We start from the raw sequence: 144,179 nt of genomic DNA, 5'->3' as shown, positions 1-144,179 counted from the left end.
ATTCTTTACTTACAACATTTTGTGTATGTTACCATGACTCTCAGTTATCAACATCGAGTTGGATTGACAGAGTTTTGCCCAAGATGGAGAAAACCCCTCTCAGTAAAAATACTTCTTTGCCGTAGTGGTAAAAATAGCTAGTTTCATTTACAAGGAAGTAATTTAATTTTCACTTCAAAGTGTTTTTTATAATGTCTGTAGTATATTTCATTTTTCTGTATTTGTTTTAAAACATAATTCCCAATCTATTTAATTTTATTTCAATAATCATTTTTAAAATTAAAATTATCAGAAAGAATGATTTATTAGTAATGAAATTTCCAATATTTTGATTTTAGTCTCAATTATAGTATGTACAAAATCATATTAGTTTTAGTATGCTTTTTGAAATCCTGCCAATTTTCCTAGTTGCCATTTTTTACCAGGTTTTTTCCAGTGTTTGTCACTATCTCGGCAAAATGCCAAACTCAACTTCGGAGAAAGAAATTATCAATGTATATAGAATCGGAAATAAACATCAACTCAGCTTACTCACCACATACTGTTTGGCTTTTGGAAAAAATTTTTGAGCAATCACGATTGCTAATTGTTTTCATTTGACCATCCTTGATGTCCGGTTCCTTTTTCAACCCCACCGTCCTCTGCAGGCGCGGCTACTCCAGTCCAGAGCACTGTCCCCCCCCTTTCCGGTAGCCGCTTCTCCTGGTCGGTGGTGTCCATGTCCTACACATACGCACGCTCATATACATACACACATGCGCCTTTACACACATACATGCCAACGTGCATTCACGCAAGTCTATGCACACACAAGCATGCACATGCACAACTAAACACACGTAACCGTCTCAGGCTTAGGCCTAGGACAGGAGCCATTTCTAGACACAATAACTCCAATCACTAGGGTCCTGTCGTAGCTCGTGATTGCGAAAAACTTGATTTGAATTCAAATAATTTTTTTTCCCCATTTGTATTAAATTTGACTCTTAATTTCCCGACTGCTCGAGGGCGACGCAAAGGAGGGCAATGTGTTTATCACTCTATGCATGTACGTCTGTTCCTATGTGACGTTCTAGGGGCTAAATGCCTTGGTCAATTTTGGTTATTCTTACATCAAACGATTTGTCTTAACATTGGGAGTGTCACTAAACACATGACAGTAATCAAAATTCACCATATCAGCAACCAGTTGCCATATTTTGTCATTTCGGGAACTACCTGCATACTGTCGCTACCTGGCTACCTGCGTGCGACAAATGCAGGTAGTTTTCACTGCCTGAATTTTTTTGTTTATGAAGTCTACTACTTGGGATCTCAGTGACCGAGTGGTCTAAGCGATTGCTTCCCCCACTTGAGCCGGTGGGCCAAGACACCCTCGCTCCGGACGTACTTTTCCCCTCTTTCTGATGAAAATTCTTTCATGTGTTCTTTATTTGTATTATGTACTGTAATAAAAAGTATATTATGCGTAATGAAGGCAAGACACTCAGATTGTAGTCCTCATCAAAATAAACCCGTGCAATAAGCACCAAAAAAAGGAAAGTCTACTAATTGGATTTTCATCTCTAACATGGTGCATTTGTCGTGATTCAGAGGACTGAGTTTCAGGATGTGTACTTTCTCAACAGGCTTTTTTAGTTTTGCGAGAAATTTGATTGACATTTCCGATTTCGGGTCATCATGAGTTATACAGGCTGTTTATATAGCTGTGCTGTGGTTGACTAGTTTTCGCATTTTTGCCGAAAGTCAAGCACATGTAGCTTTAAGCTAATTATCAGTAGTTTGGACCACCGCAATTTATTTAATAGACCTCACGATACAAACAAACTCTCTCAATGAAATGACAAGATTGCGAAATGTACCGTATCGTAATCATAATAACTTAAGTCAATGAAAATTAACTAAAAAGTGTCAAAAAAAAAAAAAAAAAAACAAATAAATAAGAACAAAAAAAACCCGACTGCGTAAAAACCGACAAAAACTAGAAGGAAAAATGTATAAGGCCAGTAGTTTAGAATGTTATTAAGTACTACTGAATAACTACACCATTTAAATAGTTTTATAACCGTACACAGATAAGAAATTATAAATTCAAAAGCAGAGTAGAAGGATCAACAGTCTGGGCCCATTCCTTTCTGATTCAAGGAACCCCGTAAAATTTGAATAAGCCCCGACTGTTGATCCTTCTATTCTGCTTTTGAATTTATGATTTTTTCTTATCTGTGTACAGTTATAAAACTATTTCAATGGTGTAGTTATTCAGTAGTACTTAATAACATTCTAAACTACTGGGCTTATACAATTTTCTTTTTAGGTTTATCGGTTTTTACGCAGTCGGGTTTTTTGTTTTAATTTAATAATTTTTTATTGTTAATTTTATCTTAAGAAGATAAACCTAGCATATTATACGACTGTATTACTATGTATTTACATTTCACAAATTTTTTTTTTTTTTGAATGACACATAGCAGGACCCTAAGCAGTTGCCTGCATTGCCTGGCCTTGATGCCGCTCTTGATTAACAGCGTATTTTAGACGTTTTGAAAAAGAAAGTTCACATTACCATATAAAAAGGAGGACAATAATAGGAAATAATTGTTTGCGGTCCAATGTTGACCGGAATTAGGATCATTGTCAACAGACGTGCGGCTATTTAAAACACTTTTACTTGCATGTACTAGGTCTCACAAGACGCTTTATGAACTTGTGCCCTTCAAGAGAGATACATTCTGTTTTTGATGCACTGTGAAGGACAATTTAAAGCACCGGGAAGGAAGTTGCATCCAGGATGGGAATCAATCTCGCTACCTGGGGACCCAAACTTTTAATTTTGCCACTTGTTACTTTTGCCTTTGCTTCTCACTGCCTCAATTGGTGTTCTGGTATTTGCAGGGGCCGACTGGGTTCCTTGAGGGTGTCAACCTTGACTCTCAAGAGTGTACTGGTTCGAAGGCGTAAAACAAAGTGAAAGCACACGAGTTTTGAGAGCGGGGAAACAAAGGTGCACAGGTTTAAGGGCGTAAAAAAAAAAAAAAAAAATTGGGCGCACAGGTCAATAAACCATTTAGTTCTCTTTTTTTTCTGTTATAAAAATTAAAAAGACTAATGATGGTATGCTTTTAAAGATTAATTGTAGTTTAAGTTGCATTGCTCTTAAAAGTATTTGCAGCAATAAATTGGAGGAAGAATTATGGAAGTATAGAATTTTAACATTTACCTTGGAATGTGTACCTCCAGTGTCAGCATTAATGTATTTTCTTAAACATTTTGCCGCATTCGCTGGTTTTGGAGACGCATAAATTAAAACCGATTTTCAAAATAACGTAACTTGGATTCGCCTGCCTGAAATAATTGAAACTGTTGTCAAAGTAGAATAACGACCCAAAAACAATTCTCCGAAACAGCCTATTGACCAGGGTGCCCCTAGACAAACTCGAAGCAGAGTGTTGAACGCCAAAACTACAACTAGAAACAATCTACCACACCTGGATGACCCTAACATGTTTGATGATAGCCCGGCCCCTGAGATAGACGATTCAGCAGAAGTGAATAGTACACCAGAAATGGACAATTCACCTGAGTGAATATTTTTTTCTTTTCAGATGATATTGTTACATGTAAGTCAAGGGGCATCTGAATCCAGAAATGATCTACAGCTCCCTCAGATGCACTATGCAAAGTAAAGACAGACAAGTATTCGAATTTTATTGCAGAACCCACAGGAGCCAAGTAAGAACAGCACCTGCATTATACCTTTTTGATCGCAAATGGACACAGCTCGGGCATGAACTGAATGCTGAACACCAAGTTATAAGAAACAATTTCAAATTACAGAAATCATTAAAGGATCAAGAAGTGTTTTCCTGGAAATTAAAATTTTTTAATTTCAATGTTCCAAAATAAACGCAGCGGCTTACCGCAAAGCAAATATATACATACCTTGTCTTATTTCTTGTCTTCTTTCAAAATAACGAAAAGTTGATTGTAGAGAGCTTGTAGATATTTAGGAGACCTGAAAACCGACAGAAAAGAAAGCTAGATAAATATCTAGGCAATCTACATTCCACCGGTCATCGGGATATCTCTCGTTATTTCGCATTCACAAAGCATTGTATATACACTGGTCCACAGGACTTTATACTATAAAAACATAAGTATAAACGAAGACGACGAAAAACCAACATTCCGAAAGATAAACGACATAAGTATAAACATATAAACAGTTAAATGTTCCAGAAAACCTAAAAGAACTCCATCAGATAGGATACTAGTCCCAGTCATCACTCCCATCACCACACTGTCTTCCGTACATCGAGCGTCCATCTAAAAGATCAGATTCATATTTACAAACGAATGAGTAGATATTCTTGGTCAAGTGGTTAGCGCATCGGAAATAAATTCCTAGAACATCTTTTGTTGAACTCGGGTTCGATTCCCGAGGAATGACATATTTATATTTACCTCTTGTACTGACACCACTTACCTGAGGCTAGGTGATTTTTTCGGTTAATTTTTTTAGATCGGTTAAATTTTTCGGATCTTTTCTTCTTTGTCTCTTATGTATGTTTAATTACCAATATTATAACAATTAATATTATTGTTTCATTACAAATATTTAATAGTTACTTTTAATACGTTAATATATAAATCTTTAAAAATTTACTTTGTGCCCCCCCCCCTGTCAAATTTTTATCGATGATCCGCCACTGTATATATATATTAAATATATATTTTCAAATATACTATATTGGAACAACAAGAGATTTACTCTGACAAGTAAACCCCTGAATAATTACTTCATTACAAATAGGTAACTTCTATGCAGGTACCGATTTCAATCTCCATTTAAAGATAGGCATTTTTTGGCCTGATTCTCAAACAATTAATACGATTTTACATGAGATTATGATAAGAAAACTGCCCTTTAAAAGAAGCTGAAACCTTGTCTTTGGTGTATACGTAAAAAAAATTATAAATATACATAATTACATAAATAAAATTAGTATATGTAAGTTCTGTTGAATTAAAGAAACAAAATGTACCACTTATTTACTTCTAACTTCATCGACAGAGTCAACATTTCTTGATTTCTTCACGTTTTCGTTCATGGGAAACGAATGCAATATTAAGAGTCGCGAATATTCTTACTTTTGCAAAGTTGCAGTGCAACCCTTGAACGGGTTTTCCAGCTGCCGGGAAAAGCTCTACAGGCGTAGCCCAAATGCTGTTTGGCGACCGCGTGCTCCTCAGATGCCCGCATTTTGGAAAGACGCTCCAGCGGACACCTCTCTATTGCAGACGGAAAAAAAAATGGCCCGTTAGTATCCGCACTATAGAGGGATTTTGCTGTATATGTAACCATAAATTGTTCCATAATGATGACTTGGCTTTGATGGTTTTATTTTTCAATTATGGAAAAGTAAACACATTCATTCTTGTGCTTTCTGGTATTTTAATTAAGTATTTGTTATTAGTAAATTTTAATGAATTGTGCTAAGAATTAATTCGAAATTTTTTTGATAAATGTTTTTATTCCCAACAATCGATAAAATCTAAAGATTATGTTTGGATGCATGTTGGAGTATGATACAAGAATGGTGGACCACCCCCCACCCCTTTGAAAATTTCCTGTGTGTGTGACAGCTTATAATTATTAAGGAAGCTTTGAAAACCTGTAGAAAATCTTGCATAAGAAGAAATTTTCAACATGCTTAAAAATATAATCATTTCATCAATATTTTTCAGGCTCTAGCACAGATGAAACATCGGTAGTGGATGATCCTTCAAAACCATCCTTTTACGATACCACCCCTGCAATCCCCAACTTCCTTTATTTTAAGCGTAAAAATCAAGGTATGCCTGCACTTTTTCTGACACATAACTTTTCTTGTATATTGAGTTTTGTGTGTGAGCTTTTGCATGAAAGTTTGCTAGCAAGTTTCAAATGCATCGCATGTAAAGTTTGATTTTCAATTGTTTTTTATTTACGTATTTTTAGTCCTCATTTCTTTTCAAATTTATGTATGCATGCACTTTTAGGATCGGCAGGATTATCTAGTTCCAGCCTGCACTTTGATGATACTGAGATGAGCCCAACTCATTTTTCTCGTAAGGCAATATTTATGTACTTACCCAGCTTTTTTTGGGGGGGGAGGCAGCGTTGTGCTTTGCCTCCTCTAAATTAACCCTTTAATGCCCCTTGCTCCCGCTCCTGTATTTCTCAATGTGCCATCCCTTTTTTTTTGGGGGGGGGGGGACACTACTAACCTCTTATGACTTGCTTCTATTTTATTTCATTGTTTTTCAATCTTTTCCAGTAGATAGTTGTGGGGATCTCTAGAGTCTTTAAAATGAATTGTATGATTTTAAGATAAATTTTCATCTTCTCAGAAAAAGTAAATTAGACTTTAATAATTAATATTGTAGGTACAGTTATGAGTATTCTATTATACTCACTTCATGCACCTTTTTTAAGCTTTGAAATTTATTCATTACTGCTATGTTTAACTGAAGTTTATTCACTAAGTGCTGTTAATATTATTGCAGGGCTTAAATGCAAAAGTACTAGATAATGATTCATTCTTGTAAGCTAATTTTTTTTGTTTCTAATTTTTTTTTTTTTTTTTTGTAGAGTCAAGTGCAACATCTCCCAGTATAATAAGTGCAGGAAAAGCAAATATGTCAAGGAATTCACCTGTTTCAGGTACTGTTAATCTGTTTACTATGTCCTGTAATCATAGATTAAAAAGTCGACGTTATATGGTGCAGTGGGGTCCTTTTTGAGTTTTTCTAATGGACTTTTCCTGCTTTCCGTGCAAAAATTTTGTTATGACTCGGTAGGCCATTCTAATAATAATTATCCATTTATATGAAATCTATTTAAATAAAACAAGATGATAATAGATAAGCAAAGAGCTTACCTTCATTTGTTCATCTGTTGTTCACGTTGGGCCTTCTCTCTATAATCATTTTATATTTCCTTTAATTGTATAGTGTTGTCATTATTACATGCTTTATGTAGTCACTGCTCAATAATTTAACTAATAAAGAAATTAAATACATTTATTAGCTAACGTTACATCACATATCTACACACTACGGTGGTTCGAGAGAGACTGACTGTTTTACAACATGGACGCGAACGCGGAACAAAAATGAAAAAGTTTTGGTTTGGATTTGAAAGTTCGCGTTTCAGTTTACAGTTTTGGTTTGCGTTTAGCAAGGTTCCTCTTCAGTTCACTTCAAAGATCACTATTGGAACGTCATTTCTAATACCCCTGCTTGATCTCTGAAGTCATTATTTGCAAGTTGTTTCTATGTTTAGTAAAGTCAGGCTTAGGTAAAGGTTTAGTTAAGATATCTGCAGTCATTTCCTTGCCTGGACAATATTCTAAGTCAATTATTCCGGTTTCCTTCAGATGTTTGATGTTCTGGTACTTTATATCAATGTGCTTTGTTTTAGCGTGATACTTGTCACTTTGAATCATTTTTATGCAGGATTGATTGTCTTCCATCATAACTATTGGTAGTTCTTGTGGTAAATCCAAATCTTTTAAAAGACTAATTATCCATATTGTTTCTTGTGCTGCATTAGCTGCTGAAATATATTCAGCCTCAGCTGATGAAAGAGCGACTGAATTTTGTTTCTTGGTGATCCATTGAATAGGAAAGTTACCAAGTTTAAAGAGATTTCCACTGGTAGATTTTCTGTCAGATATGTCTCCAGCCCAGTCTGCATCGGCATAGGTTATTAAGATTGGATTCATCTCTTTCTTTATAATCAACTTGTATTCTTTAGTTGTTTTTAAGTATCTTATAACTCTCTTAACTGCTTCCCAATCCTTCTGTCTGGGTTTTTCATTCCTTCGGCTGAGGATGTTTACAGAGGCAGATATGTCAGGTCTAGTGACTGTTGCTATGTATAACAGTGTTCCTACTGCTTGTCGATATTTTTTATTATCCGGGAGTAAATTCTCTTCATCATTTAGTTTTAGGTAACCCGGTTCCATTGGTGTATCGCAAGGTTTTGCATTTTCAAGATCAAATTTTTCTATTATTTCTTGTATTTTGTTTCTTTGATCTAACATCATGTTTCCCTCTTTTGCTATTTCTATATTTATTCCTAGGTAATGATTTACGAAACCTAAGTTTTTTATCTCAAATTCCTTTTCCAGTTCTTCAATTATGTTACTTATGTCTTTTTCTTCTCCTGCTATCAGTATATCATCTACATATACAATAATGTACACTGTATTATTACTTCTTGAACATTTAAAAAGACATTTATCAGTGTTACTCTGCACAAAACCTAGTTTTAGTAAGAAATCAGCAATTTTCAAATTCCAAGCTCGGGCAGCTTGTCTCAAACCATATATGGCCTTATTCAATTTATAAACTTTATTTTCTTCGCCTGGTTTTACATACCCTTCCGGCTGACGCATGTAAACTTCTTCTTTCAATTCTCCGTGAAGAAATGCTGTTTTCACATCTACATGGTTTATTTTCAGATTTTTGTGTACTGCGTTGATTAGGAAAGTTCTTATTGTTGTGTATGCAACAGTTGGTGCAAAAGTTTGATCAAAATCCTGTCCAAACTTCTGTGAAAAACCTTGAGCAACAAGTCGTACGCGAAACTTTTCTACAATTCCTTTAGAGTTGTATTTTGCTTTAAAAACCCACTTGCATCCAATTATTTTCTTCCCTTGGGGAGGATTAACTAATTCCCAAGTGTTATTTTTGTTAATGGATTTTATTTCATCTTCTATAGCTTCAAGCCATTTTGCCTTTTCATATGGGTTTTTAATATCTTCTAACTCTTTCCAGTTTTTCGGTTCTGTTATTTTTTGTACATTTGTAGTGTAAGCAAATCTGTCAGGAGGTATTCCTTTATTTTTTCTTCCTGATCTTCGCGGTTGCTCAGTTGTTTCTTCATCATCTGAATTCTCGTTATCTTCTTGTATATTGATTTTTATTTCTCCAGAACTTTCCCCTGCTTTTGTACATTTTCCTGCAGCAGTGTTTTCATTATCTTCAAGTAAATCAAGGCTTGAATGATCTTTGATTTTCATATTTGAATTTTCATTTTCAATAAATTTCACAGTGCGAGCTTTGATTACATTTTTTCCTTCAGCATAAATTCTGTATCCTTTACATCTGTTATCATATCCCACAAAAATACCTTGAATAGCTGTGTCATCTAGCTTTCCTCGCTTAGTTTTATTAATATAGGCATACGCTTTACATCCAAATATTTTTATATTGGATAGATCGGGTTTATTATTTGTCCACAGTTCATAGGGAGTTTTTTCTTTAGCTTTTGTGAGGAGCCGATTTTGAAGGTAGGTGGCTGTGATTATTGCTTCACCCCAAAATTTCTGAGGCAAATTTGCTTGGGACAGTAAACACCGAGTCATTTCAACTAAACTTCGGTTTTTTTCTCTCTGCTACCCCATTTTGAGAAGAGCAATATGGTACAGTTAATTGATGCTGAATACCTTTTTCTTTTAAGAAATTTTCAATCTCTTGATTTATATATTCTCCGCCATTGTCTGATCTTAAAGTTTGTAAAATCCGCCCAAATTTATTTTTAGTCATAGCGATATATTCCTTTAATTTTGTCAGCACTTCGCTCTTTTTAGATAGTAAGTATATGATTGTAAACCTACTAAAGTCGTCTATGAAAGTAAGAAAATATATTTTTCCTCCAATAGTTGGTGTCTTAAATGGACCTGATAAATCAGAATGAATTAACTCGAGAATTTGTTTTGATTTATGATGTGTTTGCTTAGGGTAAGGTGCATCAGTTAATTTTGATTTGATGCAAGTCTCACATGAAAAATTGTGTGCACAATTTTCTAATTCTAATCCCGTTGCAAGTTTCTTCGATGCTAATTCTTTAATTGAATTGTAGTTTTTGTGTCCTAATCTCTTGTGCCAAAGTTCAATGCAATTTTTTTTATTGCACTGATGAGTTAGGTTAGCAAAACATTCATCTTTAGAATTATCTAATATTACTTCATAAAGATTTTGCTTTAATTTTCCTTCCAGAAAAGTTTCCCCTTTATATGTTAATTTGCAGCGATCCTTTTCAAACGTTACAGTGCAACCATTCAATGTTGCTTTGCTTACTGACATTAAATTAGTTTCAAGATCTGGAACGTATAAAACATCTTTAAGTGTTATGTTACAAGTGTTCCTATCCGAAATCCTCGTTTTAAGTTTGACGCTTCCAATCCCATAGGAGCTTAATGATTCACCATTCGCGACTGTTACCGAGCTGTGATCATTATTCATTTCAGTAAATAAACGCTTGTCATTAAATATATGCGAGCTGCAAGCTGAATCTACCAAAACACTGTACCTCTGGATCTTGTCTGAGGAGAGATAAGCCAGATCCCCTACTTGAGGTTTTATATCTTTCTCCTTTTGAAAGTGGGTCATCGGAACTCGCTTCACTATATGCGTTTGATTTCGGAATTCTATTCGTCTCGAAACAGAGCGATGAATTATTTAGGAATTTTTCATTGCTTTTGGTGTTATTTGTCAGATAGTTACTTTGTTTCTTTTTTAAATGCCAGCACTCAAATTTCTCGTGATTTTTCTTGTGACAATATGTACAGAATTTTTTATTCTCACGTTTTGGGTAATTTTTCTTTTTATTTGTATTATTTGCTTTGTAAGCGCTTTCATTAATTGAAGCGGAATTTTCCATTCTTTTGTTATATTCGTCTGTTAATTTACCCTGTATAAAATTTGAGTTTAATTCTTCTTCTGGCCGTGCTTCCAATGCTGTAATTAATGTATCATAACTTGGGGGTAAGGAGCATAATAAGAGAGCAGATAAATGGGAATCTTTGATATCTTCACCAATAGCTTTGAGCTTATCAGTGATCTCAAGAATTTTAATAATATGGTTATTCATATTACCACCCTCTTCTAATTTTGTGCTGTATAATTTTCTCAGCATATATAATTTGCTTGATAAATTAGATCGTTCGTGGATCTTTTTTAATGCCTCCCAAGTACTTCGAGCAGTGACTTCATTTTTTACGTGAACAATTTGTTTATCATCAATGGATAAATTTATTAACGCTCTTGCTTTTTGATCTTTTTTAGACCAAGCTTCAGTTAGAGGGTTCGGTGGATTACCGATTATATGGTCATACAAATCTTTAATGAGAAGCATTTCAGCTTTGAATTTCCACACGGCATAATTATTTTGATTTAATTTATCAATTGTAAAGCTTTCTTTTGAAGAAGAAGCCATTTTAATTATACCGTTTTTCTGACCTTTATTAGATGTGCTTGGATATTATAATAATTTAATTCAATTGTATTAATTAGCTTTTGCCTTTAAATGAGATCCGAGCGAAAGAGCGCTTCAGTCTCATAATCTGTTATGACTCGGTAGGCCATTCTAATAATAATTATCCATTTATATGAAATCAATTTAAATAAAACAAGATGATAATAGATAAGCAAAGAGCTTACCTTCATTTGTTCATCTGTTGTTCACGTTGGGCCTTCTCTCTATAATCATTTTATATTTCCTTTAATTGTATAGTGTTGTCATTATTACATGCTTTATGTAGTCACTGCTCAATAATTTAACTAATAAAGAAATTAAATACATTTATTAGCTAACGTTACATCACATATCTACACACTACGGTGGTTCGAGAGAGACTGACTGTTTTACAACATGGACGCGAACGCGGAACAAAAATGAAAAAGTTTTGGTTTGGATTTGAAAGTTCGCGTTTCAGTTTACAGTTTTGGTTTGCGTTTAGCAAGGTTCCTCTTCAGTTCACTTCAAAGATCACTATTGGAACGTCATTTCTAATAAATTTAACCCATTAACATCTTTCATTTTGTTACATTTAAACAACTGAATATGTCCCCTCAGACTCTTTTTCTCCAAACTTTACATATTAAGAATTCTAACACGGGAATCATAATTTAAATTAGAAAGCCCATTTATTAACCTTGTAGCTTGCCGTTTGAACTCTTTCCAATAAACTGATGTATTTCATAAGATACACCAAAACGGAGCAGCATACTGAGGTCTTACCAAAAACTGGTAAGATTAAGAGAGTCGATATTTTAATCTTCATATTTTATGTTTAGGAATCCTGAATAAATCGTAACTGATATGGTGTGAGTTTAGTGTCATTACTGTAATGCTTGAACAAAAACATATAAATGTGACAAGTATCTTTAAGGTTGCCATGTCTGGATGATACTAAAGGTTTTTTTTTGCGTTGTTAAAAATGTTTTTCCCATTATTTCTTTGTTTTTTTCAGTCGCGGCAACGCCTAACAAAGCACCCCTGGATACCAGTCAACATATGATGCCTATGCCTTCCAGTCAACATAGGCCTGTGCCTGAAAAATCTAATAGCACCTGTAAGTTTAAAAAGTATAGAGGCATATTTTAAATGTATGCCATGCATTTTAGTTAATTGTGTCCCACCTGAATAAGCTCTAGGTGACATCATTTGTACAATTTTTCCTTCATTTTTAACTTATCGAGGATACAGTCTGGGGTACAAGTTTTAAGACGATTTTTGCCTGTTCTTGAGCAGAAATAAGTTTAGTAAATCGCAGTTGTTGTACAAAGAAGCCACAAGTGATGTCATGCCTTGAGGGGGAGAGGTGTTCATGAAATTGTGACAAGAAAAAGTGTGACATCATTAAAGGGTAGCCCATTAGTTAGTACTCCTTCAAAATCTCATTTTACTCCTTCAAAACTCCTTCATTTTATTTCTGAAATTGAGTACAAGCTTTTAAAGTTTTAAATGTCAATTATGCAAGTATATGAGTAAAATTGCATAGTTTTTTGTTTTTTCAAATTTATTCTCTTTCTTGTAGCATATCAGGAAACTGTTCTTCAAACCCTTGCCAACATCTCATATACTCTTGAAAGGATACAGAAACGACTGAGTAGGATAGAACTGCAAGGTACTGTATTCAGAGATGGAAAAGAAAACAGGTGCCCGGAATTGCCAGAGGGTGTGCAGTTACCTATAGCAAGTATGGAGGTATTTAATAACTTTCTGCTTGCTTTGGACAATGATGCCCTTTTTGTATCTCTGGTAAGTACCACGCAGTTGAAAGCAGGGTTTGAATTTTTTTTTAATTTAAACAAGATTTTGTTTATTTTTTTTAAAAAAATCTTCCAAATTTTGTAGATATTAATTACATTTATAAACATAATAGATTTCATACAATGGAAGAAAAAGCAACTTTGTAGCTATTTTTTAATGGATTCAATTGGGAAGAAGGCAATTGTAAAAACTTCCATGCATAGAAGTGTTCCTATATTTTCCTATAAATATGAAAAACTTTCCTATAATTCCTATATTTTTTAGTCCCTATTTCCTTGTAGCTCCTATTTTTCCAACCTCGATCTTCAAACAACATGATTTCAGCTGGAATATATATTTTGTGGAAACATGGGAAGCTTCAAATACATGATTCACCGAAAATTACATGCCTTGTTTTGAGATTTCAATCCTTTTGCCTTCTGTGAAGGTTTCAATTATTTTTGAAGTTGGTTAGCATAGTAACACAGCCACCTTAAGTCAGCCTATTTTATTTGTTACCTCCAGTTCCCCTCCGTGGATCTGCTTCTGCTATTTTCTACTCGGTTTTTCTGGAGCTTTTCTTCAAGTTAAAGTAAGAGTCAAGTTAAAGTATAAAGTAGAATTTTCCTGCACTTTCTGTTGTAAATTTTTTTAGGTATATATGAGATGGGGGGGGGCATTCCCTCAGTTCCCCTCCGTGGATCTGCTTCTGCTATTGTCTAATTGCTTCTCCTGATGCCTTAGTTCATGTTCTAAAAAACGGAAAAAAAATCTGTACTGTTTTAGGTACACTTGGGATTGTTTTTTAAACGGGGGGGGGGCATTCCCACAGTTCTCCTATTTGAATCTGCTCTTGCAATTTTCTCCTTGCTTTTCCTGGTGCCTTTCTTGAAGTTCAAGTTTTAAAAAACTGAATAATTGTGCTGTATTCTGTTCTGAAAATTTTTATGTACATTTGGGATTTTGGAGGGGAAGGTACCCCCAGTTCCCCTCTCGTGGATCCGCTCCTGGAACTAATGGATTCAGTCAGATTATTCTTGAAACTAGGATGTGATTTTGCTTAAAGATAAAGTTTCTATCATCATGTATGGTTTTAGTGTATGTTGAACAAATACTTTCTTAACTAAATTGTATGTAACATTGTGTACAAGAAAAACTGCAAATTTTTATTTGGTTCTGAACTAATTTTGGAGTATATGCAGTAGTGCTAAGTCTGAGAATCTGTTACACATACAAAAAGAGGGATCTATGTAGTCTGAAAATGCAAAATTAATTTATAAAAATAGAATCAACTGATTTTAATCAATGATTTAAAAGAAAAAATCTCTTAATTTAAATCACAATTTAAGTCAAGCTCAGAAATTTCAAGGAACCCTGGTTCACTAAGTTAAACAAGCTAATAATGCTTCAAAATGGGAAAATGTTTATGCTATTATTAGTCAATCAAATTTAATGCATAAAAGCGTAATGTTATTGTAAAAGGTGCTTAGCAGCTGCAGTTATGTGTTATATATATTTTTAAAAAATTGGTATCAGAAATAATTCTATAGAACTGCGATCTACAACTGGCAAGCCACAATTCAGGTCCTAATCGCAGAAAATCAGCTAAAAATGTTTTGAAAGTATGAATTACACAAATTATTTTAAAATATCTTTATGTAGACAACCATATCTTTAACCTTTTGGACTAAGTCACTTTTTTAGCACATTGGAAGTTATTGTGTGCCTGATTTATGTTTTTAATGGTTTACATAGATTGCTAGGGTTTTTCTGGGCCTCAATAACAGTCCTCAAGAGTGTCTGGGCCCCAGGTGAAATTTGTTGTTGATCATTATCATACTTTTTTTTTGTGAGGAACAAAATAGTTTGTCAAACAAAATCTGAAATTGAGTTAAAAATGCTGTTATTTTGAAAATTTGTCATTTTTATGCTGTTATTTACATTAATGTCAAAAGAAGCAAAAAATGCAGTTGCATTCACATAGTTGCCAACTTCTACGATTTAGCCTTACATTGTAAGATTTTCTGACGTTTTGTACGATTGTACGGTACAAATCTGTCTTATGGCAGATTTGTACCAGAACTGTACACTTCTTTATTGGATAACAGCATGGAGAACATTTTAATCTGTAAGAACTTACAGAAAAATTGCTTTGAACAAGTGTTTTATAGACGACTTTTCTAAGTTTAAGTTCAAAGAAATAAAAGTTTATTTACTTAGTTTGAAGTTTATTAATTTATTTTTTTTTTTTTTTGCTTATAAAAGCTCAGATCAAGTAAAGGTAAGGATTTGAAAATATTATAATGCTGTAAATTTTAATACTTTGCTTTATAATGGTCAAAAAAGCGTGGAAATATAGCCAAAGCATACATTGTAATATTTTTTAAGTTCGCATGTTGGCAGTTATGAATTTAATCATCATTCTTTATATTTTTCATTTAAATAAAATCAGCTTGTTTCTGTAAAACAATTAAATGGCTAATGTATTAATCATTCACAATTGCAAGATTATACAAATGAACTATTGATTGTTCAAAGTTTTTGTTTCTTTTTTCAGGCTTCATACTTATCCTTCAGAATTGGGCAGAACAATGTTGTAGATAGGCTACTGACATTTCTCCTTAGTGATATTTTCTCAACTCAGCTTAATTGGGCTGGTCGCAATGGGAAAAGAGCCGTAAAAAAAAACCAAATTTGTGGAATTCATTAAGTGTAAGGACTTGTTTTTCTGTGTTACTTTAATATTTTAAACTTACGGATTATTTTTTATTTTGTATGACTTCGATTGCTTTATGTTTTTGTGACCATGAAATCAATATTTTAAAGGAATTATTTGTATGTTGTATATTCTTTTCCAGGGCTGTAACCAGACTATTGTTTCAAGGAATTTTTAACCAAATACCTTTCTCATGAAATCTATATGATCATTACTATTTGTTTTCATATTTTGTATTCTATTGCTTTTTGTTAGAATAGATGCTTAAAGAGCATTAACATGAAAAATGAAAAAATATAATGCATCTTTTCAATGAAGAAAAAAAAATCCTATGTGTGCACTAAATAACTTTGCTACTGTTATTATTCAAAGTCTTTAAATCACTGATAAGGCTAGATGTGGGATAAGTGCAAATGAAGTAATACTTCTGAAATTCAGTTTCTTACACTTATAAAATGTGTTAGAGAGTTTGTTTTGTATTCAAGTTGCAAATTCAAAATTGTTCTGTAAGAAATGATGTGTACAATAAATACAGTGAAAATTTATACTACTGAATTTGTATTCTTATGCAATAATGATAAAAAAAAAATTCCCCTCCAAAAATTTTTTGAATAAAGTACCCAACTTTAATTTCTAAAGAAGTGGCTATTAAGCTATAAGTTTCTATGTTTCGTGTTTTTATCCCTTGTAGTGGCATGTATTGTCTTGCTTTAAATTGAGAGTTCAATAATGATCATGGTGTCTTTTATGTTTTTGATAGATTGACAGGGATAAGGGATAAACCTTTGATTAACTTGTTTCACAATGGGGGAATGTGATAATATTTGTCAAACCCAGAGCCATGATTTTATTGGTAAAATAGCCTTTAAGATAACATAAATTTTCTTGCATTAAGCCTTAATGTTTTTTTTTCTCCCTAAAGTTTTCTCATTTTTCTCCTAATTGTTCTCCAGATACTGTTGAAAAAAACTTGAAGATTGCGGATGAAGTGGTAGAGGCAAAAATTAAGTCCTGGTTGAAACATTCCTCGGATCGACTGAAGAGAGAGAGAAACAAGAACTAAAGCAGTATATATTGTGTAAATATTGTTATCAACTTGTACATTCAACTGTATTGTGTAAAAAAAAGTAAATAAATAATTACCAATTCATTGTATTAATTTAGTACTGTTCTCAATTATGTAAAAATTTTAGAGCTATTAGTGATCTTTTTTTTTTATTATTATTTATTTTTTTTATTTTATTTATTTATTTATTTATTTTATTTATTTATTTATTTATTTTTTTTGCAACACTAAGCTCTGGATTAATATATTTCATTCTTTTAGGTTACTGAAATCAAGCATATGTTCATTCTGTCAAATTTTTTTTTTCTTTAATAGTCAAGATAAAGTTCTGATTTTAAATTGCCATTTTAATTGGAAACGAAATATTTCTGGATTCTTAATATGCTATTTAGCTTAATGTGCTATTAGTTGTACTTCATACATTCAGGTTTTAGACTTTTATAAAAAGGAAAAACAAAAGTGAATATGTTTTTAGCTGAAATTTTTTATTAAATTATGAACTAATATTGCCTTATCCTCATCAAACAACTCGGCTGCTCCATTGTAGGCAAAATGATTTTTTTCAACAGTATTCAAATAGCTTGAAATTGCATTAATTAAAAGTTTTTTTTTGTCCCAAAACGAAATAGCATTTAAAATACAAGGAAACTCTTAGTACTTTGTTTTCTGTTATTTAAGATTGAAAAAATCTCCAAATATGTGTTGGGGGGGGGGGGAGGCTGCCTCACTCCCAACTGAATTTTTGCATTTAAAATTCTCATAATTATTTTTTTTCTTAAAGAAAGCCATTATCATCAATAGCTATTTTTTTTTGCAGGGTGAGATGCCAAATTGAATTTTTATCGAAACTATAAAATAAGTTTTTGTCTTTTCAAAACTTTAAGAAATAAAAATTAACATAAACCTAAGCAATGAATTATTTAATTTTACGTTTTATGACTACTGTGAAATTATTTGAGATAGTAAATAAAATAAATGTGAAAATGTATATAAACAGTTCTGAGGCTGCTACATTGTAAATCAAGATATTTTATTGACAGCTAGTTCAAGTAGCTTTAAATTACATTACCAAGAGTATTTTTTTGAAGCCACTTGGTATAAGAAAATTCAAATAATAAATAAGAATTTGATCAAATCTGTTGCTTAGAACTTGAAAATTTCCAATTATATGTTTAATATAAGGGCTACCTCTTTAAAGTTTTATCACAGCGAACTAAAATTTTGCATTTTAAATTCTTATTTATAATAGCTATAATAATAAAGTCTTATATCAATATTTTTTTTTAAAAATGGAAAGTCCTAAACATAAATAGACAAGTAAGAAGGTACATAAAATGATAATAAAAATTTTCATTCGAGGAATGCAATATGCCAAAACTGTTTTTCGAGCTGCTTTATTAAAAGATTGTTGGACTCGCCATTTTCCAAAGAGCTTGGAAAAAAATAATCAATAGAATACAATGCACCAAAGCAACGAATGACATAATTATCTAAGAGTGAAATTGATCTGAAAAAAACTGAAAGACGTTCAATATATGTATTTTATAGTGATGATAGATATACTTAACTAAAATTGCTTTAATTGGCTTTTTTATTTTTTAATTTATATTTTTTTAAATTGCTTCATTTTGTCAAATAACATTGGGGCTGCAAACCTGATGGAATTTTTAAGTGAAAAAAAAAAGTCATCATTGTCATGATAAAAATGTTCGTAACTAAATGAGCTACAAAATGAAGTTAATTGAATTTTTAAAAAAATTGAATTAAAAAATAAAATAGTCAAATAAAGCTCACTACACAATATAAAGCACTATAAACGGTCACCCGACGCCGAACGGTCTGTCTGTGGACGACCCTAGGACGCCGTGAGACCGTCGCTTTAATGTGGGTTAGTCCGCCCTAAGGCGATCCTGGGTCGTTTCTGCGCCGTCCTTTAATAGTCGCCGTCCGTCTCCCGGATGTCAGACGGTGCCCTTCTGGGGACGTCTACAGACCGTTATTGAACCCGGACATGGGGGCAGACTTAGGACGCCGGAGAGTGACGTTGCCGAGACGCCTCTATCGTCAGCAGATGACGTCCCAGTGACACCTGGGCGACGACATTATGCTGAGTGGGTAGGCAGTTTTTGAATAAATATTCGTTGAAATAACAAATGAAATTTGCAACATTACTAATTTCAAGAGTTAATTTGTGTTTTTGTGAAACATAAATTCAAATTAATCATTAAAACGTACCTCACAATCACCTAAATCCTCAGGCCCCCTCGTGTATCTACCGTTTGTTCGCGCGCCAAACCATTGCGTCGCCAAATGTCAAGGTTGCCGTAAATTTCCCTGTAAAAATCGCCAGGATTTAGCTGTAATTAATGTCCGCCTTTTGAATCCAGACATTGGAATACACATGGCAAGGAAGACAACACTTTCTTTTTTTCGACGCCTAGGAGCAATACTTAGATGAGAGCGAGAGCCTGGAAGACAGAGTCCCTACTCTCCAATACGTATATTTAGTCCAGATATTGTAAGATCTAGTTGGAAGACAACGAGGGAGATTAAAGGGAAGGAGATAAATCTTTACTATGGAGAAGTGGCAACGTTTGTTCACTTTTTCCAGAGGGCGCTGTATGTGCACCGCTCCCGTCAATCGCAGCAGATCAATGTAAATGATGCTAAGTTTCTCATTTTTTTAGAGGCAGCTATTAAAGCAAAATAAAGAAAAAACTGCTGGAAAGTGGTTGTAATAAGGGGCCAATATAGTGGACGATGTACGGCTTTCGTCTACAGGAAGTTAGCGCAGTATTTTGATGGAAAAATTTATTTTATTTTTCATCACCAACTTGCCGAATTCGTCTGCTATTAATATTGCGCTGTGCGATGTTTTATTTTTTACGAGTGTGAATGTTTCTATTCCTGAAAATAATTGACGAAATGAGAATATAGTAGAATTAATTACGTAAATACTTTTTTTAATTAGTTGTAAATTTCGTGACATGCTACGAGAACTAATTAAAGCGAAACAATTTTTTGCTTTCACGACCTTTAACAGAAAAAAAATAAATGTTAATGTTCTATTCACTTAACTTCAAGCTGATATTGATTGTAATAATTTTGTTCACGTGTTTACTCACTGCTTAAACAGAACTGTTATCATTATTTTTTTATTATTATTGCATTTTTTTCTACAACCAAATCGGAAAAAAATCGGGAAACCTTTTTCATTTAAAAAATACACATGATTATTTTCAACACAAAACACCACAAACTATCTCAAAAAAGCGTTCCAAGGTATAATTTTTTTGAATGAATAAGGTTTCTCGATTTTTTTTCCATTTGGTTGTCGAAAAAAAGGCAATCTGTTTAAGCAGTGAGTAAACACGTGAATAAAATTATTATAATTAATATCAGCTTGAAGTTAAGTGAATAGAACATTAACATTTATTTTTATCTGTTGAAGGTCGTGAAAGCAAAAAATTATTTCGCTTTAATTAGTTCTCGAAACATGTCACGAAATTTACAACTAATTATAAAAAGGATTTACGTATTTAATTCTACTACATTCTCATTTCGTCAATTATTTACAGGAATAGAAACATTCCAACTCGTAAAAAATAAAACATCGCACAGCGCAATATTAATAGCAGACGAATTCGGCAAGTTGGTGATGAAAAATAAAATAAATTTTTCCATCAAAATACTGCGCTAACTTCCTGTGGACGAAAGCCGTACATCGTCCACTATATTGTCCCCTTATTACAACCAATTTCCAGTAGTTTTTTTCTTTTTTTGCTTTAATAGCTGCCTCTAAAAAAAATGAGAAACTTAGCATCATTTACATTGATCTGCTGCGATTGTCGGGAGCGGTGCACATACAGCGCCCTCTGGAAATAGTGAACAAACGTTGCCACTTTTACACTAGCAATCCCGTAGGACATTTCTCTCCTTCTTCCTACTCCGTGAAGACAACATTCGTTCAACAAAAGGCATCCATCTTGATTTTTCTCCTTCCCGCTTCTTTGCGTAGAAACACGTGACAACGACACGTGATCTTTATCAGCTAGCAAATTACGGGGAATGACCGTATTCTGCACAGATTAAGGGACTGGACGACTGCCCCGTAATTTTACGGTCAACGCAACTTAAATTTACTGTATTTTTTTTACAATTACGGTCACTACTTCCCAGATGGTCCCATTGTAATTTGGTCTGGATCTGATAAGGGGTCCCGGACAGGCTCGGACTGGCCCGCCTGCCAACCTGCCCGAGGGCAGGTGCGCCCTTCCTACTTTTTAAGATGAAATGCAATGCAAACGCCTTCGCTGAAAAAAAAATAATTAATTTCAATTTTGACATTTTGAATTCAAATTATGTTTTTCGCAATAGCAAGTGTGTATATGTCGGCATGTTTTTTTGTTTCGAAAATTTTCCTTCGAGCCCGCTTTCATTGACGTTATCGTCTAAACTTTTCCGTCTTTTGAGTTTCAATTTCGAAAAATTGCCGGGAAAAGTTCCTTTTATCCCATCCCCTCCCTTCCCGTAATGTTTTCAAAGATGACAAGAGCGTTTTTAAGACTCTTATTAAAAAAAAAAGGAGAAACCTTCGAATCTTCAATCAAATAGACTGCCTATTCCGGAACTTCGATTTCGAAAACGTTCTGGAAGAAAGTTTCGAATCTCATTCTTTCCCTAACGTCATTAAAGATGGATGGCATAAGCGTTTTAGGATTAAAATGTAAAAAAATTCTGGAGATGGAGGCCACTAGACCTTTTCTCTTTATCTTCTAACATCATCGAAGTTATGAGTTTTTCTACACATATTTTTAATGAATTTCATAGTGGAAAAGTTGAATTTCATATAGCTATGTAGCAGTGCATTTTATAACATAATGACCACGTGACATAAATGTCGCCTAGTGAAAAAAATATCACTCAGAAGATGCGAAATCAAACCACTGGGTGACACTTTAGAAATTCCGAATGCACTTATTCATTATTTTTTGTGAATTGCCGTTTTTAGCACTCGATTCGAAAAACTAGTGAAACGTGCCTTCCCCTAAAAGTTAACAAAGATGGCCTACAGTCCAGTTTTTACAATTTCAATGGGAAGTCCACAAAATCTCTCCTCTCCCAAATAAACAAAAATCGTCTAAAATTGTGTTAAAAAAAATTCCGAGAAAAGGTCACCAAAATCTCCCTCTCTCTCTCTCTCCCCCTCCCAACACATCCCAAAAAATAGTCCAGAACTGTATTTTTATGACTTGAATTCCAAAAAATTTCCAGGGGAGTGTTCCTCAACCCCCTCTCTCCAATGTCGTCGAAGACTGTCAAAACTTTTGCATTTTTGGAGCTTCAATTTCGAAAAACATCACCGGAATTGAAAACTTTTTCGAAAATGTCGTTAATGAGGATTTTCAATTACGTTTTTAGAACTTCAATTCCGAAAAAATTTCGGGGGAGAGCCCTCGATCTCGAGTCCTTCTCCTAACGTGAATGAAGGACCCCAACTACACCCACTCAAATCAACCCACTAACATTATATTTTTGAATGTTCAATATTGAAAAGTTGAGGGTTAACTCCTGACTCCATCCCTTCCCTTTACTCTACCAAAGATGGCTAATCATCGTATTTCAAACCCCCATGTCTTTCTTTCCTCATCTTTCAACATAATTCAAAGATTGTCTAAAACAACGTTTTTGGAACTCCTACATCGAAAAGTTTCTATTGAAAAGTTTTGAACCCCATGTCTTCTGCTACGTCATCAAAGATGGCTTACAATTGCGTTTTTAGGATTTCAATTCCAAAATTTTTTCCGGGGGAAAGCCCCCGAACCCCCTGGTGTTTGGCAATACTAAAGATATCTAAAATTGCGTTTTTGAAGCTATCGTAAAACGACTGAGGAGAACTCATGTATCTCATCTTTTCCTTCAAGAACACAAAGATAGCAAATAATTGTGTTTTCGAAAATATACCCTTAAATTAAAAAAAAAAAAAATCCGGAACGGGACCCCCAAACCTCCTTTCCACTTGTTAACCTCCAAATAGTCTAAAAATGCGTTCCGAACAAAAATTTTCGGGAGAAAGCCTACAAACACTCCTTCCTTTGCGCGAAAATTAAACAAAACTCAATCAACAAACAAATACAAAACTATCTTCAAATTTTATTTACAAATGCAATTTTAGTATTTCATTATGTTCGATACGTAAACTGGTATAAAGAGATGCCATTTTGGTGCTGCAACCTTTCTTTTATAAGGAAAAAAGTACAATTGAGGACCTGAATAACAACTGAAAGAACTTCACGAGATTTCAAACGAATCAAAAGTTAAAGGGTTTAATTTTGATAATAGATCCAGAATATTAGTAGAAACTTTTTTTCAATTTTTTATTCTTGTGTGTGTGTGATACTCGAAACATTTATGACTTTCATTCAAACTCTTTGAACAAAGCACATTATTCGGAAGAAAAAAAAAACATTCTTCAGTTTTTACAACTTTTTAAAAAATTTTATTTTCATTAGTCTCCCCCACCCCTTAATGAATTACTCAACCGCCCCTCTCAACAGGATCGTCTGGATCCGCCACTGATCGCTCCCCTAAAATGATCGTCTATATACTTTCTGCGACCCCCCCCCCCCCCATTGGAATGCGCCTTCAGAAAAATTTGGGGTATGCTCCTTTTTGAGGACCCAGTCCGATCCTGGTCCCGGAGGAATCTAAGAAACTTTAAATTTCATACGTCACGGTCACGTGGTTTTGCTGTGATCGGTGTATTTTTACACCTAAGGTTTTGGCTCTCTCTTAAACGATATTTATTTCTCGCGGCACATAGATGATTAATTTTCGCAACGCTGCGCCGCCTGTTAATTTTTTATTGTAGGTGTTACTAATGTATTTATTACTGCGTAGCAAAGCAGTAAATTAAATATATTTTGCTACTTTAATAGTTGAATCAATTACCTTAATATTTTATTTACTTATAAATAACTTTATTTACGCATTAAAATATAAAGTTCTTTGTTTAATATTCCAGTTTTTAAATATATTTAGTGTTCAACTGAGGGGGAATTGAATACAGAACACCCCTTCCCAGGATTTAATTTATATTCTTTAATAATATACATTACTAGACTTTTGTGAGCAGGGTCATCGCGAGATCAATAAACTAGAACTGTCTGAGAATCATAATTTGACGAAAAATCTGAATATGATGTAAAATCATTATAAATGTGTGTTCAACAGAGTTTTATGCAGAGAAAGAAACTTAACAACAGGAATTTAGTTGTGCGTGTAGAAATTAGGGGGGCCCGGGGGTTCTCCCCCGGAAAATTTTCGAAATTGTAGCTCTGAAAACGCAATTTTAGATGATCTTCGGAAATTTCATGGAGAGAAGGGTTTTGTGTGCTCACCCCCAAAGAATTTTAAGAAATTGAAGTCCAATAAACGAAATTTTCGTCGATCTGTAATGGTATTTTATAGGGAGTGAGAGTCGAGGTGCACCCCCGAAAAAGATATAAAATTGATGCATCGAAAACGCAATTGTAGGTCATGTTTGGTAACGTTAGGGTGATGGGGTTAGTGACCGATTAAGATACTGACGGTTCCTCCCCCCCCCCCCTCCTTCCGTAATCAAATCTTATAAACACACAAATTTTACGGAGGGAAACTCCAGGGCTCAAGGTTATAGCGGTGCTTATCCACTAGCCCAAAATATTTATTGGGGAGCAGAGAAACTCACATCTTAAGTAAACAAAAGAAGAGTAACTAATATTAAGTTAAAAAATTCAGAAGAAACTTGAGTCCGATGCCTAGCTTTATATTTAGATGAACCTCGCGAATCAGAACAGGTATAAAATTAAATTTATTTATATTTTCTTTCATTATATTATTTTTCCGGGATAACTTGGGAAAGCATGGAAAAGGGAAACCGATTACAACTACTAAGTTTTGCTAGCGCAAAAGCAGAATCAAGAGAAAAAATTGAAAATCTTTTGAAGAGCCTAGTTTGCTAAAACCCATTACAAGTATTTTATTTGATAACAAATAGAAATTGGAAACGGATAAAAATTTTGCGCTAAAAAATTTAGAAAAGGTGCAAATTTTTACGGTTTTTAATTAATTTCTATGGGAATAAAAGGTCTACATCGATTAGGCCTAGCTGGTGGTGGATGGAGCCGGCGGGCAGCCGGGCTAATCAAATAAATAATCATGATCATGTTTCATAGGGGCCCCCCGCGAACATATTTCATTCCTAGATTTTTAAAAATATCATCGTACAAATCACAGCTATTTGGAGGTATTTAGTGTAATGATGTCGTGTCGGCAAATGCTGAACGCAGGAAAAAAATTCTTTGGACTAATATAATAAAAGCAAATAGATGTTTAACATTTTAAATACATTTTTCTCAAAAACTTATATTGATCTTGTTTGTAGGCTGCATAATAGTTTTGTTGGGAATGAAGAAGAAAAGGAGAATGATTTACTAAACATTGGGCTTGGCGAATCAACACACCAAACAATCATTGGATTATTAAACGTCGGGTTGGTGGCATCTGGCGTCGGGTTGGTAACATCGGGTTTGGGTTCTTTGCAAGCTATATTCTATCTTTTTTTAATGCGCTTTTTTTCCAAGGACTAAAATAGCGTAAAAAAGCAGTGTTGCGCAGTCAGAGTCGGACAGATTTTGGAGACAAAGAGTCTGAGTCGGCATTTGTAGGTTGAAAATTCCAAGAGTCGGAGTCATTTTCCCTCAATACCTGTAACACTGCCAGTGATTGCGGGGTCGGAGTGAGAGTTGGAGTCGAATTGATTTTAAGGTAACGGAGTAGGAGTTGAATTGTTTGTCGGTGAGTTGGAGGGGTTAACTAATTGTATCGAAAGCCAATGTGAGCAAGAAGCAATGAGTTGTCTTTTCGTTTCCCGCGCTGTTTCTCTCTGTCGACTGCTGTCATTGGTTTTTCGAATCAAAAACAATTTTTACTGTGTATTATCTTAATTTTTGAAAGAGTTTATAACTTAAAAAATGTTTTGTTTGCCTATTTCTGTCCTGATATTTTTGTAGTTCCAACTACATCTTATAAGGCTTCAAAATGCAGAATTTTATATCTATTTTTCAAAATTTCCTCCGGGGAAGAAATCCCCGGGCCCCATACAATTGGGAATATTTTGTACTCCACTTAAAGGGGAGTCATGTGTCAGTTTCTTGATAACATTTCCCCTCTTAAGGTCAATCCAACACAGGATATCAGGAAAAACACATTAAAACACGATCAACAAAAATTAAAGTATTGCTGTATGTATCAGATGAAAGAGACAGACATAGTAAAGGAGAAAAAAAAATGCCTCTCTCTCTCTCTTACACCACCGAGAGAAACGTTGTTAAAACTAAAAAAGGGGCCCCATACTTAAAATAGCTTAGGGCCCAGTTAAATCCAGCCCTGAGTTTGAGTCGGCTATTTTCCCTCCGACTCCGTAGATCTGCAAAAATGGTCCATGTAGATAAGTTTTGAGGCAAGACTTTGAATCTACATCCCCCCCCCCCCCCTTAGTCTGGAAAGTGAATTAAAACTTAAAATTTGAAAGTATGACAGATTTCAACTGGAATGTTCAATAAAAAGTTTGAAACTAATGGTTATGCATTTTCGAATTATGAATGCTTCAAAAAAATTTGAAAAATAAAAAAGTTAGGTATATAGTTAATTTAAAAAAAAGAAAAACCTTACACAAGAGAAACTTGTGCAATTAATGTTAATTTTTTTTGATACGTAATAGGTTTGTTTATGGCGTAATATCGTCGGCACTATGCTGAACTACCAAATGTGAAAATTGGCTCTTTTCAGGAGAGCCGAAAGAATATTTTTGTCCACCAGACGCTTTAGTTATTTTCAATGTTTTGATTTTTATAAATAACACTAAGTGTAAATCTTATTGTTTGAAGTACAGTAAACTCTCGATTATCCACGAGCGGATTATCCGCGAAAGTCTCGGAAAAAGAAAAAAAAAATAGTTAACTTAATCCTTGTGGAGAAAAATTTTGTTCTTCAAAAACACGGATCTGAAATCAATTCACCCCAGATTTTTTTCCCTTTCCCACGACAAATGCACAAGTGCTCCTTCTCAAAAAACGTGAAAGTCGTTATGCATTTTCATCAACTTCTCTTTGACACGTGCCTCAAGGGAAAGCGTTCAGCTGATTTCGGTAAAACACATGTGTTTACTGAAGACCCCTAGTTTATCCCCGAAGGAGCGTACGACATTATCCTTATCATCTGTTCCGATTGAGAAAGGTTAGGAAAACGCCTACAGGTCTTCTGGGAATTCTCTGATGGGGGTGGTCTTTTTTGTTGTGGTCACTGTTTTGACTTCAGGGCTGTTGAATGTTTAGGGGTTGACGGAAAGTTCCTACTCATGATTTAAATTTTAGTTTATTCTAGTTCTGTAGAGCTTGAAATACAAATATTTTTTAATGCCGCATCTCTTTTAAACGTTTCACGTTTTATTTACAATACAATCATTCTCAAGCAAAAGATAATTTCTGTCTTCTTTACCTCTGGTTTTAAACCTTTTTCGCATTATCCGCGACTTTCGTTATCCGCGGTACCTGGGCCACTAATTCCGCGGATAATGGGGAATGTACAGTAGTAATAGCCCTTTTTGAATACTACGGCAAACCATTGAATTTGAAAAACGAGATTCGCGATTTTTCACCTTCGTTTGTACCGAGTTTAGCATAGTGCAGATCATATTATCAAGTTTCGTTTTTTTTTTTTGGATTACACAAAACACACACACACACACACACATTACTTTCGTTTAGTACATTCAAAAACTTAGAACCAACGGTGAGCAGTTGAAGTCGGACCGATTTTGAGGTAAAGAAGTCGGAGTCAGGGGTCGAAGGTTTAAAAATTCAACAGTCGGAGTCGATCATTTTCCCTTAAAATCTGCAACTCTGCCAGTTTGTGTGGAATCAGTCGAAGGCTCTAAAATTCCCTGCGGAGCCGGTCATTTTTCTTCCGACTCCGCAGTCCTGCTTAGAACTGCTGGTGTGACTATTCATTTCAATAATTTAAATCTCGCTCACTACATTTTAACTTTTATTTTCTATTTCAAACACGCTTCGGCGGCCCACACATTTTCCTCCAAATAGCTGTGATTTGTACGATGATATTTTTAAAAATCTAGGAATGAAATATGTTTGCGGCCTCTACACTGTTAAAACTACAGGTTGCGTTTGGCACCTGTCAGGGGTGAAACGCTTGTTCACCAGCGACACCCGATAGAGAGCCGAAATTGCACCCTTAGCTAGGGTGAAAAACCGACTCCCTTCACCCAACGTGCACCGTAGGTGAAAAGATGGTACCCTAGGTGAGAAAAATGGCACCTTTATTGCTTCCTATAGGGATTCCCCCCCCCCCGTGTTGTGTGCGTTTTTGAATACAATTGTGTTTTATTTATTTTGATTTATATATACGAAGGCATTTGATCACATTTCAACTTTCGAACATAGTTTACAAGTGTTCATGACTTTAATTTGTCTGTTCGTGCACTAACTTTCTTATATTCACACTTGAATTGCTCAGTAATTAATATGTTGTTGACAATTTTTACTATAATCCGTACCGAAAATGAACAGGGAAGGTATTTATCAATCATTTGCCGGAACAACCAGAAATATTAGGTAACATTAGATTAGAATCATAGGAAAATAAAAGCGTTTCATAAACGTATAAAATTTCAACCGAGCGTAACTTATCAATACTTATTATAAGATTCGATATTTGAGTATCCTTATGCGTACAAGATAAATACTAATTTAAAAGTCCTTCTTTCCAATGTCAAGTTTTCCGTCAGATTAAAAATAAAAACGAGCAGATAACTACATTAGCTTCATGCAATAACGCCTGAGAAAGATACGTTAACCAAAACACGATGTGAAACTCATGAGTCAAACGCTAAGTGAGAGATTTCTTTTCACGCAGTTTTTTTTTTTCCTCCGCCTTTGCTGCTCTGTTCGTTTCCACTACGTAATTTCATTGAGAAGAAATAGACATTGGTATATAGGCTGTTTACGTCGATGCATTTTTATTCCGGAACTAGCCGCCTGCGGCGACCAGCTGGTTCACCTTCTTACGCCATTCGCCTTTCTGTGCAAGCAGCCACCTACGGCGGCTGTTTGGCTAACTTGTCATTTACCTTTTTACTTCAAGTTTGTCGCCTTCGGCGGCTGTTTAAATAAATTAAGCAGCAGTATTAATCAATCCATCTCTACCTTTTTTTTGTGCCATTCACATTTTTACGCCAAGATTGCCGCCTTCGGCGGCTATCTACCTTTACGATCTATCTCTAAATTTTCTTATCCATCTCTACTTATTTTAACCTCCCTGCCATTTCCTAATAAAAACAAACATCACTCAAAAAACCGATTTTTTTTAAATTTAAGTTGAAAAAAAAAAAAAAAAAAAAAAAAACCCGTAGTGTGCAAAAAGTAGCGTTTGACAAAGATGAAAAAATCTCGCTGTTTTTATTGAATTAAATACGCACAACTATGAAATGTAACGTAATATAGATACAGCAAAAGGTCCAGCTTGTGGGGGGGGATGGAAAAAGAAATAAATGCAATCCCTAAATAAAACAAAAAAGGAAAGAAAAAAAAGCAAGCGCTGCTGGAAAAACACGTGGTCATCACGTCATAAATTGTAGAAAAGAGCTATATAGTAAAAAAAAAATTAACGTTGCTTGCGATTAAGATTCCATCGTAAATATCGAATCGAAATCCAAGTAGTGACGTCACAAGAATAAGAGCTTGAAGAAAGCTTTTTTTCGACCGATGCGTGAGGAGACATGATGTGTTCAGCATTAAAAAAATTGTAAAAAAAAAACTATTGCGTATTTTTAAGAACTTTTTTCTTCTGAAGAGGGCGAAATGTTTTTACTATTACCAACTTAAATTTTAGAAATGAGGCTTTGATACTTCTCGCAGGATGATATTAGAAAAAAATAAAACCCAGGAAAAACTGCAAATTAAAGGTTTTTTCAAAAATTCGTAAAAAATACAAAAATTGCTCTGTCTTCAAATTTTTTTCATTAATCATATTTAAAATTAAATTTCCTACCCTACAGTACAAAAAAAATTTGTGTGGTGCAATTGGTTTGGGGTCTGTGAGGTAAAAAGTACTAAAACGTGCTAAAAATCACATAAAACATTAAATAACTTTTTTTCTAATCAAAATATCAAAAATCGAAGCCCGAGGTGCACATCTTCAGCAAAAACTGCACCTGTATACCAAATTTCATCTTTCTAGGCGTTACCGTTTTCCCGGGATGCGCGCCACACACACACACACACAAACATCTTATTTTATTATATGTACTAGCCGCCTGCGGCGACCAGCTGATCCGCCTTTTTACGCCATTCGCCTTTTTACGCCAGGGGTGCCGCCTTCGGCGGCTGCTTAAATAAATTTCGTGGCGGTGTCAATCAATCTATATCTATCTATATCATTAATAATTTGAATAAAATGTTTTCTAGATCTGTCTCCAGTTTCGTCGTTTGGAATATTTTTAAAGGAGGGGGAGGGGAGACGCAAACGACGTACTCTTCATGCAAATTTGGTCGAAAAATAACAAAATGCACTTCCACTTTTATGTGAAAGCATTGTTTTTTCAAAGTCATGGTGATTGTGGGGGAGGGAGGGGGGCATTGACATCCAATGTGCAAGCAGCCACCTACGGCGGCTGTTTGGCTAACTTGTCATTTAACTTTTTACTTTAAGTTTGCCGCCTTCGGCGGTTGTTTAAATAAATTTGGCAGCAGTATTAATCAATCCATCTCTATCTTTTTTTTGTGCCATTCACATTTTTACGCCAAGATTGCCGACTTCGGCGGCTATCTACCATTACAATCTATCTCTACATTTTCTTGTCCATCTCTATTTATTTTGACCTCCTCACTTATTTCCTAATAAAACAAAGAACACTCAAAAAACCGCTTTTTTTATTTAAGTAGAGCAAAAAAAAAAAAAAAAAAAGCTCAAATTCCCCGTAGTGTGCAAAAATAGCGTTTGACAAAGATAAAAAAAATCTCGCTGTTTTTATTGAATTAATGCGCACAACTATGAAATGTAATGTTATATAGATACAGCGAAAGGTCCAGCTTGGGGGGGGGGATGGAAAAAGAAATAAATGCAATCCCTAAATAAAACAAAAAAAAAAGGAAAGAAAAAAAGCAAGCGCTGCCGAAAAAACACGTGGTCATCACGTCAGAAAATGTAGAACTAAGCTATATAGTAAAAAAAAAAAAAAGATTAACATTGCTTGCGATTAAGATTCCATCGTAAATATCGAATCGAAACCCAAGTAGTGACGTCACAGGCATAAAAGATTGAAGAACGCTTTTTTCGACTGATGCGTGAAAGGACATGATGTGTTCAGCTTTAAAAAAATTATATAAAAAAAACTATTGCGTATTTTTAAGAACTTTTTTCTTCTGAAGAGGGTGAAATGTTTTTACTATTACCAACTTAAATTTCAGAAATGAGGCTTTGATACTTCTCGCAGGATGATATTAGAAAAAAATAAAACCCAGAAAAACATGCAAATTAAAGGTTTTTTCAAAAATTCATAAAAAATACAAAAATTGCTCTATCTTCAAAATTTTTTTGTTCATCATATTTAAAATTAAATTTCCGACACTATAGTACCAAAAATATTTGTCTGGGCGCGATTGGTTCGGGGTCTGTGAGGTTAAAAGTACTAAAAAGTGCTAAAAATCTCATAAAACATTAAATAACTTTTTTTCTAATTAAAATATCAAAAATCGAAGCGCGAGGTGCACAACTTCAGCAAAAACTACACCTGTATACCAAATTTCATCTCTCTAGGCCTTACCGTTTTCCCGGGATGCGCGCCACACACACACACACAAACATCTTATTTTATTATATGTATAGATAGAAGATAACTGTGTATGATTTCTGAAGTTAGACCAATATTCTAGATTTACTGTTTCACAATGCCGCCAGTTGAATTTGAATTAGGGAAATTCTTTTTTTGTTTGAAACAGCATAGTTCCTCGGCGGTCTAATGTTAATCAAGTTTAGGTTTGATGAAGTTGACGGAACTCTTCAAATATCATACTCGCATTTAAATCGATTTGTACTTTATTAACTTTGTATATCGTCTCACTTAGTGAACCGGTTTTTATGCTTTTTTTTTTGCTTAGTGGTGGTTTTGTTTAGGGGTGGCCTAACTTAGGTTCCCAATCTTTCATTTACTCTATTTGTTCTTTAGGGAAAAGTTAAGGGTAAAACAATAAATTTCATGCAAATTCCCACACAAACGATTAAATATAAAACCCATTGATAAACAAAGGCCATAAAACAAAGGTATATACTTTCTTTACCAATAGTTAAAGAAAGTACTAAAAAAATATATTATTAGGGGTAATGATAATGAAAATTTTGAATTAAGGATTCTCTGAAGCAAACATAAAATTAATTCTAGTGGAATTTTTAATCTTCATCTATAGTGGGGCCATGTGAGGAATTATGCGACTTTTATCACGAGTTACATGACACGTTTTGCGAAACATAAATTACAATTTACAATATTACAATTCTAAAATTTATAATTTTACAAATTTAAACTTAAAGTGATTTGGGGGGTTTTTTTAGTGACTCGTGCATTTGCTTTCGGAAAACAAACTTTGATAAAGTTGAACTAATGATGAAGACAATTTTTTTTTGTATATAGTTACGCATTTGAAAAAGCCTCTCTTCACAGTCGTCGGAAGTCTCTGAGACGCTCGCAGTGTTATTTACACCATTAAAAAGCAAAAAATAAATTACTTTTAAATAAAAATTGCCTTCAAACAATACCCAGGAACTAAAAAGCAAAAATAACTTACATTCTATTTCCTACCCAAACATAGAAATGAAATTTATTTTACAATTCCAGTACAAAAATCAACTAAACTAAACACCGAATTATAAAATAAACACTGATTTAAATTACTATACGATGAATTATTTTAAATACCTAACTAATTATATACGATCTTTTAATTTTTAATAACCTTTTGAACTCGGGGCCTCCTATAAACTACTATGTAACGTAACTGAGTAGGTTTAGTTTTAAAGACTAATTTTGCGTACAGTTAAATTAGTGTTTAATTCAGGATTCGGTGGGTTGTCAGTTACGTTATGTAGTTGTTTATAGGAGGCCCCAACTTCAAAAGGTTATTAAAAATTAAGAGATCGTATATAATTAGTTAAGTATTTAAAATAATTCATCGTATAGTAATTTAAATCAGTGTTTATTTTATAATTCGGTGTTTAGTTTAGTTGATTTTTGTACTGGAATTGTAAAATAAATTTCATTTCTATGTTTGGGTAGGAAATAGAATGTAAGTGTAATCAGTTATTTTTCGCTTTTTAGTTCCTGGGTATTTTTTGAAGGCGGTTTTTTTTATTTAAAAGTAATTTTTTTGTGAAATTGTTTATTAATGATTATGAAGACACAGTGTATGAGCACCTAACTAAAAATTTTATTACAATACAAAAGAAAAATTCATTCTATAAAACCAAAAAGTACAAAAAGCAATCTTAAAAAATATTTACAATTTCTAAAACAAAGTTAGCCTCTATTATCAACTCGTAATACAATTGTTCATCGTTGACTCTTACTTATAACTTTTCTGCTTTGACAAATGATCTGTATCTTGTAATGACTTCATCAATATCACCGTAGCATCCTTCTAAATGTCTAATGAAAAGAAAGCCGAGTTAGTATTGCAATAGGTAACAGAAATGAACGAAATAAATTATGTTGTATTGCATTATGTAATGAAATGACGCAATAGATTAAAATATAACTTAGCGGTAATAGATTTTTAAGTAATGAAAATTTGATACTTTATGATTAAATCCATCCATGTACCGTAAAATGGGGGAACATTGCTCCTGTAGGGATAACTTTGCTCCAAAAAGTGTAAAAAAAATTTTTTACTGATTTTCGAGGACTTCAGTGACGAAGTGGTTGACAATGCGGAATTTTTTTTGACTAGGTAGGAGATAACAGTAAATAGGTGGACAAGTTACCGATTCGAGACCGTTATCAGTGGTAGGTTTATGTTTTTTGCTTCCCTTATAAGGTCGATATCCTAAACTTTTATACCGTTGGTCCACACATTCAAGCGTTTTACCTAAGTACCTTTATTTTATACTACCTTTTGTCCTTATGACGATTTTCATGACAGAGGGATTCCTGTAAGTATTTTTTTTATCTCATCAATGAACAATAATACTGACGAGGATTACTTTGCTCCAATAATGGGGTGCAGCCGAAGAGGAGCAAAGTTCCCCTTTGCGATTTTAAACTCAATTTTTCACTAAATAGACATAATTTTCGATAGATATCTTCTATTGATGATTTTAACGATTCTAGTAAGATAAGTTGTTATAATGTTTTTGTTATGGTGTTATGCCTCGTCGCCACTGTTATGGTTCCTTTTTAGGGAACCTATGCTCGCTGGAACATGTAATGGATTATTAATCATTCAGGAATTATAATACTAGACTTTACTATCCTAATTGCTACATTTACTATATACATAATACTATATACAAGACAGAGTGTGTCGCCAATGCGCACATCTCCGGAGTTCGTTCCGATCTCTTCTGTTCCTGAGAGGATGTTTTTCCTCAGTGACGTCAGTGGCTTCTGACGTCACTGCGATTACGATAGCGGAGTTCAATTAGTTCGATACACCACATTCCTCCCTTTTTAATATTTAGTAGTCCAGTCTATCTGGTGCTTTTCTCGCGCGGGTGGAACGTCTAAGTGGAACAGGTGCAGCTGATGGCTCTCCTGGCATCTTGGTAACTGCCATAGGTATGGCGGCTGGAGATCCTGGCCGGACAGTCATCTCCGAAGGCATGGACCGGTCTCCCTGGAGATTGCTGTTGTCGTTGTCGGCTGGACCGCTTTCAGGACGTACGTCACTGCATCTTTTCCGGAAGGATGGTCGGCGCACCCAGTCGACGTCTTCAATGTATCCCTCGTCACGCATCTGGTCGATGTGACGTCGCCAGAGTTGACCATTCACATCTACTGTGTAATGTAGTTGGCCGTCTTTGCTTTTTACAGTTCCAAATCGCCATTTTCTATCGCCTTGACGATAGTTTCTAACTGCAACCTTATCTCCTACATTGAATCCTCTATCCGAAAATTCATAAGTTCCTTTGCGAACTCTTTCCTGGACTCTGCTCTTTAGATCTGGTCTAACCAGGTCGATCCTTGTACGAATTTCTCTTTTCATCATGAGCATAGCTGGGCTTTGTAATGTCGTCATGTTGGGGGCCTTCCTATATTGCATAAGAAAGGTACTCAGCTTTTGTCTAAGAGTTCCAGGATAATTTTTCATAGTTCTTAAAGATTGCTTTACAGTAAACACATACCTTTCGGCCTGACCGTTACTTGGTGGTTTGAACGGTGCTGTGGGTTTGTGTTTTATGCCATTAACTTTCAGAAATGCCTGAAATTCTTGTGACGTAAATTGTGGACCATTGTCACTTACTAACATGATCGGCAGTCCAAAGCGAGCAAAGAAATCACGTAAACATTCGACAGTTTTGAAAGCAGTGCTAGTTTTCATGGGGTATACTTCTAGCCATTTTGAGTGTGCATCAACTATTATTAAAAACATATGTTCAAATATAGGGCCTGCGAAATCAACATGAATTCTATCCATTGGAGCGCTAGGGAACTCCCAATGGTGTACTTTTACTCCAGGAGGATCAGTTTTGTTAACTGCACAATCTACACAGTTTTTTGCAACCCTTTCAATGTCCTTGTCGATTCCCTGCCAGAATACGTATGATTTCGCGATTGTTTTCATTTTGATTATACCTAAGTGTCCGTGATGCAGTTCATTTAAAATTATTTCTCTATACAGTTTCGGAATGCATACACGTTGCCCATACATTATGCAACCATCTTGCAGGCTGTATTCCATCTCCCTTCCCTTCAGTTCACCTCCACTTTCCAGGATTTGTAATAACGGAGTGAGTTCTTCATCCCTTTCAGTTTCTTTGGCTAAATCTTTCGCTGTCACCGGCAATGTTTCAATTTGATGTAACTGGAAGATATCAATATCATCATGTATAGCCAATTTTTCCGAATCCGTAGGTAAACGCGAGAGAAAGTCTGCATTGCCGTGTTTCTTAGTTTGACGATAAATAATGTCAAATTGAAATGATTGCAGAGTCAACGCATAATGCAATAGACGTGTAGCAGCTAAAACTGGCAAGCCTTTCTTTGGGCCAAGAATTGCCAGTAGTGGCTTATGATCTGTAATTAGAGTAAACTTGGTATTTTTCACATAGAGAAAAAATTTCTTCGCAGCCCATACTATAGCTAAGGCTTCTTTGTCAATTTGAGAATACCGTTGTTCGGTCGGAGAAAGAGTTTTAGATGCAAAAGCAAGCGGTCGTTCTGAACCATCTGGAAATTTATGTGACAATACTGCTCCCAGTTCAACTGGTGACGCATCAGTTGCCAACAAAAGTGGAAGTTCCGGGTCATAATGTGCCAAAATTCTTTCCGAACAAATTTCGTCTTTGACCCTTTGAAAAGCTTCCTTACATTTCTTATCCCATTTCCAAGGAACATCTTTCTTCGTTAACTCATGCAAAGGATAAGCCAGTGTAGCTAACGTTTTTGAAAAGCGCGAATAAAAATTTACCAGCCCCATAAATGATTTAACTTCATGAACATTTTTTGGTTCCACGGCATTTTTAATTGCTTTAACTTTTTCAGATGTTTGGGATAGTCCTTGAGAGTTTATCTTGTACCCTAAAAATTATATTTCTTTTTGAAAGAATTTACTTTTTTCTTTGTTAATTTTTAATCCATGAGCGCGGCATCTTTCAAAAAATTCTTTTAATCTTACTAAATGAGTTTCATCGTCTGGAGCTGCAATTCTAGCATCGTCAAAAAATACTTCAACTCCCTTTAAATCCTGAAAAACACTTTCAATATATTTCTGCCAGATCGCCGGAGCGGCATTTAACCCATACATTAATCTTTTACACAGATAGAGTCCCTTATGTGTATTTATTGTCAACAATTTTTGACTTTCAGGGTGCATTTTCATTTGCAAATATGCCTGAGAGAAATCAACCTTGGAAAACACCTTGCCATCACTCAGTGATGCAAAAATATCTTCCATTCTAGGAAGTGGGTGTTGTTGCACTTTTAAATTCTTATTTAATGTTACAGAGTAATCTGCACACAACCTAACTTTACCATTTGATTTAATCACCGGTACGATCGGTGTTGCCCAATCCGAAATATGTACCTTTTCGATAATATTTTCGCGTTCTAAGCGATCTATTTCCTCGCCAACCCTATTTTTCAGTGCAAAGGGCATGGGTCTAGGTCTGCAGAATACCGGACTAGCGTCAGGTTTTAGCTCTAATTTGCACTCGTAATTTTTAATTTCTCCCAAGTCATCACTAAATAACTCTTTGTATTCGCCTAACAATTTAGAAAGACTAACATTTGTTTCAACTTTGCAATTTTTTATTGAATTCCAATCTAGTTTAATTTTATACAACCATTCGCGACCAAAAATTGTATCTAAATTTTCCTTAACGATATACAAGTTTAATGCGTACGTAACCTCATTATAGGTAACATTTACCGTTACATAACCCATTGGAACAATTCTATCCCCTTTGTAGGTTTTAAAAATTAATTTTATAGGCTGAATTTTCTTATTTGAAATTTTTCGGAAATTCTTCAGCGACATTATTGAAACGGCTCCACCTGTATCGGCTTCAAAGTTTACCCAATGGCCTTCGATTTGAACTTTTACCATTATAGGTTTCCTTGGTTCTTGTTCAGGCAGTGTACACTCTTCAGACTGAATTGTGTAAATAGGCACGGAATCAGCACCTTCATCTTCAGGAAAAGCTTCTACATCCACCTCTTTTTGCTTAACAGGTTTATTAACTTTATTTGCTTTGGCAGAAAAACATGCTTTTCCTAAATGACCAATTTTGCCGCATAATTTGCATTTGTAAGTCTTGAACCTACATTCATCTGTAGAATGATTTTTTCCATTACATCGAGAGCATTTTCTATTATTTTTTTCTTCAGAGCACTTTTTCTTCCGATATTGGCTCTGTTTCATTTCAGCATTATATTTATGAATTCCAGATTGCCTTCCAATTAATTCTGCCGTGGATTTATGAGATTTTTCCATCGCTAAAGCAATCTGTAAGGTTTGATTTAATTCAAGGTCATTTTCCTCAAATAATCTATCTAGTATTGCTCGATCTCTTAATCCGCTAACAAAAACATCTCGAAGCATCATATTTAAGACATCTGGTTTATACATACAGGGAATTGCTAATGAGCGAAGTTCTGCGATGTAGGCGTTAATCGGCTCATTCTCGTTCTGCTTGCGGTTTAAAAATATGTGACGGCTAGGAATAATTAATGGCTTCGGATTGAGATGATCTCTTAGTATGTCCTTGAGCGTTTCGAAATCTTTTTCCCCAGGGTTGTCGGGTGACAAAAGATTCTTCAGTAAATTGTATAATTTTGCTGACAAACTTGATATAAGCGTTTTCGCCCTTTTTTCTTTCGGGACATTTTGGATATCTAAGAATGCCTCGAAACGTTCTATAAAAGAATCAAAATTTTCGGACATTTCATCATATTTTTCAAAATTGACCCCTGTCACTTTTGACTCATTTGGGGTATCCACTTTAAGCTTGAGAGCTTGTAATTTTTATTATCAACAAGGGCTTCATTTTGTTTTATGAGTTCCTGAACCAGGGCCTCCATTATTTTTCAACCCAAAATACAAAAATATATAAACTTCCTACCTTGAGCCGTCTTCGGGTAATTACCCTATCCTTTTTGAAATTCGTAACACACACTCGTCGCCACTGTTATGGTTCCTTTTTAGGGAACCTATGCTCGCTGGAACATGTAATGGATTATTAATCATTCAGGAATTATAATACTAGACTTTACTATTCTAATTGCTACATTTACTATATACATAATACTATATACAAGACAGAGTGTGTCGCCAATGCGCACATCTCCGGAGTTCGTTCCGATCTCTTCTGTTCCTGAGAGGATGTTTTTCCTCAGTGACGTCAGTGGCTTCTGACGTCACTGCGATTACGATAGCGGAGTTCAATTAGTTCGATACACCACAGTTTTACTACCTATTTCATTTAAAGTTTAAAACAGTTTTGCAGAATAAAACTGGAAAAAATGTTTATATGTTTCTTATTCTTCTTTTCTTGAGGCAATGGTTATTACTAATATACTTTTTTAGAAAGTACTGGTGTATTTTTTCCTAGCATTTGATAACATTGCTCCAAATGAGATATAATTGTCATACTTACTGAGTTTTATATAGTTGTGCAATGTTTGCGGAACTGAGGGTAAAATTGCACCAAATCTAACAATTAAATAAATATTTATATAATGAAGGATTACCAGATGTTTACATGCAAAAGTGTAAAACAAACTCTCACAAATAAAGTATACTATATTTGAAATCGCTAGTAATCTATTTAGGTGACTTAAGAGACATTTTGGTTGATAAGTCCAAATAGTGCTGTAAAGTTCCCCCATTTTACGGCACAGTAAACTCCTGATTATCCGCAGAGCTGATTATCCGCGAGTCATTTAACAATCAGGAACATGTATTTTTGCAGTAAAAAGCAAATACCAATGTCTGTTTTTTTGACGAAAAATTGCAAATTAACTCAGTTGCTTTTGTTTTATTTATTTATTGTGCTCTCTTCATCGTACATACACTTGTTCTCTATTGATGTTAAGTTATGTTGTGCAAAAATACGTAACATTTTTACTGTGCTGTGCAAGTTTTCACTGTTTGAGGAAAGTATTATGCATCAATACACAGCTGTGTTTTTGAGGAACCACAATTTTTACTTTGTTTGTGCCTCATTTTAGCCTTTTGTGATTTATCTACGATTTTTACTATCCGCGGCAATTGTGCCAACCAATTCTGCAAATAATCGGGCGTTTACTGCATATATAATTCCTGTGGTTTGGAAATCCTTTATATTGAAGCAAGACACAAATATTAACGATTGAAATGTTTTCGATTCAGCGGATTTCAATAATTTATTTGTACATTCGTAAAATTATTGGATAAAATAACCTTTCCTGCTTCTTATTATTTTTTACCGTATTTACATATTTTAAATGGCTTGAAAAAAATATTTTACCTTATCGTGGTCAGTAATAAGATACATTCGAATATTGCTTTATGATAAACGCATCAATTTTATTGCAAGGCATATTATATACGAATTCTTTTACTTTCTAAAAACCAAGCAGCAATGCAAATACACTGATCCAGTTTTGATATGTTTTAATCTGTAACAATGTATAACGATTTATAAACTATCCAAAAGTTAAGTTTTGACAATTTGTCTTTATTCTGTGTCAAAAGTTAATAAAAATAAATATGAAACATTTAGTTTGTTATCCTGCATACTTTTATTAACCCTATTATGGCCGACTGTCATTCAAAGTAAAATTAATTTTTTTATTAAAACTATTAATATTTTTAAATAGTTTTCAATTATCTATAGAATATTATTCAATAATATTAATTTTCTTTTTAATGATGCCGAATGCAGGGGCTGATCGCGCCAACGTGATGCCCAGGTAATTGTAAAATTTGATGCTACTCTCACAAGAAAACCTGAACATTTTCAAAGTAGTAGTTTCCAAAAAAGGGAAGAAATATTTTTGTGCCTTAAAAATTCACGCCTGGGTCCCTCCCTCGCTGCCTGGATAAGTTCACACCCAGGTCCGTAAACTCGCAGGAACGTGTGTTAATCAGGTCCTGACCAAATATCTTTCTTTTTAAATGTAGGTAAGCGTGCGTGCTCGTACCTCATTATTCGTTAACGTTTGAAGTTTTAATTCAAACGTTAATACGGCAAAGACAAACAGAAAATTTCCAACCCTCTCAAAGTTTTCAGGATGACCCTGCACAGGTCACGTAACTCTATACCACGCCTCGTTTTCAGTGCTCTTAGTTTTCAATGCGTGATTTAAAAGTACTTTGAAATTTTTAGCAATTTATAAAGGCTTTTTAACCATCAGATTGCCAAAATTTGACTGGCCATATAGTCCTAATGAAGAGTCAATGAGGTAGCAATATTTCTTCACGGGACATCTTAACTGTTTAGCGGTACATTATCATGGTATAGACATTCTCTCCCTAAAAATATTTTTTTTTTCAAATCAGATTTAAAGCTTCACATTTTCACATTTTTTAAAAAGAGATTTTGAAAGTATCGATTATGTAGTTCAACTTTAAACACCGTTAATATACTTTTTTTTAAATTCAGTTTCTATTTCTTTTATAATTAATAGCAAACCAATATACAGAGCAATTTTTTTAAACATTACAATAATTTTACCTTGACATTCGCCTAGGATCGAAGCTAGTACGTCCGTGAAGAATTCTGCGGTTGTTGAATGCAACTAAGTCACCAGGGACTAAGTTAAAAGCAAATTCCGACTCCTTTTCTCGCATTTTCATTCCTAACAACCTTAAGAGAAAGCATTAAAATATATTAAATTGAATTTTGAATTAATACAATATATTTGCATTCATTGAGTAATAAAAATAAGGTCTAAGTCCTAAAAACAGATCTGGAGTGGAGTCAATCGCAAAAACTTTTTTTGCCGACTATATAGCTTTAATAAACAGCACAGAATAAAGCTTCAAATTTACATTTGAAACTATGGAAGCATGTTTTAAGCCATCTCACATCTCTTTTCCAGTGTGTCAGGGGGGAAAAAAACATTTTTATATTTTTATGAACTACTCGTAATTAAATAAATGCCTTTGTTCAGAGAAGTTCATGTAAATCAACAACGTTTTAATGCACAAAATTAGCCTGCTAAAATGCATTGTCACGGTTGAAAGAAAATGTCAGAAATAGCATCTTTTTCAAAAACATTTACAGCGGTCTAAATTATTCTACATTTTTCTAAATGTGTCAGCTTGCCCTTTATGGACATAATGAATCGGGAACAAATTCCCTATACAGTCGGATTCCGCTACAACGCGATCCGACTTAAGCGAAATGGCTATAGCGCGAGTTTTTCATGAAAAATGATTTTTTTTTTATTGCTGACGTAAACTGCTCACCAGATTTTTTTTTGGAAAGGAGTCACGGAGCTTTAGAATGGGTTTCGTTGAAACTAAATATTGGTTTCCTGAATGGGCTTTCCTCCCTTTTGCATCACTGAAAACGGAGGTTCACACACTGTAATAGTATAAACAACACTTTGCTTTAAATTAGTGTACTCGTACACATAACCGCTCCGATTCATTACTTTTCTTTTTATTCTGCATATGAACGTTGATAAGATAGAATGGCTCCCAAGCGTTATTAAAGCATTTAAAGTCCTTTATACAAGGGAGTGTCTCCAAAACTTTGTGCAAGCAATGAGCATTGTGGAAAATTTCAACCTGAAGGAGTACTGGAAGCAGTACACAATTGGCTCTGCACTGCAAAACATAGGCACACCATTAGAATCCATGAAAACACAGAAAACCAATGCAAGTTGGAAGAAACGTTGACCGGATATCGTGCAGGATTGTGAAGGCTTTGCTCCTGACGACATTCACTGTGAAGCAGTTCAAAACACAGAGGCGTTGGCGAAGCACCTCGGTAGAGAAGGCTTCTCCGATATGAAGGAAGAGGATATAAGCGAACTTATCGACTGCCATGGCCAAACTCCGTCAGATAACCTAGCTCAGCAGAATTTGTTGAATCTGTAAGTGAAGAACAAAACGAAGAGGATGAGCTTGAAGGGGAGCTGCCTGAACTGAATTTTGAAGTCAACAAAATGAGCGTATACGCAAGAGAAATGCTAAAACTGCCGGAGACGCAAGATCAGAATATGATGTGTTCCGTTACCTTCGTTAATCACCTTGCGTCTGCAATAGCTCCTTACAACAATTTACTTGTTTTAGAGAAGGACAAACTAAGGCAACCAAAGATAAGATCATCTTTCTGATAAAGGTGACTGATCCACCGAAAAACATCCAGGATGATACTAAAAATGCCGAAGATGAACCATCAGTCTTTCTTCTTCTTCCTCTTAATCTAACGAGTTTTCTGACGTGCATGCGCTGTCTGAAGACTGATAACAGTCTGATCGCACTGTTTAAACTATCATCTTCTTCATTTTAAAAATTATAATTAAGCTTACTATATCTACTGTTCAGTGCTATTATAATACTGTAATGTGCATAACGTAAGTACCGAACTGTTTTATTTCATGTCTCTCTCTCCTATTGATCATTGATTTTGGGCTTCCTAATCATAATTTATGTTAAATAATAACTCTTTTTCCACAATACAGTAAAAAACCAGTTCTTTATAAAAGATATGGTAATATATAGTTACGAAATGGTTTGAAACAATTCGGGGGTGTTTAAAAAAGTCTAAAATAATTGGGTATGCTTATCAAAAATTTCTAAACATATGTTGTTCCACAACGCGAAATTTCGACTTACGCGAGGGGTCTTGGAGCGCATCCCTTGCGTAAGTCGGGATCGGATTGTAAAAGGGAGATCGGGTATAGTTCTTACACATTTTACATTCAACGTGGATCAAGTTGATGCAGAAGTGAATATGTTGTTACGCTAGAGTAATACAAAACGAAATGGATCTTTTATGAGTTGTTTTTAAAGAAAACTCTCACAAAATGTTTAAAGTTTTAATCTGAGTTATGAGATAAATGCAAATCTGATTTACAGTCAATATAAACATAAGTATGGCTATCTTCACCAAAATATTCCCTTACGCTCTTTCAAGTATTTTAAGAGGAATTTCCTTCCTTTGAGTTTTTTACCATTTCTAAGCATTTCTGGAAAAAAGAAAAAAATACTTAAAATTCTTTGAACGATATCAACTTGACCAATGCACCAATGCACGATTAATCAACTTGACTCAAACAACTCCATAACGTTAATTTGAAAATGATGAAAAAACAATTTCGAACAGAAGCAACTTCTATTAAATAAAATCATGTCTCCTATTCAAAGAGCGTAGTAATATCTTGCTTTATACGATTCAATCACTCTATCACCCTATTCACTCTATCACTTTGTAAGAAAACCTTAAAAGTTTCCTTTTGTGCAGAAAAAAGATTTGTTACACATAACTCTCAAAGGAAAAAAGGTTATCCTATATGTACGTCAGTCGAACCAGCATAAGTCCCTTGCTTCTTCATAAGACTCTCAGTTATGGGTACATGCGCACTCGAAAATTAAAGCCCTTGTATCAACTATACCCCAGTCTCCCCTATTCAAAAATATATAGCAGATTGAAAAATGAATAAATAAATAAAAGTAAAGATTAAAAAAAGTATAAATAATAACAGTTTTTTTTTCAAAATTCAAATCAGAATCAGTGAGCGATGTAAGAATTCCTAGTAAGTATAGTATACTGCGGTATGATAACCCAACTCTGCAAATGTAGCAATTTCTCCGTTTACTCTTTATTCTCTCATGAAGAAATAAATTATCTTTCAGAGTTAAGTTTCCTCTTGTCAGAAACAGACTACAGATATACTGTACATAACTTAGCTTTTGCATGCTGTTGTTCTTAAAATTTAATTAACGGGAAATCAAAGACTCCTGGGAATGTTACCATTTTTATAGAAACACTTTTAGAAGTTTCAACTGAAAAACCAATTGAAAATATAATAAATTGTTTTTCTTTAGCAAACATTAATTGACTGCCAAACACAATAAAACATCGAGACAAAATCATAGCTCAAACAGCACGTATGAAATAGAGCTAAGCAAATCACAGCTGACTGACAACTGAACTAACTCTAACATCAGAGTAGGTATATTTATACTTTTAGTTTTTGGAAAATACGGAAATATTCCGGTAAATCCTAGAATTATCTACTAGGTTCGAAATATCGGCAAATAACGTCAAGTTTGGCGGCTTGTGACGATTTTTCACGAAATTCGGAGCCGAATATTTCTTTTTACACATGGAGCCAAAAAATAATTCTAAACATAGAGCCAGCTTGGTGATATCTAGCCAATTTTTAGCCAAGCCAAATGAACTTAGAGTTTAAAACATTGAAAAGCAGGTAAAACCCACTTACAGGTAAAGTTTCAAAATGTAAGGTTATTTTGTAATAGCAAAAGATTTAGGCCTTAAATCTTTCGCAGCAAATATTTAAGGCCTTTCAGGCACGGAGAAATTTATCTTTTTTTAATGGAATAATCAACATTTCTATGAATTCTTCCGTTATTGAGAAATTTAATCATTTGTAAGGAAAGAAATCAATAATTATAGAACCTACTCAATATAATCAAGTCAAGTGATATCTCGAAATAAATTTAAAAGTAAGACAGTAACGTGGTACCATAACTAGAAAATTTATGGAGTCCCTGCTTCTTAAAGATTTTCTAGTAGTATCGCAGTTTTTTTTTCTTTTTTTGCAGAGTGGATGTGTGCATCTTTATGAAGTACTAATATACTTACTTATATGCTTCATAAAAGGGCTGGACTGAGTCAGCTGGTCCTTTAAGAGGAGCCATAGTTCTTGTATTGTAATGAACCTCTCTCATTTCTCCAGTTCTATTACAGCAAAGAACATACTGATGATTACAGTACTCCATCTAAAGAAATATTTTTTATCAATTTCTAAAAGATCGATTTGCTGTTAATTCAAATTATACTTTTTTTAATATAAATCAAATCAAAAACTTCTAAATTTCGGTTTTGGAAGATAGGTTTTGGAAATTCTGCCTGAAAAATAATTCAAGGATCTTGAATTTGAGTTTTCGCTTCAAAATACGTTTTTGTTCAGGAAATAATTGAGGCAGTGAGAAGAAAAGGAACGTAAGTGAACATTTTCAAGTTTCGAGTAAAACGCGCATATCTCTTAGGTAGGCTTTCACTGAATTTTTTTCTAAATCATGCTATACAGCAGCACCTACTAGGGCCACTACTTTTATCTCTTGCCCCAAGACAGAGCATATGTTCTCCTACCATTTGTATTGGTTATCTCAAAATTTTTAATTTTGCCACTTGTCTTCTCACTGCCTCAACTAAACTTGAGAAGAAAACTAAGGATTTTTTTTTTTTTTGGAGAAATATCTTAATTGTTATATTTTTTTAAGCCCATAAATTGTTGCACAATTTCTATAAGCAGAATCAAATCCTTGCATTCAATTATAAGTTGTAAGAAATTTCATATTTTGAAGACATTTCTGGAGACGAGGAAGGGCCACGGGAAACCGTTGTTATTGTGTTATAATCTTAATTTTTTAACCGACTTCAAAAAGGAGGCGGTTATCAGTTCATACCGTATGTATGTTTTTTTTTTGTTTGTCCACTCATAGCGTCTCACCTAGTGAACCGATTTTGATGATTATTTTTTTAATGGATAGAGGATGGCTCAACTTAGGTCCCATTACTTTGTTTGACCATATTTGTTCTTTAGATAAAAAGTTATGGGCAAAAAACAGTAAATTTCCCTATTAAATGATTAAAATCATATTGTAGCGAAGTTCGCTCTTTTCATCCGTGGATAATGGTGGCTCAGTGGTAGAATGCTCATCTCCCACACGAACAACCCGGGTTCAAATCCCGACTAGGACAAAGTGAATTTTACCAAAATTTCGTTTCTACTGTTTCCCGTATTTTCTCGAATGTTCTATTAATTTCTGTATCTTTTCAAGTGTGGAAAGTTCCAGCACTTTTTCAAGTTGTATATAAGGAGATGTAACGTCCATTCGTGGTTCTGAATAAAGATCTCGAGTTGAGACTAACGAGTATTCGCTTCATTTGGCTTTCACATTGTCTTCGCTATCTTCATCTACGCGACAATATGAAACTCATTTTTATAAAAGTTTGGTGCCATATAACTGTAACATTAATAGTAATTGTAATGATAATTTTGAATAAAGGCTTTTCTAAAGCAATACAGTGATATAGAGCCGCACTTCTTACTAGGTAACTTCTTACTTTTACTGAAATATCTACATTTACACTAAAAAGAATGAAATAAAAAAATTTTGAAAAAAAAATAGAACCGACTTCAAAATTGCTCTAAAAAGTGAAAAATAATTTTATTCTTTAAACACCTTCGATAATACTTTTAAACATAATTTTTGAAGTTGGCGCAAAAACAAAAAGTAAAATCCATTGTAACCATGCTTCGTTCATATTTTTATCAAAAAATCATCCAAACTTAGGAACGAAACATTTATATCGTTACCCAAATATGCTGTCATCAATGCGTAATGCATGTGGTAGTGAAGAAACTGGACCTGGTGGTTAAATTTATACTTGTAGTTGAGTTATGGCTGTGAATGATTTTATCGATCGTTTTTGCGCCAACTTCAAAAATTATGTTTAAAAGTATTATCGAAGGTGTTTAAAGAATAAAATTATTTTTCACTTTTTAGAGCAATTTTGAAGTCGGTTCTATTTTTTTTTCAAAATTTTTTTATATAATGCAAATGTCATGAAAATGACTGTTAAAATATTTAAGTTTTCCTTCTATAATTCGCATTTTAAACATGTATATAATTGAAAAGTAAAACGAAAAAATGATAGTAAAACTTTTCATTTTAATTACCATACACATTTGCTCAAGTTATCCTTAAGGGGTTACAGTACCTCAAAAATGACCAAACGATCAAAAAAAAATTTATTGCTTATTTTGAAATTAAACACTAGTCCAAACACACGGGAAAAGTTTCATTGCTTTAGTTCAAATATTTAAAAAGTTATGAATGGTTTTAGCTCATACTCGCTATGTGTTCTTATGCAAAAAGAAAACTTTAACTTGATTTTTCTCGATGATCGTTTTTTTTTTTTTCGTGTTTTCGTGTCATAAGAACCCCTAAGGATTTTTTTCTATTAAAGATACAGCTTTAAAATGATACTTTTTGCAATTAAGATAATATATTTAACAAAACTGTGCATTGGATAAACATTTTATAAATTATTCAGATGTTTAGAGCATGTTATACCTTTAAAAACCAAATTTGTTTTGAAAAAAATTACGATTTTTTCCGTAATTGATCACAGAAAATTTTCTAGTAAACACAAAAGCAAATGAATGCACAGATTTTTATAGATGATGATTGTGATCGTTTAGCAAAAAAATATTTTTATATTAGTTTAGAAACAAAAAAGCCTTAAGGATTTTAAAAAATTGAAATTTTCCTAAATGTTTTGAATTTTCAAAAAAAGTAAGCAATATTTAAAAAAAAATATTGATTACAAAGTAAGTAAGCATGTTATGGTTTCAACACAAAATAAAATAAACTTAAATTAAAAAAAAAAATTGCTTGAAAGGTACTGTGACCCCTTAAAAAGGTAATAGAAATTACCTTTCTACAAGATGGTAATTTAATACTTCAATGTACAAGAGGAATCAAATGAACGAGCGGAATTTTTAAAAATACAGTCCTAGTTCATGGAATTATTGTAAAATATATATATCACATGCAGCTAAAGTCAAAATTAGCAATTTGGTGACTAGAAAATTGGGAAAAGAGACGAACCTTTGCTGGCATGTAAAAAATGCTAGATTTGAAAACAAGAAACATTTCTTTTTTATCTATCAATTGCAGCAGAGTTGAATTGGATTACTTTCGCAGAAATTTTGCTAACGTATTCCAGCTCAAATGCACTCCAATAACACGTTCCTACAGCGGTGGTAAAAATAATTGCATCACCCGCGCCGCAAAAGAGAGGAATAAATCATCCCGGCTGCATTCAACACACAGACAAGCATCCCGTATCCCAGATGATTTGGGGATGCATTCCTGATCAAGGAGTTGGTGGGCTTCATTTTGTGCAAGGAACAGTAAACGCTCAAGTGTATATTGGCATTTTGGAGCAGAAATTGCTTCCTACTATCCGGGATCACTTTACTTCTGTTCCAAACCTCATTTTCCAGGATGATTCTGCTCCGTGACATAGGGCAAAAATGGTAAGTAACAATTTAAAAACCTTTATTGAACAGAATTGCTAAAACTGAATACTCTTATCCTGTTTCCGTTACAATTTAGCATCTTCTTCAAAATATGTATGGTTAAACGAAAACCTTGACACGTATTACTCATATTTTTAACTTACATTGTGACTATAGATCTTGAACTCAACTGGTGTTGTTGATAAAACGTGAAATGATGAAGGATGTTCGTTCTGAAGCCATTTCGCAATATAGAACCCATCAACAAAGAAAGACTGTCCTCCTATGCTATCCTCGTCCTCGGATGCACTTGCTTTGAGGCAATGCAAGGCCTGAAGACCTAAATTTATTAAAATATTTGTCTATACAAAAAAACAATCTGACATACAGTAACGTAATGAAACTTACAAAAGTAAACTATTCAAGAATCATTTAAGATGTGTAAGTCATTCCGATTTACATTGTGAATACACATCAGCCAACTTTACAAAGATCGGAAAGTTAAGATTAGAGGGTATTTCAGCTAGAAAGACTCTTAAAATGTTTAGGTGCTCAAAATATTTCATTCAATTTTAAGTATCATTTGAGGCAGTGAGAAGCATACACTGTAAAAACGATTCAGAAACGTTCCTGGAAAATAATAGGCAGCTATGTGCCCAATTACAACCAGTAACATATCTTCCAAAAACCAGGAACGTTTTCCGATAAAAGTCAGTAACCTTTCTGAAATATTGTTCAACCTCCCCTGTTAAAGCCAGTCGTGAACCTTTTAGAATAATTAAACAGGTTTAATGAATTTGATTAGAAGACTTCCTGATTTACCAGGGAAGCTCCACAAGCATTGGAGCAACCATAGCCACAGTTACTCGAAAATTTCAAGCAAGAACCAAGCATATTCATGCCTCGCAAAGCTGCAGTTATCCAGTGATTTGCTCCCATTGAGAGCTTAGTCAATCCAGGCAGGCCGCATAATCAAATTATATCTGATACATTTAATAAACACGCTCAGTAAATCTTTAAACTGGTAGCGAAAAATATTTTTTCATACCAGTGCAAAGTCTGCATTCATGCATCTTTCAGCAACTCAGAAAACCTTTTTGCGAAGATACTTGATTTTACGGGGATATAGGTGAAAACCTCTGAAATCCCGAAACGTCCCACGGAAATAACCAATAACGTTTCGGAATTTTTTTACAGTGTAGGAATTTAAGTGCCACGTTTAAAAATAACCAGTTCAAATTATAGGGGAACCTCTCTTCTGTAATGGGGCTTGGGGCAAGAGATAGTACCTGAAGTCCTGGTGGATGCTGCTACACCGCATGATTTAGAAGAAAAAATCAATGAAAACCTATTTAGGATCTGAACTTTAAATACATTTTACTCCAAACTTAAAATGATTGACTTACATCCCTTTGCTTCTCGCTGCTTCATTTTATGTTTTTGTACGAAGATGCATTTTTATTTAAAAATCTATATCGGAATCAATATTAAGTTTAAATTCGCGTATAGAGTCTCGTTTCTTATAAACATGTTTTAAGAGATAGGATTTAAGATTTTGTTGTCTGAAAACAATGTTGATGATAATCCGAACTCCATAAGTCACTTTCCATCTAAGGTTGAGCTAGGAGAATTTGCGCACAATTTAACAAAATAATAAAAAATACTCTAATTCTCAATCTTCTGCTAAACTACTCATGTATAATTGTAACACCTTTTGTTGGTTATGAATTTTCATTGCTATTTTTCTGTTACGCTTAAGGTAATGGAACAATTCTGACAAAACCTAGTAAGCGTTTTTGCGCAATCGGTCCTTATACGGTCGGAGAGATTGCTCACATAAATGGGAGAGATTTTTCCTAATAATAACTACACAGTTAAATTGTTAACAATAATAACACTCTGTGACAAAATTTTACTTTTTTTCTCCAACATTGAATTAAATAGCTGATTGATGTCAAGTTGGGCCTGCTAAACATAAATATATAAACAAAGTTCTTGTAACATGTACCATTTTAAAGTTATGACAAATTTAATTTCCATAAATGTCTAAAAACTGAAATATTTAAATCAAATCTAAACATATTTATTTACTTTTATTTTGAATATCGATGCAGGTATAGTAATAATATACACTTATGCGTACATTGTGAGGAGAGATAGCACAAGTTTTATCATAGTGTAGAAAAATAAGCCAAATTTTATAAAAGAAAATGAGGAAAAACGAACTTTTCCTCTTGCGAATAGATAAATCCTTTTGATTTAGAAATCAACAGTAAATTCCCAGCATTTTTCATTCAATTTTTCTTGGTAACGTTCTTCTATACGTTACGAAGAACCCCTTAAATGAATTATTTTGTTTTGTTGTCATTCCTTAAAATTTAGAGATCAAGGTATAATAATTCATTTACTTAGCTTGGTTAAACAGTGCAAAGTAGCGATATGTATCACAAACGCTCTGAGCAAGACCAATCAACATGCACTTCTGTGCAGTGCCTCGCTGTTATTAAAGAAGGTCACTTCTGATGAGGCTGCTTTTTGATCCATGCTACTCTGGTATTCTTGACTAGGGCTTACGGTTTTAAACAATAATGTCACAATGTGGCATTCTTGTTGATATATAAATTGTCTTCACTGGTTTATTTCGCATTTGAGAGAAAAATGTCAAGTTACTGAACTTTGATAAACAATTTTTTTTTTTCAGTGTCGTCTTAAAACAAGGATGACGAGTACCCAATATATCGAAAACTCGCGGAGTTCTCAAAATGCCTTTCCCAATGTTGCCTAATCTTTCTTCATTCACAAGGAGTTTAGTTCCAAAAATCACCCCAAATGCTGCAACAGTTTGGTTTCATTTACTCCAAAATTCTATTTACTCCAGCTGACTGTGTATTTATAGTTGCGCTGAATTGGTCTCATTTGCGAATTATGAATATCAAAGGAAATTTGGAGTATTCAGCCGTTATAGGTTTTTGAACGAAGTTATTTTTTTATATGAAGGGTCACAACACCATTCCCCCCCCCCCCAATTTTCGTTAATTCTAAAATATGATAACTCCCCCCCCCCCTCAGCCCTCTGACACAATTTTGAATTTTAAGAACAATGTAATATCGTTCTGAAAGCACTAGCGGATGAAACGGAGCTAAAATAATAGGAATAAAACTTATTAATCGGTTACAACATGCAATACAAATTCACGAGCTTTAGTTCTCGATTTTTAAAAATTGCTGGTTTTTAAGTTGTGTCACTTTTTTTTTAGTTCCGAGAGGCGAAATCTTACAGCATACATTAAATGTATACATTCATAAATTTATATTTCAAAACGTAAGAGCGTTACTTATACTACGATTTAAGTGATTTTTTTCACAATCCCGATATTTTTCCAATGAAGTCTTCAGTAACTCGAAGGAGCAGTTATACAATATTTTTTTTTACCATGCTTAGTGAAAAATTAAGAATCTAGCAAAGTATATGCAAAAATTTATATACCTGGAGATTTTTCTAGGTAGTTCATGTCCGTATGGTGTTCCAAATACATCCCCGAAAACGCCAAATGGGTGGGATCATTTTGAATGGGTTCACATAACACATCGAAAGAGCTGCCCCATTTCGTTTTTTTAACGTAAGCAACTCTTTCAACCACTTTGATTACTTCACCTTTTTCGCAAGGTACATCTGAAAAAAGCAAAAGTTGGTGTCTAAGAAGATAATATTCTGGAAGACAAAATATTTAAATAGCACTTAATAAGTTTTATAGGAATTTTGATTGCGGTCAATAAGTTCTTCTCATCCTCCACTCTTCAAACTTACGAGGCAATGTTAAGTTTTATGCCATACAAAACTCTTCTCACCCAGTAACAGCTTGAAAGTTTTTTTTTTCCCTTTTTAATTAGTTTCTGCTTATATTGTTCATTCTTTAGCTATTACTTTACGGACGTATCTTTTGAGATGCGTTTATTACGGAGCAAAAATATATTATCTAAATACTGTTTCTGGAAATCTTCAAAATTAAACTATATTATGCAAAAGTAGAGTCTACTTTCTTCATAGATGAATCAATTATTTCATAAAGGGCATAAGTCCAACTAAGGCAACTTTTTAGGAATCAATAAAAAGTGATTATTTCATTCAGAAATGAACTAAATTCTAAGATTTTTTTTTTTTTTGACTAATCCAGCCACAAGTAGGATCATTACCTCACCTTAAATTACGTTTCATTACGTCACTGAAATTAATTACTTTTTTTTTGAACTTATGCCTTTTCTGCAGTAAATATCCTGAAAGACTAGTTTAGAGTTAGGAAAATGTAAATCAAATGGAACAGCTTTGTTTCAAACTGATTTATGATGATAAAAAATAATATAACAAAGTGACAAAAATAATTAGTGCAGTCCGTATTCATAAATTCGTTATCTTAAGAAAATATATCGTGTATTTTCCTCTTTCTCTCGTCTTGTTTTAGTGAAATAATAAAGTCTGGTTTAAAAAAAATTAAACAAATACAAAAACTAACAAACTGAGATAAAAAGAAAAAGATTTACATGTGTACAAAATTAGATTCATGTTCATCAAATACATCCTCCATGGATATCTTTTTTAATATCCTTCTCTTGTCTAGTTTTATGTATCAAATTCCATGTACATACAAGTATTAGTATGATCATGTTTAAAATTGCATTCAATATTCATCTTGATATTTGTTATTTAACCCAATAATATGAAAATTTTCCCTTAATACTCAATATTGGCAAAGGTAGTTCAGCCGACAAGTTTTACTTAACAATATTCTCTTGAAAACAGGCTATAAAATAGCTAGACTGAAACTGTTCCTTTGACGTTCTATCGAATATTAAAATATCATGAATGTTTTGATGGTTGAAAACATTTATTATTTTTTGATTAGTATTTAACTTAGTCATTTTATCGCATAGTGTTTTACTTTATTTTTTTTTCATACAAGCACTCTTGTTAGAATAAAACAAAATTTTCACGAAGTAGATTCACTTTGACTATTTCATTTTCCCAATAATATTTTATTTTACTTTACCATACTTTACTATTTTACTTACTGCGTTTTACTATTTATCATTCATTACAGCTTTTCCAAAATATTACTTTACAACCAACTAATTTCACTAACAGAATTTTCATTACAATTTATAAATTTCAGTTTTATTTAATTATTTTTACCTACGGTAAAATAAAACACATCACATAAAAATGTTAAACATCAATGAAGAACCCAAGAAATGTTGAAATTATAAGTCGCGTATCAAAACTTCATGTCTACAATCCTACAAATTTTAAAAATAGACTCACCGAAAAATAACTTCTACTGAAATTAATTTCAAAACTCACAATCAATTTACTCTTAGTAGTAATTAACACTTATCATTAACAAATTTTCACGAATTTTAAAAATCATCTTAAATAATTTTTTCATGTAAGCAAATTTCGCGCTCAAGTTACGTTTTATCACTGCATATGCTTTTCAAGAGTTTTATTGAATTTATCACATTTTATTTAATTATTTTTTGATTAGTATTTAACTTAGTCATTTTATCGCTTAGTATTTAACTTAATCATTTTCTCGCTTGTTTTTACTTTATCGTTTCCCCCCCCCCCGATATTTTTAAACTTAGAAATTTTTCACAATTAGTCACAGGAATCGAACCCTCAAATTTTTCGAAACATTATCAGGTATACAATTTTCATCCAACTAATTTAATTTAAAAACTTGCAATCAGTTTACTCGTAGTATTGGGTTGTTCGGAAAGTCATTTCGTTTTTTTTGGGGAACATGAAAGACAGTTTTCGTATAATGAATAAATATTTTATTAAATTATATATTGGCCATTCTGGTCCAACACCTTTTGCCATCTTTCTGGCAGTAACATAATTCCCCTCTCATAAAAGTTTTGGTCCTTGCTGGCAAGAAACTGGTTCAGGTGGTTTTTGACATCTTCATTTGAGGTAAAGGTTTTGCCATCCAAAAAATTTTGCAGGGACCGGAACAAATAGTAGTCGGAAGGCGCCAGATCTGGAGAATATGGTGGATGTTGCAGTACGTCCCATTCAAGCTGTAAAAGTTTTTGGCGAGTGACCAAACTTGTGTGAGGCTCCGTAAGGATATGGGGCACCCACACATCGAGCTTCGAGGTTAAGCCCATGCCTTTCAAATGGCCATAAACAGTCGAATTCGACAAATTTAATCTCTCACCGATCTCTCGTGTGGTTATTCGCCGATTTGCATCAACTAATGCCTTTATCGCATCTTGGTCAGCTTCGACCGGCCTTCCAGACCGTGGTGCATCTTCGACATCAAAATTGCCGGATCGAAATTTTGCAAACCAGTTCTGGCACTGGCGTACTGTTAACACGCCTTCTCCATACACATCCGTCAATTTTTTTTCTCGCTTGGACAGCATTTTTACCTTTTCTGAAGTAAAAAAGTAAAATATGACGAAAATGCTGCTTATTGCTCTCCATATTTAAAAGGGCACCAACCAAAACTACTGCGTAGAATTAATAGAACTTTTTCACACACAAGCCTTGCAATATCAGCTCTCAAGACATATAATGGTTATGCGGCTTAAGTGTGAAGTTGGTTTCGAAAAAACGTAATTAAGTCCTCTGACGGGAAAAAACGAAATTACTTTCCGAACAACCCAATAGTAACTAACACTTATCATTAACAAATTTTCACGGATTTAAAAAAAAATCAACTTAATTAATTTTTTTCCAGTAAGCAAATTTCGCACTCAAGTTACATTTCATCACTACATATGCTTTTCAAGAGTTTCATTTAATTTATCACATTTTATTTAATCAACTCGAATAATTATTTTTTGATTAGTATTTAACTTAATAATTTTATCGCATAGTATTTTACTTTATTATTTTTTTTTTCATACAAGCACTCTTGTTAGAATAAAACAAAATTTTCAAGAAGTAGATTCACTTAGTCTATTTAATTTTACCGAAAATATATTACTCTAACAATTAATTTCTTTAACAAAATCGATATCATTTATTTTAGTCTTTATCCTTTTCGAACGATACATTCAAATGGTCAGCTGTACGTTAAATTAAGAATCTTAATCTAAAATTTAACAAAATTAAGTTATAACTAAATACTGAGTAAAATTAAGTACAAAAGACTAACCTTTTTCGAGTGAAATCCCTCAAGTGCCACCAATTGCGATGTTATTCAAAAACAATGAATGAAATTGTAATAAGTGGATTGTTAATTATAACTCAATCTCACAAATTACAACTACACGCATGTTTTATTTGAAATCGCTGCATACGGCTGGCTGCCCATCATCGATTTGCAGAAATTATGCCGAGATATCATCACATCAGCGCGGCAGTTGAAAAAAACATACCCTGATCCTACAGAACTTCGCATCGTCCACACACACCGATACAAATTGAGGAAATGACTTTATCAATATTGCTATCTACCCCTTTACCGATAACAGATAACAAACCCCACGTGCGAGTATAATTCACCCCTAGCAAGCACATCTTGTAAGTGATGTCACTGTTTCTGACCAATTAAAATTAGTTCATGTTTCTCAAACGTCACGGCAAATCTCAATCATTGATCGTCAATAGCCTGATGCTAGGTTTTCCAAACAAAATTTTAGATTTTAATTCGTAGTTTCGAATTAATATCTTTTTCATTTCAAACTTATATAAAAAAAATTTCCAACTTGTATGAATATTTCTTTCAAAACCAGATTTTTGATTCAAAACAGTATTTTTTCAAACTTGTAATATTTTTCTACTTAGAAAATGAAATCAAATATTTTTTTTCTTCAATCATATAAAATGTTTTTAAAGAAATAATTTCTCATACTTGTACTATTTTTCTAGTAATAAAAATAAAATCAATTTTTTTTTTCATAACTTAAAAAAATAAAATAAATTTCCGCAACTGAATCTTCAAGCACAATGATTTAATTAATTTTAAAACTAATGATCACTTTACTCTTAGCATTAATAACCAATAGCACTAATCCATTTACTCTTTACACACTACTAAGTATTAATTAACACACTCGCATTACAAATAATAATAATAATGTTTAAGATACTTACAAATCACTCATTCAAGCTTTCTATTACCCAACTATTATGCTGTTGAAAATGTTGTTGTTCATCTGTGTGAGGGAACTTGTAATGAAACTTTACCCAATCAATCGAAATTATAAGTGAAAATATTAATTTTCGCTCTTAATATAACTATGCAATTAACAAACTAATTTAAATTCAGAAAACTAAAATCTATTACACACTCGGTCGTAATGGTTCAAGAACAGATCAATACTCGGTTATATACTGCTGAAAATCTTAAAGACCTATAAACTCTAATATGAAATGTGTGTCAATCGATTGAAATATCACAAAAATCACATTCTCAATCAAACTTTATTACAATACCACACATAGCAACAAACAAAATACAGATATTCTACTGCTTTCTTATAAGAAAACGCAAATAGAAATGTATGAAAGGTTAATTTCAAAGTATAAAACATCAACCATATACAACGCATAGCAATAAAGCAAATTTAAGCACTTTAAAGGATAACAGATACATTTTGAAGGATAGAGGTAATAGGGAAGTTGCAACCTATTAAATGTTCATATTTTGGCTATTGCATATTGTTAATTGAACCTCAAAACTAAAAAATTCACCATCGCCGAATTTTAAAACACCGTGGTTGATTTTTAATGAATTTTTAAAAATCCACGCGCAAAAGTGCGCTCTTCTGAAACGTCACGAGCCTACGTCACAGGGCGCGAATGTGCAGCCTTCCGCCGAAGATCCCTTGTTTTCGCTAGGGACATTATGAGCGCGCTGATATTTTTATTTTTTAGAAATTCAATAATCCTTTTGAACACACTGTGGAGGCCGGATTCGTTAAAGCACAATCTAAATAATCTTCCTCAAATAATATCAATGGTGATATTCGAATATTTCCGAGAGGATGAGAGGTTTAATGTTCCAGAAACGCGAGAAGATAAGCCTTTTACGTTTCATCTTCGAAGTCGAATGCACGTTCTTCGATTTCTCCCATGACATGGGAACCGGTTCGCTAGCGTTTCTCTCCTATCGGACGTCACTTCCTATGCCATCTGACGTCACAGGCGCTTGAACTTTAAAAATTAATTTAAAAAAAACTACTTATCATATCGCAAAAATTTTTTCACCTATGATGTTCATACATGTTACTCTATCATATAAAAATAAAATTAAAAAATCGAAAACTTCCCTATTCATTTATAAAACTTATTAATTTACTACTTAGCTAAAGGTGCATATTTTGCCGTCTGAACTTCCACACTAATAATATGATCTAACATCCACCCAGATCCAAGTTGTATAAACGCCTCTAAGGCATTTTCAACCTGACCAATAGCATCATTCAAATGTTCTAAGATAGTGTCCTTAACAAGTTCTATTCGCATCACACTTCTAAAATAAGAAGTAATCAAATCATCATCATCACAATCAACCGCATGACGACTCAGCACAGCCTTCATTACTATGCACCATTTAATGCTTCGTTTTTCATCTATTTCATCCTCAAGTATTTGAATAATTTGATGTCTTAACTCATTAAAACACATTTTTATGTCATGTGAATTTTGAGGAGCAGGTGTTACAAACTCCGTAGCAAAAACACCGATCGCAGTTTGTCGAGTAGGTCTTTCCCTCTTTGGGGTCGGAGTCTTCATTGTAACTAGCTTCACTGCACTATGCATAACACGAGTGTGGTGCAAAAGGGTAGATTTCGAATCACGCGTGATTGACCATGTCATGCGCGAGCTGCGAAAACGTCATCGGCATTCGCTGTGATGGAAAATTCGAGCGGATGATGTGGAAAGCTATTTTATGTAGGTTTCAAATTAAAAGTCATGGCACATCCTGAAACTTAAATTTTGAGAAAAACAGCTCAACTCCACTCAGAGTAGTCTTCGACAAATTTTGAGAAAGATCTTGATGGTCACATATGGATTGAATTTATCTTTATTAATTTATTAATTTTGTTTTATTTTTTACTGTTGTGAAAGGATTGTATTCAAACAGATGCATTAAGCTCATTGGTTCTCTCATCCATTTCATTTAGCATTCTCATTGGTTGATAATTTCACCTTTTTGTTTAACGCATCCTTCGAAAGTATAAATTTGATGTGGTGGTTACTTCGAAAGATCATTTGGTGGTTTGGATTCCATTCCGATCGTGACGTGAGGTTTTCTGTGCTGAAGTTAACTTCTATCGAAAAACTCTTTCGAACAGTTGGAAATTATAACTTGGTGTTTTGAATTTCTTTAGAGCTTTTCTAATGGAAAATCATAGGGAAAACACAAATATTGTTGATGATGGTGTGAGTCGTGAAGATGTTTTATCATCACATGTAAGTATTTATTTTTGAATTTGTTATGTGATAATTCTTTTGTTGAAATATTTGAGGGCCCAAGCAACATGAAAATAATATAATAAATGATTTTGGGTAAAGATTTCACCAATTTTTCTATTTCAAAAGTGTGAGTACGAAATATTCATTTCATGAAAATTGATTAATATTTGCACAGAATGTGCTTACTTGAAGGTTTGCGCTTATTTGATAAACGTCTTACTTTAATATTCTAAAGAAGCTTGTCAGTTTAGTGGAAAAATTGAACATGCTGATTTTTGGTAGCGGAACGGTAAACGATATTGTGTGCTGTATTTTTAAATGAACTTTTATAAAATTTCAACTTTCGGATTCTTGTCTTATTAAAAGAATTGAATATGATGTAAACAGGAGTTTTGTTTTCACGTTTTATGTATTTATTTACATTTCATTTGAGATTAAATTTAGATGTTGAAATGTTGTTGAGAAAGTATATAGCATGAAACTTCGTATGTGTTAGTGTTTTAAACGATATTTTCAATGATAGAATTAACTAAAATAAAAAAAGTTTCTGATAATTTTTGATTTATTTTTCCTTTATATCTTTTACAGGTATGTGCTTCATGTGGGAAGCAATTTAGTTCAAATTCAAATTTGAATCAACATCTTAAGACTCATTCAGGAATGAAACCATTTTGTTGTATGAAATGTAATGCTTCCTTTTGGCGTGAGTCTACTTTGAGAAGACATCAAAAGATACATTATAGAAAGAAGTCTTATAGTTGTGAAAAGTGCGACATGCTATTCGATGAAAGAAAGCGTTTGAATCTACATGTTAAGGAGCATGGTCCCTCATTCATATGTCAAGAATGTGGAAAGTCATTCATGTGGAAATCTGCTTTGAATCGTCATTTGAAGATTCATAATTCTACTACCACCTTTGCATGTTCGAAATGTGACAGAAAGTTTAAACGAGAGGATTGTTTGAAGAGGCATACCCGGACACATGAACGAAGCTATAAGTGTGATCAGTGCGGAAAAGTGTTTGTTGGAAAATCTACCCTTTTGCATCACACTCGTGTTATGCATAGTGCAGTGAAGCGAGTTACAATGAAGACTCCGACCCCAAAGAGGGAAAGACCTATTCGACAAACTGCGATCGGTGTTTTTGATACGGAGTTTGTAACACCTGCTCCTCAAAATTCACACGACGTAAAAATGTGTTTTAATGAGTTAAGACATCAAATTATTCAAATACTGGAGGATGAAATAGATGAAAAACGAAGCATTAAATGGTGCATAGTAATGAAGGCTGTGCTGAGTCGTCATGCGGCTGATTGTGATGATGATGATTTGATTACTTCTTATTTTAGAAGTGTTATGCGAATAGAACTTGTTAAGGACACTATCTTAGAACATTTGAATGATGCTATTGGTCAGGTTGAAAATGCCTTAGAGGCGTTTATACAACTTGGATCTGGGTGGATGTTAGATCATATTATTAGTGTGGAAGTTCAGACGGCAAAATATGCACCTTTAGCTAAGTAGTAAATTAATAAGTTTTATAAATGAATTACCTCTATCCTTCAAAATGTATCTGTTATCCTTTAAAGTGCTTAAATTTGCTTTATTGCTATGCGTTGTATATGGTTGATGTTTTATACTTTGAAATTAACCTTTCATACATTTCTATTTGTGTTTTCTTATAAGAAAGCAATAGAATATCTGTATTTTGTTTCACTTATTATTTCGATTGATTGGGTAAAGTTTCATTACAAGTTCCCTCACACAGATGAACAACAACATTTTCAACAACAAAATAGTTGGGTAATAGAAAGCTTGAATGAGTGATTTGTAAGTATCTTAAACATTATTATTATTATTTGTAATGCGAGTGTGTTAATTAATACTTAGTAGTGTGTAAAGAGTAAATGGATTAGTGCTATTGGTTATTAATGCTAAGAGTAAAGTGATCATGAGTTTTAAAATTAATTAAATCATTGTGCTTGAAGATTCAATTGCGGAAATTTATTTTATTTTTTTAAGTTATGAAAAAAAAATTGATTTTATTTTTATTACTAGAAAAATATTACAAGTATGAGAAATTATTTCTTTAAAAACATTTTATATGATTGAAGAAAAAAAATATTTGATTTCATTTTCTAAGTAGAAAAATATTACAAGTTTGAAAAAATACTATTTTGAATCAAAAAGCTGGTTTTGAAAGAAATATTCATACAAGTTGGAAATTTTTTTTTATTAGTTTGAAATGAAAAAGAAATTAATTCGAAACTGCGAATTAAAATCTCAAATTTTGTTTGGAAAACCTAGCATCAGGCTATTGACGATCAATGATTGAGATTTGCCGTGACGTTTGAGAAACGTGAACTAATTTTAATTGGTCAGAAACAGTGACATCACTTACAAGATGTGCTTGCTACTGGTGAATCATACTCGCACGTGGGGTTTGTTATCTGTTATCGGTAAAGGGGTAGATAGCAATATTGATAAAGTCATTTCCTCAATTTGTATCGGTGTGTGTGGACGATGCGAAGTTCTGTAGGATCAGGGTACGTTTTTTTCAACTGCCGCGCTGATGTGATGATATCTCGGCATGATTTCTGCAAATCGATGATGGGCAGCCAGCCGTATGCAGCGATTTCAAATAAAACATGCGTGTAGTTGTAATTTGTGAGATTGAGTTATAGTTAACAATCCACTTGTTACAATTTCATTCATTGTTTTTGAATAACATCGCAATTGGTGGCACTTGAGGGATTTCACTCCAATAAGGTTAGTCTTTTGTACTTAATTTTACTCAGTATTTAGTTATAACTTAATTTTGTTAAATTTTAGATTAAGATTCTTAATTTAACGTACGCTGACCATTTGAATGTATCGTTCGAAAAGGATAAAGACTAAAATAAATGATATCGATTTTGTTAAAGAAATTAATTGTTAAAGAAATTAATTGTTAGAGTAATATATTTTCGGTAAAACTAAATAGACTAAGTGAATCTACTTCTTGAAAATTTTGTTTTATTCTAACAAGAGTGCTTGTATGAAAAAAAAAATAATAAAGTAAAATACTATGCGATAAAATGATTAAGTTAAATACTAATCAAAAAATAATTATTCGAGTTGATTAAATAAAATGTGATAAATTAAATGAAACTCTTGAAAAGCATATGTAGTGATGAAATGTAACTTGAGTGCGAAATTTGCTTACTGGAAAAAAATTAATTAAGTTGATTTTTTTTTTTAAATCCGTGAAAATTTGTTAATGATAAGTGTTAGTTACTACTACGAGTAAACTGATTGCAAGTTTTTAAATTAAATTAGTTGGATGAAAATTGTAGACCTGATAATGTTTCGAAAAATTTGAGGGTTCGATTCCTGTGACTAATTGTGAAAAATTTCTAAGTTTAAAAATATCGGGGGGGGGGGGGAAACGATAAAGTAAAAACAAGCGAGAAAATGATTAAGTTAAATACTAAGCGATAAAATGACTAAGTTAAATACTAATCAAAAAATAATTAAATAAAATGTGGTAAATTCAATAAAACTCTTGAAAAGCATATGCAGTGATAAAACGTAACTTGAGCGCGAAATTTGCTTACATGAAAAAATTATTTAAGATGATTTTTAAAATTCGTGAAAATTTGTTAATGATAAGTGTTAATTACTACTAAGAGTAAATTGATTGTAAGTTTTGAAATTAATTTCAGTAGAAGTTATTTTTCAGTGAGTCTATTTTTAAAATTTGTAGGATTGTAGACATGAAGTTTTGATACTCGACTTATAATTTTTGTTATTTCTTGGGTTCTTCATTGATGTTTAACATTTTTATGTGATGTGTTTTATTTTACCGTAGGTAAAAATAATTAAATAAAACTGAAATTTATAAATTGTAATGAAAATTCTGTTAATGAAATTAGTTGTTTGTAATGTTGTAAAGTAATATTTTGGAAAAGCTGTAATGAATGATAAATAATAAAACGCAGTAAGTAAAATAGTAAAGTATGGTAAAGTAAAATAAAATATTATTGGGAAAATGAAATAGTCAAAGTGAATCTACTTCGTGAAAATTTTCTTTTATTCTAACAAGAGTGCTTGTATGAAAAAAAAATAAAGTAAAACACTATGCGATAAAATGACTAAGTTAAATACTAATCAAAAAATAATTATTAGAGTTGATTAAATAAAATGTGATAAATTAAATAAAACTCTTGAAAAGCATATGTAGTGATGAAATGTAACTTGAGTGCGAAATTTGCTTACTGGAAAAAATTAATTAAGTTGATTTTTAAAATCCATGAAAATTTCTTAATGATAAGTGTTTATTAATGCTAAGAGTAAATTGATTGTAAGTTTTGAAATTAATTTCAGTAGAAGTTATTTTTCGGTGAGTCTATTTTTAAAATTTGTAGGATTTTAGACATGAAGTTTTGATACACGACTTATTTTAACATTTCTTGGGTTCTTCATTGATGTTTAACATTTTTATGTGATGTGTTTTATTTTACCGTAGGTAAAATTAATTAAATAAAACTGAAATTTATAAATTGTAATGAAAATTCTGTTAATGAAATTAGTTGGTTGTAAAGTAATATTTTGGAAAAGCTGTAATGAATGATAAATAGTAAAACGCAGTAAGTAAAATAGTAAAGTATGGTAAAGTAAAATAAAATATTATTGGGAAAATGAAATAGTCAAAGTGAATCTACTTCGTGAAAATTTTGTTTTATTCTAACATGAGTGCTTGTATGAAAAAAAAATAAAGTAAAATACTATGCGATAAAATGACTAAGTTAAATACTAATCGAAAAATAATTATTAGAGTTGATTAAATGAAATGTGATAAATTAAATGAAACTCTTGAAAAGCATATGTAGTGATGAAATGTAACTTGAGTGCGAAATTTGCTTACTGGAAAAAATTAATTAAGTTGATTTTTAAAATTCGTGAAAATTTGTTAATGATAAGTGTTAATTACTACTAAAAGTAAATTGAATGCAAGTTTTGAAATTCGTGCAAAGAATCAAAGTTGTAAAAATGATATAGTATGAAATGTATGAAAAAAAAAATCGAAATTCGAAAAATAATTTAAGTGTAAATATGTATGAAAATACAATTGAACTCCAAAATTATGAAAAAAATAGTTTAAGTTGGAAAAATGATAAAGTCGAGTAGACTTGTAAATAAATAAAAGATGCAAACATAATTAAAAATCAAAAGGTATAAAAATAAACTAAATCTACAAATTGGTAAAAATAGACAAAAGAGCTTTAAAATAGTCAAAGACCTAACTAGAGAAAAAAATAATCGAAATCCTAAATGTATGGATGTGAAAAAAATTTCTAGTCCAAAAATGCATGAAAAAAAATCTAACTTGTGAAAAATATTCAAAGTCTGAAATGATTAAAAATAGTGAAAGAATAAAAATGTGAGAAAATAATAAAAGATTAAAAGACTTTAGAATAGTCTAAGACTAAAACGGTAAAATAATCCTCGAACTCTAAAATGCTTGAAAATAAATCAAAACGCGTGAAAATATCCTCGTAAAAGTTTGTGAGAAAAAACGACTATGTCCAGTATGACCGAAAATAAATAAAATTCGCGGCAAAATATCTAAAAACGCGCGAAAATATCCTCGTAAAAGATTATGAGAAAAAGGTGACGAAGTCCGAATTCGCGGGGGAAAAAATAAATGCGCGAAAATATCCTCGTAAAAGGTTACAAAGAAAAAATGACAAAGTTCGAAAACGCGCGAAAAACGGCAAATGCGCGAAAATACTCCGTAATCTTCTACAAAGATTACACGGAGGCGCAGCCATGAGATCAGAGGGGAGTCAACCCAAGGTCAGAGGGGGATTGGGAGGCGGAGGTCGCAGGCGGATCTGGACGGTGCAGGGGTTGCACTTGCACATTGCCCGATTGCCCCTGCTGTCGCAGAACTGTCCTTTTTCCCCTACTAACCACTCTTCCCCTACTACAGAACTCTTGGATATTAATGTATAATTTTTAAATTACATTTTCTTTTAATTCTTTTCATTAATAAATAAATATATATATATATATATATATATATATATATATATATATATATATATATATATATATATATATATATATATATATATATTTATATATATTAACATTGCGAAGATTTACTTAGACACAATTCGTTTCAATTCATCTAACCATGTAAAAGAGTGTTAAAATTTTTTCCTTAATTCTACTAAATGTATATTGTCTTAAATTGCATTATTCTAAATTATTGTATTTCAAAGGTATTTTGAAAGGAAGCAATATGTAACAAACATCAGTTCTGAAACAATAATTAAAAAATAGAAATGAGCAATTTCAAAAACAAAATATCATAACTAACTCGAGTTTAAGATACTAATATTTTTTAGAAAGAAGCAGAGACCTGAGAAAAATATTTAATGATTTTTCAACTTACTTCGTATAATTGCCAGTCCGTATTTATAAATCATCTCCAGCCACGTTTTAAGACCTTCTTCTGTTTCCATTACATCATTGTAGTTGATTTCAGGTTTGCTTTCTTTAATCTTCTCACCATTCCATGTAATCATACGCGGTAAAGCATCATGAAAGGAGTCGTAACTGTCTAGTTCAAAATCTTTCCCGCACTTGTGCAACCTGATGTAATAAATTTTTTTTGAAAACCTAAATGTAGCTCTTGCATTTGAAAAGTTATATACTCTTAATAAATTGATCATTGTAAACATTTTTGCAAAATAAATTCTCAACTTCATGAAATAAACTTTAACCTCAAGGTTTAAAAGCAACATTTAATGATCTTACATCGTAGGTAAAGTGAAATAACTTCCTCATAGTATGGGAAAATGTCGGCTTTTTAAGAGCTCGAGTCTTGTTAAACTATGAATTTTAGCAAAAACATTAGAAAATTTTTTGGCTATACTGCGGTGGGCAGGTAAAGGGCAGTAACTACATTTTTTTTTTTTTTTTTGCACTTTTGTCATTTGTTGTGAGTTAGCTTTATTGTGCGAGCTTGCTTATTTGGTTTCCGCTGAAAAAAAGGTGCGAAAAAAACGTATAATTCCAATGTTTCCCTATTGTTAGTATTGAATCGAGCACACATTTTTTTTTTTTTTTTTTTTTTTCAAATATCTCGAAAACTCATTTCTGCAGATACGGCAGTATATACTTGCGTGTGCACGTAAAGGGCAGTAACTGCAAATTTTTCATATTTTTTTTTTGCATTTTTCTCATCTATTGTACGCTATCTTTATTGTACAAGCTCGCTTATTTGGTTTCCGCTGAAAAAAAAAGCGCGAAAAAGACGTCTAATTCCAAAATATCCCTATTGTTAGTATTGAATCCAAAACGCGTTTCTTCAAATATCTCGAAAACTTATTTCTGCAGATACTGCCGTTTACCTGCACACGGCATTATAGGTGTATCATCCAACATCTAACTACATTTCTACGCAGTCTGGGCTCTAATTGAGAAATTTATCGTTGCGTGGCACCAACCTTCCCTACTCTCATCATTGAAGACCACCGTCTGGTCTTAATGTCAATTATCTATTCGTCTGAGCCAAATTTTTGTCTTCCGAGTCAGATTTTCATCTGAGCAAAAAGATGGTTATCGGAAGGAGCCAAGTTTGAACGGTATTGATCAGACAGCTTGCGTAATGTACATGACCTTGTTCAGTAACTTGTGAAAGTTTTCCTGTATACAGTACTCATTTGTTGACGAATTTCTGCTGCATTGCACACCTGAACATGAAACAAATTGAACTTTAGCATACAGCATGAAATTCACACTTCGCAGGAGATTTTGCTGTTGGAGGCATGTTGATGTGCTCACTGCATGTTTAAAATTGATGATTGCGACCTGACGTGATAGACGGGTACATTAGAGGGACTGCCTAAGGGCCTATTCACATATCGGCCGTCCGTTCCGTGCATCACTTTTTTTTTCTCCCGAAACAGGTTTTCTTTGCTAGTTGCCATGACAGCAAGCCATCTTGGACGGGACCGGTTTCGATCAGAAGAACCTTGATATCTGACGGCCGTCAAAAGTAGAATGACGTTTCATTGGTTTCCGCCAAGCAGCGCGCTCTTTTCTCTGGCGGGTGAATTCAGTCACGTGATTGACATACGGCGACCCGTATGTGAATGCTACTCTACTTTCGTCGGCAGTCCGTCACGTCAAAAAACGGGATGAACTGGACGGATGTAAGCGAACAGCCCTTAACACATCTTCGTGTCGAACCATCGGATTTTCACGAGTTTTTTTTTTTTTTTTTTTCGTAACCGTTCGGACTTTGAAAGAAAAAAACCCTCTTAAATTTCAAAAATAATGTTTGATTAAAGTATTTTTTTCTGAATGAAACTATTGATAAATAATTAAAGAAATTCTTGAAAGATATCGTCTCCTCAAAGCAAGAGTATCTAATCCCACGTATAACAGTAGGATATATCCTACTGTTGCTCTGAGGCGACGATATAGCACAAGGGCTCATACGTTTTTAAAAATGGGAAAATAACTCATACATATAAATCCATAAATTATAACTTCCACACAAATTGAAAATACAAAGTTATTAATGACCAAATTGATTGGACAGTTAGACTAATAAAATGTCTTACCATTGAGGATCATAGAGACTAACGTGTTCTCCACCATCTCCGTCAGGCCATATTATCTTCAAACTACCAGTTTCTGTTATATAGTACGATATGGGCTTAATATTTATGTCTAAGCTCACTGTATCCAGCATCTTTTGCTTGTTTTGAGGATGTATGCATTTTTCACATTGGCAGTTGTCACGTAGCTAAAAATATAGATAAATACTAACTTATATAAAACAATGCATAACTACAGAAAATTCGAAAATAGAATAAGTAATCAGCAATTTAAATTATGCTGTCTTATACCATAATTTAAAAAATAACAGACAATTTCATAGCTGATGAATTTGGGGGGTTACGAAAGTTCTTATCTTCAACAGTTGACCACACAAATCTTATTTGTTTCAGATATTTCTCATATGAAGTCATTGAAACATATACCTTCGTGATTTAAGAAGCACACCTTCTAAACTAATTACTTACCCATATAAACTGAAAGTCTGAAGCTAAATTATCTTCAAAACCAATTTTCAAAGACTGATGAGAAGATGGAAAAGTCTTTGTTATTTCGGGTGGTTTTAGATCTGGTATGTGTGCTGCTGTAGCTTTAGCCCAGCTTCCTGTAAAATCGAAAACAACTATTTGAGCTACGTTTGAAGAGTTACATTCAGTTAGCATATATAGGGTTATGACAAAAAAATATTTTATCTGTGGTAAAAATCAATGAACTTTTTAACAAACTATAAGAAAATAATTAATATTTTGCTCATACCCCAAAAAAATGTCCCACACCTACTACTTTGAGAATTTATAAACTTTTTTCAGCGCACTTGAAATATAACTCTGATTCGAATATTTGAAGTTTGCCTTTAAAAGGTAGAATTCAGGAATGTCCCTTCATACTGCAGACATATTCGCCTTGAATTAACGAAAACGTATTTGCTCTTTGAAATTAAAGGTGGTTTATGGCTATAGAGTAATTGAACTTCAAAATTTTACTCATCAAAACCAAACACCAGTCATTCATTTTAAATGAGTGCTCATAACATTTACAGTGATATCTTTCATTTAAAAATGAATCAATAGTAATAAATTATATCATATATAGCACGGGGATTCTGTCTTATATTGTGAATGAAAAAATATTTATACAAACTAGTATGACACTAGTTTGTTTAAGGAAATCGAATACTGTACATACAGTGACTCCCAAAAGTGTTCGTACACTTACGACTTTCAATGAAATAGGATCCTATCCTATCCATTGGTTAGAATTAATATTTCGAAACAGGTATTTAATTATAAGATCTATGATCAATTTTCAACAAAACTACATGAATTTTTTTTTAAAAATATTAAAACTTAATTTTTTAAAAATCAAAAACCAAAAAGTGCCGAAAATTTTATCTCACAAAAGTCTTCGTACACTTTAAAAAATGTCTATATATTATTGAATAATATATATTTTTATTAAGATTTTATTTAGTAGAATATCATGCAGTATCAAAAACACCTGTTAAACGTCTGGGAATAGATTTCATTCCTTTTTTTTTTTTTTTTTTTTGCGTAATTTCTGAGTAAGTGTTCAACCACACTCCGACTCTTACTGTTTCTAGCTCTATTTTCGTTTCAAAACCGTATTTTCGTAATCTAGCCTCCACACATCTCTAAGTATGTTACATTAAGTTCAAATCTGCAGATTGAAGGGGTATTTTCTGAACTTTAGGACAATTCTTGAGGCACTAGACGCAAACGTTGAAAACCGTGTGCTTCTTATCGTTATCTTGATAAAAAACAAAGTTGTTTCAGATAACCAAATTTTTGGCTAAGAGTTTAAAATTGGTTTTTAAAACATTAAATGAACAGCATGATTCATTATTTCATCAAAAAATTCCAAACTACCAAGTCCTGATGCTGATATGCACCCTCACACAAGAATACATTCACAGTCCTGATTAACTGGCCCAACTAAGTTCTTAAGATTAAGTTACTAATTTTTTCTTCTATTTACAATTATACAACAATTTAACCAAAAATGTTGAATTAATTTTTATCTGTAAGTAAGACGTAATTCCGAAACGTTTTCAGCTTATTTATCATTGATTTTGCGACGAATAGCGTTAAGTTTTCTGTTTTTTGCACGGTTAAGAAAGTTTCTGCGGTAAGAAGTCCCATTTAATCAAGCTAATCAGAGAACTTGGAGAACAACTTTAGGTAAAAATTAAATGTAAAAATTTTCATTTAACTCTGCAGAAACTTTTACAGCACTCGGTTGTGTATTTTCATGATTTTTTTAAACTGTAAATCTCCGATCACGCTTTGTCAACTTTGCCGGTTGACCTTTTCTTACCTTGTTTTCGGTCCGATTCGTTTCTGTGAAGCATTTTATCAAGCACGTTACTATAGAATGGAATAAATTAACTAATTTAGAGACATTTCAAACCAATTTACCGCTACTTTGAGGGAAAAATTCAAATTTCGAATGGTGTTTGTGTTTTTTTACGAATACCAGCCATTTTAAAGTAATAAGCACAATATTAATGAATAAATAAACAAAAAAAAATGAAACAAAATAACTTTTAAGAGTCAACACAACGCAAAAATAATAAAAAACGTCATATGATAGTTTTAATCATGAATTTAATCGAAAATATTTGAGAATACGATGACTTTCGAGATGTATTATTTCTCCGTCTCTTCGTTTTTGACCCATTTCAAAAAGAAGATCCGTCAGTATTTTGAAAAAACTACAGTGTTTTATTTAGAATGACATAGGAATGATGTAAAAAAAAAATTGAACTTCATATTCGAATTCAGTTTCGCGTGATTTTGCTAAAAAATTTCAGAGGGTACGAATACTTTTGGAAGCCACTGTCTCTCGTACTGAAGTATGAAATTATCCCGCCTACACTATCTTATAACTTTCAATATGCGATTATATGAGCAATGTTGGCTTACATACTTCTTTCAGGCATAATTCATAAATATAAATTATGTTTTACACTAAAAAAAAAAAGGCTTCTTTACCAAGTGTGTTTTTAGCTTTTATTTCAATTATTACAATATTCCCAATGTTCCTCTAAGTTCCAGGTTTGTTTCTTTTGTTCAAAATCTGGGGGGGGGGGGGGGGGGGCATCTGTAACTGGTAGCTTTTGATTTTTTCACTGTGCAGTCATGGAATTGCATAGATGATGAATCGCTCCAACGTAACTTCACGACGTCGTCAAGTATCTCCCAAATGGGAGATTGTTTCTTTGAGCTATCATTAACTCACACATAAAATTTTAAATATGTTTTATCCAAAACTATCACCACCTTTTATATCCAATTTAACGGATCAATAATTTTATGTTGAGCAATTTTGATCACATGCAAGTTCCTAAGGTGGCCACCTTGAGAAAACAAATTCTAACCGCAGTGCCGGATCTAGGAATTTTCCGAGGTGGGGCAAAGCTTCAGAATGCCGCCCCCCCCCCTCTTAACACGCACATCCATCTTGCTTAAAATTTTTCTATCAAGTTGCATTTTCGTAATTTTAATGAACTGTAAATTGTGATATAGTTAGATTAAAAATTCATTTTATACTAAAAATGTTATGAACATTTTTTTTTGTTAGAACGGATTTATAGTGTAACACAAATTGCAAATAAAAATCCTCTCCGCCTCCCCTTTTTTCCGAAAACGAGTTTAGTATTCACATACGAATGCTTTGCTTTTAATCAGCCAGTTTCCGCCATTACACTGCTCTTCCGCTGTAAGTGGATGGCCACCCTCTAAATCTTTAACGTGTATTGAATAAGGAATACAAGTAGTCAGTGGCGTATTGGGTCGACAATATGTACCGGGAAAAACACTTGACCGGCGCCTTGCCCTATTTTCGTAACTCCCCCACATCCCTCCTCCACCAAGCTCAACTCATAAATTAAAATTGACGAATTTCCTATCAGAGGAGTAGATAATCTTCAGCGCCCTCGGATAACTGAAGCTTTTGTGCCCCCTCGCGTTTGTCGAAATGAGAGAAAGTTTCTTTTTTAACTTCCTTCGGTGATATTAGAAAGAGGGGTGTTCTGGGGGGGGGGGGAGGGGAGGGTATGCTCAACTGGAAATTTTTTGTAATTGAAGTCCAAAATACGATTGTAGGAAAATCTTAGACAACGTGAGTAAACGGGGGAGGAATGAGGTTTGAGACTCTTCTTAGAAATTTTTCGAAATATGTCTCAAATATGCAATACAGTAAGCTATCTTAGGCGAAGTTAGAAGGGTTGGGTTTCGGAAAATTTCGCCCGGAATTTTTTCCATATTACAGTCTTAAAAACGAAAATTCAGACGTTTTTTCAGCAATTTTGGAGCAATGCTGAGTTCAGAGGTTCTCCTCCAGAATATTTTCAAAACTAGGTTCTAGAAACAAAATTCATGATGTGGGAAATGAGTTGTTCAGAACTTTTCTCCGGATTTTTTTTTGAAATTAAAGTCCTGAAACCGTAATGTAGACCGTCTTTGATGATTTCAGGAATGAAGATTGGGAATTCTCCTCCGATAATGTTTACAAATTCAAGTCCTTAAAGATAAAAAAGAGACTTTTTTTAAGAATAATGGGCAGGAATAGAGTATGGGGCACATTCGCGGAAATTATTCAAAATTGAAATCCTAAATACGCCTTCGTCTGTCATACTTTGATGACATCAGTTGAAAACATGGATTTCGATTACTTTCCCTGGAAATTTTTTCAAAATTGAGGTCTTAAATCGGAATTTTTAGACGATCTTTAATGAGGGTGAACATTGCGTTTGAGGGGTTCTCCCCGAAAAATTTTGAAATTGAAATCACAAAAACGTAATTTCAGACTTAAGCTATCTTTGATAACCTGAATAGCCCAGTCAATAAAGGTTTCGAGTCGCAACTAATTTAGGGAAAGCTGAATTTTTGCTGGATGTTAGCACACCAAGTATACACTAAAAAAAACCCGACCCCCTCCCCTCTTTCATTCCTCTCCATCCTCTCCGAAACATTACAAGAGCAGTGCTATGATTATAACATTTTCGTGTCGCAACTAATTAAGAGAAAGCTGAATTTTCGCAGGATGTTAGCACATAAAGTATGCACTAAAAGAACACAAAGTCCCGACCCCCACCCCTCTTGCTTTTCTCCCCACCCCCTCCGAAACATTGCAAGAGCAGTGCTATGATTATAACATTTTCGTGTCGCAACTAATTAAGAGAAAGCTGAATTTTTGCAGGATGTTAGTGCTTAAAGTATACACTAAAAAAAACACTAAGTCCCGACCCTCACCCCTCTTGCTTCCTCCCCCACCTCTTCCGAAACATTGCAAGAGCAGTACTATGATTATACACTTTTCGTGTCACAAAAAATAAGGGGAAAGCTTTTTTTTTTTGCAGGATGTTAGTATTTAAACTTTACACTAAAAAAATCAATGTACCTCCCCCCCCCTCCCCCCCAATCCTCCCGAAACATTCCAAGAGCAGTACTATGATTATACGCTTACAGCTCAAAAATCAATCATGTTACTGAAGAGTTTCTTTTTTTATTACCACCAGAGTCTTGTGTTTACCACCAGATTCAAACTTCGCTAGGTTTTAAACTTCCCCCAAAAGAGTCGGGTTGTCAATTTACTTCAAGCAACAGACTGCTTCCTAAGCTCATGGAGATTACCACTGCTCTAAGTGCACTTCTCCAACTAATATCTTGCAATTGTAAAACTTTATGAGTTACAAACTGTATGTGTTGTAAAGCTTGATTCCATTGCACGTCAGTGTGTGGACACTGTAGTGCAATGCAGTGTAACAATATTTTCGGACCAAACCAACGAAATATTAGAAGATGACCCCTTATAAAAGACTAATAATAGTAACCAAAAGTAATATTAAACAGTAATAATATCCGCTGCGAGGAAATAATCAGTTGAAGTATACTACAGTGAAACTTGTGAAAGTTGACCACTTGCGGTGCACTATTTTAGTGGTCAAACTTAAACAGGTGGTCAACTTATAAATGTTAATTCATATGATATAGGACTAATTCTGTACCTGAAAAAAGCAGTCAACTTAGACAGGTGGTTAACTTACAAGGGTGGTCAACTCTTGAAAGGTTTTACTGTATCCCTTATTTATTTAATGCAAGACTTAAATAGTTAGCCAAACATTGACATTATTTTGCAGACTACTATTGGTGACACAAACGAACTATAAGCTTTGCTGACAAAAAATTGTACAATGGTAGTAAAACGTAAAGTGAACGTCATTATATTGTCGCTCCATTTCAACTAAATGACTGTCATTAAATTATTACCTACAAATTTTTTCCAAACATTTCTTCCCAAAACGTATAGATTAAAAAGCTGTAATTTGTTGAAGTTACTTTTTGTAGTGAGTTTTCTGTATATGATTAAGTTATTAAAATAGTGAAACTGAGCTATCTGCATAAAAAGTGTTATGTAATATAATTTGTTTATAAGAGTGGTCCTCAACATTTTCTTCCAGAGAGCCGCATGTACAAGTAAAATCGTTCTCGCGGGCTAAAGCACATATAAAATTTCAAAATATTTTACTCTTTTCTAAATGAAATGGAAAAATACGGAAAAGGAAAAAAAATTGCAAATTAATAATTGTTGTTATCATTACTCGATGCTTATTTTGTTGAATGCAACTTGTTTTTCAGAAACCTATTTCTAAATATTTGACTCCTAATTTGTAACATTGTCATTAATCGCACTCTTCGAGTTGTAACGTTTTAAAACGACGGGACACAAGGATCAGCTTCGCGGGCCGGATGTGACCCCCGTGCCTTAGGTTAGGCACCACTGGTTTATAATATTATTAGGAATGAAATAAAAAAAGGAACTCCCCGGTAACATCATTAATTTTTGAGTTGTAAGCGTATAATTATAGTACTGCTCTTGCAATATTTCGGAATGTTTGGGGGGGGGGGGAAGCAAGAGGGGGGGGGGTTGGGACATTGATTCTTTAATCGATAGTTTAAGTACTAACATCCTGCAAAAAAAAAGCTTTCCCCTTATTTTTTGCGACACGAAAAGCGTATAATCATAGTACTGCTGTTGCAATGTTTCGGAAGGGGTGGGGGAGGAAGCAAGAGGGGTGGGGGTCGGGACTTTGTGTTTTTGTAGTGTATACTTTAAGCACTAACATCCTGCGAAAATTCAGCTTTCTCTTAATTAGTTACGACACGGAAATGTTTTAATCATAGCACTGCTCTTGTAATGTTTCGGAGAGGGTGGGGAGGAAAGCAAGAGGGGAGGGGGTCGGGACTTTGTGTTTTTTTAGTGTATACTTGGTGTGCTAACATCCTGCAAAAATTCAGCTTTCCCTAAATTAGTTGAGACAAAGCCTATTTTTTTACCTTCATTGACTGGACTAGAAAGGAAGAAATTCAGATCAGGTACTCATCCTCGGCAATGTTTCGAAATTGATGTTCAAACTTCTAAAAACTTTAGACGAGGTCTTATAAACTTGTGACAGGATTCACGTTGACGGAAAGCTCTCCCACAAAACACAAGAGGAGGCTCTCCCACAAAGTTTTTTAATTGATAACTTGGAAACGCTGTTTTAGACGTTTATAAATGTGTGGTACAGTCGGGAGTGTTCCCTGGGCTGCCGCGAAGTTAAAAAAAGTAGAAGGTGTACAGGGGTGGATACAAAGACAGTTTTTTCAGGAGCAATGGACAGTAAAAAGCAGGGCAGGATTGGACCCCTCAAAGGAGCGCATGATATTTCTCAACCTATTTACCCATTGTAGATGTATACAACGAGGGGAGTAAGGGAGGAGAAAATGTTTTCGCGTGTCATTGCTCATTACTAACTACAAAATTTCTTGCATAGGTGTTCCCACGAGAGGGGCATTAAAATTTTATTTGGGAGTTTCGGGGTATTTTTTTTTGGGGGGGGGGGGAGTTGTCTTTCTTAGGATTATAATGTTTTTACCTGCTATCTTTTTTTTCTAAATTGACCTTAAGAGAGGGAATTTTATTAGAAGAGTAGTGCAGGGTTTCCCTTTTAGTGAGATATGTAATGCTTTAAAATTTAGGGGGTCCGGAGCTCCCCCGGAGGAAATTTTCAAAAAACGATGTAAAATTATGCATTTTGAAGCCTTATAAGGGGGAAATCGTCACTACAAAAATATCAGAAAATAAAATGGATCAACTAAGTTTTTTAAGGTATATACTTCAACTGAAAATTAAGATACACACAGTAAAAATTGTTTTGGGGTCGACAAATCAATGGCTGCAGTCGACAGAGAGATAGAGCCACGGAGGAGAAAAGATAATACTTTGTTACCTCTGTTACATCGGCTTTCGGTGTGATTAGTCTTAGAACAACCCTCCAACAGTGGCGCAATTTTTTTTTTTTTGAGCATATTAAAAATTCTAGAAATTGAAACTTTAAAAACGCGATTATACGCCATATTTATTGACTTTTGGTTAAAAAATGGAGCTTCAGGGAGTGACCCCGATCTTTTTTTTTTTTTTTCAATAGATCGAAATCAATTATTCCTCCCCCCTCCAAATTTTCGAAATTGAAGTTTCAAAGACGCAATTGTCAACAAATTTTGAAGATTTTACGAAAAGGAGGTTCTGGAGCTCTTCCCTGAAATTTTGTTCGAAATTATGGTCTTTAAACAGAAGGAATATTTTGTATTCAGGGGCTATTCCGCTTTTTTTTTCCAAGTGTAGTCTAAAGAACCTAATTTTATATAATTAGAGGAAGGTGGTTCGGGGACCCTTGCCCGTATATTCTCCTTAATTGACGTCTTAAAAACGCTATTGTAATACCATATTTTGTAATCCAAGAGCCGGTAAGTTTTCGAAATTAAAGCTCCAAAAACGCAATTTTCGAACTTTCTGGGCATTTGGGGGTGTCCCCATAAAATTTTGCGGAATTGAAGATTTGGAAACGAAATTTAAGATGATACATAATGCTTTCGGTGGGGGGGGGGGGAGCTTCGGAAGAGTAGCATTTCGAAGACTTTCTTATTTACAGTCGAACTAGAAAAAAAGGAAAGGAATGGGGGAGGGGGGGGATAATTAACTGACCAATAAAAAGTAACTATTGAATATTTTTCATTCAAAGATTTTTTTAAAATAAATTAAGATTTCCCCCCGACAGTATTATTGTTTTTCTTTTTTAATTAAAATCACTTTGTTTTCCCCAATACGTGTTATTCAATAATGAAGAACGGTTTTAAAAAACATTCAACTCAGCATTCTGGGGAGGTCTGTGACGCTGTGAGCCCCCCTTCTGGTTACACTGACTGAGACACTGCCCTCCAACCAAAAAATCTCTAATAATTGCATAGAAATTTTGCCAAAGGAACCTGTAAAGCTTTTATGACATTTCTACTTTACCTGATTACATGACTGATGTCATTGATTTTACTGCTTCTTTTGAACGAATTAAAATAATACTGATTACCGATACACAATTTATAACATTAAATATTTCATTATAATAAAAGGAAAATATCATTCTTTTGGATCTAAAATTATGTTTAAAAAATGTGATTACCGTATCATAGCGTACAAGAAATTGCTCTTTTAATCAAATTATTACCACATCCAAACCTAAAGTAACATGGCTAAACATAAACATAAAAACGTAATATAATGGTATCTGAAAATAACGGAAAATCTATAAATAATTGTTAACGAATTTTACGAAATAAGTAAATGAGCTGAAGTCAATAATGGCAATTGTGGAATCAGATAAGAGAAATTATGAATTATCAATATATGTACATAAGGATGCTTCTTTAAAAGGAAAAGCGGACATTTTCCTAAAAAATAAGTAAAAGGTTATCATAAAGTTTAAAGGAATAATTTAATAAATATCTTCACAATGATAAAAGTCGTCTCATTTCTTGACTTCACAGAGTTCATCAATAACTTTTTCATCGTAAATTGTAAAAAGTTTCTGTTATATCCTGTCTTTTCAAAATTCAAGCTGGCAAAAACGGACCCTTCAAGAAACTATTCGCCTACAACAGAGCATAAAAAATGTCCTTAAGGACCTGAGAAAATGGGGGAAGGGGGCAGCCCGGATCTACGTAACCGCAGACGCCGCAGTACGGGGAGCGGGGCACACCGCAGAGGGACCCACGGCCCGAGAGACAAAAGAATCTTTGTTAAAATAAAAAATGTGTGCTCAAATTTAAAAAGGTGAAAATATTTTCAACATTATTATAAAAATCAGGATATAAGCCCCTCATAGCTGCTCAAAACTTTAAACAAATATTAAATAAAAATAAATTTAACATTTAAACAAATGAGCTCATAATTATGGTAGAAATATTGAAGCGGTCAAAAACAAACAATAGAGAAGTTGCAACCTATTAAATGTTCATATTTTGGCTATTGGATATTGTTAATTGACCCTCAAAACTAAAAAATTCACCATCGCCGAATTTTAAAACACCGTGATTGATTTTTAATGAATTTTTAAAAATCCACGCGCAAAAGTGCGCTTTTCTGAGACGTCACGAGCTTACGTCACAGGGCACTAATGGGCAGCCTTCCGCCGAAGATCCCTTGTTTTCGCAAGGGACATTTTGAGCGCGCTGATATTTTTATTTTTTAGAAATTCAATAATTCTTTTGAACACACTATGGAGGCCGGATTCGTTAAAGCACTATCTAAATAATCTTCCTCAAGTAACATTAATGATGATATTCGAATATTTCCGAGAGGATGAGAGGTTTAATGTTCAAGAAACGGTAGGAGTTAAATGCGAGGTGATAAGCCTTTTATGCCGGCTCCACACTCTCCAACGAGAGCACAAGACAAAGACAAGGGGTAGAGTGTGGATGGGGAACTCGGTGCCTCTTGGTGTCTCTCGCAAATGTCTCGCGTTGCCTCCAGTAAATGTCGGTAAATTGTTCCCGAGTCAAAGGAGCGCGAGAGGCTACTGCAGCGCCATCTGTCCGCCGCGCGGAATTTGCTTTGTTTTGGTTTTCAGAAAGCAAATCGCAGTTCGCCATGTCTAATAATTAGGTTTGGAACAACTCTTTGGAGTTAAAATTTTTGGAAATTTTTCAAACAGAGCCTATAATTTGGAACGCAAAGCACACGGATCATAAAAATAAGCAAAAGGTTTGATGCATGGAATCGCATTTCTTCTGGCTGCTTCTTATGTAAAATGACTCCTTGTTTCCAGATACGACCACCTTTCCCCCATCTCGCCCCCCTTTTAGATTTTCCCTCACCCCTTCTTTAAATCAGAGCCATTTTTTTAAAACTTGGAGTGGGAAAAGAGCATTACAATAACCGTAAACATTACCCTGAATGACTAGAGATGTGCAAAGCTCAACATTTTGTGCATATGTAGCAACAAATAAAACTTGCCCCCCCCCCAAATTCAAAAAGGGGGGATTTTCTACAAAAATCTGTACGTGTAGGAGGAAAACGGAGATCATATTTGGGTTCAGGGGGTCAATTAGCAGAAGAATCAGGCGGAATAGCCTCAGAATCATTTGAAAGTTTTTTTTGGTGCGCAGTGTGTTTGGGGGGGGGGGGAGGAGTGCCCCCATGTTTTCCTTTTTGCCACACATGCACAAGATTTTGAGCTTTGCACATCTCTTACGGTTAATGTTTACAGTTAATATAATGCTCTTTTCCCCTTCCAAATAAAAAAAAAAAATGGCTCTGAATCAGAGGAGGGGTATGGGAAGTTCTAAAAAGGGGGGCGAGATGGGGGAAAGTGGTCGTATTGGGAAACAAGAGGTCATTTTACCTTAGAATCAGCCAGAAGAATGTCTTTTCGAATGAAAACCTGCGATTCAACTCGTATGCAACGCGCCACATGCACAAGACACTTTTTTTTAAAATTTCTTTTACATCGCGAAAGTTTTTTTGGATATAGGAGTCATTCATAGAAGAGAGTCTTATAACTCTCATTCTGCACCGAAATTTTTTTTACAAACATCTTTTTTAAAAAAAATGAATAAAAAGATCGTTTTTCGTTATTTTTCTAATATTGGGGGGGGGGGGGGGTATACACCCCAAGTCCCCCGTTTTGCGATCGGTGTCCATAATCTTGGAACTGTGAACTTCTCTTGCCCATCAAAACTATTATTAGCAGTTAATATAAAGCTCCTTTCACCTCCAAAAAAAAAAAAAAAAAAAATACTTGCTCTAATACTAAGGAAATTTTTAAAAAACTTGGGGGGGGGGTACTTTAATAAAATTGGGACGTATAGGAGGAAAACGGAATTCATATTCGGATTCAGGGGGTCATTTTACATAAGAATCAGCCCACAAAATGTCAGAAGCATTTCGAAGGGGGTTTTTTTTTTGCCGCACAGTGTAATTCAATGCTATGAAAATCATGAGTACAGATCTTTATATTTTATTTTTATAACTAAATTGTATAATATTGTGGCCATTTTTGGTTGTAATCTTAATTTTTAAATTCACATTTGTTGTTATAAAACAGTTTCATAAAAATAGCGAATAAACATATTTGTCAACCACCATCTCTTCTTCCTCTACTTCTTTTTTGCCTTCTTGGTGTTGTAAATGTGTAGGTAGTTGTATGTAAAAAGAATACAGGCACATCGCAAAATCTGCATCTACTTCGTGGTCCATTTTGTAAACAAACAAGCGGATTGACAGTTGAAACGCGCGCGAATGCTCGTGACATCACCGGCTTCTGCGTGCGCAAACACCTCGCCCGAGAGTGTGAACGGGTCTCTCGTTCAACGCTTCCCTCTCCATGACGTCACAGATCTCTCGGCAAAAAAAACCTCTCGTGCTTTTCAGGGAGAGTGTGGAGCTGGCATTACGTTTCGTCTTCGAAGTCAACTTCGAAGCACGTCGGCTTCTCCCGTATCGGAAGAGCGCATGACGTCACTTCCTATGCCATTTGACGTCACAAGCGCTTGAACTTTAAAAATTAATTAAAAAAACTACTTATCGTATCGCAAAATTTTTTCCACCTATGATGTTCATACATGTTACTCTATCATATAAAAATAAAATTGAAAAATCGAAAGCTTCCCTATTACTCGTTTTTAAAAATTAGCGATTAAAGAATTGCCGTAAAACTTATGCACTTCAGAATTTCCAGGTGTCAGGATAAGAGAGTAGAAAAATCATCAAAGGGAAAAAAATATTTTTTATGCGACAAAAAAAGAGGAGGGGGGAATCAGAGCAACGGGAAGTCTTCATGGGGGCGCCACGCCAGCGCCACGAAATTTGCAATTACTTCACTATAAAAGAATTATGAAACTATTGAAATATTCCGTAGTGCTCCTGAATCATGAATAACACTAAAGGGCTGTGAAATGCTGTTATTTCTGTTTTATTAATTTTTCGCTGTTAGTTATGATTAGTTATATCAGTGGCGAGTTCAGGGAAGGAGCTACGTGTTTTTTGTGTGTGTGGCTGCAGTCTGCTGCCGCACTCCCCGCCCGCAAATTTGATGAAACCAAAGTTTTTGCTTTTCTTTTACTTCATTGGAACCGGCATCAAGACGATATAAAAAAATTCGACCTCAGTCCCCCCCCCCTCCCGGAATAAAACCCTTGCCTTGCCACTGAGTTATATAGTGAAGGGCGCTATAGGAAGGTTAGATGTTCAAAATAGGCGCCTTGGTTCACAAAATCTTGTAACCACGGTAATAGACAAAAATTTAAATGGAAAGATGTATTAGTTTCATTTGAGTTCAAGTCGGTGCTACTTATTGTACTATAAAAAAAAATCCTATGAAGTAGTACGGTCGTCTAACTTGTTCATTTCACACAATAAATCTTATGGTAAATGGCGCCGTAATATCCAGAACAAAATCCTATTAAAAAAAAAAAGACTTAGACACCGGCGCACTAAGGACACCGGAGCACCGGGAATTTTCCCGGTATCCCGGCGGCCCAGTACGCCACTGCAAGTAGTACTCGTAGTTTTTGAAAGGGAAATGCTAATATTCGAAGGGGTGCCTACAAGGGGTTCATGGCACAGCACTGTTGAAATTTTTAGGGGAGTTCCATCCATTCAACAGGAATTTTATCTTATTCTGTGGACTGTTGTTTTTGGGGAATGCTCCGTGGCATTTGAAGGGGTGAGTAAAGCCCTCGACGGATCCAGGGCTTTAGGGGTGAGCAGGGCCGTCGCTAGGTCAGAAAACTTTGGGGTACATATTTGTCAACACGTTTCTATATGCAGAGAGAGAAGATTCAGCTTCTCTTGTTTAGCAGGGTACCATGTTACTCGACTTTAGTACCAATAATATGAACTTAATCGTAAGAAGTTTAAAAAAGGCATTTTCAGATTTATATTTTATGTTAGGGGGGAGAGGAGGTTCCTGATAATTTTTCAAATTTGAAGTTCCAAAATATAACAGTACATTTCATTCGATTACTTCCAGGAAAGGGGGGTTCGAGGAAAATTTTCAAGACTAGTTCGAAAAACAGTTTTACACGATCTATAGTAATGGTAGGGGGGATTCAGAGGTCATCCCTCGATAATTTTTCGAAATTTGAACTTTAAGTACGCAATTGTAAAGTAGCTCCAATTGTGACAGGAGAGGGGGGAGGAGGGTTCGGGAACTCTCCCTTGGAAAAATTTTTAAATTATAGTTCAAAAAATGCAGTTTTAGACAATGTATAGTGACGTTAAAGGAAGAAGAGTTTCGATGGCTATCCCTAGAAATATTTTGAAGTTTAAACCTGAAAAACGCAATTGTAGGTTTTCTTTGTTAAAAGTCGGTGCACCTTCATTTTCTTGAAGTTAATGCTTCGAAAACGTAATTTAAGCTGGTATTAGATGACAGAAGGAGTAGTTTTCAAGGGGCTTGAGGGCAGAAATTTTTCGTAATGAAGCACTGAAAACGAGATTAAAGACATTTTTTATGATGTTGGAAAGAGAAAGAGGGAGGTGTTCTCCCGAAAAATTTTCTGGTTGTAGAAAACGCAGTTTTGGAATATCTTTGGTAATTTTAATGGGAGGAGGGGTTTGGAGTCCACCCTTGTCAAATTTTCGAAATTGAAATTCCATTAACGCAATCAGTAGCGGATTTTAGGAGGGGGCAAGGGGTCCGTGACCCCCCCCCCCCAAAGGATGAATTAATTTAACTATTTTATTTATTATTTTTTAATTGATTTCTCTTTTGCATTTTTTATATTTTTGTAGTTAATTAAAAAGAACACAAAACACACACACACAGCATATTTCGAATAAAAGCATTTTTGTTTACTAAAGAAGTAATACTGGAGTCAGAGGCATAGAGTGGCAGAATGCATTTAACTCACTGCTTTCGAATTCAAGGGAACGTGTTGTCGCGATTCGTTCACTAATTCTTACTTGATGGAATCAATAATTAACATTTTTTCAAAAAATGTGTAGGTGCACCTAAAAGAGTCATTTTGATCCAAGAACCATTTGCGAAATAATAGATTTTTTTTTTTTTTTTTTCAGCTTATCAAAAATGCAAAATGAAAGAAATCATATGGCAGTTCCTTGAAAAAACCATGATTATTAATGGAAACGGCATGTAGTATCAATATTTTATCTCAACTCTATCATGGCTTTAAAAACAAATCAGCAACTGCTTTGAAATTCATTCATAAATAGTTTCTGAATTCTTCAATAAAACTTATATGTTATGAAGTTATGATTTTAATGATCAAATAATATTTTATAGTTAAAATATGAATCTATACTAATATTATAAAGAGAGAGGGTTGATTTTTGTGTGTTAATATGTTCGAGGTAATCTCCGGAACCACTGCACTTATTTGAAAAATTCCTTCACTATATGAAAGGTGCTTTCTTACTGAGTAACATAGGCTATAGTTCGAAAAAATTCGATAAATAGTTCTTTTTTATTCCAATTTAGGCCCAAATTTCACATAAATTCCCGAATATGGAAGTGAAAAATTACTTGAGCATATTAATATTATATATCGTTGAAAAGGGTAGAATTTTACGCGTTCCTAACAATTTGTATCAATGCTCTAACTTAATTACGGAGGGAGTAATTTGCATTTTAACTCGAACTTTTTTAGGTTTAGCTGAAATTTAGGCCCTACTTTTTTTCATTAAATTTATGAATAAAAAGTGAAGGAATTGTCCCACAGTTTTCTTTTTGACACCATTGGAAAAAGTGACATTTTTTACTCCAGATCTCTCTCGACCCGTGGTTGAAAAACTTAGCTTCTATCTTCAAAGGAAAAAAAGTTACAAACGTTTTTAAATAAAGTTCGAAAAATGTCATTTTGATTCATGTGGTCAACCATTTTATTTTCGCGTTTCCCCGGTTACGCTTTTTGAATCCATTGTTTCTTTCCTTATTTTGCGTTCAATTTCTTAAACTTATTTTATTTCGTGTTTCCGTGGTTACGCTTTTAAAATCCATTTTTCCTATTTTAATTTCTTAAAAGTATTTTAATATCTGTCGTCATTGTTTGGAAGGGTAATTTTGCATGATGTTTTTTTTTTCTTTTATTTAAGCCTGATTGTTGAATGTATGTTACTTGACACAGTTTTTATTCTCAAGGTAGACCGGGCAAAGCCGGGCAACGCAGCTCATAATATATAAAGATTTGAAAGCTACTGTTAAAGTGATTTTATACTTTTGTTTGTTTGGCGAAACATTTATTATTGCCAAAGAAAAAACATCCGCTTCACTCGCAAAAGGGTTGGGTTCCGGTAGCGTGGTCGCTTGACGCGTTAAGCAGTTCAGTGTAGGATTATTGTTTTAAAGCAACCGCAAATGTAATTCATTGCTTTGGCGATTTGTTTTTGAAAGAAAAGAAACTTTTGATTTGTTTTTATCCGAGTGAAATGTACGACATTTTCTTCTTTTTTTCTGACGATGATTTTTGAATGTTCCACGGAATGTTTTTTTTTTTTTTTTTGAGCAATCACGATTGCTTATTATTTTCATTTGACCGTCTTTGATGTTCCGTGCCTTTTTCAACCACCACCGCCACCTGCAGGCGCGGCTCCGTCCTCCGGTAGCCGCTCCTGGTCGGTGGCGTCCATGTCCTAGACACACACACGCTCATACACATACGCACTCACACACATACACACACGCCAACGTACATACACACAGGTCTACACACACACAAAAGCCTACACATACACAACTAATACACACGTCTCTGTTCAACAGGAGGGTAGACTTGGAGGGACAAGAGCCGTGTCTAGAAACAAGTGAGTAGAGTAGTAACCAATGAGTAGGGTCCTGTCGCAACTGGTGATTGCGAAAAACATAATTTGAATTCAAAATTTAAGAATTCAAATTAATTTCTTTTTTTTTTTTTTTGTTTTGTTTTTCGTCAGATGGACAGATTATGATAGCGTGGTTGCTGGGCGAGTTTGGCGATAAACAATTGAGTTGCGGAATTATTTTTACATTTGAAACATATTATTTGATGTCTTTTTTTGTTTATTTGGCGAAATATTTTAAATTTCAGTAAAAACCGCTTCACTCGCTAAATAGCGTTTTAAAGCAGCTGTAAATCTAATTTAATGATTTCGGGGTGCGGGTACTGCTAGTTAATTTATAAAAATTCAAATGAGGTATGGGTTTATTTAATAACCTTATCCTCGTGTTACAAACATTATCACAATGTTCCTAATTAAAACCCCGCTCATTGTATAGCATCTTGTGACATTATATTGGGTTTAGAATTTAATTGGCTTGAAAAGTTAAAGATGTTTTCCTTCAACATTCAACGTGTATTAGTGCAGCATAATATTCATGTACTTGGGAAGTAGATTCATTAACCTAAAGAAATCTTAAAAATAAAAAAAAAAAATTTTAAACAAAGTCATGAAAACTGTGTTATAAAACATTGAATGTGTGTGTGTGTGTGTGTGTGTGTGTGTGTGTGTGTGTGTGTGCGGGGGGGGGGGCTATTCAATTTTCCGGGCCCCATCCAAAAGAATTTTCTGTATCTGCCTCTGAACGCAAACGTAGGTGATCTCCAATAATGCTATAGGGGGAAGGGGTTTGGGAGATCTCCCTCGTAAGGGTTTCGGGATCAAAGCCTTAACAATGAAATTTTAGCAGATCTTCAGTGATATTAGGAAGAGGACAGATTCGGGGGAACCCCTAGAAATTTTTTTAAATTGAAGCAGAAAGGACGAAATTTATTTGATCTTGAATGAAGGAATGGGAAGGCATTTCTCATGGGTTACGATGGGAGCACTCTCCTGGAAGTTTTTCGAAATTGCAGTCCTAAATCCTCATGTGCAATCCATCTTAAATGATGTTAGAGCAAAAGATGGGGTTCAAGAATATTTCCCTGGAATTCTTTTGAAACCTAAGTTTCAAAAACTCACTTCCAGGCTATCTCTGGGAACGTAAAAAGAAGAGTTCGGAGTTTTTCACTCTTCCCTCCTTTCAGCTACATCCCTATCTGCTTTTTTAATTTTAATTAGTGACAAACATATTTTGGTAAAACCTTCCCCCAGTTTTCCTTTTTCAAAACCAATTGTCTGCTTGGATTTTTCATAGTAAAATTTTCAATTTCCAGCCTACTGTTTTTATAGGCTGGTGGTAGAAGTGCAAGCATCTGATGCCCCAGAAAAAGGACTTGTAATACTTTGAACGGATGTTGTTCCTTGCTGCGATACCTTAGGTCTTTTTTACACCTCATTACCTTATTTTATTTTCAATTTGTCTCCTGCATCTCTTGATTAAGTTTTTATTCACTTGTGATTTTTACATTCAAACATTCAGAACTTCTAGGGTGAGTACTAGGGCTCTCCCCAAAAAATTAAATTCGATATTTCAAGACGCGCACCCTCTCATTCTCACATTTTTCGTTTTATGTCTAAACAATTGCAAAAAAGTTTCATATGATTTGAGCGACGGCAACCTGTGCCGACTTGCGTCTGAAAGTGTAAAACAGCACTTGTGTATTAGGCCGATTGTTATTTTTTTTTAGAAACTCGAAATTTCACGTTAATAAAACGTTTCTTACTGCCTCACACGTTTCTCAAAACCTTTCATCCAGATTTTGAATATATTGAGGTATGGAAGCCAAAAATTTATCATTTACCACAGAAAATTGACCTTTTCTATTTATCTTTTAAAAAAAATACACATAAATTTAAACAGAATATCAAGTTCATAAATTATTAGCGAACACATTTTCAAATAAATTTTTGCAATTGAATAATACAAAAAAAAAAAAATAACACATTTAAAATGAAAAACTTACCTTAAACATGAAAAAAAAAAACATATTTTTGAGCACTATGTGGGAGACTTAAATATAAATATAAATTATTAGAACAAAGCTTCTATTTAACGCAAATTACCAAGCTTATTGCTTAAATATTTTTCAGCCTGATAATTTCTCAAAATTTATCTGTCATTTTTTAAAAAATATAGGAAAAAAAAAAACAATTTTTTGCAGAAAATTATAAATTCTAGGCCTTGTGCGGGATACCTAAATATTTTCAATTTGGATTTAAAAAAAAAAATGGTATATATGTGGCTATAGAGGCAACGTTTTATGAACATGAAATTTCGAGTTTATAAAGAAAGTTTTTCAATTCGGCATATCAGACAAGTGCTGGCTCACACTTTCAGACTCAAGAAGGCATGGGTTACCTTTGTTCAAATTATATGAAACTTTTTTAACAATATTTTTGACATAAAAGAAAAAATATAAGAGGGTGTGCAACTGGAAAAATCGATTTCCTTCTTTTATTTTTTTCTTGGACACCCTACTGAATATTCATTACAAGATTTTGAATATCTTTGTTGAGCAATCACGATTGCTAATTGTTGTCACTTGACCGTCCTTGACGTTCCGGTTCCTTTTCCAACCCCACTGTCCTCTGCAGGAACGGCTCCTCCGGTCCTGAGCAATGTCCTACACACACGCAAAGTCATACACATACACACACTCGCCCTTACACACATACATGCCAACGTGCATTCACACAGGTTTACGCACAAGCCTACACATACATAACTATACACACGTAACCGCCCAAGAGGAGAGGCAGACTTGGGGGAACAGGAGCTGTTTCTAGAAACAATAACTCCAATGAGCAGGGTCCTGTCGCAGCTCGTAAGTGCGAAAAACCAACTTTGAATTTAAAATTTCAGAATTCAAATTAATTTTCTATATATTTAACTTGTTTTTCTTTTTGCTATTTCAAACATACTTCGGCGATTCATGAATGTTTCTCCACTTAGCGATAATTTTCAGGAGAGTAATTTTCATTAAAAAAAGTCACAATGACAATATGTCGGCGGCCCCTATGAAGTCATCATATTTATTTACCTATTATTATTATTATTTTAACTGAAGGACCATAAACCATTCGTTTGTAAAATCAGGCTTGCCGAGAGACAAGGCATGCTTAATGTTAGTATTGTCGCCGCCTTCTTGCCGTTATGCTAATTTTACTATGCTCACTACTTCAACTCCGATACTAGTGGACATATCATCAAGCATTTCCATTTGCCAAAAAATTATCGGGGGGAAGCAAGCAGTGGGTGCAACCCCTTTGTTTCATTAAATAAATACCTATTTTGAATTTAGTCACTCCAAATCAACACTTTTCAAACTTACGCAACCTAAGTCATCGAAGCCGGCCCTAATTTCAACCTTTTCCAGGGAATATTTCGCAGGAAAAACTTTCACTTTCTATGCGTGGTTACGACTAGAAGGGCGCGGGGGCGTCTTTTTATCGCAAAGTATTTAGCTAACTTGGTTTCTTTAAAGAGCTGGTTAATCAAGATGTCATAATAACTATCTACAAAACTATAACCCAATACACAAAAGCAGAAAAAAAACTATAATACATCCAGCATTTTATTGATTATGATTGATTAACTTATAGGAGAGCTCATAAAAACCTGCACAAAGACCCCCCCCCCCCGCACGCGCGTTTATCATGTCTGTTGAGGATTTCATTTCAGAATAAATACGGGAGATTATTTTATTTATTCTTCTTGCATTACATTTTTATGACTAAGTTTTCACTTTTATTTTGTAATTTCCTCGTATCCAAAGCAAAAGAGAAAAAAGAAAGCGTTAGATACTGTATACACTTTTAAAAATGAATGGCAGCAAAAATATCTTTAATAGCGTTTTTTGAAGTTTTCACTTCCTACAGAATAGGAATAAAAAAATTACATAACAAAATTAGCATTTTTTTTTTAAATTTTGGAACAAAACTATCTCTCTACTTTTTGCGCCTATAACGAAGAGCAATATGTTCATTCGCTTGTAAATGCTGCAACATTAACAGGCTCAGCCCCGCCCCCTCTCTCCCCGTTTCAAAGCAAAGGATGCTCCAGAAAATTTGAATGAAAAACTATTGTATGGTTTTGAGTATATATGTATTTACTTTACCTTGACATCGTAAAATTTGCCGCCCCCTAAAATATGCCGCCATAGGTGGTAGCACAGTGCTTACACCAAAAGCCAGTTGATCAACGAGGAAGCATTCAAAGTTTAGTCGAGTTTTATTTAATTTTACTAAGGACGCGAATCTATTTAAGTGGCTAGTACACGTGTTCCAGTTCAGTCCTACCGAAAGTGCTTACTTATCCCCCTCTGTAACACCTAAAAACGTCTGTTCCAAAGAATCGCTGGCCGTTTGCCGCCCGTTTAACCGACTTCTTTTGTAAAATATGCAGCTGTTTTTTAAAATAAAGGACTGTTATAAGTCAATTTTAACTGTCCGCAAACTAAACGAGAAAGCATGAAATCCAACCTACACATTTTTTATCATATCTGTTTAGTTTTCTTAGTTTACTTTTACATTACTTTCTTTCTTTCTTTTTTTTTTCCAGTTTCATATTTTCAATATTTATTTATTAGAGTATTTTCCAGTCTTAATAAGCCTTTTTTCCCTGCCAGAAGCACCACTCGAATTTGCCGCCCCTGAAGTTGCCGCCCGGGGCAAGAATCCCGGCTTGCCCCCCCCCCTCCCCCCTAGATCTGGCTCTGTTTAAACAACGTAGTAAAGTAACTACGGTGCTGCATGGTATTATAGTATTTTTCAAGATTGAACATTATTCTGTTATCATTTTTCTAAAGCGATGTCAGGACAAGTGAAGTTATAACACCGTAGGATCGTTTGTTGTTTCTTATTTCCTTGTATTTTCTTTGAAATTATTATTTTTCTTTTAACTAAACATTGAATTACTCCTCTAGAGGTAAAAATAGTTTGTCGACAATTTGTGTTACGTTTTAAAAATGAGTTTAGCTCATGGGCCTTTCGAACACTTTTCTCCAAAAATTGACCTACTAGCTAAAATGTTATAATTGTATTGTAATCATAGTTAAAATTGATCTTGCCAAAACCTTTCATCATCTTCCTCGTGTTACTGACGAGTAAGAATTCATCATTGAAAAAAATCAGCCACATAATTTAACAATTTTTTTTTTTTTTTTTTTACGAAACATCAAAGAACCTTAGGCTCACTTATTTTATTGCAATAGAACTCGGATCATGTTTAGCTTTACTTTCTTCACCTCAAGAAAATGATTTTTCTTTCTTATTTTAACGACATTTTTTTAAACTTAAAAATGTGCATTGAATGTTATTTTTGGGGGAAAAGTGCATCTGCATTTGTCTCAAAATGCTTTTTCATTAATTACACTGTAATGCGAAATGTCTGTTAGAAAATAGGAGCATAAACAGTTAAAATGTACCAAAAATTAGCACATAAAACATTATTACAACAGAAATTTTACCACTGTTGATGAAGTCGATTTGTTTCTCTTTTACTGCCATTTGATAACGAAAAAAACACTTCCGAAATTCTAGTTGTTTTAATGTCCCAAAAATCTTATAATGTTTACATATTTCATAATGTGGGTGCGTCAAATAAGGTCGTGTAGACCAATATAAGGTCCACCCTCTATATTTTCTATGAATGATAGCAAAATATCGCTAGATCGGGTTTTTATCGTCACCAGAAAGCCTAACCGATGGTAAAGCGTTATCAACAAGACATTTGTTATCAACAGGCAAAAGTGTAGCAACCGTTATTACAAAAGAGTCTTCTCAAAATCGCCCGATTTTACATGGTTCACTGCAGTTTACTAGTATAAAAAATGTTAATTGTTTTAGAAAGCCGTATCATGTAGTTGACGAATCAAAAAAAAAAACTGTCGCTGTGATCCGACATTTTTTCCGGTGATATGATGGCCCTAGAAAAGTAGACTGTAACCCACTAAGGCCGTGATGGACTCCGGTGTCTTTATTAAGACATTGAAAGGTCGAGTGGAGGTTATAACCCAGTGCTGTAGGAGAAGAGTGGGTACAGTGAGAACCGAAAATGCAACTACATTTTTTGTTAGTAAAAAAAAAAACAAATCAATTTCTTTCAATACATTATTTGTCACTGCAATAGGTATTACAAAAGTGAATCTAGGAAAAACTGAATTCACGCAAACGAAAAAAAATAAATAAATGATAATGAAATGCAAACTGTTCCCCCGTACTAGGGAACAGTGAGACACATTTTTTGAATTTGCAAATTTCAAAAGAATCCAAATTTTCATAGAAAATCATGAGTGATTTTTGCCGTTTGGTTTAGGTATGAGCTACATCCTTTGGAAGATAACTTTCATATCGTCGTGACACACATTAGTGACATCAACTGCGTATTTGTTTTAGTGATGTTCCGGATATCCGTATCCGTATTCGCGGATATCCGAGGGAAAATAAAGATCTGTATCCGGATCCGGATCCGTTACTTTTTTGACGGATCTTAAACGGATCTTTTCTATTCTAAAAATTCTTAAATATTTGAATAAAAGACTATTAAATTCCGTTTCAATTAGGTTTTATTCCCTATTTAAATTATAAGATAATGTTTCCGACGCCAATTCGTACCCCCCCCCCCCCCCCCCCCCCCCCCCCCCCGTCGCAAAAAGGAAGGTATAGTAAGTTTTAAAAATGTGTATATGTGCGTCTATTGTGGCATCGTAGCTCCTAAACAGATAAATCGATTTTGATAGTTCTTTCTTTTTTTTTTTTTTTGTTCAAAAGCTGACTTGAAAGAAAGTGTGCTTAGTTTAGCCTAGTTTTTGCAGAACTTTAATTACCGGAGTGCCGGAGATATTAATTAAAAACCGACTTAACGTTTTTCACAATTATGGTTGTAAAAACTTACCCGTACGTTAAAAATATTGGAGCTAATTGAAAGAACGAAGTTTTCTGCGTTTTATATTTATTTGGAACTTCCAAGTTATATACAGCAGGAGCTATAATCTTTTTAAGTAAGTTCTAAATGCAATTTTAAGCCTTTATACGTGTGATTGGTAGAGATTTCGTAGTCGGAAAACAAGATGAAAAAGCTCAATGATTTAAAATTTCTATCTGCTGTCAGTTCATATTTGTTAACAATGTGTGTTCTGACTCACGAAATTCATCTTCATATGAGGTCAGCCCTAGGGGACATGTTTTTTTTTTTTTTTTTTAATTTAATATTGGTTTTTGTGATGTATTAGGGGTTAGTAGGTAAATATTGAGAGTTCTGCTGCTGCCGGGGGAGCTGGGGAGGTGCATTGTGCAATTCGGCTGCACCTCCCAGATCCGCCTCCTGATAAACGACTGTGACCTCATGGCTGCGCCTCCGTGTAATCTTTGTAGAAGATTACGGGGGTATTTTCGCGCATTTTGTCGTTTTTCGCGCGTTTTCGGACTTTGTCATTTTTTTTTCTTATGATCTTTTACGAGGATATTTTCGCGCATTTATTTTTTTCCCCCGCGTTTTTGGACTTCGTCACCTTTTTCTCATAACCTTATACGGCGATATTTTTGCGCATTTTTTTTACTCTTTAATTATTTTTTTCAAGCTTTATTGTTTTTTCGCGATTTTTAGACTTTGATTATATTCTTAGGAATTCAATTATTTTTCAAGATTTGTTTTTCGAACTTAGGTTATTTTCATGCCTTTCACACTTTGATTTATTCATATATTTCAATCTTTATCATTTTTACATTTAAAATTATTTTCGCGCCTTTTGAACTTCATAGTTTTTCTGACTTAGTTTATTTTCAATCATTTTCGAGCTTAGATTCTATTCGTTAGATTGATTTATTTTCTTGCTTTGATAGAGTATTTTTCACGTTTTTGCAAATTTTCAAGCATTTTAGAGTTCGAAGATTATTTTTACCGCTTTAGTCTTTGACTATTTTAACGTAAATATTTTTTGAACTTTGATTTATTCATACATTTCGAACTTTTTCCTTTTTTACAACTTAGATTATTTGCACATCTTTCGAACTTCATAGTTTTTCTGAGTTTATTTTTAATTATTTCATAGTTTATCATTCTTTCATTCATTTTGAACTTTAACGTTTTTTTTTCCTGTCATTTAGACCTTTGATTATTTTTTTCACTATTTTAGCGTTTTTCAATTATTTTCTCACATTTTTAGCCTTTAACTATTTTTACACTTTTTAGTCTTTAACTAATTTCAAGCATTTCAGACTTAGATTATTTTTTCACGATTTCGATTTTTTTTTAGTATATGTTAGAGTTTGATAATTTTCTCGCTTGTTTTACCTTTATCCTTTTTTTTCCCCGATATTTTTAAACTTAGAAATTTTTCACAAGTAGTGACAGTAATCGAAACTTCAAATTTTTCGAAACGTTATCTTGTCTTCAATTTTTGCAATCATGTCAAACTTGCAATCAATTTACTCGTAGTAGTAATTAACACTTATCATTAACAAATTTTCACGGATTTTAAAAAATCAACTTAATTAATTTTTTCCAGTAAGCAAATTTCGCACTCAAGTTACATTCCAACACTGCATATACGTTTCAAGAGTTTCATTGAATTTATCACATTCCATTTAATTAACTCTAATAATTACTTTTTCATTAATACTTAACTTAATCATTTTATCATACATTTATTCCAGTTACAAAATTATGCTTAAAAGTTATTTATTTTTCTTAGCACAAGAGATTTTAACATGTTCCTACTAAAATGCTTTTCACTCTAGTTTGAGTTTACTAAAATAGCAACTCATTTACGATTTAGATTCATTTAATTGTCTTTGATTCTTTTTCATTATTATTATTATTTTATCACATACGTTATTATTTTCATACATTTATCCATTTAATTTTCCATAATCTACAATCAATTTACTCTTCGTATTAATTAACACTTATCACTATCAAATATTTTCATGAATTTTAAAAATTATCTTAAATAATTTTTTACTGTAACCAAATTTCCCACTCAAGTTATATTTTATCACTACATATGCTTTTCATGAGTTTCATTTAATTTATCGCATTTCATTTAATTAACTCTAATAATTATTTTTTATCATAGATATTTAAGTTAATCATATTTTCCTTTCTTTATTTTTTTTTTTTTTTCATGCAAACACTCTTGATAGAATAAAACAAAATTTTCAACTTTCATGAAATAAATCCCCTCTGACTATTTTATTTTACTTTACAATATTCTCACACATTTTACTATTTTTCATACATTTACCAAAAGTGATGAAAAATGTTCCCGCTATTATATTCAAAATACATCACATTCAATATAGTTATTTTCGAAGACGAGAGGTTATAGCTTTTCCAAAATATTACTTTACAACCAACTAATTTCATTAACAGAATTTTCATTACAATTTATAAATTTCAGTTTTATTTAATTATTTTTACCTACGGTAAAATAAAACACATCACATAAAAATGTTAAACATCAATGAAGAACCCAAGAAATGTTAAAATTATAAGTCGAGTATCAAAACTTCATGTCTACAATCCTACAAATTTTAAAAATAGACTCACCGAAAAATAACTTCTACTGAAATTTGTAAATTTATAAACCTCTCGTCTTCGAAAATAACTATATTGAATGTGATGTATTTTGAATATAATAGCGGGAACATTTTTCATCACTTTTGGTAAATGTATGAAAAATAGTAAAATGTGTGAGAATATTGTAAAGTAAAATAAAATAGTCAGAGGGGATTTAATTCATGAAAGTTGAAAATTTTGTTTTATTCCATCAAGAGTGTTTGCATGAAAAAAAAAATAAAGAAAGGAAAATATGATTAACTTAAATATCTATGATAAAAAATAATTATTAGAGTTAATTAAATGAAATGCGATAAATTAAATGAAACTCATGAAAAGCTTATGTAGTGATAAAATATAACTTGAGTGGGAAATTTGGTTACAGTAAAAAATTATTTAAGATAATTTTTAAAATTCATGAAAATATTTGATAGTGGTAAGTGTTAATTAATACGAAGAGTAAATTGATCGTAGATTATGGAAAATTAAATAGATAAATGTATGAAAATAATAACGTATGTGATAAAATAATAATAATGATGAAAAAGAATCAAAGACAATTAAATGAATCTAAATCGTAAATGAGTTGCTATTTTAGTAAACTCAAACTAGAGTGAAAAGCATTTTAGTAGGAACATGTTAAAATCTCTTGTGCTAAGAAAAATAAATAACTTTTAAGCATAATTTTGTAACTGGAATAAATGTATGATAAAATGATTAAGTTAAGTATTAATGAAAAAGTAATTATTAGAGTTAATTAAATGGAATGTGATAAATTCAATGAAACTCTTGAAACGTATATGCAGTGTTGGAATGTAACTTGAGTGCGAAATTTGCTTACTGGAAAAAATTAATTAAGTTGATTTTTTAAAATCCGTGAAAATTTGTTAATGATAAGTGTTAATTACTACTACGAGTAAATTGATTGCAAGTTTGACATGATTGCAAAAATTGAAGACAAGATAACGTTTCGAAAAATTTGAAGGTTCGATTCCTGTCACTACTTGTGAAAAATTTCTAAGTTTAAAAATATCGGGGAAAAAAAAGGATAAAGGTAAAACAAGCGAGAAAATTATCAAACTCTAACATATACTAAAAAAAAAATCGAAATCGTGAAAAAATAATCTAAGTCTGAAATTCTTGAAATTAGTTAAAGACTAAAAAGTGTAAAAATAGTTAAAGACTAAAAATGTGAGAAAATAATTGAAAAACGCTAAAATAGTGAAAAAAATAATCAAAGGTCTAAATAACAGGAAAAAAAACGTTAAAGTTCAAAATAAATGAAAGAATGATAAACTATGAAATAATTGAAAATAAACTCAGAAAAACTATGAAGTTCGAAAGATGTGCAAATAATCTAAGTTGTAAAAAAGGAAAAAGTTCGAAATGTATGAATAAATCAAAGTTCAAAAAATATTTACGTTAAAATAGTCAAAGACTAAAACGGTAAAAATAATCTTCGAACTCTAAAATGCTTGAAAATTTGCAAAAACGTGAAAAATATTCTATCAAAGCAAGAAAATAAATCAATCTAACGAATAGAATCTAAGCTCGAAAATGATTGAAAATAAACTAAGTCAGAAAAACTAGGAAGTTCAAAAGGCGCGAAAGTAATTTTAAATGTAAAAATGATAAAGATTGAAATATATGAATAAACCAAAGTGTGAAAGGCATGAAAATAACCTAAGTTCGAAAAACAAATCTTGAAAAATAATTGAATTCCTAAGAATATAATCAAAGTCTAAAAATCGCGAAAAAACAATAAAGCTTGAAAAAAATAATTAAAGAGTAAAAAAATGCGCAAAAATATCGCCGTATAAGGTTATGAGAAAAAGGTGACGAAGTCCAAAAATGCGGGGGAAAAAATAAATGCTCGAAAATATCCTTGTAAAAGATCATAAGAAAAAAAAAATGACAAAGTCCGAAAACGCGCGAAAAACGACAAAATGCGCGAAAATACCCCCGTAATCTTCTACAAAGATTACACGGAGGCGCAGCCATGAGGTCACAGTCGGCTATCAGGAGGCGGATCTGGGAGGTGCAGCCGAATTGCACAATGCACCTCCCCAGCTCCCCCGGCTGCAGCAGAACTCTCAATATTTACCAACTGGGGTTTGTGTTATTTTTCATTTTGGTTTTTCTCGGCATCCTTCAAAAAAAGTGAAACTAAATTCTCTATTTACTGATTGTAAAGGTGTTCCCGGCTCTATTATTTCGTCGGTCCGGGTAAGTTGGTTGGAATGGGTCAACGCTGCATTTATACTGAAATAAAATGCGAAAATAAATTTCTAGCATGCCCAGAAGCAGCTTTACATTCTTGCTCCTATATCCTTCATCTAACGAGCAAGCTAAAAATAATTTTTCACATTCTATCTAAGCATTAATGAAAAGCTGACTCATTCATTTCAACTCTCCCTCAATTTTAACCGAGATTTCTTTAAAGAGCAAATCATAGTCTTGATTATATTTTCGCCGTAGATGACATGTTTTGAAGAAACAGTGCCATTACCCTGACGTGATACCTTCCTTAGCAAATTTTACACTTGGGTAGTTGATTTGGGGAGAAAAAAAATTTGAGATCCGTATCCGCGGATCTTGACATTAATGATCCGGATCCGTGGATCTACTTTTTTAACGATCCGGCACATCACTAATTTGTTTGGGGCTGAGATAGGGTAATTGAGATGATTCTGGATTAGTTCATTGGCTTAAAGACTCATATTGTGATGTAGCATTTGATAAGGATGGAATGCTTTCATTCTAGCCTTTGTCTATCACTAGTACAATAGCTTCTTTCCTGCCTCTTTCAGGAAATCTTCAAAATAGCTTATTTGACTTCCTTTTTTCTAAGAATGTTGAAATTTTGAAATGTAGATAAATGTTATGTGACGTTTAGCTTACTGCAATATAACAATAAAAAAAAATATTGAATAGAAAAAATACGAAAAGAGAAAGAGAATGATGTTATGCAGCTATAAAATGTCCTAATTGCATTCAAGCATCCTTATTTTGTTGGTGCAGTGCCTTCAAACTTGTAATTATTTGCATCAACAGGCTAGATGTAATTAAATTTAGTTCAACGTACAATTTCTACCTTTTAATATAAAAGTGACATGAGAGCATTAAACAATTGTGTCTCACTGTTCCCTCATTGCAAAATATTAGCTCAACAGCTGCCATTCTCAGAAAAAGAAAATTAACAACATCATTCTACTGCTAAAATGCACATTAGTTAATAGGCTAATGTAAGATTAATAACGTCAGTCTGTAAAGTTTATCTAACAATTTAGAAACATTGTATAAAACAATTGAGATATTTTATTTCGGAAGATTTAAACAATGATGATTGACCTTTCAAAAGTTTTACCTGGCAGGAAATATCCAAACAGAAATTAGAATGCTGCTGTATCACTGTTCTCCCTGTCTCACTGTACCCACTTCTTCCCTATATGCTGCACATCTGTGCACGAACTGTGCGCAGGAGCGACCAAAAAATAAATAAATAAAAATAAATGAATAAATAAATAAACACGGGACGCTAGGCAGAAATGATAACTCTTTCATAGGATTCAACTATTATCATTATTTCTTTGGCGTTCAGCATGAGATTGTGGTTGGCGTTTATGTATTTGAACATCATGTTGTTCTTGCTGTAGATGAACTGCATTCATTTTATCAGCTTTTTTCTTTTCTCTGTGTCTTTGGCGTTCAGCATTTGAAGATCGTGTTTGGGTTGATTGTATATTTCGTTGCGAGAGTTGTTGCGTCTGTTGCTGATGTACATCTGCAACGACTTCCATTTGACTAGCTCTAAAATAATGATTTGTAAATAAATATTTAACGTTTGAATGCGTAAGATAGAGAGAAAGGTGCTTGCTGGTTAGATTTTTATTTTAAAATTTTTAAAAAAAAAAGAACCGACTTCAAAATTGCTCTAAATGAAAAACAATTTCATTCTTTGATCACTCACCATTCAAACTACTTTTAAACATAAGTTTTGATGTCGGCGCAAAAACAATAGATTAAATGAGGCGTCATTTCGAAATATTTCGTTTATCAGAAAAAACACTCAAACATACGAAACATTTTAGATTTTACTCTGTGATGTAAAAATTAAATGTTTATTTATTATTTTTATTTTCTCGGCCGTTCCCCAACCCCCGCGTTGCGGAGTCTAAGGGAATGAAGTTCGTTTAAAATATGTACACCTTATCACAGTTCAAAACCCAAATGAAGCGAGATATTTTTAGTATAACTAATCGCAAAAATGTTTTTGTTTTGAAAATAAATTTAATGATTAAATGCTGTTTTGAATATATATTGTTTACAATGTTATTGGTATTATATTGTACTATTAAACTCACCTTTCGTTAGGAGATTGCGTTATGTTGCGACGATCATCCATCTTCATTGTTAGTTTCATTACTTTTTCTACTATCACTTAACGCTTAAAACTGACCAATGAGTAAAGAAACAAAATTTCCCCGATCATGCGCGCTTCTGTCGTATGCGCGAACAAAATGAATGCCAGACGAAAGTTGCGCCGTTACACGCGTTATGTCACAAATCGGTTTACCCTCCCATAAGAAGTTATCACTTCAAAAATATAACAACTTGTCAGTGACCCAAATGTGACTATTGATTTTATCGTTTCCTTTGAAGTAAATATGAAATTTTCGATTATGTTTTCAAGTTTTAACAGTGGTTTAATATGTTTCCATATTGACAGTAAAAAAAATTTCAGTACTTTTTAGTTTAATGGTACTTTTTGACGTTTTTTCGGAGTTGGCCTTATTAGGAACCCCTGTTCCTTTTGAGGTAAATTTGTCGTTTTTGTTAACTTGCTGTCAAACATATTATAAACTTAAATTTTCATATGGAATGATTTTTTCTTATTTTTTATGAGTCATATCATGAACGTATAAAGATTGGAGCCAATTGAACCATAAAGGCGCAAGATATTAGGCACTAAAAGCCTTATTTGAACACTTACCTTAGTATAGGTAGCAGATATGCATGTGTATTTGGTCATGTTGTTGCAGTAGCTGTAATCTAGAACGTTGTTGAAAACTTTGACAGGGAATTCCGCGAAAATCAAAGTTGCAGTTTGTTGCTGCTCAAATTTGCCTTGCTGCAACTTGCTGCAATTCAATACTAGTTGAATTTGCTAAAACAATAAACTTTGTCAACCAGAACTGGTGTCTTTCCTGTCGACGCTTCGACGCGCAGTTCGTAGCGACGTCACATTATTTCTCGTTTAAAATTTAAGTATTTGAATTATATTAAACTAGTGGTACCCACAAGGCTTTGCCCGTAATAGAAAAATTAAAAGGTTTTTTGGTTCCCTTGTATATTTACAAATAATGTATGGTGAGTATTTTTGTCAACTGGCTTGTACCCATGTTACGGTTCCGCGTTATGATAATTTCGTATCTGGCCCATTGGCTTGTGCCCATGTTGCGGTTCCACGTTATGATAATTTCGTGATTTACTCGTCCATCTTATGATATTTTTGTTCTTAAAATTGGAATAGAAAAGGAACCACATCGAATTTTCGAAAAATCGCTTTGAGGTGCACACCCCCATGCTACAAACTAACTTTGTGCCAAATTTCATGAAAATCGGCCAAACGGTCTAAGCGCTATGCGCGTCACAGAGATCCAGACATCCAGATATCCACTGGACAGAGAGACTTTCGGCTTTATTATTAGTAAAGAAAAATAATTTGACATCGTAAATTTTATAATTACCCTTGGCCTATTATTTAATATAGATAAGGTAAGTGCGCCAAATAAGACCAACCAAAGTGTTGGATTAATATTTCGCTCATTTATGATACAATTGGTTTCAATTTTTGTACATTCATGAAGTAACATAAAAAATAAGAATGGTTCATTAACATGAGCAACTCTGAAAAAGTGCTAAAAAGGACTACCGAGCTAAAAGAAATTGAAAAAGTCTTTTGTTGTGAACATACAAACATATAAAACCACAGCTGATAACCCGAAAAATATTAATATGTACATATTTAATTCAGTAGGAAGGAGAAAAATCAATCGTTACATTCGGGGCAATGATAAGTCTTATTTTTTTCTTTCTCCCCTCCCCCTCTTCTATTTTTTTTTTTTTTGATCATACTTTCGCACAGTCCATGCACACATGTAGGGCGCCCGACAAACTAAAAGTGAGGTTCTAGGCCCCCAATACTTTGCGGGCCCTCTGAAGACTGTAGCTGAATGCAGTGGTTGATTTACAGGTTTGGGGGGCCAGTAAGAATGCCTCCTTGTCTATCACAAAACTTAGATATAAATCATTTATCATATACACTTATGAATCACCTTCAGGGCACCGATTGTGACACGGTTAATTCATTATTGGCATAATTAATAAAACTTTCCTTTTAGGAAGTTTTTTTCTAATTTACAAAAAAGACATAATTTTTATTATAAGTTCAAAAATACATGTATTTTTATATAGAGGGTGACAAGAAATAACTTGTACACACATAATACATTACCATTTCAATGCTAATGAAAATATTGCGACTAAACTTCAAAATTAATATGAATACATTGTTTTGTCTAATACCCTAATATATTAACAAATTTTCAAAGTGGTTACCTTTAGCTTTAATACAGAGCTATAAACGTATTTTCGGCTGTGGGCCGCAACTCACTGATATTTTGCATAAAGATTTCTTTAGGGATGCCAAAGTTTTATGAGGTATAGCACACACACTTTATCTCCAAGACCTTCTTGCATTGTGTGAACGACGTCAGCGACCCCAATCTAATGGTTTGGAATGAGATATGTGCTAGTGGGAAAATATCCCTTTTTTGTTGATCAAAAGGGATAAAGATTGATCAAAAAACATACCACAAACGTATTTTGGAAGATGTTGTCCTCGCAACAGTTCGTCGCAAAAGTTCTTTGGAAACAAAAGATGGACCTACAAACAGGATTCTACACTTGCACACAGAGCTAAAGGCAGCATAGGCGTCGGAAGCGGGGGAGCTGGGGGAGCTTGAGCTCCCTCTATAATATTTCAGACCGGCTCAGCTCCCCCGGGAAAATCCTAACCGTATAGCTTTTTGCAGTACATTGTCTATCTCAAACCTGATTTAAAAAATGAAATCTACCTTTTTTAGGAATTTCCACATAATAACCGACAAAGAAAGGGGAGAGATGGAGTGGTCAGTACGATCTATAATATTTCAGACCGGCTCAGCTCCCCCGGAAAAATCTTAACCGTATAGCTTTTTGCAGTACATTGTCTATCTCAAACCTGATTTAAAAAATGAAATCTACCTTTTTTAGGAATTTCCACATAATAACGAACAAAGAAAGGGGAGAGATGGAGTGGTCAGTACGGTCAGTACATTTGTGTTTCCCTCTTTTCAAACCTCTCGATTCTCGGAAGAAAAAGAAAAGTATTAAAGACAAGTTATCTACATAGGGGTGTTTTCCGCCCTCTCCACTTTGAGCTCGTCTTTCGCAAGTGTATTATTACACATTACACTGTAGCTCAGTTTAATGTTCTTAGTTTTGCATGCCATTTGTATCTCACACTTCCACTAAAAGGGGATAATCGTGAGCCAGTTTTGTATTTAAATATGAAGGTGCTCCAGACACGTAGTAATACTGAGTGGTCATATAATATTTTTGTTTATTGCAATTATCAAAAAAAAAAAAAAAAAGAAAGAAAGAAAAAAAAGAAAGAAAGAAAAAAAAAACAATGCAGAGGAAGAAAAGAAAAAAAATCCAATTTACAAACAAATTTATTTAGCATTTTTATCCATCGTTTCTTTCTCTTTTTTATTTTTTTCATTTCTTCATAAAAAGTTCAGCCACGATCAAAGAAAATTCTTTAGCGAGTTCTCAAAAGTTTAGCAATGTAGTTATAGAACAAAAAATAGTTCTAAACTAACGTACGAGGGATTATGATCGTATGTTTCGGGTGTTAAATTCCACGTTTCGATCAAAAAATACGATCAGATTGCGAAAATATCATTATTCGATGGTCTATCGAAACCAAAAGTGATCTTCTGTCAGGGGACATAGACTAAAAGCCTGATATACATATTCTTCGAACAAATTTTTAAAATTCTATAAAAGTTAGATTTATTATTTTTGATTGAAAATATTGTCAGAAGAAACAACCTAAATCAGTAACATACCCAGAAATTACTTTTGCGGATACATATCATTGCTGTGATAATAAAAAAATAAAAATAAAAAAAATATTTTTTCCAGAACTATCCCACGTTAGAAACTAAAAAAAAAAAAACTTTTTATCCATTATTTTGTTATATTTAAAACGTGAGGGATTGATTTTTTCATGAAGTTAAAAATTTTCAAAGATAAATATAATTTAAAGAATTCTAATGTACTACAACACAGAAACAAAAATTCTCACTGATCAAAATCGGTAGTGAAATCTCCATTAGAATATTTATATAAAAAAAAAAAACTTTAATGATTGTAAACACTGTTACGATGTTAAAAACTGCGAGTTTATTGAAAACAAAGTATTTCATAGTTTCTCTGAAGTACTTTTACTAACATTTAATCTGAACTATACAATGAACGTTTTATTTAAACACATTTCAGGCGCACTGTTTCTCTTCTCCTCTGTTTCTAGTTCTCATAAAAGAAAGTCTTCTAAATGCTACGCTGCAGAAGCCCTCCTTTACCTCCTAAATCATTAAAAAGCGTTGCAATGTTCATTTTTAGAGAGCGATTTCCTGAAAATTCACGGAAGAGAACCCATGACTGAACACCTTGCCCTCCACAATATGATAGATTATATAATATTCCGTTCAATTTCAAAACATTGCTATGCCTCTAACATTAACAAATATCTATCTCGAATAATTTTCGGAGAGTGACACCCGAAACTCCTCTCTGATATCAAAAAAGAAGGATGAAAATTCAGTTTTTAAAACTACAATTTCTAAAACTTTAAGGGGAAGGAATCTTTTCCAATAACCTCATTGAGGAATGCTCTCTAAGACTTCAATTTCTAAAAAATTCCAAAGAGCCCTAGGACCTCCCCCTTTTCCTGACATCATTGAAAACTGTCTTCAATTGCGTTTTTGGAACTTCAATTTTGAAATATTGGGAAAGAGATGTAAATCGATAGAGGACAATCCTTGAGTCATATCATTTTCCCTAACGTCATAAATATGGTCTGAATTCGCGCTTTAAAGACATAAATTCCGAAAAATTTCCAGGGAGGGCATTTGAACATTTTCTCTCCTTAACATTACCAAAGACCGTCTAAACTACGTTTTTAGAACTAAGATTTCGGAAATTTTCCGGGGCTGAAGCCCCAGGGCCCCCTATTGATATGTGCTCATCTTCGAGAACTGACCGACCCCCTTCAAAAAAACCAGAAGTTTTATCACCTCCTTCTCTCAATATACTATTAAAGCGGTGAGAAGCAAGAGGATGTAAGTAGCAAAATTAAAAATTTGGAGTTAACCAGTACAAATAGTAGAGGAACCTTTCCTCTGTCTTGGGGTGAGAGATAATCGTAGAAGCGCTGGTTGGTTCTGTTGTACAGCATGATTTAGAAAAAATATCAATGAAGGCTTACCTGAGACGTTATCTTTAAACGCGTTTCACTCAAAACTTGAAGATATCCACTTACATCCCTTTGTTTCTCACTACCTCAATTTATATATTAGATATGATTGAAAATATTACTGGGAAAGAGAGAGGAAGACGAAAGGATCGACAATCATTTCAAATAAGAAAATTTTTTCACGTGCTCCCCCCCCCCCCCCTTCCCCGCCAAAAAAAAATCTGGTGGCGCTACTGCTTCTGTCCCTTGAATCCCTATCAGAAGCCCCAGCTCCCCCTACGTTTATATACTTCCTACGCCTCTGAAAGGCAGTGAAGATTGGTGCAAGACACATTTTCTGGACTACATTGGAGCTCAAGAATGGTCATCGTATTCCCCAAATTAGAACCTAATGGATTATTCTGTTTGGTTCATCGTGAAGACAAGGGTGTGTGCTAAACCTCATAAAATTTCGGCATCCCTAAAGAAATCCTTATGCAAGGCATGGGATGAAATAACAGTGAGTGAGTTGCGGTCCATAGCGGAAAATTTTGTGACACGTTTAAAGCTCTGTATTAAAGCTATATTTAGCCACTTTAAAAATGTGTAAATATCTGAGACGAAATAATGTAATTCATAGCTAATTTTGAAGTTTGATCGTAATATTTTAATTAGCATTAAAGTTATGATGTATCATGTGTGTCTAAGTCATTTCTTGTCACCCTGTAGTTGCAATGCTATACTTAATTCTTTAAGTAATTTGGAACCCCTTAGGAAGATGGGTCCCCAGGACCAGGCCTAGTCGGCATGTGCGGTAATCAGACCCTGCACACGTGTGCATATGAAGTCTATTAATGCCAACCATGACCTTATAGGGCTACAGTCTACATTTCTTGGGTAATCAAATCACAGGAAGAAATGGCGATACAAAGACATTTTTCTGTTTGAACTTGTCAATGGGAAGGGTTTGGCCCAAAGCGGGTAGGCATTCGTATGCCGTCGCATGGTGTGCATGCATATATCGTGTTTCCCCAAACATCCCCGAGTTTCAATCAGTTCCAGCGAAGCGGCAAGGCATAACCAGGTTTAAAAAAAAAGAGATATACACAGTGGCTCAAAAAAGTGTTAGTAATAACCCTACGACTTTTTCAATGAAATAGGCCATTATCCATTGGTTAGAATTAAAATTTCGGAATAGGAATTTTATTACAAGATCTATGATCTATTCTTAACAAAACTACATGAAAATTTTTAATAAAACATTAAAACATTTTTTTTAATCAAAAACCAAAAATTGCCGGAAATTTTATCTCACAAAAGTCTTCGTACACTTTGAAAAAATGTCAAAAAAATTAGTAAATAATCTAACTTTTTACAAAGTTATTATTTAGTAGAATATCATGCAGTATCAACAACAGCTTTTAAACGTCTGGGAATAGATTTCATTGTTTTTTCTTTCTTTTTTTGTGCAATTTCTGAATAAGTGTTCAGCCGCACTTCGAGTCTTATTGTGTCTAGTTCGCTTTTCGTTTCAATGGTGTACTTTCGTAATCTAGCTACTAGATATCTCCAAATATGTTCCATTAAGTTTAAATCTGGCGATTGAGGAGATATTTCAAAGTTTAAGGACAATTTTTGAGGCACCAAACGCAAACGCATGCTTCTTATCGTTATTTTGAAAAAAAAAAAAAAAACAAAGTAGTTTCCGATTACCAAATTTTGGGCTAATAGTTTAAAATTGTTTTTTTTTAAATATTTAAATGAACAGAATGATTCATTATTTCGTCAAAAAATTCCAAATTTCGAAGTCCTGATGCTGTAATGCACCCTCACCACTAGAACACCTTCACCGTCCTGATTAACTGATCCATCTAAGTTCCTAAGATTAAACTCCTTTTTTTTCTTCTATTTACAATTATGCAACAATTTAACCCAAAATGTTGAATTTATTTTCATTTATAAGTAAGAAGTTATTCCAAAACGTTTTGAGCTTATTTATCATTAATATTACGACGGAAAGCGTAAGCTTACTGTTTTTCGCACGAACAAGAAAATTCCATTTAATCCAGCATATCAGAGAACTTGGCGAACAATTTTAGGTGAAAATGAAACATAAAATATTTCATTCAATTCTGCAGAAACTTTTTCAACACTCAAAAGTGTATTTTTCATAATTTTTTTAACTGTAAACCTCCCGATCACGCATTGTTAACTTTGCCAGTTGACCTTTTCTTACCTTGTTTTCGATCCGATTCCTTTCTTTAAAGCATTTTATCAAGCACTTTACTATAGAATGGAATAAATTAAGTAATTTAGAGACATTTCAAACCAATTTACCGCTACTGTAAGGAAAAAAAATCAAATTTTTATTGGTATTTGTTGGTTTTACTAATACCAGCCATTTAAAAATAATAAGCAGAATATTTGGTAATAAATAAACAAAAAATTAAAGCGAAATGACTTTACCGAGTCAACACAATGCAAAAATAATAAAAAAACGACATGTGATAATTTTAATCATGAATTTATTTGAAAATATTTCAGTGTACGATGACTTTTGTGGTGCATTTTTTCTTTCTCTTCGTTTTTTGACAAATTTCAAAAATAAAATCTGGCAATATTTTGAAAAAAACTACTGGTTTTATTCAGATAGGCATAGGAATGGTGTGAAAAAAAAGGACTTCATATTCGAATTTAGTTTTGCGTTATTTTGTTTTTACTACAAAATTGCAAGGTGTACGAACACTTTTGGGAGCCACTGTATATCTAAAAAAACTGAAGGCATGTAAGTTGTGATTAATCAAAGACCAGTTTATATTTTTAATTGCCAATAATATTATGTTATTCTGACACCATCCACCTATAAACTACGATGGTCATCGTGTTTGTTTCTTCTTCAAGTTTAAGGTTATAATTATTGATATAAAAAACGTACTTTCGGGCAAAGCGGGTATAAGATTTGATCATTTATTGACTTATATTTTGTTGGTAAATGTACTGACTTAGATTTATGATTTAAATAGGAAAAGTATACCTTTAAAAAGTTATTTTTTTATGATGGCAATTAGTTAGTCTATTAATTTAATAAATTATTTTTTCATAACTTAAAAACAAATGTGCTGATTTAGATTTTCAATTTAGATTGGATAAGAATACCTTTATTTTATTATAATGCTAGATAACTAATCAATTGATTTAATTATTTATAACTTCATATTTGATTGACAAATGTACTAAATCACAATTAACCAAGCTTATCCGTTTTACCCGAACGGCTAACCTGCTTTAAGTCCCTGGTAAGGCAAAGCGGATTTTTCAAGTGTTTGCAATGTTTGATAATAAATAAATATTGGGTTCGAAATAGTGCAAAAACACTTTATTTTCAAGTTCATGATCCCTGTTAGGAAATAGAATCGAAATTGTTAGGATAAAACTCCAAAAACTACAATTTTCGAAAGTTCTTCGTTAGCTTAACCCTCTTTGGGCCGCCCTCCCTTACATAAATAAAGTTTTCCAGAACAATTAGCTACTTTTCAATACCAGTCAACTACAGTGAACCCTTGAAAAAACAAAGTTTACTTTAAAATAAGATCAGGATGGCGATAAAACCACGATCAAGCGAACTTTTGCTATCCTATGAAGAAAGGGCGAGGGGGGGGGGCTATATGTCTACATGGCCTTATATGGCTCACCAACCTTATTTTCTTATATATACAATAAAATATACATACAAATAAAATAAAAATTTAACACTGTAATTGCAAAAAATGAACATTGACAGCTTAATTAAAAAGTATGAAAATATATGGTTTATTTAGATACCTATGCATAGTTTTATTTAGCTTTATTTGAACGTGTGCTATTAATAGAGAACTAGCAGAATTGTTTTGCGTCTCTGACGTATGTTTTTATTTTATTTTAATTACCGAACAAAATTTAAACAAGCTGCATCCGTATAATATAAACATTTTTTTTTTTTAATTTTCCAGAACTCAAATGAAGAAATATTTCACTAGATTTTGATAAGCATTCAGGTAATCTTTTTCAAAAAACTTTCTTGGTTGCAGTTCTAAATGGTTGCTTATTTCAATTACTAGATACAAATTTTACACTTTATGCCAGTATGATTTCTGCATTAGCTCGGGTACCGGTTAAGATATTGGAAGTTCTTTGAAATTTTTTAGCAATAACTTCAAGTATTAAACGCAACATAACCAACAAATTGATTTCTACGTATAAAGAATAGTTGAAGATTTCAGAAATCGCGAAAAAATTAAAATACTTATCTGGTTTAGCGCACAATTTTCAACGGACTACACGGTGCAATCGGTTTCCATTTTACGTAGCAATATATTATGACATTGTAATAAACATTTTAATTAAAAATCACTGGAATATCACAGCAATGTACATTTTAATAAACAATGTAATGAGGTAATACTATAGCAATATGATAGTGCAATGGCATAAATGAGCAATGAAAATAAAAGATAAAAAATCGACATAAAGAAAAAAAAAAGAAAAAGTGATAAGAAATAAAATTAAAAACAAAGTCGTTGATAAAGAACATTGCATCAAAATAGGAGGAGTCGAATTGACCTTCATCGTTGTTTACGTTGAAATAAGTAAGTTAGAAGCACCATTATCATACATAATATTTTATTCATCCTAAACTTGTCAAGTCTTCAAGTGATGTGGGGTGTTGAACCACTGGATTAGTAACTTGGGTGATGACTAAACACTCAATCAGGGTAACTTCGAGCCACAATTTCTCTACTTTAACTATCTCACGTATGTTTTAATAGTTTATTATATTTATTTGTAAACGAAATAAAAACTTCTAAAGTATTGTAAGTTCTCCAAAATTAAGAAAAAAATATTATTAAATCCATTTAAAATGAATTAGCCTGGTTCAAAGAGAGTCGGCAGTTTAGGGCAACTTTGAGCCATGTCAGAAATGAGATGTAAAAGGAATTATTTTAGTAAAAGTAGTGCAACTTTAAGGCAGAAAAAAAATGTTTCTAAATGTTTAAAAATTCCTCCTTTGTACTCTTTCACAACATTGTTATCATTCATAATGCTGCATAAAACATTGCAATGTACGAAAAGTTATTTTAACAGCTTCAAACATAATTTCCAAGTAGTTACTGCAAAATTATTGAATGACGTAATTAGGTTAATTCAACATTGCCACCTTTTTATATACTTATTTATTTTTTTCGTAAAATAAAAAAAAAAAAAACTTATTTCATACCCTCGACAGTAGAGTGCGCAACTGGGAACTCTAGTTTATTTACTACCTCTGACAATAAATTTCGGTGAATAGTTCTGTAACATTAACATAGACGAAATATTAACAACAGTTACCTTACTGTTCCTCGAAAAATTCCCCTCCCATAACTGTACCCTGCTGAGATTTTCTATACATGACTTGGAAACTTTGCAAGAAGCCTTCCTTTGGGATGGAGTTCTAAAGTCTCGCCACGTTTCGTTAGATGTCAAGAATTTTGTCAAATCTCTTTCCTTTCAAACCGAGTTTGAATCGTGGGGATAGGAAGAAGTCTGGAAGATTGAGATCTGACGAGTATAGTGGATGTTTTTTTCAGTGCCTTGCCAAAATTTAATCAAAACTTCCAATTTATTTTTGTTTTATTCATTTTCCTGTTCTCCGTTAAGAACCAATACACTAAACAAGCACTTTGTAAAATAAGTCTTACACAGAACACAAATGATGTTCAACTGAACAACGGTACGGACCAATTGTCAACACCTGCCGCTACGCAGGTGCAGCGTTTTGTTTTGTCTGTGTTACCAGTTAGGCCGTTTTGACTTCAGTCACTGAACTTTATTGCCAGGGGTTGTATTTATTTATTTGAAGTTAGATATACTAAAAAATTTCATGTGGGGAAAATTTAACCGGCATGGTTCAAAGTCACACTAAATGACTATAATGTAATTGAATTGAACGGGGCTTAAATCAAATCACTTAGGAAATGTCACTTTTATTGTTTTGAGAAATGTACTGTCCAAAAATCAACCCTGCAAAATGTTCAGAAAATCTGCAGATGAAGAGCTACAGCTTCTGTAAGCATTACTTACTGCTTATAAAACACTTTTTAGTATGGTTTAGTTTTGGAACTTTTGAACGGACATAGATTTTATGTTGTTTGACAGGGGGGGGGGATGCAAAAAGAAGAGAGCGAGAGAAGAAGGAAATAAACCAATTTATGCACAATGTCAAGCACTTGGTGGAGAAAGCCATTCATGATACGTGTCCAGAGAGAAATTCCAATTGCGTAAAGAATGTTAAACCAGTTCAATTCTCTGTAATTGTTATCATACGCTAATTTCATCATTGAGAAAGTCTTGTGCGCACATAGCCAGTTAGGTACGTTTAAAACAATTGCCTTATTTAACTCTAATGCGTTGAGATTATTGCCAGATAATACTTTCTTATACAAGTTTACTAAATACAAATTGATAAAAAAATTTAATGATAAAATAAATCAAACCTGATTTTTGAATTTGGCGAAAAACACTCAACTTTGAGTTTTGTGGCTTGATCAACTTCCGAAATGATTGTTTTGCACCGAATTGACACAAATTGTATACGGTTTTCAGGCTCCCCATTTCTGAAGTAAATTTAAATCCTGTCAAAGAAATCCAATACAACACATCAGAAATAGCAGCCGATTAAAAACAATTATTCAGCAGGCAAAACAAAACAATTTTAGTTCCTGCTTTACATTGTTTTTTTAAAAATTTTATTTGAAAATCTTATTCAACAAAAACTTGCAAACAAAACTATGAAGTTTTTTTTACAGATTTGCTTGTATGCGTCCTTTTAAAAAAGCTCAGCTTAATGTGCACTTTGAAGCTTATCGCAGCATGAAAGATTTTAGAAGAAAATAATTAGTGATAATAAAAGCATTTAATGGATTAAAATAAGTTCGTTATAAATATTCCCTATCGAGCCTACAGTTAAAGAATGAAAGAAAAGATGTAAAAGCAGTAAAGAAGGCTTAATATCTCGTTAAATGCATTAAAAAAAATCTAAAAAATAATAAAATTAGTAAATTCATTAAATATTTATAATCAAATACTTTGAGAATAAGATTGTTGGGATGGGGGAATTTTCATTTGTTGATTGGTCAGTCTCTTTCCCTATAATTTTAAAGGATGATGCAGCCCAATCATTACGAAACATTTTTTGCTCAAAAATCTAAGCCAGGATACGTTATTCACATTTTTTGATCTAAAAATTTTTTTGAATCAAATTTGAACAGTTCAAGAAAAAAAAACATTCTTAGAGGGAATTTGAATTTTATATCTAGGGCGAGAGGACTTTCTTCGAACAAATTTTATCTTGAAGACATTTTATGTGAAGAATGTATAAAATTAGATAGTTTAAGCTTTCAAGAGCATTTTTTGAACAGATTTTAAAAAAAAATCAAAGATGGCACCTGAATTCTGTATCTGACCAGGAAACATCACGAGTTCAGTAATCATGAAAAAAGTTTAAAACGGTCGCATTTGAAAGAGTATCTTTAGAAAAAAATTTGACCCAAATATTGCGTGCCCTCGTCCTGTTGTTTTTGAGATATGGGGGATCAAAGTCTGTCGAAATCTTACGAAAATTCGCCAAATTTAAAGACTTGGCAAGAAATGGAAAATACCACGTGATTTCATCGCCTGCGTCTAGCAAGACTCTCATTTCCATTTCTGGTCATCTGCAAAGCGCGTAAACGATGTTTCGAATTAACCCTTTACTTGTGTGGGTAAAATTAAAAAGTAACTATGAAGCCTGTGAAATGGAAACTAGTGAGCTTTATCCAGAGGAGCTACAACTTTATAACGAAATTGAACGTAGGATTTAACTTTGTAATCGTGATAATAATGCATTTCAGAATTTAAGTGCATTTCAAGTGTATTTTACTTAATTAATTTAAGTTTGTACTCTTGTAATGAAATGTGTTGTAAGTAATTAATAATTATGTACGAGAATTAATATGAATAAGTAAAAAAACATGCTTATTAAAGCTTATATATTGAAAATAAAATGGATAGTTTTTGATGTTGAAAGAACATGATCATGGATTGTAGTATCCCAGCTCTTATTTATTTTTTCAAAAGTTATTATCATTCATGAAGTTTTATTGTCTGACCACTGCTAGCGAAAATGTTTAATTTAAAATCGAAAAAAATAATAACTGAAAAAAAGAAAACAACGGATAGTAAATGTCAAAAATTTGCACAGCAAAACTAACGATGTCGGAAATTACTTCATAACAGATTCTTATCAAAAATTTTATAGTCGACGTTCATTACAACAACCCCTGTAGTTCGAAAAAGTCTGTCACTGCAACTGAAAGTCGCTATAACGTAAATGCACATCATATTGCATGTTATTTAGTCATTTTTAAAAATACTGAAGTCACTTTTACCAATTATGTTTCACGTTAAAAGGGAATTCAAATACGAGCAAAATAAAAATCAATACAGTTTTTTTTTTATTTGACTTGTTAGAGGGTTTACACATAACTTGAAAACGATACACATAACGAAAAACACACTGGAAATAACTGACAGAAATCGTTTTTTTTTTTAATTTGAGAACATGGTTTGAAATCTTTAAAAATGTCGTTTTCTTCGTATTTAGATACTGTTGAAGACTTAGATTTACGACTTTTCAAAAAAAAAAGACTTTAAAGTTTGTTTACCGTTTCTCTACGGTTATCATATTTTTTTCAAAGCAGTTTCATCATCGAATAAACTCTTTCAGTGGAAATATTTCACCCGCAGAAGCATAAAAGTTTTAAACATCAGTTTTTTAACAGACAGTCTTAAGAATAACAAAAAATTCCATTGTTTTTACAATAAAATAAAACAAATATTTCGGGCTGTGGCGTTTTCCCCTATACAGTTGCACGTTAATATCCCGGAACACAAGCCCCTAAAAATTTTAATGCCGCAATCTGTGCCACGAAACCCCGCGCCATGGTAGTCACCCCGAGTAAAGAATTAATGCGATATTTCTCACGCGCTTTGGTGGTGACCAAATATGGAAGTGAAATGTCTTGTCAGATGCAGATGTTGAATTCGCGCTGTACCTTCCATTTCTGAACAAAACTCGCTAAATTTGGCGAATTTACTAAAAATTTCGGCAATTTTTAAGACATCATATTTCGATAACGTGGTCACGAGGGCACGTAGTTTCAGTGCCATAAAAATGTTTTTCAATGCTCTTTCGAATGCCACCAATTTGGAATTTTTTTGAATTTCCTTGATCGTGATGTTTCCTGGTGAGACGAGAGGATTTAATTTGAACAAATGTTATCGTGAAGATCTTTTATGTAAATTTTTAAGAATATTTTTTGAACATTCAAAAATGTTTTCATACGGTTTCCACGAGAGAAAAACTAAATGTTTTTTAATCTAAAAAGTTACTTATTCCTGAAATTATTTATTCCTAAAAAAATCAAGAAAATTACCAACATTTCGAAAATATTTTTACCTTTTTGTTAGTTTTTACCGAAAAGTAAGTTCGTATCATTTTGGGAGAGTTTCTCAAATACGTTTCCATAAAGAGCACATATTTTCATTAATCACGATTTTCATAGATTAATGAATAATTGCCTCTAATTCTAAATTAATAAATGTATGGTTGTGATATTAACAATAACTGATGCCTTAATTATTACTACGATATTGGCTACAGCTATTTTCAGTGAATCTCAAGCCAAAATGAGTTATAACAAATATTTTTTTAAATGAAAAGGATTTGGTAGTTCGTGCATTTTTTTTTTTTATATAAATTATGTTATGTGCAGCTTCCTTACTATTAAAAAAAGTTGATTAAAAATAACGTCACACTCACTGAGATGTTATCTTTCCAATTTTTTACAGCATATGTTGTCATCAATAACGATTGATAGTTTTTATTAATATTCTACATAAATCACGTCCTTTTTCGCTGAAATATTTTATTCCTTGTGATAAATCGTATTGTATATTATTAGTGAAGCTTTATTTTCCCATAATTGCAGTTGGATTCGAATAGTGAATTCAAATAAAAACTGATTTATGTATGGTGGGCACACCAAAGTCGATATGGTAACTATTGTCAACATGACACTCATACTCAGAATTAAGATAGTGTTTCTTTCTGTATGCATACAATGGGTGAGTAAATGATAATACTGATGTCCTCTAAATTAAAGCTTTTCCTAAAGGAGTAAGAAATATCAACAACTATTAACGTGAAAAAATTACATATTGGCTGTAATTAGCTGAATACCAATAAGGTTGGCTCTCTGTTTAACGACTTTCAAGGGACCACGAAAAATCGTCCTTAAGTAGGAAACGCCCTTAAATAGAATGCTTTTAACACTACAGTGGACCATCTGGGACTGTGAAAAGCCGTCGTTAAATAGAGAAAGTCGTTAAATAGAGCGTCGTTAAACATAGAGCCATAGTCTCAAAATATATGTTTTTATGCATTTTAAACTTCATTAAAAAGATAAAATCAGATTACTAATAATTTCTGTAACCTATATTCCATTTATCTTCAATAATATTACTTATCTTAACGTACAAGAAGCCATCGAGTGAAATATTAAAACAATACAGTTATTGTTAAAACTATTGCTAATGAAATAAGATTGATTACCGAAATACTAAGTCTTTGACATACGTATATCGTTACAAATAATCAATTATATATAATTATCCTCTATACTGTATTTAGACTTAAGTATAAGACAGAATGTCACAAACATCCGCGCTTACTAAAAACACCCATACACAAAGACACTATATAATAGCAATCAATATGGCCTCCTGAATGTCAATTATTCTTTTCCTTTATTGATTTGAAAAGAAAAAATAAAAATTGATTAATAATTTATAATTATAAAGTGAAAACTATAGCTAAACTTTTATTTTCTGTTGTTAACACGTTGTAAATTATGAGCTTTATTGTTGGGGTAATCCAAATCTCAAAAAAGAAGCAAAAGAAAAAGTATAGCAAGCCTGTAGTATTAAGCTGAGCGACAGTATAGCTCACAGTAAAAAGCGAGCTGCGGCATTATAAATACTATCTAACGACGAAATAAATACTTTGGTAAGTTTCACTCACTGATCGGCTTCCAAATCAAAGTTCGCCGTTTTCATAAAGTGATCGTGATGGAGGGTAAATATGATACTCGTGACTGGGAAAGGCATGCGAATTCCCCTGATGTACTTGACAAGCAATGTAATAGAGCCAGAAAAAAGGCTGTGGTCTTCTTTTATGGAAGCAAGCTATCCTCTTTACCAGATAGGGGTTTCACTGAAACGCTGTTAAATACTGCCTGCTTGTTTTTCTGTATTGGTGTGTCAGTAGAAACGGAGCAATCAATGAGTATTTTTTGAAAGAACTCATTTGCTTGAGATTCGCCAATTATTTTCATACTGCGAAAATTGGGTGCCGTTTCAGAACCTAAAAGTAATCGTGAGTTCAAATCCATGAAGTCACCACTTGGTTCTAAGAACGGGTTGCTTATTTCATTCAGAATATTAATCATACCCTCAACGCTGTTGATGAATGAAAGTTGTTTTGTGTTAGAAATTTCATGGTGAGTGCTTTCTTCGTCTATGCTGGTCTTATTTTGAGAATATTACTGAATTTATGGACGCGATTCGTGCTGCTTCGCGTCCTGCAACCATCCATCTCAGCATAGCAGTCAGTCAGCAGCTCCACCGTCTGCTTTAATAAGCGCATTGTTTTTTCGTGAGCTTCGTCGATTGACATTTCCGAAAATGCCGTTCTTGTCTTCCTTACCATAAAACTTCCTTTCCAAAATTCGGAATATATATGAGGTAGACGATCCCTCAAAGACAGCATGTCCCACATATGGACTGACACACACTGTTAAAACTACAGGTTACGTTTGGCACCTCTCAGGGGTGAAACGCTCGTTCACCAGCGGCACCCGATAGAGAGCCGAAATTGTACCCTTAGCAAGGGTGAAAAACTGGCTCCCCTCACCCAACGTGCACCGTAGGTGAAAGAGCCTAGGTGAGAAAAATGGCACCTTTATTGCTTCCTATAGAGATCCCTCCCCCACATGTCGTGTAGGTTTTTGAATACAATTGTGTTTTATTTATTTTGATTTTTATATATACGAAGGCATTTGATCGCATTTCAACTTTCGAACATAGTTTAGAAGTGTTCATGACTTCAATTTGTCTGTTCGTGCACTAACTTTCTTAAATTCACGCTTGGACTGCTCAGTAATTAATATGTTGTTGACAACTTTTACTGCATGATCCGTACTGAAAATGAACAGGAAAGGTATTTATCAATCATTTGCCGGAACAACCAGAAATATTAGGTAACATTAGATTGGAATCATGGGAAAATAAAAGCGTTTCATTAACGTTTAAAATTTTAATCGAGCGTAACATATCAATATTTATTATTAGATTCGATATTTGAGTATTCTTATGCGTACAAAATAAATACTAATTTAAAAGCCCTTCTTTCCAATGTCAAGTTTTCCGTCAGATTAAAAATAAAAACGAGTAGATAACTACATTCGCTTCATGCAATAATGACTACGAAAGATACGTTAACCAAAACACGATGTGAAAATCATGAGTCAAACACCGAGTGAGAGAGATTTCTTTTCACGAGTTTTTTTTTTTTTTTTTCTCCCGCCTTCGTTGCTCTATTCGTTTCCACTACGTAGTTATTAACCGACTTCAAAAAAGGAGATTATGATTTCGGCTTGCGGCTTTTTGTGTGTGTTTTCATACTACTTCAAGAATACTGGACCGATTTGAAAAATTCTTTTTTTGTTTGGAAGGGTATGCTTCCTAGATGGTCCCATGATAATTTTGTCTGCATCTATTGAGGGATCACGGAGAAATCTAAGAAACTTTAAATTTCACATACGTAGACCAGCTTTCGTCACTGCGCGATACGTCACAGGAGGTCACGTGGTTTTGGCGTGAACGGTGCATTTTTTTTTTTTTTTTTTTTTGACAGAGGCATCATGTTTTGAACAATACGTATATAATTCTCTCGCATCGGCGTTTGATTTTCACATGGCCGCCGGCTAATTTTAATTTTGTCTTACAATGTATTTCTTACTCATGTAGCAAATCAGTAAATTAAATGCATTTTGCTACGAAAGTAGTTGAATTAATTAATTTATTATAATTTTTTTTTGCTAATAAATAACTTCATTTAGTCATCAAAGTTTTTTTTTTAATATTTCAGTTTTGAAATATATTTTGTGTTAAATTCAAGGGGAATTTAAGACAAAAATCCCCCCGCCACTCCCTCCGAAGTTAAATTTATGTTCCTTAATAAATATATCGTAACTGGCGTCCGATTTCTGAAGTTTCACTAGTATTCTAGCTTAAATATTTCATGACGCCGTCAGCTTAATTTACAGTTCGGATAATATTAATGTACAGACTTAGTTGGAATTTTTTTTATGTACTATGCTCCCCGATTACTGGAAGACGCCTGTACAGATTATGAAAATTCTTTTTCTGTTTGAAACTGTACACTTCTCCCTGTCGTCTAATGGTCTTCAAGTCCGGGTATAAGGGATCCTGGAGAAATCGAGGGAGAGGATAGATTTAAAGACTAATTTGGCGTTTAGTTAAATTAGTGTTAGGTGGGTTTTCAGTTACGTTATTTAGTAGTTTATAGGAGGCCCCGACTTCAAAAGTTTATAAAAAATTAAGAGATCGAATATAATTAGTTAGTTATTAAAATAATTCATCGTATAGTAATTAAAATCAGTGTTTATTTTATAACTGGGTGTTCAGTTTAGTTGATTTTTGTACTGGAATTATAAAATAAGTTTCATACTCGCGCTTTGTTGTTTGTAAACTCATAGCGTCTCACTTAAAGAAACGATTTTTTTTTTTTTTGTTTAATGCATAGAAGGGATCTAACTTAAGACCCAAGCCTTTGCTTCATCATATTTGTTCTTTAGAAAAATGTTATGGGCAAAAAACAATAAACTTCATTCAATTTCAATATCAAACGATTAAATATAAAATCCATTGTTGAAGAAAGTGCTCCCATAAAACAAAGGTGCTTTCTTTACTCAGTGTTAAAGAAAGTACCATAAAACATTAATATTAGTAAGGGGTGCCCCCTTACGGGCGAAGGAGGGTGTTTTGAGGGGTATTTTTCCTTTTTAGGGGGGCTCTTCCTTTGGGGGAGTACCCTCCTCCCTAACTATTTCCCCTGCATTAATCATTCGTAGTCATATCGCAATTTTTGAATAAAGACTCCTCTGAAGCAAACAGGAAATTCATTAAGTATCATAGTTCTAGTGTTATTTTGATCTTCATATATACAACATCACAGTAGATACTCTGTTTCTTGTTTGGTATTGATCTATAACGGGGCCTAGTAAAGAGAAATGTGATTTTTTTTCACGAGTTACGTGACACGTATTGTAAAATATAAAATAGTTAGGAAAATTATTGACATTTAAATGGCTCTAACTAGATTAACGCACAAATAAATCCTGTAGAGGAACAAAGATCAGTTTTTAGTGCCAATCGTATAAAATATTATGCGCATTAAGAATTTTTCTTTTTTTTACCGACTTCAAAAAGGACGTTCTCAATTCGTCAGAATCTTTTTATGTATGTCCCCTGTAAACTCAAACACGCACAGACCAATTTAGAAAATTCTTTTTTTTTTTTCTTTTTTTTCCCGTTTGAAAAGGTATAGACTTCCCAGGTGATCTCAGGGTCATCAAATCAGTATCTGAAGCTGGAATCCTTGAAAAATCAAGAAAACTCTTCAAATTCTATGGGCAAAGTCAAAGCGGTTTAAGTTCTTTTTTAGTGACTCGTGAATTGTTTTCGGAAAGCATACTTTAATTAAAGTCAAACTGATGATGAAGACAATTTTCTTTGTAAATAATTACGCATTTGAAAAAGCATTTCTTCACAGTCTTCGGAAGTCTCCGAGACGCTGTGCTCTTTTTCTTTCTCTATTTTGTTTATCTTAGCTGTTTTCAGACTCCTGTGCTTTCTCACTCGAGATGTACGTAAAGAGTGAACCACATACTCTACCCTACGTACTTATTTTATATTTACACCACTAAAAAGGAAAAAATAAATTATTTTCAAATAAAAAAAGAACCGACTTCAAAAAACAAAAAGGAACTGAAAAGTAAAAAATAATGGATCATACTTACATACGATTTTTTACCCAAACGTATAAATCAAATTTATTTTACGATTCCTGTACAAAAATCAACTAAACTAAACACCCAATTATAAATTAAACACTGATTTTTATTACCGCACGATGAATTATTTTAATACCTAACTAATTATATACGATCTCTTAATTTTTAATAACCTTTTGAAGTCGCGGCCTCCTATAAACTACTACCTAATGTAACTGAAAACCCACTAGAGGTGAACACTAATTTAACTAAACACGAAATTGGTCTTTAAATCTAAACCTACTCAGTTACGTTAGGAGGCCTCGACTTCAAAAGGTTATTAAAAATTAAGAGATCGTATATAATTAGTTAGGGGTGATTCCATAGTGACTAACGTAACATTCGCAGCTGATTTTCAAACTCTTTTTACTTACACCGGGAGTAAAAATAAATGTGTTTTGGTTTAATATGCAGATTTAAAATGTACAAGGTGACTATTTTTCATTTCTACCAAGAATTTGAAGCAAAATAAGCGCTGGCAAGTGTTTTTTCACCAAAAAAGGCATCGTGACTAACGTAACATTTTTGCAACCCTGAGAAACAATGCTTATGTTTCGAGGCAAACTTTTCTGAAACTTACGCATGCATTTAAAATTGGCCAATATATTTGTAAGAAGTAAACAATCTATTTTTAAAAATGTACTACAGATTTGTTACAGAGGAATCTTTTTTGGCCCTTAATGGTAATTTTACGAAAAACTGTGTGTGACTAACGTAACGTGACTAACGTAACCATCGAATAACAAGCAATGAATGCATATAAAAAACTTTTTGTAATTAATTTCTTGCTCTTATAGTACTTTTATTTTTTTAGGAACTTTTTTTGTGTTGCATTATGGTTCTTTCTTTACTTTTTTTCTATATTAGTGTAAGAAATTGAATGGAAGGTATCAGTTCAATTAACTCAATTTGAATGTGCGAAAAAATAAACAAATAAAGAAAACTGCTTTTAAAAACCGAATAACATCATTCTTGGGCTTATTAAATCCTATATATCTGTCATTTAAAAAATAAACTTTATGCAAATTGATAGTTTCATCGAATTCTAGTATTCTGCCGATATACTAGTTATCGTCACAAGAAACTCCGTAGTACTTTTCAATGTCATATTATTTTTTAAGGTTTACTGATTCATCGAACGACTAGTGTTGTGCATACTTTTGAATTAAAATGTAATATTGAAAAAAAAATATTCGAACGTTTTTTCAAAATGCATTTTAATTCCAGATATCACCGCAAATGTTTGAATTTCTAAATGATCATTCTTGCATTTTCTGAAATGTATGGCAGCAGCGCTTATTGTCACTTTATCATATAACATCTTCAAATGTTTTCCAACTAGCAGCCATTACTTCATTTTAATAATGTATTTTCTAAAAAATAGAGACGTTCTCCTTTGTTAAGACAGTATTTCTATTATCTTAATTTTTAAGCTTGGATTCTTGTGTTGAATGCACATTCAGCAGAGTACTCATTTTGCTTTACTCACCTTTTCTTCTTTTTTAATAATTCTTTAAATTGGAAGTATCTTTATAAAGACCTTTAAAAAAGTATTTTTCTAAGTAAACAAAAGGTCTATACAATGAAATTTTACTGGTATTTTTCAACCTTTATATTTTTAATCAATATAGAATGCCTACATGTTCAAAATTGTTCATGAAAATGTACATTAAATTAAATAAGTTTTAAATATTAGCAGTCATTTTTAAAATGTTACGTTAGTCACATGCAAACTGTTACGTTAGTCACAGCTCAAATGTTACGTTAGTCACACTAATTATTTTATATCTACTGATACTGAAATAATTATTTTGCACTTTTTAAGTAGATATGACACAGATGTAAGAAAATAAAAAGTGCTGTTTGGTTCAATCATCTGGTTTAGTTTTTAAGCAGAAAATAGTACATTTTCGTGACTAACGTAACGTAAATATTTTCAGTGAAATAACCAAACTAATTAAAATACTTATCTTATAATGTATGCAAAAAGAACAGTCAATTTTATTGGGCCAACATCTAATCATTTAGAATAAACATTGTTCTTTCAAAAATTTTCAAAAATTTTTACATTACACAAGAAAACGTAGCCGCATGTTTTTTGCACATGCTAAGCCTTTTCTACAACTTCGCACGTTTAGAGCCAGCAGAAAAACACCGAATGAAATTTTCGCAAACTGTTACTGGATTTATATACTAGAAAGTATGTTGAATGAAATAATAGGTCACAATTAAGGCTTTGTGGAAAAAAAATTTCTGAGGTTGAGGTTGACATTTCTATGGAATGACCCTTAGGTATTAAAATAATTCATCGTATGGCAATAAAAATCAGTGTTTAATTTATAATTGGGTGTTTAGTTTAGTTGATTTTTGTAAAGGAATTGTAAAATAAATTTGATTTATACGTTTGGGTAAAAAATCGTATGTAAGTATGATCCATTATTTTTTACTTTTCAGTTCCTTTTTGTTTTTTGGAGTCGGTTCTTTTTTTATTTGAAAATAATTTCATTTGAGAAGAAATAGACATTGGTATATAGACTGCTCACGTCGATGCATTTTTATTCCGGAATTAGCTATTCAATTATCAGCTGATTCAAACGTTTTTATTTTTAAGGTTGTTGTTGTTCAAGTTAGTACTAATAGATAGTTTTAGGTAACAGTTTTACAGGATATAAATAACAAGACATTAAATGTTTAATAAGGTAAACGGAACAATAAGCAGTTGTCAACATATTTACACACTTTAAATATGTTCGAAAGCTCTAAGAGGTACAATATGATCAAATGCCTTTACTTACGCGAGATTTCGAAGATTAATCCACGAAATTTTCAGTTTTGTACTTCATTCAATGTGAAAGTAAATTTCGTTGCAACTTCCTTCGTTCCCCATTCAAACTGAAGTTGTCGTTGGACGATAAGTCAGAGCGCATGCGCAAGGAGTCGCTCTCTAATTGAATGGTCTTTTAGCACTTTTGTTAACGTCGTTCACCCACTGAGGAACCAAAAGCACCTTGACGACACTTCCTAGACTCCGTTGCACCCTGAGGCACCGTTTTTTCACCCTAGGGTGAAATTCTTTACCCCTGTGGCACTTCCGGTTTTAACAGTGCAGCGTGAGCGTAGTTCGGCCGATCAAGGGAGATGAACATCCACTTTAAATTCGAAAGAGAGTTTAGAGTTTGAAATCTCCAGCATGTAGTGCCCGTGTGAAAGTCAGGACATGAAGTTCAGTCTCCAATATGAGCTGACAAGAACAGAACTAGTGGTGTGCCGGATCGTTAAAACAGTAGATCCGCGGATACGGATCATTAGTGTCAAGATCCGCGGATACGGATCTCAATTTTTTTCCCTCCAATTCAACTATCCAAGTGTAAAATTTGTTACGGAAGGTATTCCCATCAGAATAATGGCAGTGTCTTCAAAAAATGTCAACTGCGGCAAAAATATAATCAAGACTATGATTTACTCTTTAAAGAAATCTCCGTTAAAATTGAGGGAGAGTTGGAAGGAATGGGGCAGCGCTGCATTAATGCTCAGATGAAATGTGAAAAATTATATCTAGCTTACTCGGTAGATATAGGATACAGGAGCAAGAGTGTAAAGCTGCTACTGGACAGGCTAGAAATAATTTTCTCATTTTATTTCAGCATAAATGCAGCGCTGACCCATTCCACCGAACTTCTCCGATCGACGAAATACAGAGCTGGGAACGCCTTTACAAACAGTAAATAGAGAATTTAGTCTCACTTTTTTTAAAGGATGCAGAGAAAAACAAAAATAAAGAATAACAGAAATCCCAAATCAATAACAAAAACTAATATTAAAGTAAAAATAAAAGAAAAAAAAACATGTCCCAGAGAGCCGACCTCATATTAAGATGAATTTCGCGGGTCAGAACACACATTTGTTAATAAATATGAACTGACAGCAGGTAAAAATTTTAAATCATTGAGCTTTTTCTCCTTATCTTCCGACTATGAAATCGTTACCAATCGCGCGTATAAAGGCTTTGAACTGCATTTGAAATTTACTTAACAAGATTATAGCTCCTTCTGCATATAAGTTAGAAGTTTCAAATAAATATCAAACGCAGAAAACTTCGTTCTTTCAATTAGGGCCAACATTTTTAACGTACGGGTAAATTTTAACTACCATAATTGTGAAAAACGTTAAATCGGTTTTTAATTAATATCTCCGGTAATTAAAGTTCTACAAAAACGAGGCCAAGCTAAGAACACTTTCGATCAAGTCACCTTTTGAACGAAAAATGAACTATCAAAATCGTTTCATCTGTTTAGGAGCTACGGTGCCACAAAAAGACACACTGATACACACTTTTAAATCTTATTTCCTTTTTTGCAACGGGGGGAGGGGGTACAAATTGCCTTCTGAAATGATATCTTATAATTTAAATAGGGAATACAACCTAATTTAAACGGTATTTAAGAGTCTTTTATTCAAATATTTAAAAAATTTTAGAATAGAAATGATCCGTTTAAGATCCGTCAAAAAAGTAACGGATACGGATCTTTATTTTCCCTCGGATATCCGCGGATACGGATACGGATGTCCGGAACATCACTAAACAGAACCGTGAACTTTCCCCTTTTCTGGATCGATATCAATCGTTTTCATCTGTAGCTTTCGGACTGTCCTTTCATTGATTTTCATACTCTCTTCAAACGATTTTTTTGCGCAATGCAAATAACGCACATGCCGTTATTTGATGAGCCCGACGATTTTTTTTTTTTTTTTGACGTGAAAAGCGACTAAGAATGACTCTGCTGTACCACTGCGTGAGACACTTTGGGCTCTATGAAAAACAATCCAAATGACGTAGCAAATGCTATTATGGCTAAAAACGCTCCTTGATAACCCTAAAACATCATTAAGACAAGAAAAGAAATTGCATTTACCTCAAAATGCAGTCTTCTCGTTATGCCGCTAGACTATGGCGGCAAAAGAGATTTTAGGTTGTTTTGTGTCTAAACGTCAAACTAACGGCCTTTTTGACAAAGCAAGTGGATGTTTTAAGTTTTATAAACAAAGTTTACAATGATTATTTCGGTTTAGTTGTAAGGGTATCTGTGTAGTATTTTTTTTAAAGGATGTGATTTTAAGAATATTTTTAATTTTTCCACTGTTGGCAGCTCTGAAAAATCAGCGTTTTTTACCCGACTGCGCGTGCGCGACGCAAAGAAAGGTAATGTGTTTATCAGTCTATGTATGTATGTCCGTTTCTATGTGGCGTTCTACAGGCTAAACGCCTGGGCCAATTTTGGTAATTCTTACGTCAATTGATTTGTCTTAACCTTGGGAGTGTCACTAAACACATGACAGTAATCAAAAGTACCATTTGAAAAACCAGTTGCCATTTTGTCAGTTTGGGATCGGCGCACGCTAGGTGTCGCACGCTACCTGTGTGCGACAGATGCAGGTAGTTTTCACTGCCTGAATTTTTTGTTTACCTAGTCTACTAATTTGGGTCTCAATGACCGAGTGGTCTAAGCGATTGCTTCTCCTACTTGAGGCGGTGGGTCAAGACACCCTCGCTCCGGATGTACTTTCATCTCTTTCTGATGTAAATTCTTTCATGTGTTCTTTATATGTATTCTGTAGTGTAATAAAAATATATTATGCATAACGAAGGCAAGACAATCAGATTGTAGTCCTCATCAAAATAAACCCTTGCAATAAGCACCAAAAGAAAGAAAGTCTACTAATTCGATTTTCATCTCTAACATGTTGCATTTGTTTTTGTTTTGATTGAAGGGACTGAGTTTCGCGACGTGTACTTTCTTGACAGGCTCTTTTCGTTTTGCTAGAAAGATTTGACTGACCCCGTTTCCGATTTCATGTCATCATGAGTTATACAGGCTGTTTATATAGCTGTGCTGTGGTTTATTTAAGTTCGCGCATTTTTGCCGAAGGTCAAGCACATGTAACTTTAAGCCGAGTTATGTCCCTAGAGGGACTAATTATCAGTAGTTTAGACCATCGCAAGTTACTTAATAAACCTCATGATACAAACAAACTCTCTCAAAGATCTAACAAGATTGCGAAATGTACCGTCCTATGATCATAATAACTAAGTCAATGAAAATTAACTAAAAAGTGTAAAATAAAAAATTATTAAATAAAAACAAAAAAACCCGACTGCGTAAAAACCAAAAAAACTAAAAAGAAAAATGTATAAGCCCAGTAGTTTCGAATGTTATTAAGTACTACTAAATAACTACACCGTTGAAATAGTTTTATAACGGTACACAGGTAAGACAAATCATAAATTCAAAAGCAGAATAGAAGGATCAACAGTCGGGGCTCATTCAAATTTTACGGTTTTCCTTGAATCAGAAAGGAATGGGCCCCGACTGTTGATCCTTCTATTCTGCTTTTGAATTTATGATTTGTCTTATCTGTGTACCCTTATAAAACTATTTCAACGGTGTAGTTATTTAGTAGTATTTAATAACATTTGAAACTACTGGGCTTATACATTTTTCTTTTTAGTTTTTTTTTGGTTTTTACGCAGTCGGGTGTTTTGTTTTTATTTATTTATTTATTTATTTATTTATTTATTTTTGCATTTTTGAGCTTTTAAAACTTAATTTTTCAGTAAAGGATGTATCTCCTACATTCCCTATCTTTTATTATTGCATTTATCCTCAACAGTAACTAGAACGCATCGAAAAACATAGATTATTAGGCGGAAAAATCGTTACAATGGATTCAAATTTCGAGCGCTTGCTGTACAATATTACTCAAACCTCACAGCGAATGCCTCCGTGTCTAAAAAACGTTCTTAAAAGTTCCCAAAACAAGAATCTAAAGCAAAATTGCTTTTACCTCGAAGTGCACAATCCGCCTAAAATTTGTCATGCATTAATTTAACTTTAAATTCTGAAATGATGTCGCAATAAAAAATAGTTCGAAGTTTTTATTTTTTCTGTAATGTAAGTATGTCATTTACGACAGCACACTGAAACGATTTTGTTCTGTTTATTCTTAAACATGCCTTATAATCATTCTAATGAAATGTTATATAAAAAAAGATTGTTTCAATAGTCTAAATACTTTTTTCATATATAAAGTGATAACGATACAAAAAACTATATTTTTTATTTTTGTTCTTGCGTAAACTTTCCAGATACATCTAGCACATTTATAGAAAAAATGCATAAGCATCTCCTACAGGACTTAAAAGTGAGCTTAACCAAATTAATGTGATTTCATTTGGCATAGCACCCTCTGTCAAATTAAATTCCTAGTGCAATTTCGCATCGTTAGAGCTCCCTGGTGCCTTGCATCTGATACGAAACTGGGTCTCAAAATTATCTGGACCATAGACACCTGCTCCTTAAAAGCGAGTAGCACAAGAAAGATCAGATACCATATCAGGAGACCGCACTAAGGGTAAGGTCTCTTACGCAGGTCCATTTAGGGGAAAACCATAATATGTTTTTTCTTTTTCTTTTTTTTGTATGTGAAATTAAATCTTTATTTTCAATGTATTATTATTTCATCTTATTCATAAAGATATTTAAGCAAAAATAACAAACACCATACAATCGATGGAAAACAGAAAATAAATAATTTCGCCAAATAGACAATTTTTTAGCATTTAAAAATGCCAGTTTATGCACATGTAACAATGAGTGCATGTCTGTTTCTCTTTCTGCTGAACATCCCATTATAAAAATCATCAATGGCATTCATAAGTATTGTACATGAATGTTCTGTAAAACATTCTGGATCCTTTACAAAGCGAAAATAATTTCAGAGCAAAACAAAAAATCTACTGAATATAATTTAACTCTTGTGATATTGCTATGCCAATAAAAGCTTCATATAACGTTAACATTATGGGTAATGCAAAAATCTTTTTTCAGATTAATCAAATAAATATATATTTAATATAAAATAAATTTTACTGTCCAAATAAAAATAATTTTCAGAAACACTGAAGCAAAGTTAAATTTTTCAACAGAAAAAAGTTCATGTAAAAGCTACCTCCAACCTCCACAGATAAAAGCAAAGACTAAAAGGGTGAGGGGAATTATTATTCCTTAAGTTTTCAGTTCATTAATCAAAGCAATGCGCTTCCCATGTTTTCTAAGTAATATACGAGAATAATATAAGTAATATTAATACATATTTTCAGAAATTCAAATAAAAAGCATATAAAATATTTACTGAGAAATTAAAAATTAATTTGAGCATTTAAAACTTTTTTCCATAACATACCTTTAACAGAAATAATAATATATAATAATATAGAAATAATATTGGAGTATTGCACAATTACTTGTTTATAAAAGTTCCAAAATTACCTTACTTCTGTTCCAGTGCTATCTTAAAACTCGGTGCTCGAAGACGCTTTCCGAAGTTGTTGTTGAAACTGACATTAGTACTTATTTAACTCGCTTATCAGATAAGAAAGGTTGGGTCTGAAAGTGCCCTTTTGATTGGCTTTCTGTTTGACATGTGAACATACGCATACTCTATTCAGAATTTGTTCTAAAATCTGGTTAGAGCCGCAAAAATGCCGTGAGAAATCTCACAGATATGAAGTAAAATCACACTGAAAAGCCTAGAATTTTGAGTACTGATAAGTATCATTTTTATTTTAAACAAAATTGAGAAAGAAATATCAGCAATATTTTAGTTTTTTCTTTAACTTCGCTATTACATATCAATAAATCTGAAGATTTTTTTAATTATTGTTTTTTTAGCAGCAAGAAAATTATCGTTCCGAATTTTTTTTTAAATAAATGATATTCAAAAAGGTTGACAATTAAAATGCACTTAAAATTTTATTTATGACCTAAGAAAGAAATAGTAATTATTGTTTCATATGTTTGGAATTGTATTTATTTTTTTAATCAAGCCACTTTATTACTATTATTATTGTTGTTGTTATCGTTATTGTCATTATTGCAGTTGTTCTATTATTATTATTACTATTATTATTATTATTGTTACTATTATTATTATTATTGTTACTATTATTATTATTATTACTATTATTATTATTATTATTATTGTTACTATTATTATTATTATTACTATTATTATTAGAGTTTCCAATCCTGCGCTGAATTCAGTCCCGTGGGATTTCGGGATTGTAAGGAGCCAATCTCCCGGGATCCCGCGGGATTGACTTTATTCTCTTAAAAATTAAATTTTTATGTCAAAAAGAAAAAGTTGTGCTTTTTTAGGAAGGACTGCTTTTATTACTTGAACTAATAGTCTTCTTCAAAACCCGTGCGCCAATTGTAAAGCACTACAAAGTCACATCCCAATTAGCAATCATCGTTTGGTAAGCAAACGCTCGTATGGGATGGTAAAGGATTTTTGCTCTAAAAAATAATACGCTTGATGAAAACGCATGCTGTGGTGCTGTGGCTCCACTGCAATTGGTTTTACCAAAATTTAATAATTATGGACATTTAGAAAAAGATCCGCATTAACTTCATCACCTTCTGAAATAAATTTTTCTTTTCTTATGCTCGGTTTTTGCTCAAGAACTGCAAAATTTTGGATAAAAACGATGTCTGTCGGATATGTGTTTTGCTGTATCCAATTTAACTTGCATTGAAAATAAATATCCTTGTTGCTTCATTAACGTTGGTCATTGTATCAGTGAATTTGATTCATTACAGCAAAGGGTGAGTACTGCTTGATTTCACCGTTTCACCAAGTCTCAGTCTCAGTAAAAGTGCTTGGATAACTTTGCTTTTTTTACCTCTCACTTTAAAGAGGAATTCAATAACATGAGCTGATTAACTTACTGCACTGTCATGCGAGTCATCATGTGTTTCATACAAGTTTCTGCCGCCCCTTTTAAAGTCCGTGCCGAATATATACATAACGTCGGATTTTTCATTGCTTCCATATTTAGAGTACACTTTTTGTAACTTAAAGGTTTTGAGTGTATTACTAAAGCTTAAAAAAGTGCTTCAACATTGCATTCAGACTACTCCAGCGGGTTTTGGAACATGTAATACACTTTCTCTATTTTTCTTAAGTGTAGTTTATTGGATTTTAAAATTTTAGTGATGGTTTACGAAAATGCTTTTAAGTTATACGCATTTTCTCAATTGCTGAACGTATGAAAACAGGAACCTCGAATGAGAACACCAATTCATGCTCAGAAAAATATACTCTATTTTTATTACGTTCTTAAATAGTAAATCTATCGTTGGTCATATGAGACAATTTTCCTTGCTCTTCTTGCAGGTATACGAAGAAGAAGATTCACAATTCAGATGATGCTTGTGAAAATAGTCGTTTTATGAGCGGCAAAAGCTGGAAAACGCTTGAAAGGAAAAAAATTTGCGGGATTGGGAATCCCGCGGGATTGAGAGCAAAATCCCGTGGGATCAATCCCGCTAAATATCCTGCGGGGTCCCGTTGAATTCGGGATCGGGATTTCGGGACTGGAAACCCTTAATTATTATTCAGATTAGGGAGATTTCTTTTTCTTTTTAAAGGTGGAGTAGATGACCAGATCTTACCTGCTTAGTATATTTTGGTGTTCATCCACTGAAGGATAGAACACCAGGGTTTGTACAATAGTCAATGATGGGGATTAGATCGCGTATGTCGGGGAACTGTCATGAATGAGTAGCATATCTCTGCACGAACTGCATTTCTATAACTTAATCTTTCGCCGTTAGAGAGCAAAAGTGTCGTAATTTGCATTTTCCTGTATTTTCGAAATGTTCTTTTCAAGAATGTCACATCTTGGGTTGTACTTGATAAGCTGGCATGAAACATCTGCGTCGTTTAGTAAAAGATGAAATTATTTATTCCGAAAACAGTATTGCACATAAAAAAAGAACCTTTTTTTCTTCTGATTATTTAATCAAGAACGCGCTATTTGCATTTATGTCGCTATCGTACGGAGCACAATTAGTAACAATAATGACATATTTTGAGATATTTCGAATCGAGTCTTTAGTGAAAGAACGTCATAAATAAGAGTAACTTTATAAAACTTGCTCATTTTACACTTCTTCGTGAAACAGAGAACAAACTCCAGATTTTCTTGAAAAAGACCTTATGAGTAAGAAAAAGTTCAATCAGTGACTTGAAATATAGTTTTACTGCATGGTATCTTGCCTTTAATTTTTAAATTCGCTCTCCTGAAATATCACGGTTTTTTAGATATGACGTTGTTGAAAGGAGTAAGCGATATCTAGCTCCCCTAGCTCTTCCACTTACGTGTTTATCTTCCTCCTTATGAAAATCAATCGCATTATTATTCTAGTTGCTGCAAATGTAAAAGTATAACTAACTGATGGCTCAAAATTACCCTGAATAGCTGCACTTTTTTCAGATATCATAAGTTATTTTCTAAATTCAAATTTAATAGTTTAAAAATAGAAAAATAATGACCTTCATAAGAGACATATTTTTCAAATCCTCGTATCTCCTAAACGCATATCAAAACGAAAATTGACCTTCATTTAAATTGATTAGATTTAAAGCCTTTAACAGCAGCAATCTAAACAGGCCAATAAAACCTTGACTTTTGTTTTGCGTCACATCTACGACTTAAAACGTTTGAAATTAAGTCAACACTTATTTCCTATCAAACAGCTGATAAATTGCGAAAATTTTGCATCTAGTTAGATAAGATACTCAATATTTACTGTTCCCGAAATTTCAGATTTCATCTCGAAATGGAATATTATGAATGAAAGACATGATAAGAGAGAAGTGAAACACTAAGCGAACAAAGATTAGCAAAACTATTACTACACATTTAAGTTTGCACTGGAGAATACCCTGACAGCTCTTAGAAAACAAATTTCGTTAAGTTCTTTAAACAGTATGATTCAAGCCAAACTGAACATTTTCCTTGAGTGACGAATTTACCTGTTTTGTTCTCGAATAAAATGGCCATTAGCGTGGTATGGAATTCAGAAACAACTGCTCTATCGAAATTTAATAATGTGCCTGTGGGGGACATTTAGCTTTGATGGCTTTGTAGCTAAACCTTCAACGACAATAAGCTTTGTGGTAGTGTATTGGCATTTTTATTGCATAAAACTTTTAACTGAAGACGTGAATAACATGTATGTCAAGTTTCGTGAAAATTGATTCAACAGATTTTGTATAAATGGATGAAACATTAGAAATACAAATCGACAACTATTTTCCAAAATTTTATTAATTTGTTATTATACTCAGAAATATTAGGCTAATTAATCACATTACTTACATTTAAACTTCAATTAAAAGGTAATCTCGAATAAAAGTAGAAGCATAGCAGTATGAATGTAATGCTTTCATTTGCGATGTATTTCATTTGCGAGATTTTCAAAATATATTTCATTTTCATTTAGAAAATGGAACACACTACAGACAGCGGATCTAAGCTATTAGTTCATGTGATCTCAAATTTCATGACAACACAGTTGAAATCACTAAGTTCGAGCACATGTCTAAATGATCAGTTATCATAGGCTGAACCGGAATCCCAGAGTAGGGGAGAGGGGTCACCTTTCAGCTAGGGTGTATCTTTGAACATAATTAATATTTTATTTCAAAAAAAAGTGCTGCATTTCTACGTAGATAGCGGCAGCAGTGCATTATAATTATTATTGCTGAACTGAAACAAAGAAAGCAGTTTTGCATTTTACATGTACAGTACTGTATGACCAAAGTATGCCCTTTTTTCCCGTCTGCAGAGGGTAATTTGCTTTTCCGTCTAAGTACGTATGGTTCAAACAATCAATCTATATATATATAAATGTTTGTCTGTATGTCATCCATGAACTCAAAAACTACCCGGCAGATTTGGCTGAAACTTTCACCGTTTGTAATTTTTGGTACTGGGAATGTTTATGGACCAGTTCGAAAAAAATCCGATCGATAGTTCCTTTTTTATTCCAATTTAAGTCAAAATCCATTGGATAAATACGAATAAAATTATCGGCTGCAGAAATTAATTCGCGTGAAAGATCTCATTGATAAGAAGTTAGCTGTTGCCATTTTTCTTGAGTTTGAACAAATAAATTCTTTCTTTATTGTTTTATGGCTTTTCATGCAACGGGGGGATTTAAAACTTTTTCTATTTGATATTTTTAGGGATTGATTGATCTTGCAAACTGCGTGAGTACAAAATTTGAGTATAGTCATGGCTTCACTTGATACCTGGACCGATTATTATGAAAATTGCTATATATATGTATTTTTCCACGGAGAAGGTGCATAATATGCTCATTGAAGCCACTCGCCACCAGGTGGCACTGCAGAGTAGCAACTTCTGCCCCGTTCAACCGATTGTCATGAAAATCAGTATAATGATGTATTTTTTTGTTGGCGTAGCAACGCGCGTCGGGTACAGCTATAACTTTTATTTTCGATGTAGACCGTGCAAAGCCGGGCAATGCAGCTAGTTTTGAATAAATTTCAATCTTTCGCTCACTTTTAATGGCTGGATTACTTACTTTAATGATAACCGTGACTGACTTATTGTAACATTAATGAATAACTAGTTAGATAAAATCACCATGAGGGTGCTTCCTAATGTAGGGTACCTAAGTATTGCTATGTATATGTATAGTCCAGTAATTCCCCAACTGTGACCAGGGGAGCCTTGCAGTTTTTGTAAGGCCACTTCGAAATTTAACTATTTTTTCGCAACTAATTAGAAATTTATTATTTACGAAACTTTTTTTCCATTATTTACAAAGCCTCTTCAGAATAAATAAGGACTATGCAATGCAGATACAAGAGTCATATTTATTTTTGACTGCCAGTTATAAAAAATCATGCTTTTAATTCGAGAAAGGCACCGCACAGTGGGGCGAAAACGCCAAAATGCTCTTATAGATGGATTTTTCCCCCTATATTCAACCAATTGAGGATTAATATATTTGCACAGGCCTATCTCTTAGGTAATCAGAACTGGAAATTTAGAGCCCTTCGTCTACTATAAATCTAATGGGAGCCTTTAAAAAGTTGAAGAACCATAAGCGCGGGAATTTAAAAAAATTGCTTTTACGCAGTCTATTTTTTTGTTCTTATTAAAGGTGGGTATATTTAATTTCTTTCGTGGTCAACGATAGTAATAGGACGCAGAGCCGGATCTATGGAGGGGGGGATCCGGGGTTCTTGCCCCGGGCGGCAACTTCAGGGGGGCGGCAAATTCGAGTGGTAGCAGCCAGCCCCGGTGGGCCGGGCTGGTGCGCCGGGGGGGGGGGTCATTTTGTGCACCTTTCGTCGTCTTTTTTTCACGCCCTCGAATCTGTTCGCCTTTGTTTTCTTTTTATCGCCCCCGAACGTGCGCGACTTCCACTTTTTTTTCCTTGCATCCTCGAACCTGTTCGTCTTTCGCTTTTTTGCTTAAACCTCGACTCCCAAAGGGGTTTGGGAGTTCAGGTTGACACCCTCTTGGGAGGCCTAGTACACCCCTGTGTGCTTCCGGCAGGAAAAATAGGCTTTATTCTAAAAAAAAACATCAGAAAATTAACGAAATATTAAACATTTAAAAAATTAAACTAAAAAAAAAAGAAGAAAGTAATGCAAAAGTTAATTAAACTAAGAAAGTTAAGCAGTTATGCACTAAAAAAACTTAGCGCATAGGATAAAAATCGTACAGGTGGGATTTTATGCTTTCTCGTGCATTTTGCTGACAATTGAAATTGATTTAAAAAATCATTTATTTTCAAAAACAGTAGCATATTTTTTTCAAAAGAAGTCGGTAAAACGAGGCGGCGAGCAGCAAGCGGTTCTTTACACAGGCGTTTTAATGTGTTAAAGAGTGGGATAAGTAAGCACTTTTAGTGGGACTGAACTGGAGCAAGTGTACTAACGACTTAAATTGTTTTACCCCTATAGTAAACTAAATAATTTACTGAATATTGATTGCTTCCTCGTTGATCAACTACTGGCTCTTGGTGTTGGCGCCGTGCTACCACCAATAGCGGTATATTTTAGGGGGCGGCACATTTTACGATTTCAAAATAAGTTTTAAAAAAAACGAATGAATAAACTTTCTCCTTGTGATAAAAATTATGTCATGCTCCAACTATTAAAATAGTTTTTCCTTTAGAAATATTTTAACTCACCCTTTTCTTAAAAATAGGGAGGGGGGATGAGCCTGTAAATTTTGGCGGAGGCATTTACAAGCACCAGCGAGTACACATATGACTCTCCGTTATGGAAGCAAAAAGGAGATAAACAGTCTTGTTCCCAAATTAATAAAAAGAAACAAATACTGATAACTTTGTTTTGTAGTCTTGATATTGCAACTAAAATAAGAGTAGTTGTAGGGTTAGTAACATCTGACTGGTATTACGCACAACAAAGCATTAAATTAGCAAAAGGATACTTAATTCAGGTATTACGAAGAGTTGTTATTCTGTAAAAATTTAGATCATAGCTGAATCATCAAGCTAAGAACATTGACATTGAGAATTTGCTGCTTACTAGCAGAAATGTTAAGGATCATTGTATTGCGATCTTATTTTAACACAAACCTTCAACGACATTTTATTGAAAATTGGGTTACTGGCTTAGACCCAAGAGACAATGATGCAACCAAAAGGGGGGAGGATCGCAGAAGACTAAGTACATTATTTTTTCAAAAATAATTTCATACTGTTAAAGACAAGAAACGAACGTGCTTTGGGAAAATGAAGTAATTTTAAAAGGAAAAAACATAGAAAGTTGGGAAAAAATAAATTTCTTTTAAGAAGAGCCTTAAAAAATTTCTATAGTAGGTGCAGACTATTCATCAGTTAATCACGTCCCTACACCTCCTGTTTCTCTTATTTCCCCCTCCACCTTTTTTTTTCTTTTTGATAGACTACCAAAAAATAAGAAAATCTTCAAAATGCTACGCTTTGAAAGACCATTCCCCCAGTCAAAACTATTCAAGAGCGTCTCAAATCTTGTTTCCACGGCTTCAATTTTGCAAAATTTCAGGGTACAACTACCAAACACCCCGCCTTCTAACAACAACGAAAATCGTTTAAGGCTGCTATTTTGGAACTACAATTTTGAAAAATTGCAGAGCCCCAAACGTTACCAAATGTGGTCTACAGTCACGTTTTTAAGACCGTTTTTAATTACCGGACAAGGCCCTTGAACCTCCTTTCTCTAATACCATCCAATCCGTCAAAAATTAAAACTTTAAAAACGACAATTGATTGAGCTTAGCACACTGTCAACTTGAAATGGAATGAGCTAATGCTACCATATAAAATCTGAAAATGGGGAAAAAACTACAAATCCGAAAAAAAAAAAATGGTATTGAGCTTTACACCCTTCCCCCTTGTGTCATTGAATTATGCTGAAAAAAAAATTTAGGACTGAAAACTTAGAACTGACTTTTTTAGGCTGAAAACGTCTTTCAGGACTTCTATTTCGAAATGTTTTTTGGGGAGAGCATCAGAGCACCCCCTTTCTCCTTTCTCTAATATCATCAAAATTTGTCGGTAAACAGCGTTTTAGAACTTTAATTTCGAAAATTTTGGGGAGGGGTGATTGATTTCACTTCAGTTTAAAAAAAAAAAACGATCGGAAATAGCCCCATTCATTACCCTAACGTCAACAAATATTACATGAAATACACCTCAGTCAATTCCAGCTGGCGGCGTATTTCATTTGTAATTTCAAAACTTTTTCCGGGGGGGAGCCCCCGGACCCCCCTATCATATAGGGAAAATTTTACGTGTGCTTCCCTTAAAAATATTTTCTGCTCGTGCTACTGCTAGGTGAATTGGTTTTTTCAACAGCAAAAAAGATTTGGAGCTGAAAAGAACTTACAGACATTTACAACTCATTTTATTGCAATATGTAATTGCTTCGAATGTGCCAAACCCTCCTGAACTTGCAGAGCAGAAACCTGTTGCTCTTTTTAACCGACTTCAAAAAAGGAGGTAATGATTTCGTCTTGTGGCTTTTTATGTATGTTTTCGTATTACTGGAAGAATACTCGACCAATTTCAGACGGTCTCTGGCTCTCTGGAGACATTACGGGGATTACAGTTTTGCGCGGCCTCTTCTAAGGATATTTTTAGAAACTGAGCGCTTAAAACGCGATTATAGGCGATATTTGTTGACATCAGGGTAAGGAATGGGACTTAGTGGCTGTCTTTGATTGACTCAGTTACCGACAGACTTTGATGATATTACTAGAAGGAAATCTCTAGGGTTTCTCCCGAAAAAACATTTCGAAATAGAAGTCCTAAAAAACGAAGCTTTTAAGCAATATTTAGTGATGCTAGGGGGAAGGGGTGCAAAGCTCTCCACCTTAATTTTTTTTTCGGAATTGTAGTTTTTTCCTTTTCAGATTTGCTCTCTTCTTCAAAAGTTCTCTGAAATTGAAGTCTGAAAAATGCGGCTGTAGACCATATTTGGTAACATTAGGAGCTCGGTAGTTTTTTAAAATTGTATATCCAAAAAAGAAGTCTTAATTCGTTTTTTAATAGAATTGGGAAAGAGCAGGAAGTACACATAATAAATGTCTCGTTTTCAAATATGTCTTGCAGCTAATAAGAACTCGAATTGCCTAATTTCTCTGCATTTTTAAATTTTAAGTCGTTTAATATTTACAAAAGTAAGAATAAAAAAATATCTTTACATTTTTTCTTTTTCTGCCAATAGAAATATTTTTTTTAAAAAAAAAGTGATACTAATAATAAGTTATTCTAGTTTACGTCTCAAAATATTTCGGGGGGGGGGGAGGGCTCTGGATACGGCCCTGGCTACAGTTGTTAATGTCAAAAACCTATGTATTCATGCTTTAGATTCTAGACGAACTTCGGGCTCGTTGGCATAGTCTTTCAAAATATTGGTGAGAAAATTGTCCACCCTGGCCCAGCCATGCGGCCCCTAGGCCAGACTGCATCGGGCTATTAGTAAATCAAGAGCTGGGTGCAGGCTCAGACTGGCCTCTTTTGGGGTGATCGGCAAGGTAATGGAAAGGAGCTCCATGTGGGTGGGTGCCCCACGAAAATGTTCAAAACTTATTTTCTCAAAATCAGTATTTTGCACTTTTTGGGGGGAGGAGGGGCCTTAAGTATAAAACTAAAGTTGCATTAAATACATGTGTTTGAGGCTTTGCTTCTTTATCGGAACAAATTTTCATACTATTTTAACACAATCTTTTTAAGGTTCATTTTCTACCATATTGCTCTGAACTGAATGTTTATTTCTTTTCCTTTTTTTGATTGACTTTTTGTAGGCGGAGGGGGAGGGGATAAGGATTGGGATGGACCTCCTTTAAGTGGGGTGTTGAATATCCCAAATTTTCGGAGGTCCGGGGGTTTCTTCCCCGTGAAAAAAATTTGCGAAATAGATAGAACATTCTGCATTTTTAGGGCTGGGGGAGGACAGATCCTTAGCCCCCTCCGTGGGTGCGTCACTACTGAAAGGGGCTAAGGTTTTTTTTTTATCATGAAATTTCCCCTTTCAAAAAAAGAACCTGAAACTTTTTTAAATCGCGCCACTAAAAACTTCATTGGCACAGTTTGCGCCATAAAAGTCTATGATACGTTAAATTTCAGAATTATAAGCTGAAAAGTACCTGAAAAAACTACTAAGTACTATTCCTCAATTATTATGGCATTAGTGTAAGAATCAAAAGCGTTAAACAAACGCAACATACCTTTCATCAGTTCTGGGGAAAGCAAAACGTCATGAATCTTGCACTTGTTGGATAGAAAAAAAATTGTGATGTCTCGCAGAAGCCAACTCTACTCATTGTCTAAAAATTTCATATAAATGAAAAGAGAAGAATCTTTGTTCAGAATTATAATGCCCCAGGTACTGCGCAAACAGAGATAGTAAAATATACTGCCTCATACAGCCCGTAAGAATACGGTGCCTTGTAATTGAAACAGTATGGTTGTTTGTGTGGTCAAGTGCTCCGGAGATGATTAACGTCAATCACATGGAGGGGACGATTTACGGTTTTAGAGAAGGGGTTGGGTAGGGATTTCTAATTTTTCCCTACGATCTCCTCTTAAATGTAAAACGTGTTAGCAGCTGAGATTCAGCCATTTTTTTCTTCGGTCTTTTCGTCTAGTAATTATTCATTATTAAAATGAGCATTCATTTTATTGATTCCATCAGGGGAGGAAAAATATTAATTTATGACGACTTTATGTTCCGAATAAATCGGAAGGGAACTCAAAAATTGTTCTGGAAATGTACAAAACTAAATTGCAAAGCAAGCATCATTACAATGAACGGAACTGCACAAAATATTAAAAATGTCCACAACCATGAGCCACAGACAAATGAAAAAACAAGAAAAGTCTTTTATAACCAGCTGAAGAAAAGGAGTATAGATGAACCAACTTTACCAGTGCCACAAATATATAGGTAAGTGTTTCTTTCTTTCTAACGTCTTTCAAGTAAATTTTATATTTAATAATAGTAATAAATATCTAAAAATGTGTACAATTTTAAAACACAAAAGCATATTGAAAGCAGTGCAGCGCTATTTAATTGTGACAACTTATCTTTGCATTATCTATAATCACGACATGAATTCAATTCATGTATAAAATTTTAAATAAAATTTTTTAATTAAAACTGCACAGAATAAAAACCAAAAAACCATATATTTATTATACCATATTATCATATTATCACTCGGGTTGCAATTTCCGAAGAAAGGCACACTTTACGAGTTTCCATAACCTTCATTTCCATAAACATTACCATGTGTCTGTATCCACTGAAAAGTAATTTTAGGACGTCTGTAAAAGTAATGTCTGTCTACCTGTTACTATCAGAAAACAAATCCCCCTCCCCCTCCTTCCTAAAATTTATCTTCTTCACTTCCGGTTGTTTTATTTATTTCACTTTTCCAGTTGCTTTACTCTCTGTATTACATTATTCTTTTGCTAAAGCAATTTTCGGAACAAATCTGATATACCCCCCTCTTGGCGACTTTTTCCTGTTGGCGCCAAAAAAGCGTCGCCAAGAAAACTATGTATGACGTCATATGTCATACATCGTTCTTAGCGATGCTTTTTTAGCGCCAACAGGAAAAATTCAAATTATGTCATTAATTATTTAATGAAATTAATGCATTAATTTTTTTCCGTTGTTTCTCCGGGATACGAGCCCTCGGTCTCATAGTAGCCGAGGTCTCATTACGAAAGTACTATGAGACCTCGGGCTCGCCAGGACCTCGCTGTCGCTCGGTCCGTTATCCCTCCGACTTTTAATATACATCACAGTCGGATATAAGTCACAGATCTCCTCCATTCAGTATACAATAAAGTCACAGATTTTATGTGAAATTAACACCATTTTTGTGCTACAAAAATGCCAACCAGACCAAAATACAAACTACCAGAAACACACTAAAAACACAATAATTCAAAATATGTTCACTTACCTTTTTTACTTTTCTTTTACTTCCTCACGTGAGGCAGTGCACATATGTTCCGCTCTTAGGGAAATTATCCCATTTTTTATTATCATTACTTTACAAAAATATTTAAATATAAAATATATATATAAAAAATCTATTTAGGACTCCGGTACGTCCAAACGTTGGACGACCTGACGAAAAAGAAAAAGAAGATTCATTCAAAAATTTCAATTGATACATTTGGACAACATCACAAACCGAACTCATAATTAAAATAGAAAATTCAACTAAATTAACATTAAAAAACAACAAGAAAAAGAATACTCTAAAATAAAGTTTGAATTGAAACTTTATTTTAGAGTATTCAACTTAAAATCTCCCTAAGAGCGGAACATATGAGCACCTACCTCCTACCACACACACACGTGCAAAAGACAGACTTCGAGAAACTACTTTCCAGCGTTCAAGTTGCAAAACCAGGGTTGCCAAGTTATCGCCTTATTGGCGATTTTCGTATCGAGCGAAAAATTAAAATCTCGCCAAGAGGGGGGCATATCAGAGGAGAGCCCAATTTTCTGAGAATTGATTTTCATAACATACAGCACTAGCCAAATGTATATAAAAAGAGCACATTGAAGATTAGTTACAAAATGACATCACTTTTCACAGAATGCAGCAAATTTCTCATTAAAGAAGGTTGAATAATACACAAAATACAGCAAGAGAAGCAAATTGAAAAGAAAATGAACAAAGGTATTTTTCAATAAAATAAATACATATATTCAGGAAGACTTGTTTTTTATAATCAATGACATTTTAGTAAATTAAGGTAGCACAAGTAAAGGATTATGCATAAAAACAAGGATAAAAAGTAATCGATACGCATAAAAACAAGGATAAAAGTAAAAGATTAGTAATTACTAATGTACACACAATTGTTCATACTACATAATTCACATTTCAAAACTATTTCCCCCAGAAATATTCCAATTAAAAAAAATGTGTTTAATTAAGCTACAATGTTTATAAAGTAACACACACGCCTAGGTTACAGGATTTTAAATTTCTCCTCATTAAAACACATAATTAAACAATAATATTGAGACAATTCACATGGATTGGCTGCCATTAAAATGCAGATACTACTGAGTATTTCACTTTTTCTACACATATTAATTTCTTTTGAGATGTTTAATGCGAGAAATTAAAATGACTTACTTCGAATCACTTTAAATTTTGATTCTTTCTTAAATTGCAATTCTGACTTCAGTCGTTACATCGGGATGACGGGAACCTGGAAATAAAGAATATTTTAACAATACAAATTTCAGAAATTGATTTCTCACCCAAATCAAGTCAGCAAAGAAAGTGTTGAAGCTTTTTATTCTGAAATCAAAAAAGGCATAATTAAAGATAAGCAATTAATGCGTTAAAACAAAAGAACATACCTGACCATTACCCACGTTGCACGTTGGACGCTGGACGATCCCATTCTTGCGCGGCAAATAGGGGGTATAGGAATAAGATGACATCACCGGCCGGCAGCATAAGAAATGTTTACTTTTTTCGAGTTCGGGCAGCCGGCAGCGGAGTCACTTCGTTGTTTCTATTTCTATTTCTATTCAAGAGTCACAACTGACTACAACTGTATTTATGTCGAGGTCTGCATACTAGTGCCTTGCCTCCATTATTTTATATACCGATAGATGGCAGCACCATCACCGGATCGAACAGTTAATGAGAATTTAGAACTAGTCCAAGAGCTAATAGCTACCTGGTACTAGCGCCCCCAGAGGTATCGTTTCACTTGGAGGACATTGAGACCACGAGCATATTTAACGTCGCCCAGTCCCCTTTAATGACGACGGTGGGTCTTCGACCAGCGGGGATCGAACCCGAGCCCCTCCGGCCCCGAGTCCAATGCCCTACCGATCAGGCTACCACGGCCCTACTTCGTTGTTAGTTCGCCAGTTTTTAGTAAACAAACCGGCTTGGCAGTGACGGTTGAAGTAAAATCATCACTTCACTTCGTTTCATTTTTGAAAATATTTCTGAAGAACTGCTTATATGTAAGGTATATAGGTTATATTCTTTTATAGAGCTATCGGCAACTAACTACGCGCGTTCCAATAGTTATCTAATTTTCAATCGACCAGCCGAGTTTACCGGTTGCTGTTTTCGAACACAGACACAAACGACAGTCGAGTCTATTATTAGAGTGAACATTAAAAATGCTTTAAATTCGAATTGCGGACTACGAATTTTTGCAACTGAAAGAGCAGAAACACTAATTCGATATTGCACCTCCTATGTCTAGAGAAGTGCTTCTCAACCTTGGGCCATGGACCGCATGTGGTCCGCGAGCAATTTTCATGAGGTCCACGAAACTAGAGTCCTAGGAAACTACGTTTTCATATAGGGACTCTACACGAAACAAGTAGTGGAATATTTTTTTAAATAAAAGGGACGTTTCGGGGAAAAAACTTACCAAATTTTAAAGAAAGAAAAAACGGGATGTTTGGGGAAGAAATTGACGAGATTCGGAAAAATAAGGGACTCTTAGGGATGGGAGGTGGGGGGGGGGGACAGCTATGGGAATAATGTACTTTTAGGGACTGGTAACTAAGTTATATGCTGTCAACAATGTTTTTCAATCCATAATTCACGAACAACGAATTCTGTATCATTACAACGCAATATAGGACATGTCAATCAATGAAATTAAATAAAAACGTAGTAATTCTAAAAAATGCGTCAGACATGTCCTGCTACCGTTAGAGTACATTTATTGACTTCGGCAAAACGGATAAAAAATGAGCATCATGAACTCGATGGAAAATGTGACTGTCTTCGATGAAGACGAAATTGAAATTCGTGTTTAGTTTGACCAGCAAGCGGTTTTTAGGATTTAAACCATTTTTTTCTTAACAAATCGTGTCTGTCTTTATTACTTTGCAGTGTTTTCAAAAATTGAATTTTAATTTAGCTTTGATTTTTATTACCTTTAAGCTTCATTCCATTCTAACAGCTTACAGTTTATGAAAAAGTACAATCATTATTCTTCACAGTCAAATCTAAGAAATATTCTCACTTTGTTTTATCAAAATATGGATCTTATTAATTTATGATTGTTAAAACTTCAAATGTTCCAAGAGGCTCATTAACATTTGATCCAACACATTTTAAGTTCAAGTACAGAGATATATGAGGTAGTGATGTAGTAGAACTTTGGTGCATTTCTCTCTCATCATTCAGGTTTTCGATCAAAAGGGCAAATCGACTCGTTTTTTAAACAAAACAGCACATATCCAAAATCAAAACAGCCATATCTCTTTCATATTTTACTTTAAAAATTTGTTGCTCTGTTACATAATATGTTATGCCTTTGTCCTTAACAACTATGTACCTATAAAATATGAAAAAAATATTTTGCTGTTAGCTTAGTTAGTTTTATTCACCTCCTGAAAAATTTTGAAAAGGATGAATTTTGGATGAATTGCTCCTCAGATGAAAAAATAGTTATGATAAACATTTCCGCCAAAAATATTATTCATGAAGTTTGCCTAAAGTTGTCTTTTCTTTTAAATTGGAATTCACATTTGCCTGAAACTTCTCAGTCCCCACAAATATTTTTTTTTTTTTTTTGAGCAGTTGAAAAGATGAAACAAAACTTTTTCAAACCAAAAAATGAATTATGGGTGGTCACGGCCGAACGAAATCTTTCGAACTATATATAGTTTTTGAATCTGACCTCTCAGCAGAGACCGCGTTAGCTCCATGCCGCCCCTAGGCAGATTTGTAATCATTCTCTCCCCCCCCCCCAATCAAAAGATAAAATGCAACTTTTCTTGAATGTCTCGACTGAAACCTTTTTAAATAGTAATTTCAAAATTCACTTTTCAATAATTTCATAGTTAGTATATATTCCTTTTTTTAGGGGATAAGAACATTATATCAATCATTAAATTAACATTCTTCTGACGGGTTTAGAGAGGTAATTTTTTTTAAAATCAAGTTTCTTTGGAGCGAGCTGCAAGACTCATGAGGTAAATATTTTTTTTTTTTCAAAAATATTTAAAAAATAATCAAAACCAATATTTTTTTCCCTAGGGATTTGTTTTACAATTTTCCACTTACTTTTCGGCTTGAAACTAATGTATCGGTCTCACTTCTATGAGCCAAATGTCCGAGAAAAATTTCGCGGTAGGAAAAAAAAAAAAAAACAGGACAAAATCTTGGATTTTTTGCATGCGAATAGCATCGCATATCTTCAGAAACGAAATTT

At 33.5% G+C, this 144,179-nt stretch overlaps 2 protein-coding genes across 9 annotated transcripts; one reads left to right on the top strand and one right to left on the bottom strand.

Moving 5' to 3' along the window:
• The first annotated feature begins 5,332 nt into the window (after positions 1-5,332).
• LOC129218683 (uncharacterized) lies at positions 5,333-16,931 on the top strand. Of its 2 annotated transcripts, none has more exons than XM_054853005.1 (7): positions 5,333-5,853; positions 6,040-6,108; positions 6,632-6,703; positions 12,303-12,404; positions 12,870-13,039; positions 15,642-15,796; positions 16,754-16,931. In XM_054853005.1, exons 2-6 carry the CDS (start codon positions 6,087-6,089, stop codon positions 15,792-15,794), a joined length of 519 nt encoding a protein of 172 aa, XP_054708980.1. In that variant the 5' UTR covers positions 5,333-5,853; positions 6,040-6,086; the 3' UTR covers positions 15,795-15,796; positions 16,754-16,931. The 2 variants fall into 2 exon arrangements, with proteins under 2 accessions (XP_054708980.1, XP_054708979.1); XM_054853004.1 differs by having other exon boundaries at positions 12,870-13,093.
• A 16,453-nt stretch (positions 16,932-33,384) lies between these two features.
• LOC129218433 (gamma-butyrobetaine dioxygenase-like) lies at positions 33,385-127,931 on the bottom strand. Of its 7 annotated transcripts, none has more exons than XM_054852692.1 (10): positions 127,880-127,931; positions 110,809-110,946; positions 68,426-68,562; positions 67,961-68,145; positions 65,782-65,981; positions 52,395-52,580; positions 49,072-49,247; positions 45,457-45,593; positions 41,350-41,481; positions 33,385-33,622 (listed from the first exon to the last, which is right to left on the bottom strand). In XM_054852692.1, exons 2-10 carry the CDS (start codon positions 110,924-110,926, stop codon positions 33,544-33,546), a joined length of 1,350 nt encoding a protein of 449 aa, XP_054708667.1. In that variant the 5' UTR covers positions 110,927-110,946; positions 127,880-127,931; the 3' UTR covers positions 33,385-33,543. The 7 variants fall into 7 exon arrangements, with proteins under 7 accessions (XP_054708667.1, XP_054708668.1, XP_054708669.1 ...); XM_054852693.1 differs by having other exon boundaries at positions 127,875-127,914; XM_054852694.1 differs by lacking the exon at positions 127,880-127,931 and adding an exon at positions 127,789-127,860.
• Between the last annotated feature and the right edge of the window lie 16,248 nt (positions 127,932-144,179).

Source organism: Uloborus diversus, chromosome 3 (assembly GCF_026930045.1).
Source record: "Uloborus diversus isolate 005 chromosome 3, Udiv.v.3.1, whole genome shotgun sequence".
NCBI classification, from domain to species: Eukaryota; Metazoa; Arthropoda; class Arachnida; order Araneae; family Uloboridae; genus Uloborus; species Uloborus diversus.
The sequence above is the reverse complement of the archived record's forward strand: the minus strand, read 5'-3'. Positions and strand labels throughout refer to the sequence as shown.

What these genes read in the sequence shown, in the direction of transcription:
- LOC129218683 (XM_054853004.1), top strand. Translation starts at nt 6,087, where the DNA reads ATGAGCCCAACTCATTTTTCTC. An exon ending in AAGGAATTCACCTGTTTCAG is followed by an intron (nt 6,704 to 12,302) that starts GTACTGTTAATC and finishes TGTTTTTTTCAG; the next exon opens with TCGCGGCAACGCCTAACAAA. An exon ending in ATGCCCTTTTTGTATCTCTG is followed by an intron (nt 13,094 to 15,641) that starts GTAAGTACCACG and finishes TTCTTTTTTCAG; the next exon opens with GCTTCATACTTATCCTTCAG.
- LOC129218433 (XM_054852692.1), bottom strand. Translation starts at nt 110,926, where the DNA reads ATGGGGAGCCTGAAAACCGTATACAATTTGTGTCAATTCGGTGCAAAA. An exon ending in CAGACTTTCAGTTTATATGG is followed by an intron (nt 68,146 to 68,425) that starts GTAAGTAATTAG and finishes CTATATTTTTAG; the next exon opens with CTACGTGACAACTGCCAATG. An exon ending in GATCCTAGGCGAATGTCAAG is followed by an intron (nt 33,623 to 41,349) that starts GTAAAATTATTG and finishes TCTTTTCATTAG; the next exon opens with ACATTTAGAAGGATGCTACG.